The following is a 144,179-nucleotide window of genomic DNA, read 5'->3' on the forward strand; positions in this document are numbered from 1 at the left end:
GGTTATAACTTATAATAAATGTATAGCCTTGTAATTATTATTAGTATATATTATTAGGCTAATATAGTATTAAATTATATCTAAATAATAACAATCATATCTACCTATGCCATATACCTGCCTACTACATGTTTATTATATAAAAATTATAAAAGCATAAAAGTATTTAGAAATGTTTGGAAATTAGCATCAATGCATTACAATATAAATAATATTTTTTTATATGATATGAATATTTAACATTTTATTAAACACATTATTTAAGACATTTGTATACAATTTAGAGTTTCACTTTAAATTATAATTAGAATAAAAATTAGTTTAAAAACCATGTACGTTTTAAGTAGTTAGGTACCTACTTTTTAGTGGTGATAGGTAACCGATAAGGCTTATTGATGAAATGGTTTTATTATTATTGGTTAATAAAACATATGAATTTTATAACTAATTACTAATTAATAATTGTTATTTTAATCTAATTAATTCATTTGGACTTACCTTATTATAATAAACATAATAATACTAAGGAGTGATCATCATGTTTTCATCGAGATAAAAATATACAACTTTATATAGTCACCAAATAAACATTTTAATATTCTTCATTGACAATAAGTAAATAAATTATATTTAATAAATAAGTGTCAAAAAATTTAATACACTTACTCACCTACAATAAAAATAACAAAGATTAAATTTGTAAACAAACTTATATTCAATGTTTCAGTATTGAAAAATATTATTCATAAAGATAAATATAATTGAATTAATTAAAAATAATCAATGCCTAATTGGTACTATTATAGATATTATTATTAGTCATCAGGTACTATGAAGTTACCTATGCCTTTACTCGTAGGAGGAGATATAGGTGAAATAAATTTCATCGTTAATTAATTTGAAAATGGTCAAGTACAACCGGAAAATGGAGGTTTGGTACAAAATTCTGCTTCAATTGACAATCAAGGACAGCGCGTACCTCCTCTCACTGGGGCCTTATAATCGTATTCACAATTGGAGTTGCGCGGTTTTTTTTTTGTCAGGACGAAGGGTCACAATATAAACGGCTAATATCTCGGATATATTTAACATTCAACAATCCTAAAGCAAAATACGATGGTATAATGATGGATAATGCCGATCAAAAGAGAAAAATACACGCATAACATTCCACAGGTTACAAATATTTTTATACATTATTATATTTATATAATAGTTTTAAAATTTTTAGAAAAAAAGTGTGAGTTGTGTAAAAGTCATTAAAGTAGAAAGGAATAGTACAAATTGAAACTATAAAATTTACGCATAACGCAATGTCAAAGAAAATGATATTTTTTATTTAATACTTAAAATAATAATCGAGTTATAATAAATCGTACAATTAAATCACAATAACAAAACCGACGTAACAATAAACTAATCAATAATAATATTATTATTATTCCGTATAAATTTTGAACCATATACCCGAAAACTAGATAATACGAATATGAATTAAATTTAATACATAATATAAATATAATATTATAATTGATGATAGCTGATATTGTTATTAGCACCTAAAAAAATCGAATTAAGTCACCATCGAACATATAATATGTAGTATGTATATATGAGCAATACAATTGAGGAGATACGTTTTTATCTATAATATTTGGCAAATCGATATTACATTAATATGTCTTAGAAATTAATATTATATCATAATAATATATTATATTATATTTAATGATAATTATAATAATAATAAAATAATGAATACAATTTAAAACTAAAAACGAACTAACGTTTTATACAACAAGAGTAAAATGTCTATAATAGTAATAATAATTAAAAATAATTATTATCGTCGAAACGATATCATGTTATTGTTTGAAAAAAGACTCGACCGAGAAGATATTAATTATTGTTTGAATTTGGCAATCCAATTACGACGATCTTTCCGTCTCTAAGTGGCGCCAATAAGTGCGTATTGCCTGGCGTCGCCACCACCGTTTGAATCGGAACGTGCAGAGGGACGTCGTAGACCGGATGTAGACTGTAAAATAAGTTCGAATGATTTTGTTAAAATAATAGAAAAATATATTATTTATGATAATTCTTCTACTGAACGATGTAAAATCCGTCTTAATGTTATGTATATATTATACATATATTTACTATTATTTTGTTTATTACTTTACGCGACTGTGAGAAATAAAGTTTTGATTTCTTTACTCGTTTTAATAAATTTAAAATAGTAAGTAGCCGATTTAACATATAATATACTTAGGTAATAGAATATTATAAACATATATTTAAAGGCAACAACATTGTCACTGAGTTATGGATTATTAATATAAGCTTAACTTAAAACTAGAAACACGATAAACTTAAGGTTTACCGTTCCTAAGATTTCCACTTCTTAAAATATGTCATTCATTAAATTTCAATTAAAAAGGACCATAAGTGAGCATTTTTATCTTGTCTACTCATTTAAACTGTGTTCCGTATAATAAGCTATATACAAATTTGCATTGTTTGAAATCTGAAGTCAAAGTTTATAATAATTATCATAAAAACAATATTATGTAAATTACTAAACTTTGATAAAATCCGCTTCTGCGACTAGACAATTTGTTTTTTTTTTTTACCAAATTGTGCTTTGATATAGTACTTGTGTTACGGAGGTATCATAAATCATTGTCTATATACTTTGTTAATCATAATATTATGTTCTATTAAACTATTATAAATCTTTTAATATTTTTAAATGGACACAATTTTTGAAATCGTAGATTTTTCGATAATCATTTAACCAACATTTTATTCATGTAAAAACCGTGTTTAAATAAATTTAACAAATATTATTTATGTTTGAATACAACATCAACAACAAGTTAGTTAAAATAATAAGCTATTTTAATGGATTTGTAAATATTAAAAATGTTTAAACCTAGAAAATTATTAATAAATATATAGCTAAAGGACTGAAAAAAAAATAAAGAGTCTAATAATATAATGGTTTTCCAGCAATCATGTAATAAAAAATATTTTTAATTGTTTGCTTTGGTGTAATGTAAAAATATTATTTATTTAAGTTGCCAATTTAATAAAGTATCTACTTAACATTACTTTAGGGTATTATATTTATTATATAACATTTATAGTTTATATTACTTATGTCGCATTGTATAATTTAGTATGAATTGTTCTGGTACAGTTTATATTCGATTATAGTCAATTATTTAACTTTGTAATTGTGTATGTAGTACTATAATTACTAAATCAGCACCAACAATGAAATTCACAAAAAAACAACATTATCTTGTTAAGGAACCTACACTATACTTTTAAAATAATAGGACCGCAAGTCTTAATTGCTGAAGAGATTAATTTGTTCATTGGTGTAACTGAGCAACTAAATAATTGAATAACGATTTTCTTAAAATGTTATTATAGTTGCCTATACTCTATTCCTTAAAAACAATTACTATTGTGCTCCAACCACTAACTATATAATATTCTACTTCAAACACTTTTAATATAGTTTTAGTTCAAAAACAGTTTTTAAGGGATTACAGTTAATAGCTGAAAAATGTTTAATTTTAGTAACGATAATAATCCAGACCTGTTGTCATAAATTAATTTTTGTTTTAAAATTGTATTTAAAAACCTAAGAAAATAGTTAGGTATTGACTAATGTTTAACAATTATTGATTATCCACTATAATATATTTACTATTAATTGTTATGCTACCGACATTTAAATTGAAACCAAGCGGTGTTAGTTTGTACACATATAGTTTTTATAAATTTAATTTACATAAGTACGTAATTTTAAGCATTCCTTTATACTTACCCTAGTAGTCTACTTAGCGTTAGATCTCCTGCATCGTCGACCACTACTAAACAGTCGCCTATAGTTGTAATACCAGTCACTTGAGCTGCTACGTATTTCGAACCTAAATTATCACCGTTACAGCTGAATACATGGACGGAATGGTTTTTCTAAAAATAATAAAGCCATAAAATGTATTTTTAACGATAAATAAATTTGAGTATACTTATAAACGATTACATATTATGTGTAAGTATAACTACATAAAAGTTCAGATAAATTGATACTTCTATCGTACTTTATCTTTAGCCGAAAAAGCGATATGTCCTTGAAATGAAATTGCCACGAATGTTACGATGGACGGAGGGGATACACATCCTAGAGGGGTGAGGCAGTGGACCAAAAGCCCTTGGTGTATGCTGTATACATTAACGGTGCCATCTTGTGAACCAGAAACGGCCATATCCAGTTCCGTAGCGATCGCTACACAGATGATGGGCAAATCATGACCGAGAAGCGTTTGGAACGGTTTAGGATTCGTATTGTTTGCATTTGAAACGTCCCATACGACCGAAGTACAATCCCTCGAGCCACTTATCATGTACCACCCGCAGGAGTCTAGTGCCAAGCATGTCACTACGTCTGAAATCGTAACATCGATTATACATGTATGTATTATTATAACGATCTTATTGAGTAGCCGTTCGTAATATGTTTACCAAAGTGTCTTATGACAGACGAAACGTATTTGTTTTTTGAAAAACTGAACGTTTTCACGCTATAGTCCCAATGACCGGCAGTGAATAAATATTTGGCGTCGTGAGATACTGCAAACAAGTGACTGTTCATTTCAATGGACGGATGATACGAGGAAGATCTCATTGGATACGCGCTTGGGTCTTTTTTACCCCTGCAAGCGAAAAACAAAAACGATCAACATTATTGTCGCATTCTACTAGAAGCCGACCAAAACCTGATTAATTAATAATATAATAATTTACTTTAGCAAAATATGCGATTGGTCCACTTCAAGCGTGAATCCTTTATTGGAATGTCTGTCATATGGCAACCACGAGTGCCTGCCGATCAGAGAGTTATCACACACTGTTACCAATGTATCGTCAGTCATGAACGTCTGTAATAGTCCTTTAGTCCCCGACCGAGGCGGACTCAAAAATACCATTGGATGTTTATTGTCTGTTATCTATAAAAAAAAGTGAATTTTACAGTTAGCGCTAAATTGTATTTTTTGTTATCTTTTATACGTTCATTATAATAATTATTAAAGGTACCTCGACGTAAAATGTGAATAATTCTGACAGCATCATTGTTAGATCTGGTTTTTTGTGATCCGATTTCATCATTTTTTCTAACGCCTTGTCTAACGATAGTCTTAGTGGATGAGGTTCTTTTAACAACTGACTCGGAGTTTGTCCAAAATTATTAATCATGCCTTCTACGGCTTCTCTTTCTATGGGATCGACAATCGCATCTAGATCAACGGCTCCCTCGTAACTATATAGTACAAGTATTACACGTTAGAAAACGGATTATAAAAAATTATCTGACGTCCTTAAAGTCACCTGCAATAATAGAAAACATTCATAGCATCCACTGCAGCTTGACCTTTTTGCTTGTATCCGAATATTAAATCGATCCACTCGTGAAGATGACTCGACACATATTCAGATTCTAAAGCTTTTCGGTGTTTGTATATGAAATCTTCGGGACTGTCCGCCCAAGGAGGAAGAATAACGTCACCGATTCTTTCTTTAGACGATTGTAAGCGACCCAAATCAAATCTATAATACAATTTATTTGAAATAATATTTGTTTTCTTAAAAAATACACACTTAAATATATTATATATTTATTATCTTATGAATATAATATTTATATTTTCAGTATTTATTTTTATTGAAAAGTTAAAATATTATTTATTATTTAAAAAACCTACTTGTTCATATTTTTTAAAAATTCTGGGAAAAAGAAAAATTCTGGTATCAGTTCTTTGACATCATTTGGCGTATCCATTAAAAGCTTCCAAGTTTGCGCGATGGAATGGAACTGACGATCAGCCACATCGAATCTAAAATATTGTTAGATACACAATAATTTTTCGGTAATAATGTCACATAATATAATTTAATGAAAAATAATATGTGAGTCATAATATTTTGTATTTATAAATAAATTAAATTAACCTCCCGCTTTGAAGCTCGATATGCAGAGAAGTAAACGGTTCAACTCTAACCAAGTAATGGAGTACACCAGCAGAATTTGAATAGTGTGTACCATAATGAAATTTTCCGATAACTCCGTTTGGGTCTTCGAAGTTTCTGTACTTGGCTTGTACATCAGCCTCATTGTTGGGATTCACAACACCCACGGGTCGAGATAGATCTCTGAACGTTTTTGGATCGTTCAAATCTAGTTCTTCAGATTTATAATCAGCTAGCACCCACGGGAACACTGGGTATTGTGACAGATCATTGTAAGTGCGGCCTGCTATTGTATTCAGCTGGGCGTAAAAAATAATTATTAGTTGAATCATAAATTTGATTACAATTTACGATAAACCTAACTGACGCTATACAGTAGTACTCACTTGCATTAAATATTCAAAGTTTGAAATTTCTCTATTAACCCACTTCTGTGTACAGCCAGACTTTCGTAAAAGGTCTTGTGGGTGTCGACTACTATTAAATGAAAAATTAGGTGGATGCACGCTATAAATTGAAGTCAATACTTTCAAACGAATCTTAAAATCATAAAAAGAATAATAAATACATTTAAAAATGCTAATACATAGTTAATAACCTATTACTGTATATTTACTTTTGTTGTAAAGTTAAGAAAATAATTTGACTGGTCCATCAAGAAAAATTCCAAAGCACTTCTACGTAGATTGTATCGTCGTAAATAGACATCTCTTAATTTTGTCATGGACCACTAAAAATAAACAGATCAATATTGATCAATATGTTTAATTGTTTTTAGCTCGTTCCGTAATTAAATAAATAAATTATTAATGCATACATTTGTTTATAATTATTTGAAATTGTATTCAACATATATACGTATATTATGTATAATTTTAATGTGCTTCATTATCATACATTTATAAAATGTTTTTTAATTGTAAAACACCCCCATACATTGAGACGTTAAATTTCAAATACTAACAACTGAATGCAACTGAAACGATTATTATTGTTTAACAATGAGATTATTGATGTTTTATTTTAAAATTAGTTACACGTGACATGTTATATACACAGTATCGTTGATACACCCGAAACACATCTACTTAATAGTTATTTAGTTAAGTATGTATCAGTAGTTAAAAATATGAATCGAATAATACGATCCAATTTGAACAATTTGGGTTGTATAATTTGATATATATTACTTTCACTAGACACAAGGACATGACATACTCTATAGTGTTGCCAATAATTAGCACTCCTATGAATAAATGATGTCCGGTTGTAAATTTCACTGTCACAAAGAGTAATACGATGTGCGCACTTGCCTTTAAAAGAAAATAGAAAAGCTATAGTTCTATTATAGTATTATTATTTAAATCGATTGTTTTCTAAACATGTTTGTTGTTTGATTAAATAGGAACACATGATTTTAGGTTTTATCTGTAATTATTAGTTAGTAATCATTTTTAGTAAATAATACAAATACATTATACACGATTAACTTTTAATTTTCTATATACATTTTTAACTAATTTGTCTAAGTTCTATTAAATATATATAGCAATAAGATAAAGTTTTTGTAAAAGGTTTAAAGAAAATATATATCTAATATCCTTAATTATTTCTTTGAGGAAACGTGTATACAAATCACTATTTATAGACGTATTTGTAGAATATAATAAATTAAGGAAATAATTTAATTAATGTAAAATTTTAATTATATAATTGCTGAAGTTGGTAAATATAAATATATAATTTTTCTCAAATAATAAAATTTTTTTTCTATTTTATTTGTTTTTCTAAAAATATAATACGATAAACTATTTTAAGAATAATTTAAATAATGTTGATAATGCACTTACGTATAATATTTAGTGTTTGAAGTAACAAGAAAGTGAAACATTTAATTTTTATTAATACTAATATTGTTTATAATTTTATTATTTATTAATTAATAATAATATAGTCCATAAGTTGTAGTTTTAATCATATTATACAATTCCTTATAAACTTTTTTAAAAAAAAAAACAAATTTTATTAAAATACTGAAATATTTCAAAATGTTATACTTAATGAAATTTTTAAACACTAATTATTATATTAAATACTTTATGAGTAGTATATACAAAACACAAATATACCTATACATTAATACATTCATATGTATCATATAAAAGTCCAATTTCGTGATCTAAATTATAAATTATAATATACCTACTAAGGATTCAAATAATGAATATTCTATCATTAAACATTAATCAATATATTAAAATATGTATATAATTATATTGTATACAATAATATACTACATGTTATAAGACATATTTTATTCTTATAATTCATCATCAGAATTTAATATTATAACTAAATAATACCTAATATGTTCATTGTTCATATTTATTATTTATGTATTGTAAAATATAATTTAGCTTAAATTATATTTTAAAATTACTTGTTATATACTTACTTAAGTTACAACAAATTAAATTAATAATAATAATAATAAAAAAAAGGAAAATTTCATAGTTTATAAATTTTTGCCTAGTAAAGGCATTAAGGACATTTTAATATTAGGAGTTGATTTTGTTTTAAATGTTTAAATTATATGAACAAAATTCCTATTTTGGTCAAGAATAATATTTAATGTATAAGCAATATTAATATCCTACCTTAAAATCATGTCTATCGCAATCCTCCGTGATCGGGGTTAAATCATGGAAGTACGCATGTGTTGTCGATATGACTAATCGTCCTTTTATTACACTCATCAAAGTTACTAATTGACAGTCAACTGACAAAACCAACTTTTCTTTTCGTTCATTGTCCTCCCTAAAATATACATAGAAATTCAACAGGTAAGCATTATTAAAACTATATTATATATAATTTAAAAAAAAAATAAGGATTTAATAGTTCAGTTTTTTTTTTATAAAAATACCATTATAATATTTTCAGTGTTAAAATTTAAAAAAAGAAACATCATATTTTAACATTTCATTAATAAATCAAAGTATACGGCAACTAGAAAAAAAATGTTTAAATGTATTTACTCTGGATAATTCATTTTGTATGAAGCTATATCTTCATCGGGTAACATTTCACCATCTTCTTCTACCAAACTTCGAACAGCTACTTGTGGCATGCAAGGCGGTATTTCCGGACAATCCATCATACATTTAATACCACCGCCTAAACATAAAGTGATGCAATTGAAATTTTATGAAAATATTTAATAGTTAAATGTTTATTATATAGAAGAAATAATAAAGTCAAATATGATACATATTTTAAAATAATATAGATTATTTTTATATTTATGAAATTTGTTTTAAAAAATAAAATGTTATTTACCGGCGTTGTCTCTCAAATTACTAGCATTTTGATGGTTGTCAAAATGATAGTTGGGACAGAGTTTGAGTCGCATTCTTGAATAATTTTCGTGTTGTGATAAAATCCAGTGACGTTCCGTGGTTGACCTAAAATTACAAATATTGTTAAATTATATAAGAAAGACACGAGCCACCATGTAAAAATATCATTTATAACCACTCGTATACATAACCAAACGAACCCATTATTTGCAACACTTAATATTATAATTATTATTATAATGGTAAATTAAATATTCATAATACTATTTTCGTTTATTAAAAAGTAAAAAGTACTAACAAAACGCTTAACAATAGCTAAGCAATTACTTTCTGTTATTACAACTATTGCCAGTATATAGCTGTGAATTTACAACACTTATAAACAAAAGTAAATTAATCCATAACTGTATGTTTATTAAAAAAGTTAGAAAAAGGAGTTAATACAGATAACAAGTGACTACTACCATGGTTTGTTATATTATTAAATTGTTTTAAAGCAAACCGTCGAATTAAAAACAATTATAAAACAAAGTTTAGATAAAAATTAAAACCACGATACCTTAAAATGCTTTAACTTTTACATTTCCATTATTTTTCTTAGTGCTCTAAGAAATTACACAAATATAGTTAAATAATCCTTTATAAATACCAACTACTCGTACATTCGATTTTCAGGGCTATTATGAACTATTATACTTCCAAAGTAATTTTTTGCTGCTCATGGAGAATTGTTCATAATTAAGAGTAATAATACCGTAAGACAAATATGTTTCTATTTGCTGAGAATCTAAAATATTTGATACTAACAATACCATTGTTACCTCATTAGATAAGTAAAAAACATTAGCATTCCTTCGTCCTCGACTGGAAGAATGTCTAGGTCGTTTAAAATCGATGTATAATTTTCGAGTTGAATAAAATTCTAAAAATGATTAAAATTAGTTTAAATGCAATTTAAACATATTTCGTCCTTAACATTATTATTGTGAAAAAATCAATCATGAAGACGTGATACACTCTCATTCTGCAGGTACTCAGGCATGTCACTTAAAATAAATAATTTCACAAATTTCTGTTCAAAATTAATATTATAGAGTCTAGATTTTATATCTACGTTTTCTTATAGGTGATATTGTAACTTTTTCGTTTAACAATATGTAACAATAGGATATGACATTATTTTCTTAATATTTTGATTTAGTATTGTAAAATTTACATATTTTGAATGTTTTACTTTAGATTTTTGTTAGACATAAGTAATAACGTTATAATACGTGTCAAAAATAAATTCATATACAATATATTATTTGTATAAAACACCATGAACTATTGGTTATAACTTTATAAGGTATTAAGTATTCTGGTGATTGTTAAAATTACCATTAAAAATCTATAAAATTAATTTCATATATCACATACTAGGTAAGGTAAGAACTAGGTATAGGTAGATTAATGTTTGTTCGCTGTATTAAATTAATTTTTAAGGATTGCATTTTAATTTTCATTGAAAAATAATATTATTATAAAGATAAGTACGAAAAAAAATTTGAGTATTGGTACCTAATTATAATACCAATCGAAATATAATATAATATCGAATATCAATGGATTCTTAGTATTTACATATATAACTATGTCACTGTGGTTTACAATACCTTAAAAAACGAACAACTAAAAATAATTTATAATTAATACCTAGTCAGATTAAAATAAGCTAGAAAATATTTTGATTTTAAACCATATAAATATAGCAACAACAAGATTGTGTAATAAATTGTATACGTGTGCTTTACTGTATGAATAGTATGTAAATATTAATTTTATCCAATTATAGAAATATGAAATACAATTTGACATTAAAATGTTCACCTATCTATAGTTGTAATGTTATTAACTAAATAGTAATAAAAGGATAAATGCTCATTAGTATAGTACTGTAAATTACAAAAGTAAATATATACAAATGACGCGCTATTGACTGCAGATATTATATGTATATAAATATATAATTTATTTGTAAGTGATTACTTCCACTACTTTCTTAATATCGACTACCTAGTACCTACCTACCATATTAGTTGTAATTTATAAATAAAATATTTTGTTAACAAAAAAAAAAATATTTTTTGCTTTTAAAATACTTAATACTTGCATAAGTTATTCAAGCCAATAATTTGTACACAATTGTACAAGTGTTATCGATTTTTTTCACACGCAGTGAACACGTGAGTTAAAAAAAAAATAAGTTCTATAATATAACCACGTTTGGTTGATGGACAAATACTTAACATTTGTATCGCGAGAGTCTCATTAACACGCATAAATATAAGTGCAAAATAATAACTGTCAAATAAATCGCATTTACATTATTTCATTGCCAGTCGGTTACATCGTATAGAGTGTAGGTAATGTTATTAATTATTATACGTTCGTAGGTATCCCTACACGCCTAACCATATTATATCGGCCGAAATAACATCACGAGACATTGCACAATTTTTTTTTTTTTTTAATGTTCGTATCAATGTGGAATTACACAGAACACAATCATTATACGGACGGTTCCACATAATAATATAATAGCACAGATTTTGTTTATGATCATAAAATATAATACACAGTAGTATAATATGCGCATTTTCGGGGAAAATAAATTATGTAATAATTAAAGCGTCTTGTTATGGGTGGGCGGTATAGTAATGTTGGCGTACGGGTGGTGGGGGAGGCTGTTACACAATTGCGGTCGTCGACGAAGACGCATAATCGCGCTTACATGTCACACATAATATTATACTGTGTATAATAACAATATACGCGATAACAATATTAAAACAGTGTTGCGTACTGGACACACCTCCGCCGAGTATATTATACGTGTACAGCGAACCTTCTTTTCGTAACTATAACAATAATAATAATTTAGGATCAGTAGCGTACACCGATTTATTATCACATATTGTAAGGACGACCAGTTATCGCTTCATGCCATATTAAAATCGGAAACTGGAAATGCCCCGAAACGTAATACGGATCATCTCTATTTGGAAAATAATAAAAAAAATATTATGGTATTATATTGTACAATGGGATATTTAAACAATTTATAACTTATCGACAGATCGTGATGCGTGTCGATATAGTTAGGTACATTCGTATGGAAATGATTTCGATATTGAATGTTATAGGAGTACAGACTACACGAAAAAATGTACTGTCATAATGATAATTAATAGTATACATGAGTATATGACACACAGTGCATTATAATTTAAAAGTTATAAAATTGGTCTATACACTCGAAATTCTCATACAGTATTGTTTGGTATTGTATAAGAAAAATATAATGATTTAATATTCAATTTATATTTAATTACAATGAAATAAAATATGAGATGATAATTTCAGTATATATTAACGTGAAAGGAATCAAAAGAAAATATTTACGCGCCCAGTAAAATATTTTAAATCTTATATTAATTGACGTGTATATTTATTATTAATTAATAATAAAGGTATTATATAATATATAATATTATACAATAGGTACATTATTATAGTTTCCAAACGTACCAAATGTAAAATGCAAACATATATAAATATTATATTGTTTGCGCATGTTTTATATATTATGGACAAACTGAAACGGACTGATAGGTAATATAGGTCCAGTTAAAAATTATTATTTTATTCATCTACACGTCATAATATTATATTTAAGGTACTTATAGGTACCTAGTTGTCTTCATGACGATACGACAATTACCTAATTACACTTTAAAGTACGTCAATATTATTTTAGTGCTGCAGTGACATTCAAAATAAATGCTTATAAGACTTAAAAAAATATAATAATTACTCAGAATGGTTCATTTTGTCATCATAGAAAAGACGTAACATACCGAGTGAACGAGATTGAAACAAATCGGTGCGATTGTTCGAGGACGTGGAGACAAATATTTATCAAAAAACATATTACAATTTACTGTGTTAAAACATGTTTAGAGTAATCGTTTAAAACTTTTTGAGCTAAAAACCTCAAAAGATACACTCTTAAAACCTTAATTATTAAGAATTACTATTCACATTATTTCAGTCAGTAACGGAAGAGTTAAGAAAAATGTTTTATAAACAAGACTAAATTATAAGTATAATAAATAAGATATCTACACAAAGTAATTTGCTATTACCGTAGTGTATGTATGTGGCAGATGGAGATATAAGTTATAAAGTAGGTACCTATTTTTTATAGTATAGGAAGTATAAGAATTTAAAAATATTACTTTATGATTCATTTTATAATTATCATATTATAATATTCATATTAGTATATAATATTATATTATTTAAAACAAATTTAAATAAATTTTGTTACCTATTTACCTAAGTTACTTATTTATAGACATATATATGTAAATTTAAAGTATATTAATGTAATTTTTAAATCCACCTTTCAAAACAGGTTAGTAATGTAAATAAATCGCGTTATTTATTTATATAAAAAATAAATATAATAAGCCCACTCTAAATTATATTATGAAAACAAAGCTATGGAATACATTTGTATTTATATATAGATACACATCAACAGAATGGTTATTACGTCTTATATTAATGTTATTTATGGTAATATGGAATATTAAATAATGACAGTATGTAAATCAAAAACTAATTCATTGTCGCGGCGAAGTGAATCCAATTTAGATATCGATTCTACAGTTATAGGTACCATTATAAATAAATTAATCCACTAATATGTAACGACTAGCGTACTAATAAACTTTAAATTGATTTTAAAATGTAATCGAAAAATCTCGAAGTACAGTAAATATATAGTCTATTTGATTAAAGTTCCTAATCACAAGGTAATAACTTGTAACAACTAATAGGATGTGAAATACTACTGTGAAGCGCAAACAAATCGCAGTTGAAAATTATATCAAATTTTGTCTTAAAAGTACCCAAATGTATCAGCGTTAAAGTCTATGGTTGGTATTATGATATAAACCACGAAATCATATTATTTCACGTCCAAAAAACCAATAAATCACCTAATCTGCAAAAACTGGTATACTTGACGAGTATAGTAAGTATAAAGTGAGGGTTTTTCCTGTTTAATAACAAAAGAATATAAATTCTATGGAGAGGATTGTGTTCAGTCCATACTCACAAAGTAACAACAACGACTTGAATTTTCGATAATAAATAATGTTATATAAATTAAAACGCAATACATTAAGTGTTCGGTACAATTATAAGTTTAAGCAACAATTATAATAATTGTATCTGCATTAATAGTTTGTTCAGAAAATAATAATATATTTCATTGTTTATTGAAATAATGTCATTATAAAACTAGAAAAGTGTATATTAGAGTAGGTATATTCATAATATTATTTAGTGGTTATATTCGAGCAGTAATAATAATTATTTAGTATGATGTAAATGATATGATTTTTCAAGACACATATCCATGTCTACACTTTATAGTATGGTAAATATAATATCATTGGAAAGCAATATTCATCGCTGTCAGTATAACATAAATAAATTGAATTTGTTTTTCTCTTAGTATAATGCTTAATGGTAATTTTTTTAACTGTTTTCTGAAATGTTTCAATGAATGGGCTTACGCTGTTTTTGGTAGAGACTGAACCTTCAAAGCCATTACTTTCATAAAACACATCAATCAATAACGCTCTTGTAGATCGATTACAGACGAAAATCTAAGAACAACACCTCAGAATGAGTTATTGCTGTTAACGTATACACGCTGCGATGAGGTACCTGGTTGGCGCGGTTTGAACTTAAAGTCACATCAACGAATTCGCACCAAATACTCATAATATGGTTATAAGTGGTATAGAGGGTGTAATTTACCTTTGTTTTGTGTGAATAATGTACGCGCTCGTAATTTATAATATAATATGTTTAAGAGTTAGAAACTTTATTTATTGCCTTGAAATATATAGAAGATAATACAATATAACAGCGAGAAAAAAGTTATGTACAAAAAGGAAACACAAACATAAAATAAAAATACACGTACAATATATATATATAGGTATAGAGATTATGTCCGGCGGAGTCAGTGGCGGCGATGATCGTATACGGCGGCGTCAGTCATTCATTATACGACTACGGCAGGGGCGACGGCTGGCGCGACGACTGGCACGTCCTTTTGGACGACAGCGTTGAATCCGTTGACGTCGTCGGCGTAATAGTTGACGGTCCTGCGGCTGCCATCGGGTTCGATCAGACTGTAGCGGCCTTTGACCACGTCACCGTCGCGAACTTCCTCTTGGTCCTTGGCGTCACCGGTCAGCGAGTCCCGGACTGTGTACGCGAATTGGTATTGCGGGTAGGCGTCTGTGAAGTCGAGCTTGGCCACGGCGGGTGCGGCGGCCACGGGCAACGGTGCAGCGGCCACGGGAAGAGGCGCGGCTGCGCGGACCAGTGGGGCGCTGGCCGGGAACGGTGCTATGGCAGCGGCGGCGGCCGGGAATGGAGCGGCGGCGAACCGGGCGGCAGGTGCCGGGAACGCTTGAAGTGGAGCCGCCACGGCACGGGAAGCGGCCGGCAACAACGGCGCTCTGAACGGGTAAGTGGCGTACGGGTAGGCGGCGGGCGCGGCCGAGTATGGCAACAGTCCTGGATAGGCGTACGGGGCTGGGGCGACGGCGGGGAGTACTCCGGGTTCGCAACGGCCGACGGCTGCCACGACGGCCAAGACCAATGAAGACTGCGAAGAGGAAAAGACAAATCGATAAAATGTGTAAGAGAAATAGCACGCCAACAGATGTCGGTCGTCAGATATCGTAATAACCGTATTACTATAATACTGGTACTTACCTTGATGAATGCCATTTCTTCGGTGATTTTTTGTTGTTCGGTTACTGCGAAAGTGACAAGACGGCGAGTGTTGTTTTTCGGAAAAGACCGGATGAACTCGAGAGTCGAATTGGATGTGATTGACAACGGTCACCGTCGACGGTTATATAGTGGTCTGTGGACGCCCCCACAATGTGTCATTTTCGCTGTGCCCCTACACCGTAGATTCGATGATCGAACGCGACGGATATTGTGCCACCCACCGGCGATTGACACCGGACAGGGGCCGATTGCCAAGTGGGCGAGAGGAGAGGGCCGTGTCGTAACGGAGACGTGGCCAGAATGCCATACCAGCCCCGGCGATGGAACAACCGTTCAATTTAATAATAATATAATAGTACTGCAGACGCGACAATGTCCGGCGACTATAATCGTATGCGGGTCATCGAGTCTTGGTCCGAGTCCAATCCGATCCATATACCTAGGTTAGGCCAGACCGACCGAGGTGTGTACGCGGCGAAAGTGAAACCTCCGCGTGGGTATATCGCACGGCCAGTCATCGTCATCGTCCTTGGAAGGACGCGACGAAAATCGTCCTGCGAACATGCACGTCACCGCCGTCAGGGAGACTTCGACGCGACGAATAATTTATTGACGAACACTCGCGTACCACAATAATATGTTATGCGTGCGTGTTCATTATAATAGCATTGTTTTACGCTATACGTCCAACCCGATGTCGTGGTTAATCTTTCCGCGAGTTCGAGAGATAACAGAACAAAATAGTTTAATGTACGACAAAGGTATTACTATGTGATCGGGGGTGGATGTAAAGAGGGACGAGCAATGCGAGCACTATAGATAATATTTATCTTAGGACTTCGACATATTTCCCGTTTATCGGCTAATTTATAAAAAAAGTGCAGTAACACACTGACGCCTTTCTAATAATGATTTCAATAATATCTTAAATGCTTAATGTATTTAATTTATACTCTTACAATGTTATTAAATGTGCAAAAGATACACTGTTTCTAATCTAGAGTTGACACTCCTGTTAAATTTCGTTTTGATTTTAAAAGTACAGCTTAAAGCTGTTATACGTATTTTACTTTTATAAAAACTAAAAGAAGGTACTATAAATAAACCTACTTATAAGATATGGGTGTCCATAGTCCGCATTGAAAGTACGGAGTTTACATTTACACATCTATATCATATCATATTTGATAACATTGTTAATTTTAATATAATACCTTAAGTTCGTTTACTATAAATAATTTGACTTTATAACTGTCATTCAAATGATAAGATTAGGTAAATCCACATTACACATATAATATTCTTATTTTGTTTAATGTTTATTTTATTTTTATTATAAATTTGTGGTAGATCGAATGAAAATTAAAACTTATTAAGTTTTCATTTATAAGTTTATTACATATTATTTAGGTAATGTATATTTATATTTAATCAAACCTTTGAATATTTAATTGAATTACGCTATTAAATAAAATAATGATTAATAAATAACAATTGCGATTGTTGTGAATTTTTCAATATTTCCGAGAATTCCCGTCAAGTTAAATTTCCGGAAATTTCCAAACCTTATAGTGGTCATCTAGTCAAGCTCCCTCTTTTTTCTTTTCTAGATATACACTGCAGTAGGCAATGACCAAGTCAATAATATTGTGAAGAAGTTTAAGTGATATGATACGCCTTATTCTTATATCATAATAACTATTCTGGGAACGGGTAGTGTGCTAACTTGAGGCGGTAATGACAGCCCCCCAAACAACTAAATTTCAAGGTTTATATCCGGATAAATTGCGACCCCGATATAATATGGCAATGTAGAACTACGATTTAAGTGGTTCAAGATCATGTGCGAGCGTCTTCGACGCAACGACGACGGTGGCACATCGTCACGCGCGCGCGAAACGGAATAGGTTGCGAAACTCCGAAATAGAAAACGCCCCTTAGGATTGTATGTCCATCACGTAGTATGCATATTATTTTAACTTTGTACATACACGATCGTAATTATTGTTGCGCGTGTCCATTTCTGCGCGTACGTTAACAATAATAATATGTCGTCAACTGCACTGCAACTCTGACCAGATAGGTGCCGTAACAATGCGATTTCGATCGACAACAAATAAATTCAATTATAACGTTTGCCAAAGTGGATTTCGTCCAGACGGTTTAGAAACACATCATAATATTATACTATACTTTACTCGAGTTCGTATCATATAATATATAGCGCGTCAGTCGCGGTCGGAACGCCGCACCTGTCGTTCGTTTTTTACTGTGTCCCATGTAATATTTAGGTGTTTTTTTTCTAATTATATAGTATAACCTATGTGGATGGTAAGCGCCGTCGACTGAAAGTGTTGTCGTTAAGTGTTATAGTCTTTTACGCATCCCTATATGTCGAGACGCATTTGTAACGCTATTTAAGTGTAAAATTATAATATCTATCATCTCCGATGTGATGAAATATTATAACGCAAAATTTATCCGCAGACTTGGCAATTAAATATAACTTATAGATTTTTCAAAAAACTTTAATGGGTTAACAGTATTATTATTTCAATATTATAATACTAGTATTTTGATATACTTAGGTTTTGGGTGTTGTTCGGACATCATTTTTGGTTATTAGATCGATGGATTTAAACCAAAATTAAGAAATGTTACGTTTGAACCGATCGAAACAAGAGTACATTATACTAGGTATTATAACGCGTACCTGTCAGTGTTCCACATATGAGCGTTGTATCAGAAATCGAATGGGCCACCAAATTATGAATATACCTAATAAGTAAAGAAACAATCAATATCTGTTAGATAAGGTTAGATTACCATTTACCGTTCGAAATTAAACTCAAACGATATAATATCATTCCTGATCTCGTAAGTTATTATTTTTTATCGTCTGGAAAAACCGATAGATGATTATAAATCGTTTGGGAACACACGTTGCACATTTTTTTAAATAATGACATGAATGTATACTCGTATTGTATTGCACGAGTATCGCATAATATCTGTCACGACAAAGATGTAGTTATAATTATTGCTAAATAGTGTACGCTTGAGGAAACAGACTTTCGCGCTAAAGGCCTCGGGGTGAGTGTAATACAATACCTACTATATTATAATATGTTTTAATCAAAATGTATTTACATGGCACATCAGCTGATGTATAGTTTTTAATATTATAACTATCGTACGTGATATGAAAAGGATTACGTTGGTAGTCAAATATCCCCAAAGGCCTTTTCCATTAAAACGATAATACGCAGACAAACAATATTGTGAAATTATAAATAAATGTTAATATTTCATTGTTTATTTTTTTCTAGCACTGTTAGCTTAAATATACCTTGTCTTATTCAAATTCATCGTAAAAATAATGTATCTAACTAAAATACAAAATTAAATATGAATATTAACGTATTTTTAAAAACCTAATTTTTTATTTTATTATACGTATACATTTTTTTATTGTTTAACTAGAACATAGTTTGAATTGGTGGTATGCGGTAAATATTAGCACTATTATAATAAATATAATACGTTATGCTTATAACTGCTTATATATTTAATATCAACTAGATATAACTAGTGCCAATAAATAATTTAGAATATTTAGATTAAAAACAGGTTAGAAAAATAATTTGATATGTAAAAAGAACTGCAGTGTTTACCGCACTCGTTTTAAATTGGCGAAAGACTCGTTCAACTCCCACATATTAATATACAATTATTAAAATTATACTTAATAAATACGTTTTCTTAATAAAAAAAATATATTCCATATTTTATTTAATATTATACAAATTATTTGTTATAATATGTTGGTATGTAGAACACGCATTAATAAAATATTATGCAAATAAGTGTCAAATACATTTGAGAGCGCAACTATATATATTAAAAAGTTGATTTCCTCGAAGTAACATCTTGGCATACGAATTCTCATAAAAGGCATACATCTTTAAGTAGTTAATATAGATGTAGTCCTTATTTTATATTTATAAAATTATAACGTACACAATATTATACGTCGTTACGTGCCAAATCTACATAGTAAAGCTATTAAGTTTCACAAATTAATATTAATCATTTATAAAATTAATGTCAATAATGTGGTCACCAAATAACAAAATATAAACATAAGAATGCTCTTCATACAGAGTCAAAATCTGAACCCTAAAATACAAATCAGACTAAATAGAAATATTATGAACGTAAATATACGGATATTTATCTAACTATATAAGATAAGCAAAAAGGTCATATAAGAAATATATCATGTATAAATGAAATTTAGATAATTACGTGTAATTAATAATGACGAATTATAAACAAAAATAATTTATGATACTTTGATTTTAAATATTTTAATAACATTAATCTAAGATTCTAAAACACATTAAAGGAAGTATATATTACTTAAAGTCGATATAAATGCTAATAGTGATTTCAGCGATAAATCAGCAAATTACGTACAAAATAAAAAATAATACGACATATAAAACATTAATTTAATATTTATTTTGTACTTATAATAGACATATCTCGATCAAATATTGTGTTAAAGGTTTATACAGCTACAGACTATCATATTGATTGAAAATAAACATTCAACCAATTTATATAAACCATAAACACAATTTATACATTACGAGCTGAAGATATAATTGTATACTAGTATAATGTAGGCGATTTATACATTAAATATAAGTAAAAGTTATTCGAAAGAATGATGAACACTAATAACGATTCACTAGCAGATGATATACTTATATATCTAATTTAAATGCTACAAATTGTAATGAAAAATACATAATATACGACACTATTGTTATATGAATATAATAATAGTTATATAATATACATGTACAATCTACATTGTATAACATAAAACCTATTCATTTATAATGTTCTAAACTTAAATAACCGTGATAAAGAGTTGAGTATTTAATTAGTAATTAATTAGTTTAACATATTTACATAACTTTTTTCTTTTTTTTTTGTTAATTTAAAATATGAAAATTTACCACACATTATATAGTATAGGTATATACTTAGAGAAAATCTTAAGAAACCCAACTATATTTAGATGAAAAACTGTATAAATTATAATAAGTACTTACTATCATGAAATGCAATAAAAATCTTCATGGAATAATGCTTTTAATCACACAGATAAAATAAATAAGTTATACATAATACTATTTGTACCTAAATGGTATAAAATCTTTTTTCTTTCTTTTTTTTTATTAAGCTGAACAAAAATAATAATAAAACAAAAATCGGTAAAATCGTAACTTGCTTAAAAAATTATTAAATCGTTTAATTAGTATGTAAATAGGTGGATGTGTAAACAAGATTGAATAATATGATAACAGTATTATCAAATTAAGGATAATAATGATAGCTCATCGCAGGTCACTGTGGATTTAAAATAGCAATAATAATAAAAAATAATAATAATATTATTATACATACGAAAAATCACTTAGTGAGTGAAAACGAAATATATTGAAATATTTGTTCTTAATATTCTGTTTCAAAATATGAATCTCAATAAATATAAAGTAAATTTTAAAAAATCACTGTGATAAAAATAACGTTTAATATAATATTATATAAGTACTCCAAAATTCAGTGTCAAAAGCATCTTAAAAGTACTGAACCTTTTATTATGAACATATTTTTTTTCTTTGAAAATAAATTGACCAATTTTACGAGTGTTAAGCTGTTTTAAGGCCTAAATCCGTATAATATATATATATATATATTATTACCTTAAATATTAAGTTTAGGTATACTGGACAATGCACTACCGCAGAATCTTGAAAAACCTGATGGTTAATATAACCGTAGTTGACGCAATGATTGCAGATCATGAATCATGATCTTTCTCATCAGTCGTTAGAGCTGACGACAAATAAAAACGACCGGTGACGACGACTGATGGGGAAGCGTAAACAATGATGAATAGCAAAGAGGAAAACGCGATAATATTTACGTTAGAATATAATATTTTTCACAAACGCGTTTCCAGTCTATTTACTTGAGACCAATCCGCAACAACAACAACAACAACAACAACAATAACATATCACCGTTAGATAAGTGCTCGTAGCATATTGTATACATACAAACGATATATTAGATAGTAATGTACGGGGTGATCCATTTCATATAAAATTAAATCATTTTTTAATTAAAAAAAAAATATTTCATATAATTTGAAATATTTAAAAAGTACATAAAATGTATAAAATCTTTAAAAAAGATTAAATATTTTATTAGTGTTTTTTATGATAACCTATTTTTTGTCATAGGTAATCACTAATCAGAAACAAAATTACTTTTCTATATAATTTGTTTATATCTTTTTATTTTAAATACCATTACCAAAGGTTTCACCTAATACTTTATAGCACCATCCTAATCCTTTAATCATCAGGTGTTGGTACCGTGACCTACTAAATTAGTTGATAAATAAATCAATTGTTATTCTTAAAGGTTTCATCATTGGATGACTTCCCTCATTTTGTGTTTACATGTTATTTTTTATGTAAATTGTTTGTTGTATTTTTCATTTACTTATATGCAAATTATAAATACAAATTATAACATTTTCTTTAAATAAAAATTAAAAAAAAGCTATATGATAATATTTACTTGAGTATAAAGTCTAACTATTAAAGTGTAACTAGTCAAACAGACCGCCCTGTACATAAATACGTCTACATATATACCACGCGCACAGTTTTCTAGGATAATTAAATTGTACATGTTTACGCTGCTTATACATATCATACATTCGATTTAAATATAATGCTTTACGTGTTTGGTCACAAGGGTCGGTGTACCATGTCGTATATTAATAAAATTCGTGATGTGTGCATGTTATGCTATATTACATTATTCACATAGGCGTGATACCCGGTTGCGTATTATAATAACATAATAATAGTAACGAGCAGTTTTCACCGAAAAATCTTCCGGTGCCATCTAGTTTAAATAGCTAAGCCATCTGGAATAAGTTTCATTTGGGCAGCAGTACTGTTTGTGTTCCGTCCGCTGTTAAACAAGACCATGAAGGGTTCTACGGTTATTGCGGTAAGCGATTTTCATTTATAATAATATAATAATGTTTTTAGTGTTTAGACAACACCATCATACATGCGCAGGGCGTGGTGAATGACACAACTCGCTTAAATCCAATCTAACCTTATCTAAGCTTGGTTTTCTTGTTGTGGTCCACTCGTATAGTTTATCACTTGTCTCTTCGTTTTACCGTTTAAAGCGCAGATAACACTTTTTTTTTTTGTAAAAGTTAATATCAGAATCTAATTAATAAACTAACACATATAACGATAAAGCATTCGAGTAAACAGTGTTGGTGATCCATGCCACGTAAAAAAATGTTTCACTCTTTTATGATGCGACTATGAAAACTCAATGATAGCAATATAAATTTTAAAATTGTAAAAATTACTTAAGTCCTGTACACCCGAGACGCATGCTTTATAGGATACTACGTATTTCGTTATGATATGTTACGATAACTGGCGTTAGTCCTTCTTGTTATAATAGTGTAAATATCCAGTTTACAAGTATAGTTTGCGAAGTCATAAACTTGTGTTGGGGAAATTCACACACAAATATTGAGACTGTTGAATTACTCACGACGGCATCAATAAACGACAAAATTTAATGTATTTTGCAGTCGTGTGTTTTGCTGAGTATGGTCACATGGTCGCGGTGTTTGCCGTACGGCGGATATCAACTGCAGGCCCAGTCGCTCGGTGGCCACGAACAGTTTTACAACAACTTCCCACATGGCCAGCAACAGGTGACAGAGCTGTACAACCATCATACCACACAGGTGCAGGAAGAACACGAGGACCATCACGAACCGGTGCACTATTCGTTCCACTATGACGTGCACGACCCACACACGGGTGACGTGAAGAGCCAGCACGAGACGAGATCTGGCGACGTGGTGAACGGGTTCTACACGCTGGTGGAACCGGACGGCACCATCCGGACGGTTAAGTATACGGCGGACAAACACAACGGATTCAATGCCGTGGTGGACCGCAAGAAACCGAACTTTGACGTCGGCTCATTCAACTACCACCAACAACAACCAAAACAACAACATCACTATAATTGACGACGTCCTACAAGGACATAGAGGCGTGCTCAGCTTTTTTAAAAGGGGGAGAGATATCTTGCCCGTCCTAATAGATAAGTATGTGAATTTTCAATTATTTTCAGACCTCGTTATAATAACAAAAAAATATATATTCTTGTATTAACTCATCGCGGATGCCGTAGTTAATTATAATATAATCGTATGTATTGGTATAGTATATTTGTTACCATAAAGTAATATCTTGACGTAAATCACGGTGGATTGCGGTAAATATGTTTTCATTAATTTATCGTGTATTTTATTTTCATAAATAAAGTATTATAACTTTTAAGAAAAACTAAAAATCATACAGAAAATAATATTGAAATCAATAGAAAAAATAAAGAAAATATTGTACCACTCTCCCTTGAGCACACACCCCTGTTCTGAAGTACCTAAAAACAATTGTTTATCAATTCGATCGTTATATATAAATAATAACCCGTAACGCTAAAAATTACAATCATTCGCCTCTCTCCACCTCACCAGTCATTTATCACGTAATTTACAAATTTTAATACATTTTAAATTATTTCATAGTTTATAATACAGGTATGTGTATAATGTTATTAATAAAATATATTTATGTAATACAAAATCCCTAATTTTTTACATAAATACCAATTCAAAATTACGCATGACATAAGTACAAAAATAAAACGATTTTAGAGATACATCACTAAATCCCCAAAAATAACGCAATTAATTATATATTTCTAATGGCATCATGTATTCATTAATCAAGCGTTCTCATGGAGAATATTTCTCTACATATATATTTAATAGGTGTAATATATTTTTGTTCCTAACTACCTCCCATCTTTCTTCCAATGATTTTAATCACCTGTACATTTCGGTTTGTACATTATCTACCTCGTGTTATGTATATTCCTATATATTAGTTTTGTTTTTCCGTTGTAAATAATAATAACGTCTTCATCTACTTACTTTAACTGTTAGGTTATTTTGTCGATTTAATAATTTCATAAATAAAATAAAAAGAAAAATCTTCTCGAGTAAACTACGGCCGTCATACACTGAGCATCCGCAATCCCTACAGTTTATAGTTTATTATAATATAATTTTTATACTGTTATGATTATGCAAGTCAAGTCAAAAAATTACACCTACATTTGTTTTGTTTTTCATAAATCTAAATAAAGTTACTTGACGCATTGCATTTTGTGATATTATGATGTAAAAATGTTTTTTTTTTTTTTGAAAATATTGTTTGATCTGTTATTGTTTTGTACACTTTTAAATAAATATAATTGCGTTTTTCTATAAACTCGATTTCTTTTTTTTTTTTTTTTTGTAAGCCACGACAAAGCGTATAATATGAATCACAAAAATGTACTTATTTTAAATTACAGCACGTGCAGTGTCCTTAATGTACAGTCATGGCGGATGCACTTAGATGGACTTGATAAACCATTGTCCAAACAGTTGCATAAAATTCAAGTTCTATATAGATGTATAATATATCTACGATGAATGCGACAATCATTCTAAAACGGGAATAGTTATAGCCCTGATTTTCCCAAAGACGGTATTTCAATTTCATACAGCGAAATTATACCTTTGCTGTAGTTGCAACAAGCGAACATATTGTGGTATCGGCCGTTATATATTTTCAGAAACAATAAGTTTCTAAAAAATACAATTTAAAAAAAAAATCAAAAATGCATTTGGAATACAAAACGTAAATATTGTACATCACGCTTTTCCAATGGTTTAATTTGTGAATTCCAATAATAATATACGAGTAATATCATACAAAATAAGTACATAATTGTAGTATACAATACTAACTGATAGGTAGTAATATTATAATAATATATTAATATATATTATACGCAGATACTCGTGAATTGGATTTCATTCTGTCAATCGAAAGTTATTGCATCGGCGTACAACCGGAAGCAGTACGAAAATAAAAATTGACCAATTGCCAATCGGATAAGTTTGATAATTGAATTAAATTCTATATAGGTACATATTATATATTTTACAAACCTAATTAATTTTTCGAGTAGTAATACATTTTTTCTTTCCCAATAATATATTCAATTATATAATAAAATATTTATAAAAAGAAAAAAATCCTTTTTAATTAGACAATTCTGTTTGCAATAAGCTAAAAAATATAGACCACCGCGCCGTCAACTTTTATAATAGCTATAAACACTATGTATATGTCTATATATTCTATAATTTTTAATAACATTTTCCCTGTGATTAAATCCTAATTTTCTTTTAACTTACAAAACGTTTACAAATCAATTTACAAATAACTTATTATAAAATATCTTGTTAGTTATTGGATTATTACGAAAATCAAAATATTATTGTAATATATATTATTATACTTTTTTTAAATTCTAATTTTTTTAAATTTTTATTAGGTACTAATAAAATCAAAAAAACATTTTTTTTTTTTTGCTAATCATAATTATTGATAAATAAAAGATAAATTAAAAAAATATGTTAATTTTAATATTTTTTATTGTATCATAATTTTGAATTGTATACAATATATATATATATATAAACATATACAGCATATTATAAACAAATATATTATAATATAGTTTAAACCGCACTAATAATACATTAAATGTCCACTTAAATTAGCAAATCATCTCTTCAATCATAAGACATAATAGTTGCTAATAATATAAGCAAAAAAAATATACATTGCTTTAACTACCTAATCAACCTTGAACGGAATGATAATCCCAAATACAAATATAAACAGTATTATTGAACCTAAGTTTAAAGAATAGTTTGTTGACCTTTAATAATAGAATACGATTAAATCAAAATTAAAAAAAAAATTAAAATAGATAGACGATATTATATCTAAGATAATATAATATTATAGATGTATATGATTTTTACAACACTGTAAGTAGAGTAAGCATTGAAATAAACTGTATTTACATTATTTTGTTATTACTTATGATAACGTTCTGTTGAGCAAATTGACATAATCATATTATACGTTTTATAAATTGGATATTTTACATCGCAATACGTGTATTAATTACCACGTTATATAAGTGGATTTTATAGGTTTTAATGTACCCATTATAATTATTTAAACTAAATAATTTTAACTATTCAAGTATTATAAGTTATGTAATAATAAAATAATTATTAATATATATATATATATATATATATATATATATATATATATATATTTGCTTTAAATCGTCTTTTTAGTTAAAAACAAGTATAGGTAAAATCTTTAAAAATAAAGATTAAGAAAATTTAAAAATGTTCTGGAATTTCATTAACATGGGAATATAATGATGCTTAAAATAAACATCAATGTTTATAGTTGTAATTATTAATTAGTATTCAAGGTTGGTAAAAATTAATGCAACATGAACTATATTTGTACATTTATTTAAAAATACTTGGCTTCTATTCAAACGCATATTATTTGTATACTTCGTATAATGATAAGATGGTCATAATCATATAATGGACTATTACATGATCAATATTACATAATTCAACTTATCGATTGACTTATAACATTTAGTTTTGAGAACTTTTCTCTCGACTTTTACTAACAATTATCTGTTGTTTGTCACGACAGTCTAGAAATATTTCCTCAGTTTCATATAAGCAACTATTCCAGCATCTTCTTTTGACTAGTATTTTGACTAGTATAATATTTTATAAATTTTAAAATCATTATACAGCCAAGGTTTTTGTGATTTGTTTTTTTAGAGTCAATGCTTCTTCATTGACTATAGTTAATTTTGTTCATGTAATTTATTAAATGCTATATTTATTTTATTATAGCCATATACAGCGTAATTAATAAAGCATGCTCACCCCTAATTTTTTTTTTTTTTTGATAGATAATTTGTTAAAATTATAATTGATGGAATTTTTAGTAATAAAATGTTATTTAAATTTAAACAAGTGGTTTCTGAATTAATAATGAATGCTAAAATGAACATTAAATGCTTTATGATGATTTAAAAATTATAGGGATTAATATAAATAATTTATAAAAATTGTCTGATAATATCAAATGATAGACTAAATATTATATATATTTAATGTAAACCCATTATTGAGGACTACTATACTTGTATCAGTTACATCGCCCTGATGTAGTGATGTATACCAATTTTATAATATTTAAAGGTACCTAATAAGTTCTTATAATTTTTCTCATAGTTGTTCTATCATAAATTATAAAATAGATACAAGTATATATATACTACAACCGTACATACTAGTATTGGGAAATAAGACATTAATTGTACGATGACATCAACTGCACCGAATATTAGATAGAATTACATTTTTGCAAGGCACTCATCATTTTTTTTTTAAATTATGAGTCCCCCTTAAATTCTTTATATTTGAATAAATATTACGTATTATACTCAACATTTCTATTTGTTTGTTACAAGGTAATTATTTTCGTTTTTACTAAGATAAATCATGTATATACAGCATACAGGTTGAAGCTGTACCTGTACTGTAAAGTTGACTTAATAATTCACTAAAATGGAATCACTTATGTATTTTTATAAATAAAATGTTAGTGATTATTAGTTATTAATCATCAATAAATTTAACTTTTTCTTAATAATAGATATGAATATACTTTATATACATTAACGTATAATTAACTATTTTTGCTTTTTATCATTATGGTTATATTTGTGAAATTAATAAACTATCTATACAATTTTAAATGAAGTAAAAACAATTATCAAGCATCAGTGTTAAAATAATTTTTAAATAAAATAAAATAAAATAAACTTTTTTTTAATATATTTTCAAAGAAGTGCAACATTGCTGTAATTATTTAACAACAGTTTTTATGTACGAAAAGTTGTAAGTACGATGTACATTATATTACTGCAAAAGTATATAGTACATTTATAACACTAAATAAAATTTCAGATAAAATTAAACAAATTACAATAGTATTCGATAATTAATATTAAATACATAATAATGTATAATATTCACACATAGTAACCTCTGGTTCGGTTTCTTGAGACGAGAACGTGCGAGTTGGATTTAAAAACAATAATAGGAATGGTTCAAGACACTTATCGACTGAAGACGGATTTGACAATGCATGTATATAATAATTATAATATTACACACGACAAATATAACATTTTGTAAGATAATATAAATTATAATAATTCCTTAAAAAAGGTTCGGAGCAGAGTTGTAGTGAACTTGAAATTATTCAGAAGCAAATCTAATATTCCAACCACCCACCTACCAAAATAACCAAAACAACGACAAACACATATTTTTATATGTGGTTTTGACCACCTACCTGACTTGTAGTGAATACCAAAACACTAGTTATTACTACATTATTACTTATTGACCAATAGCCAATTATACCTATCCACCCACACCAACCCTTAAAAAAAAACTCATTTGCAGCCGCTTTGCCATGACACGAGTAATAGTTATCAAACAAGACGTTTACGATTATTGAATCGCGTGTGGTCGAGTTCGATAAGTATATAATTAGGTGCTGAACGCAACAGTGTAATAACAGCTAAAAACGAAGAAAATGCAAAAACTTCGTGATAGATATAGATATAGGTATAGATATACATATAGATATGTTTATAGAAGAAACAAACGTACTTACACGTACACTTTATTGATCACTGTGATTATTTTTGCTTACATAATATTATCGTAAGTATACATAATAAAGATAGATACAAATTTTAAACAGATGAAAATACAATATCGAAGAAATTAATATTATTTTATATGTTCAACTCGTCGCTGCTGGCGAAACACGATGCAGGAGCGACATTTTGCGGGACAAGCGCCGAGTTATGTACACACGTGGCGGCACCCGTTTTTTGGACATATTACATTTACTTGCGGACGAACGGGTAACTGTATTGACCGTATGAGTACGGAGAGTAGGCACCGCTGTACGAGTATGGAGAGTAGGCACCGCTGTACGGGTACTGTTGGTAACCGTACGAGTACGGCTGGTAGTTGTACGGGTAACCGCTGTAGTAAGGTGCCACTGGTGCAACGTACGGGACGTAAGGGGTGGGTGTGACGGCGGGGGCGATCACCGGGACGACGGCCGGTTTGATCACAGTGGCGGCCTTTGCGACGACTGGCAGGGCTGCGCCACTGACTGGTTCTCGGACGACTTCGGCGGTGAATCCGTTGACGGCATCGGCCTTGTACCTGACTGTGCGCAGGAAACCGTCAGAGTCCACGGTGCGGTAGTAACCGGTAACGTCGTCGCCGTTTCTCGTTTCCTGTTGGTCTTTTTGGTCACCGGTGGTCGGATCGTTGACCGCGTAGCTGAAGTCGTATTGAGCTGGTGCGGATGGCTCGCTGAGTACAGCGGCGTGCGCTAAGCAGGCAAAAGCCAGGCACAGGAAACTCACGGTCTGAAACGAACGAGTAAGGTAAGAGACGTCGTGAGACACAGAAATTATGACGTTAAACTGTTGAGATGAACAGTTGTAGTGTTTTAAGTATTACACGACTCGGACAAGACTGAAAGTACTCGAGCCGACAATATATCGCGTAAGGATGAAAAAATTCATTTGACGTTAAAATTTCGACGAAGGCATTCAGGTTCAAAAACTATTTGCGATCGTCGAAATTCATTACACCGATGAGCGACTGTAAGAACCATACGAATATCGCAGAGTAATATTCTAATATAAAACACTTACCTTAGGTCCTTGCATTGTCGGTTGAGTGTGTTTTGCAGATGTGACTACCCGGTGAACTGCTAAATGCTTAATGCGGCTGCGAATGTGTATGCAAAACTTTAAGTAATCGCAGTATATATAGTCGTGTTTACCCCCACGGGTGGACATAAATAGGTGCACTATGAATCCAGACGACCTTGAATCATTGTTATGGAAGAAGCCGGGTGAATCTTATAAGTCCTTATGAGAATCCGGTATGGACCAAAGATATGTCGCGTGCACGGTAAAAAAATGATTTTATAAAAAAAAAAAACGAAAAAAAAAGGAACGGTTTCTTATTCGAGTTATATTTCATAGAGTTTTTAACTTGTGGGTGTTTGATATATTAAAAATTCACGATACAGAAGAAAAAAACTTTGTTGTCTGAATAATTAGTAATATCATAATAAAATACACCTATACACTGTTAATACAGCTGTTGTACATCATATAAATTATACAATATGGCTATACGTAGTTAGATCGTTTATAAAATAGATATTTTCGTTCGCATGAGTTGCATCTATTGTATAATTACCTAGACTATGATTATTAGTATAAGGTAATATAGCTCAAGTATAAGATTAAAAAAATAACATTATTATTGTAATCAGTTAGGTAGTTAGGATGTTTATAAATTATGACATTTTAATATATTTTTCTTTTAGTTGAGAGCATGTAGACCAAATGATAAATTCGATGGTTGTCGTCAATTGAATAATCGATTAATTACATTTATCGTACTTAAAATTTCGTTTGAATGTATTTCATTTCAACTTCAGTTTTATAGTCAATGACTATTTTTTATTATAAAAAAGTAATTTTAAATAAGTTATATGATTCAAATAATAGTATCAATTTTACATTTTTTAAACATGAATACGCATTGATAGTATTGAGATCAGCTATGTACAATAATTTGTCTTTGACGGGCTACTTGGGTAAATAATTCTAATTTCGTTTATATAACATTATATACCCACAATACTCATATTACGTATATCATTTGTTATATTTTTTTATCACTATGCATTTTGCATATAGTAATCTTATTTAACTTGTTAATTGTTTCCTTATCTTTTAGATGTAATATAATAATAATAAGTGATAATTTTACATTACAAAAAAAATATTTTCTTATATTTATTATTTGTAAGAGACCCCAAATGAACCGCGAGCCATGTGTTGGATACCATTGGTATAGATGAAATATTACACTCTATAAATGTTTACTTTGGACATAAAAATTTGTCAAAAAAAAAAAAAAATATTAAAAGTAAAACAAGTCTGAATATTTTTAAAAGTACCTTGAATGTGTAAATTGATTTTTTTAAGGAAAAATCCAGTTTTTACATAGATAGTCCATTTATACATAACCTTGGAGTGTTAATAAAATATCGTTCATTTTTTATACATAGCACTAGCACATTCTGTTTGCACGAAGGAGTAGAATCTTATTTAGCATGTTTTAGGAATACCTACTATACATCATAAAGTATAAAATAAATATTAATATCAAAAATATTTATATTGTCAATAACCATGACTGGCATAGATGGTTTTCTAAAACTATTTTTATTTATCAATTAAGATAAAAAAGAATACTATTTTTAATTAGGGAAGATAAAATACTAGCTATTTAGTAAGGCTATTTATATGAAAACTTGGGACCTCGAATTGAATTAGCAAATACAATTTTTATATTTCTACAAAAAATGGAACAATATAAATTAATTCAAATATTTAGAGAAAATAATTTATAAAATAATAATTATCAATTTTAAGTAGCTAATAATAGTAATAACCAATGTTTTTAACCATTGTTGAAGCTCTTGAAAACTCTTAAATTTCCAAAATTATCAAGAAAAACAAAGAAATTAAAAATAAACGATAACTGGAATTATTTTAGGCATATAAGTTTTCGATAAAATTAATTTTGTTTCTTTTATTGTAATTCAAAAATAAATGACCAACTGTATCTAGATGTTAATTTTTGAAAAAATGTTAGTGCTATATATTATTCGTTTTATATTAATAAAAAGTATACACAATGTGCTCATTTTCTTTTTATACATTTTTAAGTAAAGGTGTTCTTAATTTATTCTCACAGAAACTTAATATTCACACGAAATGCGGAATTTTATTTTGTGTACCTAGATATTTCAAGATCAAATTTTAACAAAATTGAATATTTAAACGATTTTAATTAATTTTTTATTATTCACGGGAAACTTAAATATTACTTTACGTTTACAACGTTTATAATTATTTAATACCCAAAATATTTAGTTTAATTTTAAGCTAACCAAGAACCTTCACATCATTGCTAAAGTTTGCCGGCATTGACTTATAAGTTAATAACAGATATTAATATTATAATAATATAGTTATATAGTCGTATTATAGATCATAATATTTACTATTTTTTTCTCGCAAAAATTAGTTTATTTCAATTATTAATAGTAATATAATATATATATTTATGTACATAAAATAAAATATTCATAGAAATATAAGCCGACAGATTGTCTCCGCTCAGAAACGCTTTTCATTTGCAATGATTATTATAATACCTATCTCTAATTACGATATACGCCCACCTTCGTTTATACTCTATCCCAGGAGTGACCATAATTTTTTTGGTACTAAAAATAATATACTTCACTTAGTTTACAGTCTATGCAGTAGAACAATATTTCTACTAGTTTTAAACATACAGTTTATCTTTTTAATAAATTATTAGTATTCTAATAACAATAATTGTTATATTTTTTAGTAGAAATAAGTATACAATCTGTGCTCTAAGACAAAATAAGAGTATATACTATAAATTAAAATAACATGGAAAACATTTGAGGGAATAACCTATCTAGTGATACCACTACATTTGTTCAAACATAAATAGCTATATATATTATTGTTTTCTATTTCTATCATTGTTACTGGTTGGTTATTCGTTTATTACGTTAGCCATTAAAAAGGTTTTTACACTAATTTATTTTTAGACATCGTGGGGGATTCCATGGATTGCGTGAGTAGCAAAATCAGAATCTAATAACAAATAAAAATAAATTACTTCAATAATATTGTATTATGGCTAGTAGGTTCTTGAAAGTTGTGATATTATATTATATTATTTTGATGGATATTAATGCTGTAAAGATAGAAGAGAAAATTACACTTCATTAGTTGATAAAACACTATTTGTATTCTATTGTTTTGTTTCTATACTTCTACTAAAGAAAAAATAGTTCTGTAGTTTATTTACTACACAAATAATTTAATAGCTTTAAAATAATAGGTATTTAAAAAAAAAAATTAGAAATCTTAAAAACACATACATTTTAATATTTTATTAATGTTATAAATTGTAAATGTGTTTGAGAATAAATCCTTCATAGAATAAACCTATTATATAAGATTACGAGTTTTTGTTTTAATATTTCATGTACCTGTATATTTTCCCTTAAATATTTTTACGTGAAATCTTATTTTGATTTAGTAAGTATGCTAATAAATAAGAATAAATATTCAATAGAATTTTACAAAATATTTCAAACTAAACTTAAAAATATTTACTAAACCTAGTAGTAAAAATAAGTACATAATATCAATAACCATTGTAATACCTATGTAAATAAATGAAGAGGACTTTAAAAATAATATAACGCAAGTAGAATAAATGAATAAGTTTATTGTCCTTGTATAAATGAAACACGTTTTTATTTTTCCAAAATAGTTTTTCTGTGTAATAAAACTAAAAACTAAAATAGTTATTATAGTAATTATGATAAAAATAAAAACGGTCGAAAACCAAGTATGTATAATCAAGTCGATTTTAAGAGGGCTTTAGGTATTTTTGGCGCTTGTGGCTCATAGTTATATTGCGGAGCCGCGTAAAAACCATACGGATGTGGAGCGTTGTAGTACGGCGTTGGCTGTCGAATAAACATATTAACTCTTTGTGGACGTTGGTGGGTTGTATACGTTTGGCCGTCGAGAGACTTCACGGATCTGAGTACGTTTTGTCCATAGACTGGGTAGTTATATGGGGCGTAGTTAGTAAAACCTTGGTAGTTCGGTGGCGGATAATACAGTCCTTCGTTATGCGGTTGATAATATTGTCCTCCGTTTTGGGGCGGATAATACTGTCCGTTATGTTGCGGTGGATACAGCCCTTCATTTGATGGTGGGTTCTGCGCTACACTGTGTTGTGCAGGGCGTTGGCCCTCGTGTTGCGGCGGATACAACGGTTGTTGTTGTGGCGGATTCTGCACTTCCTGTTGTGGCGGATTCTGCACCTCCTGTTGTGGCGCTACAGGAGACTGTGCTTCTTGCTGCGACGTAGGGTACTGCATTTCCGGTTGTGTAGGATACTGAACTTCTTGCTGTGGTACTGCAGGTTCTTGCGTAGGAAGCGGCTCTGCTCCAAGTGTAGTAACTTCGGTAGGAATGGTATAACCGACGGGAACAGCAGAATCGACTGGGGGAGAGGGTTCGATCGACGGGATGACTAAATCAAAAATAGAATGTTTTTTAAACGGGATGTGTTTGCAATGGAAAATACGATCTTTCAATAACGATTTCTTTTCGGCGCTGATTAAACACGCAATAGCGGATACCAACACGATGGCCTAAAAAAAAATATATATATATATAATATACAGCATATTACATTTTTGAGGGATGGTTAAAATATAAAAAAAATAACCATTAAACAAATTTTTCATTTAGTCCAACGAGATGTAACAACAAAACATAAAAAATTGTTATTTTCCGTTTAAATATCAAATTTCATTAAAACTTAAAATGCCAATATAAATTTTTGACATTTTTTAATTGTTATGAGAACAGCTTAAAACTAATTTTTAAATGAAAAATAATTTATACGTTTTCGTAATTTATACACACAAATGTCCACAAACATTTTAACTTGAAAGTTTATTAACATGTATCCAAAAATAATAGAATTGGGTATAGTTTTAATTGTCTATAATTATCATATGAAATGCCAAAATATTTTTAAAATAATACCATGTCTGGAATAATCTAATATAAATATTTAGAGAAAATGTCAAGTATATATAAATAATCGTTATTATTCATTTTTGAATCACAAATAATAGAAAATATCTATAAAATAATAATTATTGAGAAAAAAACAGAGGAAAATATTCATACACCAGTTATCAGCAAAATCGATGTTTATTTTTTATTGTAATAATAATATTATGTTGTAGATAATCAAACATTTTAATTTTTTTTTTAGTTTTTTTTCCTGAATTGTGTCGATCAGCTCGACATCATTTTAAAATCAAACAACTTGAAAGTTTAAAATACAAGATTTTTCATAAGTTGCTTTATCAGAAATTAAAAAGAATTAAAAATATATAGTCATATTTATTTAAGCTCTAAGTTAGAATTTATAAGAAATTGATTATTCAAATTTATTAACCTAACGATTTATTCTGAAACGATTTTCGTTATTTTGTTGTAAATCAAAAATTATTAACCATAGACATTTTAAACACTTCAATATTACTAATAATGTTATTTATTTTTATATATACATAATTTGAAAGTATTAAGACTAGTTTTAGGTAAGGTTTGACTTAATACGAATTTAAAATTAAAATTGATTTATTTTTTCAAATAAATGACAATAAACATTTTTTTCTTTGACAAAAAGTTATAAAATGTGATATGAGGTTTTTACTACGTTTTTCATTTAGAAAAGTAAAAATATCAAAAATACACAGGTATACATTTTTGTATAGCTGATGTTTGAAATTTTTACAAAATTTACATAAACTTGCAAATATAATACAGAATTCTCTATACGTAAGAATGAGGAAAACAGTTGAGTACAATACCACATTCATTTTTTTTGAACGTTTGATAACCAAATAGAATATTTACGAAAAATAACAATTTTATATTCCCCAAATAATTTTAAATATTATTAAGTTATGTTAATGATTTTTCCGAAATTCAAAATATTAAAACATAATAATAATTAATGAATTATTTGATATGTATAATATATTAATAATAATATTATGTACTTACTTTGAAACACATCATGATGATTTTTGCTGAAGATAAACCACTTTTAAATTTTGACTAATGTTAACCAACAGCCGGAACAAGAAGTATAAAAAAACTAAAGACTGAAATCGAAATACGGCCCCTTAAGTAGAAACAGATACATATAAGCTATTAATTTCTACTCACATTAATGAGTCTAAAATCACCTACTGTCTAGACTGCAGCGATATCATTTCGTTGTTGAAACATTCTAGTCTTAATTTTTTTAAATAATCGCTATTAGAAGGAAATTAATTGTCATACGATCGTTTTACAAAAATATTGGCACAATGAATATTATCATACTATAATATTCTGTATATAAAATAGTCTTTTATTTATTCTATTGAAATTTAAAATACTAAAAGAATTCCTTTAAATAAATAAGTTATAAATATTATTGGTACATCATATATGTAAGACATTTTGTTTTAGATCATTGATATTACTAGGAAAAAATCTGTTTAAAATGGATCATGAATCAGAAATTAATTAGTACATTTTCTGCTAAAACAGTAATTTATTTTTTAATTTTAATGATCACACATTTTATTCTGTTTTGAATCATGTTTTTATACATCAAGTCGAATTGTACCAACAAAACATATAATTTTAAAATTCAATTTCATTTTTAATCTATACATCCATATTTTAATTTTTAACAATAATAAAATATTTTAAATATGTATATATTATGTAATCGTATTGATGAAAGTTTACTATAATTTATTTCCATTTTAATATTAAAATGTTTGTTTTCTTAACCATACTGTTTACAATTAAGTATATTTATACCTGCATCGGGCTACATTTTATTTTAAAAATTATAATAATTAAAATAAACTAATGTTATGTAACTATGATAGCTATAATACATACCTAATATAAATATATTTCAATTATTTTTTATCGTATACTTAAATGGATGTTATAATTTTTAAATATTAATATTAATAAAATATTGTTGAAGTGTATGAAAACTTTATGGAAATAAATATAAATGATAAAATACAATTTTACTTATATTTTTTTAACCTAAGTTACAAGTAATTAAAAACAGTCCACCAGGACTTTTTATATATTAAAAATATTAATTATTATATTCATGATTTATGGATATATATATATATATATAGGTACTCCTATATATTATTATTATTCATCAACTAAAATCAAAATTATATACCTATATTTCAATGTATAGGTATTTAGATTAATTTACCTCAATAAGCAAAGATTGTGGTGAATATAAGAATGTTTTATATTATACAGAAATGTATTAAAATTAAAACTGAATTCCTATCGAGTAAATCATTTCACTATGTTTTATGTACCTATCTTAAAAAATACTTACCTATATTAAGTTATGTAATATTAAGCGTACATTTTGAAATACATATACATATATAATGGAATATATCAAATAATCATTTAGATTTTGATTAATAGAAAACGTATACATGAATATAATATTATGTAAACAAATATTGCAGAGCACATCTTAAAAAGTGGATCTCCTCGATATTGCATTTTTGTAAAAAAGCAATTATAGAAAAAAAATTATATAAATTTGATATATTAAACGTAATATAGTTTAATATATTTCATATTAATATTTATTAGATGTATAAATTATATTATATATTTTTTATATTTTTATACGTTTGAGTGATCAATTATTACTAATACTTATAAGAAAGTTAATATAAGCATTTTTTTGTATACACGTATAGCGTACATAAATTTGTCTTATTATTCCATATTGCAGATAACTATTATAAAATTTCATTTAATTAAAAGGATACACTTTGTAACCTATGTTTACATAAGATAATATAGTAAAAAAGAATTCAATTTATAGTCGTATTAGAAATTATTATTTAGAATTATACCATCCAAATTAACGATTTAAATATTAAAAAATATTAAATATACAATTCATCGTAAAACACGTGATTTTCAAAAATAAAATTCCAAAGTTAAATAGTTGATTTGTAAAAAACAAAATTTATCATGTATAAGTAGTTATAAACAGGAAGTTTTTTTAACGATTAAACTTATCATAAAAGCAAAACCATTCTGTTGGGCATAGTTTAGTTGTTAGTATAATGTTTATATCAACAGAATAATAGTAAAATATCTAATTAACTGAATGCCAATTAAACTCTAATGGGAAAACAACGTTAGAACAATTCATTTTAGACTGTAGATCAAGCGCTATCGATAGAAAATGTTATAGTAAAAATCAAGAATGCAAAATCGTAAATGAAAGTCGCGACAGGTGTGATGGACAATATTTTATATAATTCTACAAAATATTATACTCATATATTTCTCACACATACTAACCTAAAATCTACGAATTTATTTAATTTAAAATAACACTCAGTACATAAGAATTAAATATTTCAAGTAAATATCAGACATTATTGCTAATACTGATAAATAAATAAATTTTGTTACTATTTTATAAAATAATGAAATAAATAGGAAATCATTAAATTATTTTAGTTTTCTAGTAACTGATAATTATAATTAAAATGACATTTTTTTTTTTTAGTTGGTTTTATTAATATATGTTAAGTATTATAATTATGAATATTCGTGAATGAATTTCCTATACAACATTTAATAATGATACAACTTAAATGTATAATATTTGTATAATGATGATATACTTTTTACAAAGATGTTAACTTAAAATTAAGTTGTAAGAAAATAATTTATTGTGAATTCGTTAGTATTTTTTGTTGATAATTCAGTACAATATATGATGTACTTTTATAGATATCGAGAGATATAATTTAGTAGATAGTTTCTATACTTCATAGTAATAATCATTTATTGTAGACAATTTTGACATTATAAAAATATAACAATAAAAGAAAAGCATTCTAATCTAATTTTTTTACTGGCGATTATATCTTTTAGGTCCATCATCTTTATAGTTTGATATACCATTGGATTCCTAATGTGTCTTTCACAAATAGTGGTGTTTAATGGTGTCGTTTTGCGGCGGGAAAAAAGGAATGTTATTATTTACTTTTGTATAAACTAAAAATCCGAAAAAACCAGGTAAAGTCAGTAATAGACCAACTGGGAAATAAGACTGGCATATATTATGTAACTATGAATTCAGACTTAACGATCAATACGTTGCTTAAGATAAACAATTCTATAAAGATAAGTTTACTAAATTCTAAAATATAATGCAATATACGTAATATATTATTGACACAATATTATAATACTATACAAACTGTGTAAAATAATTAATAAATTCCACTATAATAAAAATTGCAGTTATTGAATTAATAGAGAATATCAGATTATTTTTATCCAAGTAAAATATTTTCTTTTTATTTATTAATTTAATTGTATCAATACACCAGGTATTTTTACAATGTTAGTTCCAATTTATAACAATTTTAAAATATTTATGTCATGCGATCAAATTATTTATTTTACGACATCATACTATATGTTGGATGTTAAATTTTGTATTAAAATTTGGATTCTTTAAATATAAATTTCAAATTGTGTAAAATGTAATTGAAAATTCCAACTATAAAATTAATCTAAGAGTCAAATTACTATCTTATAATTAAATGAGATATTATTACAAACAAAATATATAGCTTTATAGCACTTGACCAAGAAAAGTTTCCAAAAATAATCAATAAAACAAAAACCATATATAATATTCCTTAGTACTTGGAATTTATAACTTAACTCCGAGTATAAAAAGTTCAAGAATTTAAATTATAAATGTCGATTTTTGGATACCAAATAATAAAACATTAAAAAATTAATATTTATTTTTGCAGCAAACAACTTGCTAAAAATAGTATAATTATTTATGATTAATTAGAATATACCCATTTAGTAATTAAAATTTAAATCAAAAGAAAGAAAATTAATTTAAGAACGAATCAATAATTAAAGAACGAATAAGTACTATTAACTGTCAATATAATTATTTCTAATTTATGAAATTACCGAAATATAACTGCTAACCAGTCAACTCCTTCAATTATGATATATAGGCATCATATTAAACATACCTAGGTATATGAAATAAATTTGCGTTTGTTTTTGGCAACCTTCGTAAAGAAATAAAATGTACGAAATTTATGATCATAAACATTAACTTGTAATTGACTAAGGGAAATTTATTCAACTATTTTACTTATTATAATTTCTACTAAAATAAATCTATTCATTACTAACAAATGTTAATGTAAATAATTATAGTTAAATTATCGTAATTTGTTTAAACTCTAGCAAATGTATAAGTTAAGTAATTTGTATGTTAAATATAATTTAAATTTTAGATTTTAAACCAAGCGATGAATAAAATTTTAAGATATTTTGTTGAAATTCAAATATATTCGAGAAGACATTAAATCGTTATACTATGACATTTTTAAAATATTTAGATTCATTTTAATCTATTGTCTATTTAAAGCGCGTTACTTAAATTCAAATAAATTTCTACGATATTATAAATATTAATAAGATAAAATTAACTTAGTAATATAAACTGACAGACCATCTCCCTTCAGAATCGTTTTCATATGTACAAATTTATCATTGAATTAAAAATTTAATACGTCAGTTATAGTGATTTGTTCGGTGACGATAGATGAGGCACACTCAATTCCAGCAGTAAACCAGAACAGTTACGTACTTGCAATTTTTTTTATTTATAAATTTGTTTATTTATTTTTATTACAGAACAAAGTTCTTATACCTAATTATTAAATCTGTCAACTATCTACGTAATAAAATGAAAATATGGTTCGTACAAAATATTAGTTCATGATTGTAAAGTTACATTATAATATACTAAAATTTTAATTAATAAACATTTTATACCTTTAAATTCATTACATAATATTGTATCAAAATTAAACTGGCTTTTATTTTATTGCTGTTAAAAATAAAAAAACTAGTTATTAATATTAAAGTGCCTTCGCAACAATCTGGTATAACAGGAAATACACTTAGAAAAGTAGACTATAGATTTAATAAGAATTACATTCCTGCTAGTAATAATGATCTTTTACTTAATTAGAAAAATAAAATATTTTCACGAACTTACAATAATGAACGTGTATTATACACGTAATATAAGTAGGTATAATATGTAAGTACTGCGTGGATTAAAAATAGAATAAAATACCTATAATCGGTTATTTTTTTTTCTATATAAAAAAAATCTAAAATATACGTTGGAATATAAAATAAGTACCAAAACAGTATCATTATATAATTTTAAGAGCAATGAAAAAACAAATGCTCAAATACGTATAAATAAAAAGGTACCTAAACCGTACGTATTAGGTACTACTAATTGTAAGTAACTTATAAAAATATAATTGAAAATCTTCTACAAAAATATGCTTAATTATAGAATAAATACCTTTTAATTAGATGATAAAATATTTTTGAAAATGGCTTTTTAAATAATCATATATACAAATTTAGAAATGCTAAAATATCATTAAAACACCAAGCATTAGATTAGGGAAAATTAGGAAGTGAAAAATAATTAATAATAGTTTATACAACTAATTACTTTAAATAGTCCTTAACAATATTAATTAGGAAACTAACATACCTAACCCAGTTGGTATATATACATATATATAATATATATAGTGTGGACAATATTAATATATTCTAAAAGCTATAATATGTTGAAACTATGAATATTATGAGATCCTTTTTGAAACAATATATTATAATGATTATATAACGTGATACTATTGAATAATAATAAAAACTGATAATATTATTATGTTAATCAATATTGCATTGTGTTTTCCGTATAAGGATTGACTTTTCATTCATACTTCTATATAATATTATTCATTGCGTTGTAATACTAACGGGGTCCATCTTTAGAAATGAGATAACCAGTACAACTGTATAGCATTGTACCTAAGTGAAGATGTAGGAAAGGTCAATCCTATATACTATATATATATATTTTTTTTTATTATTATAGATCAACAATTAATTAGAATATTTTGTCACTTTTATTAAATCACAGCAATAATTATAAAATGTAAAATAGTATTGGGTTATGCATACTATTGTAACCACTACTTTGGTTGAAATAAATAGGTTTCAGCGAAGTATTTAATTCTATATAATTCTGTCATAATAAAGTGCCGTTACTACTCATTTCTCACAACTCGATTTTGATTCATAAATTGTCTTTATTTCCTTTATTTGAACATCGTAACATACTAACATCCAACGATAAATAGTGACGAAAGTCGTAAGTCACATATAAATGAAACATTATATTTATATAAAATTTTAAAAATATTTCATAACAATATGAAACGATTAATTTAAATTATAAAAAAAAAATGTTTTAAATTAAATTCGAATAAAAATAATATTATTATGTCTAATAAATTATAGGTACCTAAACCTTATACAAATCACTGTAATTAAAAACGATGCTGTCATAATTATTATTATGCGGCCAATTCATAAATCATCATGATAATGAATTCTATAATTATTTTTGTACACAGAATAAAAAAAATATATATTTACTAATCAGAACGATTTTGATATTAAATAAGTTTTATTGTTCTCTGTAAAATTATTTATTTATTAGTTATGAGTTATGACAATTGGTCTTTTAACCGTCCATACATTTAGTATACATATACTATGAAAAAGTCAAACGTAATGTAGTGAAACTTGAAAAGTAAAATACTACCTAGTAAGTAATAACCTGGAATAAAAAATTAACGCATTCAACATAATTTGTGTTTAGAATTTGATATAAGTACCTACCCATTTTAATCATTCAGTACTTTTTATAAGTACGTATATACAAGTTAAAATTAAGTATCTATATGGCCTACCCAAAACTAAATACCACATAATAATATTTAAAACTAAATTAAAAATAATATTAGATACGAAAAAAATGTATTTATTATTATAATATATTAACATATTAATTAATTACTCCTATTTCTATACCGTAGATGTTTTTGAACTGAAATAATACAATTTTTCATTTATATAATATTATCATCGCACAACGTTTCCAAACCTTGGACTTCTATTCATAATATTGGAATTGAATTTTAAAAATTGGACACGGACGGTTTTCTGCATTATTAGTTGTTTTTTATAATATACTGTAAGCTACCATAAATTACATGTAAAAATCACCTTGGTGATTTGTTCACTGGATTTCCAATTAATGAAAAAAAAGGAAAACTCCGGAAGGAACTAGCCGGGCTATGATATATTGTATACTTGTAATAATAGTACATATATAGTGCGTCGTATATATTATTGTACGCGCAGAAGAACCATATCACGCACAGTAAATTGGGTCATCGTGGGTTCTTCGAAGAGCATAATATAATAATACGCACACAATATACATATATATATATATACGTATAATGCACCACGCCTCAGACTTATACCTCATCGACCGTCGCACAAGGACGCGTGGCTGTAAAATTCAATTATTTCTTAGGATTCTCAACGATTTTCTATTATTAGTAGAGGCGGGATTGTGGTATTTATACAAACGTCAACAAGACGCAGACAGAACGATTTTCGTTTCTAGACAAATAATAAATGAAAATAACATGAAAAAAATTCTTGACATAATTGTTATTCACGTTGCAAATAAATTCAATTTGGTTTTAAAATCTCTATTCCGTGAAACTATTTGAGACATAACGTTTGATTTTTATGATAAATTATTTTTTTTGTTTACTCAGTGAAGAATTACTAAAGAAATCAGTAAAGAATTCTAAAATTATATTATTGAAGCACTTTTAAAACCATTATTCATATATTAGTTTTTAAATGGTGTACCTATTATTTTTTAATTTGTATTCAATTACATAGGTATGAGGTGTAGTTTTGTTATATTGTAAAATTACCGAAATTTAAATTACTCAGAAGTTATTTAACTACAAAATCACTAACATATAATATGTTCGAATATACATACAATTATTATTTCACAATGCCACTTTACTCTTTTATCAATATGATGAGACCAGTACTAAAATATTTTTTCAAAATACATATTAATTTATTCAAAATAAAAAACAAAACTATTATAGGCATTGACACTAATCATTTAACGCATAGATGAAAGTCATACATATCGCTTAATATTAGAAAAAGTAGATTAAACCATCTATTTTGCAAATGTTTAAGGGGCAAAGTGCATTAAAATAATTACTTTTATATTTTAGTTATAAATAATTAGTGAAAAATTCAAGCATTAACTTTGCATTGGGAAACAAGGAATTAGGTAATCAATTCACTAAGCATAAGGGGATTTGATCACTATCCGAAACACAGACGTTGTGATCTAAACTAACACGTTCCTCTTCGTTCACTTCGACCAGAATCTAAAATTAAAAAAAGAAGAATGGTAGTTATATAATAACTATAATATACAAATATAATACGTATTGCTATACCATTCTTGTATAACTATATCTGAGTGTCGTACTACACGTGCGAGGTGTAGTGCACCGCGGTGCAACACGCAGTGCATATCTACTGCATCATATACACGGTCCTCAATGCGTACGAAAGGTCGATTACCGCGACACTTGGAACAGAGAGACACTAGACGACTAGACTTATAATATGTATTATTAGTCATGATTTATCATTATTATTGTTATTATCGTTAGCCATCGTTCCATTGTGGCCAGACGTTTATACAGAATCATTTCGAAATCGCGCGTGGCATAACGTGATCGCAGTCCTTGGATGATGTTTATTTTGTCAACTAGATCGAAAAGTACGTACAATGAATTCGAACGATTTGATTTTGCAATAACATAATATTATTGTTATAAAACCACCAGACGCTTCGATGTATTATTGACCTTTAGGTCGTGCAAGACAAGATATACATAGATGCAGATTCAAAGGAAACATGTGACAGGTTTCTGTCATTTTTATCCTTTCGTTACACCTCGATTGCGTTTAGCGAACACAATGTGCGGCAAACGAAGCAATATTATATTATGACATGTATACAATAGTGATATATATATATTTTAAGTCGGATGACGGTCAGACGAGGACACACCCTAGCCAAACCGGAATAATCATCCGCGTCCAAACACTTAATAATAAATTGTATAATTTGTATAAATTTAATAATTCTATTTTTTTAAATGTATTAACTACAACCATTTTTTCTTTGAATTTTTATCCAATCGAAAATTTTAGTGACAACAAAATTTGTTAAATGATCACAAAAAAAAAAAAAAAATCAAAAATTACTTAGATTATTATACACAACATTACATGACAGATTAAATTAGTCGTAGTTAAATAATAATTAAAGGTATTAAATTGAAATACGAGTAGTTAGTAAAAATAAAATACGCATAGTTGTTTGATGGCATTATATCCGTTGGAAATACAAATATTATTCGCCAAAACGTTAAAATTTACTTTTGAATACAACCTTGTAATACGAATATTACGAGTAAACTACAACCATCTCAAACATTGTATCTGAAATCGAATAAAAACGATTTCATACATCGATTGTCAAATAAAAAAAAAGAATTAGTAGCGCAGACAATAATATCTGAAGAACCAATCCGACAATTTAAGATGGAGTGGGTGGTCAATAATCGAATTTGCTGATGTACGAATGTTCGTATACTGTCGTAGTGTCGTCAAACATGAAAGTGTACAATGAATCGACGTTTAAAATTAAATTCTCCGTATTATTACGTGCGTACTCGACTATATAATATAGCAAAGTGTCTAAACAAAAAATGATATCCCCACTGCGCATCCTAAAACGGCAAACAATAGCCAACGCTATGGTAAAGTCGTAAAGGTATATACGCGCAATGTTTTAATTTTGGAACAGTCATAATAATACTTACACACAATTACGAGTTATTATGAATAACGCGAGTCTTTTTATGATGGCCAATTTATCACGGTCAAAATATGACAATTGATATAATAGATAAAAAGTTTTGATACGCATAATATACATATACTATTTAGGCATCTCACACATGTATAGATGTTTAATAGCAAAGACCAAAACGACTGTCCATATGACCGATTTCGATTAATGTTCGGCTATAGAATAAAAACAACTTACGAATGCACCTATATTATAATAATAAATCATTAACATTAGGTAAGTAAGTAATAAGTTTACGAAAAATAATCTTTAAAAAATACACTAAAATCTGCACGCATATAAATATAATACGACATGCAAGGTCGTCCTATATTATATTATTATAATGTATAATGTTCTTATTTATACATCACGAGGATATTTGCTATTTTGTGAAAAGATTATGTACATTACATAGAAATGATAACTGCGCACCGAACAAGTTCTATAGTCTATACCATAAAGGTTAACACAGGCTTATTAAATATTTGTGACCATTATATGATCATGTTAGGTCATCACAACTATACATTAAATAATACAAGTATACAATGTGATCCATATATCCATTTTAGTGATTTCTAAAAATTAAAAATTAAATTAAATTTCTTATTATTAAGTAGAGTTTAAGTTTAACGATCTAAAATGTACATGCATCTACGTATACATTTATAGATAAAAATATATTTATGATCTAACATAAAACCAATAGTTTGTTTTAATTTTAAATGCATAACAGCAATGAGAATATAACTATAAGAATTATTAGTATGCATATGCGGAATAAGTACACTACAATATTTCGCACGTCATTTCCATATTTCAACATTCGAATTTTTTATTTTTCCTTATTCAATTTCAAGATAAACAAATTGTGATTTTAAGTATGTGCATAAATAATATCATCGATTACCATTCCAATTATAAAAATAGAATACTGGTTCACAAATATTTAGTTTTAAAATCACATGAAATTATCCATTAAAAAAAAAAAAAAACAGTGTTATTGTACTTTGATGTTTGAATCGATTTTGAAAATTTTAGTATATAGTGTTGAATGGATCACTTGTATAATGTGATCACCTTGTATAGAGTTGTTTTAGTAAAAGTCGTTCACGTGAAAAAATGTTTTAGCTGTAGTATTCCGAATATTCGTTATTTAACAAAATAAATAAATAAAAGGAAGTTATTACGTATTTGCATCATCTAGTCACACGACCGGAAACGCGATTTGACGCGACGGCTTATTACTCGTAGTTTAGTGGTTATGCATATGAATAGTATACGTATATAGATATATATATATAATATATATTTCAATCAAACGGCATTATTAACCTAATTCACAATGTTTTAATTATTATTTATTTGTCAAGAGTATATACTATATATACATCATAATAATATTATAATGAAGTTATAGTTTTGTCTAGAATGTTGCTATTAAAAATATCTGGTTAATTAAGAAACAAATTTAAAAATATGTATACAAAAACTGATAAACATTATATGCATAGGATTGTTTTTTAACGTGAACCATTCGTTAATTTAAAAACTATATTGACGTTTTAAAAAATATTAATTTTACATAATTATTGTAAGTAATAAAAAACAAAACAAATATTCTAAAAGAGTTGAGCAGAAGAAACATTTTCAAAAACGATAATTATTTAGGTAATAATGAGTGTTCGTCATAAAATGATCACTTTGTTTAATAATATGAGTTACGATTTAGAATTCATAAACTCTATTTTATTATGGTTAAACAATTGTATTCATTTTTAATTCATACACAGCTTAGAATTGTCGACGAAACTCATTTTAATTATTCATACCACAATTCGTAGATTAAACATGTGCTAATATTAATTTAATATATATTTTTGTATCGCATCACAATAATAGATACATTGATGATGATATAACATATAATAGCACCAATGATGTTATTTAAAAGTTACAACACAGATTGATATGACTTGATAAAATATTTGTTAGTTTGAAATGCGGCCCACATTATTTAGTAACAGGTCAAGTCAAAATAAATATTATGTCGTTATCGAATACACGATATAATTGTAGGTAACAAAACATAGTTCGCGTTCTTTTCCAGAAGACTTTTGTATTATTATTTTTTTTTTGATTTTACTACAAATCGCAGAAACTTAGAATTTAATTTGGTAGCCTTAACATATCGTTCTTAGGTGGATATATGACGAACGAGTGCAATTGAAAATCATATTGCATTGGAAACACAGGAGAAAAAATAGATACATAATAATTTGCCACTTTTGTACGACGAAAAAAAAACATACAATATAATATATTGTTCATAATTCATGTATTTTTTCAACACGGTTAACAATACATTATGGTTGAACATGGTTAACAATACATTATACAATAATATTACAAGTAGGAAACTAAATATTATAAAAACAGAAAAAGATAAAACGAATACAGAAAAGGCAATATATATACGAAGATGGAGCAGCGTCGCGAGCACGTCGTCCTAGCAACAGCATTGCACTGCACTCCGACGGTGATGATGGTGATGATGATGACGATGATATAATATAATTAATAATGATGATGATGATGATGCGATACGCGCAAAGTGAAAATTACGATGACGAATTTTTCAAAAGCGGTTCGTCGTTTATTTACGCTTGACGTTTGTACGGGAACGGGTACGAAACGGCTGGAGCGTACACCGGGGCGTGGACGGCGGGCGCGTACACCGGGGCGGGCGCTGGTGCGTAAACTGCGGGCGCCGGGGCGGAGTACACCGGTGCTGGGGCGGCGTAGACAGGGGCCGGGGCGGTGTACACCTTGGCCGGGGCCGCGTACACCGGGGCAGCGGGGGCGACGACTTTAGCGCCCTTAGAGACCTGGGCTACGAAACCGTTGACGTCATCGGCGGTGTACGACACGGTTCTGACTGTGCCGTCGGGTTCGGCCAGGCTGTACTGTCCCTGGACTACGCCATTGGACAGGCTCTCTTCGGCTGTCTTGTAATCGCCGGTGGCCGGGTCGGACACGCCGTACTTGTACGCGTACGACGGGTTCGGGTTGACCGGGTGGTAGACGGCCGCTGGGTAAGCGGGGTAAGCGACCGGGGCGGCGGGCACCACGGCGGCGGCCGGGTAGTACTGTGCCCGGACAGCGAATACGGCGAAGCAAGCAAAGCAAACTGCTACCTGTGGTGCAAATACGAACACGTTACTGTATTGTTTTATAATATCGTCGTTATTGATATGATATGAAAAAGAGAATTTGAACGAGAGGTAATCCTGTTTAAAGAGCACTTTAAACACATTTTTGCAGCGTATATGTCGAAAATTGAAAACATTTTTGTAATCGCCAAAATTATTGGAAAATATGTTAAATTAAATCTATAATTTGGGTAATTTTTCGATCGTTTAATGAATAATTTTGTGATGACAAAATAACATATTACATGCAAGCAAATGAAAAAAACCAATGATGAATGCGGTCTTGGGTCTTGGTTACAAGTCAGGCAACTATATAAAATTACTTGGTTTAGTAACTAAAGCTAAAAAAATTATACGAAATTAACGAAGTTACTCTAATGACGTGGTTACATATTATACACTCATCTCAGTTGGAACGTACAGTATTGAACCAGAAAGTTCTAACAAATTCAATCGATTTTTTGCCTATACATATAACTATTCTTAAGTTAATACTATTCGAGTGTTTTTGTATACGTATTGTCCTACGACACAATAATGACACTCGGAGTATAAAACAAAAATAACAATATTAATAATGTACAAAATGCACTTACTTTGGAGAACATTGTTGATTTCTTTGGTTGCACTGGACTCTGCGTAAAAACGATGATTAGTTGCAATATAAACTGCACGAACAGATAACTAGGTCTGAACACTTATGATTAGCGACGACGGTTGACGAGTGAATATGATAGACCGCTGTCACGCGACGCTTTTATACAGAAATATTACACGCGCGCACAATATGCCCCCGATATTGGGTGGTGATGTTTGCGACAGTTTTACTCGATTCAAGTAAACAAGTATGCAATTCCAGTTTACGACAGATATGAACGCCCCGGTCCATAATATGAGCTTAAACAGACCGAAATGGCCATAACCACTATAGTATTAATGGTGTTGTTTTTTCTATGATCTTATTTTTAATTTTTTTCTTTGCCTCATATCGAACGTACTGGTATATACTTGCTGCTAGTGCTACAGGTTCATAACGATAATCGTAGATAGAATATGATGTGTATTGTACTGTAGTGCGCGCCCCACATTATTTTCGTGCATGGTCAAATTTAAGTCAAATGTGTAGTAAGTGATAATATTTTGTGACGATACATTAGACTAATTTCATTCAATTGTATACGAATGCAGATATTTTAATTGTGTAGATGTTATACAATACTTATTTTATGTAATCGTATAATTTAATAATAACGTATTGGTACTCATCAGTTTGAAGCTATAGGAGCACTGAACTTGTACAGAGAAATAAAAGTATGTATAATGATTTTTAAACTTATAATTTTCTATTATAATTTATAATTGTGTGATTAAGCTTAAGAGCATACACATATTATATACATTTATGAAAATTTTATATTATATGATATAATATCTTATCGATAGTTTTCATAAACTTTCATTAACTCATTTTACTTTAAACATAAACATATTTTATGATATTCATTGAATTGTATACAATTAATTTTACAAAAACCTGTAAATAGGCATAATACTACTTAGTAATGAAATTAACAGATTGAATAGCTATACATTTTTCTCAATATACAATTCTACTTTATTTTTTTATTTCTGTTACCAAATATTTTATAAAGAAATGGAAATTTTTTCTAAAAATACCAACTAAATTGAATTTTCTACCATAAACTTCCCTCGAAGTAGAAGATCCGAATATTATTACTACGTAATAAAACGTATAAATAGGAACGCTGACAAAAAAAACATACAATTGTAAAACTAATACATTCATAGCTTCGACCAGAATCTAAAATTTGTTACAAATTAACTTTGCTTTAATTATTCATTATACAGCAGATAAACGAGACACATTTTGTGAGAAATTGTAAATTAATTGTAAAAGGGAGTTGTAAGTACAATTATCAAAATTCTAACAACAATAATAATAATAAATATGTAATAAAAAGCAAAAACCACAATATGGGTATAATACATAATATTTATTATTTTATTTCACAACTTGGATCTAACTGTAATATATATGTTGCATTTAAGTCTTTTTTTTTTACAACAAACCTTGTATTTTCATAAAATGTTACAATTTATCTATTGAAATAGCTAACTGGTTAAATTGTAACCAACGAATAACATATTATTGTAAAAAATTAGAAATATACTTTAAAATAAGGGAGAGCAAACACAATTTTGCGCTTATATAAATGACAAATATTTCCAATCTCTACATTTAATAGTCGCGCTTTATTCACCTACAATACGATCATAATATAAATACGGTGATATTATGTAACTGTATTTATCCATGGCAAAGGTATCCTAGAGCAGATTAATTATTATTGTGCAATGTTATAATAAACTGCATAATGCAAATGCTGCAATCTAATAAACAGAGCATAAGTACTGCTATTGTAGTCGCGGTTATGCTGTATCGGCGTGATTCAGTGCTGCTAAAGTGTTTATCATCATTCAATGAAATACTTTTCATTATGATAACAACTATAAGGATTTGCTAACAGCAAATAATAATATAATATATAAACTATTGGTAAACGTCCACTCTCGCAAGCTCTATAATATAGGCCTTAGAGCAAATATTTCGTTATATTATTATAAACAATGGTATATACCTATACATATATAATATATACATGTATATTATAAAGCTGTAATATCTCGATATTACAATTTAAACGAAAAATATACATTATACTAAAACATCTAAAACTAAATAATATATTAATGCTTATACCAATAAAATAAGATGATCGTATTATAAAAAAACGCATACGTATTTTGTTAGTATGAGTTTGCGACCGATATCCAGGGACATGAAGAAATATGTTTATGCAGGGTGTGGTACGCAATGTATATACAACGGTGGCACCGTTAAACTGGACCAACTCGTTATCCCGCCGCAGTGCAGGTTTCTCCCTAATTCCATTTATAGGGCCGGCATAAGTATCTTAATTAGTCAACTATAACTAAGTGATTACGTGCATACGTGGGATTTATAAAAATGCAATCAACGAGATATAATAATGATTATACGTGTTATGAGTACATTTGAGAGAGAGAGAGAATTTCAGCGTCGTAATTGCACAGTGTGGCTCTGCGGTTCAACGCGTGTGTTTATTTTTTCTCCGACCGTATTATAGGCCTTAACATATATATATATATATATATATATATATTGTGTGTATTATTATCAAGCCTAGACACAATGTTTGTTTAAATATCTTACGTATAATACTAAATAGTATATACTAATATATATGTACCAAGAATATACTATATAGCTGCTATGTACCTTATGCAGCTGTAATGTCATTTATGTATAACCATAAGCCTTATTTATTATAAATAAATTACTATGTTTTACCTGTTTTAGATTGCCTTTTGGGGGCGTAGCCACTGTCTACGAGATCAAAGACTTTTCGGTGAGAAACCTCAAAAGTCATATACAAATAAAAACAACGTATGTTGCGCAATCGAACTTGTCTCGAACACGGAGGGTCGTGGTCATGTATACGTGGTGCTGTGTATTCATAATGTAATATTTTCAATGACTTACCTGAAATGAAAATAAAAGATAATATTATTATTATTATATTGATTAAGATTTAAATTGCGTAAATGGTAGAGCACGTTCAGTAGATGATATGAACAGATTTATTCACGTGTACGAAAAATATAATATGAAACAATCCTACACGCTTGCTTACTGTATAGCGAAGGTGTGAAAAGTATAATATTATTCAGTCTGTAGATACAGTGTAGTGGAACACAATATCAAAACATATAATATTATTATTACGAAAGACTATGGGACCAAAAACTAAATAAATATTAAAAATATGTTGTGGTCTCTCGGGTGTCCCTGATATTATAATACATACAATGTTATGTACACGAATAATTGTGGAAAAACTAATTTAAGAGTTTAGAGAACAAACACGCTTAGTGAGAATAAACAATGATTATTAGACCTCGTGTGATACAAGTTCAATGGAATTATTAACTTAATATAAATTATACGCTTTATATTTATTCAATTCTAAATAACCATAAAAATATAAATAATAATCATTAAAAAGAATTCACCACAATTAAAATTGGTTAATGAATTACCATGTGTACATAAATATAAAATTGTATGTGATGATAAAAATAATTTAATTCATAGGATTATCAATATAATACTTGTATAATACAGTCTAATATCATCTTCCATTAATAGTTAGAATAATAACAACAACATGATCTCGACACGAATACCTCCAAAGCGTTACCAACATTGACCGTGTTACCTCATAAGTTTACCAAACTTGGCATAAATAATATTCCGGTCAATACTAACACCTTATTTGAAAAAGACGGTCTCAATCAGCAAAATAATTCTTCGATAACGCGAGCGGGTTAAACGCGAATTTTATGCAATAGAAAATACACATTTCTTCGCAGAACGTGTCGAACGTGAAACGCATTACAATACTGCCTTGTATAAATATTAGTTATAACTCTACAGACGATTTATCCGATTAAAATATAAATTTTTTTTACACAAGCACATTTACTATCGTTTAAATAAACTTTATTTTTTACCATTAATAAACTATAATAATACTGTTTTTAATATAATCTATTATTAACCGGGTAAAAAGAGACTGATCAGTAAACATATAGATGCAAATAGTTATTAAGTATATTGAATTGAATTGTATAAATATTTTTAATGGATATCTACCGTTAACGCCTCGATCATTTTATATTGGTTACAATTTTACGTGCATAAAATCTCACGGTCTTAATTTATCACTACACCAAATTTTGTATTACCTACCTATTTAATAACAAAACTATCTATATTATACGTATTTGTTTTTATGCAAATTCGGTGGCGAAGGTATTCAATTGAGCATAAGTACCTACTAAATAAACAATAAATTCCACCAGTTCGACTAAATTTAATTAGGCCTAAATCAGACAATTTTGTCTTACGATAGATGCCCTCGACCGCTGTGCGCATCGTGTGTAAAGAATGTACAGCCGCGTGTTTGTACTGAGTATAATATGTTATTATTCGTTTGGTATCTCGACAACCACACTCCTACGCATGTAATGTATTTCGTGTACATAATATATTATCATACAGTAGTAAGTGTATACAATTTTGTCGATGAACATTCGCAAATTATTGGAAGGACATACTGTGGTTCTGCGAATTGAGCTCCACTGACATTTGCATATATTTCGGGGTCGTATTAAGCCAAATTTTCATAGAGATTATGTAATATGTAATAAGTTTTCCATCAGAATAGTCGTATAAAGATTTAAAGACTTTCCCGTCTGCAGCCAAACAATTATTGTAATAATTACAATGTATTGTGAGTTCACTCTGCCTCCCTCAACTTCCAAAATTGTGTCCATCTCCTAATGTATATCTGTTAAAGATCTTACATTCCTCAAAGCTTCGTTGCCGTTATAATAATATAGCCTGCATATTTCTCAAACAATTTTAAACTGATTCGCGTCCGCGACTATAATTCACTAATAACAAATACATTGTAGTAGATTTTGAATATACTTTTAAAAATGATATTCATGTAAACCATTTTTACTTTAAGCAACAGCAGCGTATATAATAAGAATGTTGTATTTCCATATACGAATAACGAACTTATTTGTTATAAATTATAATATTTGTACATACTACACGTACACGCGTAATATAACATCATATTGCATAACGTATAGTATATGTATATAGTATAATAGTGTAATAATAGTCTATAGTATAAAGTCAACTGATTTTTTTGCACAGTGCATAACGTCGTTTTTAATTCCTCGACTAACACTAACCCAATTTAAATAAAAATACTAACATTGTTTACCAGTAGAAAATATTAAGGTAATTTCTTAGGCATAGTTATAAACGTATTAACAGAATATTTGATTTTTATAATGTTCTTTGTATTGTCTGTTAAGACCTAGGTTAGGACAATATCGTCTACTAATTATTAATATTTTTTAAGTTATTACCTAAATTATATCATTGACAATAATATATATATTATAAAATAAAAATATTTAATATCTGTATTCTTATATTTTTATACTTAGTGAAAAAGAGCAAAGAGGGAGAGAGAGAATTTAAATACCACTGTACCCTCTCATGTATATTATATATACAATTGCATCGATTATAGAACGAAACCATTAAAACCGTGTATAGTAAAATAAAAATAGTTACAGCAGATGGACGATAAACGCAATACATACAAGTTATTACTTATATAGCTATTATACGTTTTTTCGTTGATTTATACATGCAAAAATAACAGAAAAAAAAGGGTAAAATCGTTTGTCGTTGAAAGGGATAGTATTTTTTGCAACAATCTTATTTTTATTCTGATTCGTGTGAGAATTTGCCGATCCGCTGTCTGCACGGAAATGCGTGCAGCAGTAGATCGTATTTCAAAACGACAAAGCGTTTGTGTCCGGTTCAGGGCCAATCGTGAACGTCAACGCGTTTAACGCACCGCCCGCATAATATAACGACGGTGTCGATAAATAAATTATACAGGGTGATTCACCAATAAGTATGCTTACTCACTTTTTATTCTTCAATATTGATTATGTTCAAAATATGATTTTTAAAATTTTTAGATATACTCACTTAAAGACCATATTTTTACATTTTTGAGATTTTTTGTACTACTCAAGGAGTGTCTTGTGGAAATACAATATTTTATTTTTCAAACGAGAACCCTTTTTTTAAACAGTAAATTATTTAGTGGGTAATATTTTTCAAAATGTTGACGTATAAAAATCAAAATTCAAGCTAGTAGTTTTTGAGTTATTTAATTTTGTACACTAAGGATAATTTGTTCATGATAATGGGTTTAGCTGATAGAATAATCATCTTTAATATAACTAAAAAACTACTCGTTCAAATTTTTAATAAGTGACATCAATATTTTAAAAACTATACAGTAAAAAGGGGATACTTATTTGAAAAAACAAAAGTTTGTATCGCTACAGGACACACGTTAAGTAGGATAGAATATGTCAAGAATTTGAAAATATGTCCTTTAAGTGTATTTAAAAATTGCAAACTCAGAATTTGAAAAAAAATCAATCAATAATTAAAAAAATTGGGGGTGAGCATGTATGGTAATCACCCTGTATAATATATGTTATAGTCAGCGTAAAACATCTCGACTGGAGCTACTGCAGCGATCACGCTTGAAAATCCATAATGTAGTAACACGTCCCCGAGATATATACAATAATAATAATAATAGTAATAATAATATTAGTATAATAATCGTTATTATATCCCATATTGTTCACGGGAATCGAAAATATCTATAATTATTATTTATTATTATTAATAATTTTTTGTATTGTACGTACACGTATATATTATTATATGTACGATTCGGACAACGGAAAAGGTCACTCGACATATTATTTAATGTTATATATATTATACCATATTATGGATTTAAATGTGCGTGTCGCAATATAATCACGAGATTAATTCCTCCGGACCACATACTCGACATAATAATAATAATTGTTGATGGTGCGTATTTTCTTAATGTCTCGTATATATAATATCGAGAAACGTCGTTCGATGTTTTATATGTATTTTTTGCTCTGTCCAAGTATAACAACGGTTCCCATACTATATACGATATTATCATGTCCTCGACGTTATAGGAGTAGACGACCATTGTACTACATGATGGTATTGTTGTTGTATAGGTACCTACGTAGTACGTCAACATTAATTTAGTTTCTTGTTGAAAAATAATCCTACGTTATATATATACCTAATATATGCTTTCAAAATATTATAAATGTCCATGTAGTATAATATACATCGCCTACTACAATCGCTATCAATACATGTATTACCTACTGATTTTAGTCGACATTTCTGGATTAAATTTACCTACATAAAATTACCAAAAATTAAAAATAATATCAACATTTTCTAACTAATTTAATTTTATAACACGTTTATAATAATATTATCATTTTAGATAAATAGCTCGAAATTTTTATCGTTAGATTTCATGAAAGATTAACGAGATATTAAAATCGGATTGTTTAGAGAAAAATATTATTTATGAAGTATTGTGGTGCTGTTCGTTATATTTTGTTTATATTTTGCATTTCTATGGTGATTAATTGATAAATATAATGATTCAGCTGACCTTAGGTAAATATAAATAATTTAAGTGAAATAAAAAAAATACATACATGTAGGTTAATTAAAACAATGGTATGGTAAAATGTAAAACTATGTATGTGTTATGTATATTTATATAACTATACTATAATTTCAAGCAAAATAAATACGTAGGTAAATAACTCTATGTAAACACAGAATAAAATATTAAGGTGTTTCAAATATTATTTATTATTAATTATTACCATGTAACAACGTAATTCGAAAACCATAATGTACCTACAATGAGAGCATATATAAAAGAGTAAGAGACTTTAACGCACTAGTATATAAAAAATAATATTATTATATTATATTATGTATAATATAAAAAAAACCAACTAAAAAATTATTAAAATATTGTTTAATCTATAATCTATTTTTCTTGGATCAAAATAGTGACGACTCAACAAATGCTCGGAATCAACTTGTTTACGTTTTAAAATTTGATTTTGGATAAGCGGAAGGAATTTGGAGTTGGGTTAGATAATATTTACAAACATAATAAAATACTAAATGAATTCAAAAAATAAATATAAAAAATATCGCGTTTTTACGTATAAAATTGAACAACACGTGGACCAGAAATTACAATGGGTAATTTATTTTATTTATTTAATATATAATAAATCTCGAGTGTTTATGCACATGCTTCGTGTTGTTGTATGTTGCGTGAAAAATGGAAATACTATGGTTTTAATCACATGCAATATAAATTATTATCTATATTATAAGTATTATAAATATAAATATTAAAATTTTAATATTTATGTTTATAAATATTGCCTAATATTTTCTGAAAAACAAACTTTATGATAATTTATAATTAATCTGAAAGTCACCAATAATATCTTCTTATCGCATTACACTTATACTAGTAAACTTAAAATATATTATGTAATACATAATAAATATAGAAAATCATAATAAACGAGTATAATAGTAATATTTTAATAGCTTATCCGTTTTAAAACTATATTATAATATAGAATAATAGAATATAAAAATAATACATAGCCTCAACAACAGACTGTGGAAAAAGTCAAAATAAAAAAAAAGTTGTTAAAAATTAACCAAACAAGAATATATAGACACATTGAATTTATATTATTTAATCCTAAATTACGAACATGGTCACGCGCGGAAATGCGTACAGCCATAATCATTATTAATATAAAAATAATATACCAACGTTTTTCTCCTATTATTCTAATACACGAATGTACAGGGAGCTGAAATATATATATTATGTTAAACAAAAAACTTTAGAACGTTTAAAGAAAATTATCTTACAAGAATTATGTATATATTAATCATAAATTAAGACAAATATTAGATTGACTTCTTCATTTTATAATTCGTTTTGTCGGAAAACACCGAGTTGAACACGTAAACTCATGTCAGATAGTAATTATTGTTTTATTGATAATCGTCATGATTATATACGTTTACGAAAAAATGAGTATCGCAAGGTAATGTCTAGGAGAAATAATAATTTATAGCTTCAATGATAAAAATATGCTTGAAGTAAAACAATCTAAGCAGGGATTGCAATTTGACCATCCATGTGTTTTTCTACCAAACACGTTAAGTACGCACTCCCAATATCGATTGTGTATCAATATACTTATTGTAAGTTAATGTGATCAAGTCAAATTTCTTCTACTACACAGTTTTCGTTTGAGCCAAAACTTTTACATAATGGTGTTGGTACTATACGATTATGCATATTATATTATTATAATATGCTATGCGTTTTATACATATGATAATATATTATCAATATTATTATACAAAACTATTATGGGTATTAGACTAGGTGCGTGTCATAAAAGGCACGACGGAAAACGGGGTCGTATTTGCCAGCGTTTCATCGATCAGGACGTCCTCTGTGCAAGAACGATATTATACTGCGATACAATGTAAATAATAATATAATATTATAATTATTCTCGAAGGCGCACGCCGGAAAAATCCGTCGACAACAATACGACATGACAACCTATAGAAGGAAAGAAAACCTACTCGGGGGATGAGTGCACGCGGCCGACTGTATATTATAGAACAAAATATAATATACCTCCTATACGCCGTATATCGCGCCCAGAGAGGAGGCCACGGTCGTCTGCGTGCCGCCTTGGTGTGAAAGGTCGTGAAATATAATGCAATACATATTATAAGGACCACCGCCCGTTTTCCGTCATATAATAATAATAACAAAAATATTATTATTATTATTACTATTATAATTTTACGGAGGCATCGTCGTCGTTGTAGGCCCCCGGGGGGCCAGCTATGAATTTTCCCCCCATAGGCGCGCGTGCGATAACGTCAGGGAGTGGTCTCGGAAGGTTCATAGCGATTTCAACGTGTATAAAAAGACCACCCGTCCACGGATCCAGCATCACACCCGTCCGGACTCCAGAGCCATCACCGCACGAAACGTTGTTCGTATATTTTACCATTTATAATTCCACGTCTCAAATCACTTCACTCAGCGATCATTATGGCTTTCAGAGTAAGTACACATATCTAGTGATATAATATATAGGTACATTAAATAATTTAGTATAGGCATATGCATTACGCTAAAAATAAAACTGTAATACTACTCCGATGTATAGGATTTTATCGAATTCGGAGTCACGCCGACTCAAAACAAGACTGTTGGTCCTTAAAAACTAGTATAAATCAGTGTATTTTTCAAGTTATAACAGCACATTGCATCGTAATAAATTACATAAATATTATCACTTCTATGGTACGTTTCTCACAACAGTTCACCACTTGCATCACAAAATATTCGTTTATTTATTTAAATTTTTAATTCGTTTGAAGAAAACTCAGTTAACACGATGACCAACAGATTACCTCGGATGACGGCGCTGTCGTGGATTATCGAGCTCACGTGTTAAATATATACTGTAGAGAAGTCCTCAAATGTGATCGAATATATAAAATTAATAATATTAATATGATAAAAAAATTTTTTCTTCTAATGTATGCCAAAATTATCGGTATAAAATTATATCCTAATTTTAATAATATATTTCAATTAGTGAAGCATTTTAAATTTACCAGGTATAATAAAAGGTGGTGAACACTAGGCATACTAAAATATGTATATTTTTTTAAAAATATTAAATTGTGATAATTACCGAAGTTTAAAAAAACTACAAATAATAGGTTTATATAATGATAAAAATGAGTAATTAATTCAAGTATTGACAATAAATAATATTATTAATAATAAAAATGATAAGAGTTATCGAGCTAATCTGAAATGATTTTATTTGAATTCAGAGTCCTGCTATGTTTATAAGATGATATAATGTACACACACATAAATAATGTTTCTTTATTTCTTTTGTTGACCACCAGGGCTCAAAAAAAAAAAAAACAGGAACTCATATGTATAGATTTGTTATAGGGTAGCTCTCACGTAAATTGTGTTCCGATATACAAAAATTGAATATATTTTTTTATATTATTATAATACTATTTTATTATTACATTTTATTTTTCAGTTCGCCGTATTTACGTCCGTCCTGGCAGCAGTGGCTCACGGTTCTCCCGTGTACGCGCCCTACGCGGCCTCCCCCTACGAGGTCGCCCCATACTCGCCCGCCCTGTACGCGCCGGTTCCGTACTACGCGGCGGCGGCCAAGTCGTACGACGCCGACTACGACCCGAACCCGTCGTACTCGTACGCGTATGACGTGCACGATCAGTTGACAGGCGACTCCAAGAGCCAGCACGAGAGCAGACAGGGCGACGTGGTTCACGGTTCGTACAGCTTGGTGGACCCGGACGGCACCAGACGGACGGTCGACTACACGGCGGACCCGCATAACGGTTTCAACGCGGTCGTCACCAAGGAACCGCTCGTCAAGGGTTACGCGGCCGCGCCCGCCCGCGCCGCATATCCAGTCAAGTCGTACGCGCCCGCGCCCGCCGTCTACCCCGCGACCGTCAACGCTTATGCGCCCATCTATCCGGCCGTCAAGGCGTACGCGCCGTCACCGTACCACGCCGTGTACCCGGCTTATCACTGAGACGGCGTTGTTCACGTGACCGCCATCACCGCACCACACACCGAACCAGATTTACACTGCACCATAATCGTATTATATCCTTTAAGGGTACTGCTGCACACGCCGCCGTCGTATAGTGAAAATCATAATATTATTATGTCATCACTGCGGCGTGTGACGCGCGGCGGCAATATATTTGAACGGAAACATTTTTTTCGTTTTTGTCCTATTTATATGACAACTAGGCACTATAATATATGTACATTTATAAGATCTTAAACTTAATTTTTTTACTTTAATATAAATGTTCTATAATGTAACGCAGTACCTATACCTACCTACTTAGTTTCATCACTTATTGTTTCTATATAATAAATATGCGTATACATTAAATACGGACTACAGTATTATACTGCTGTGCCTTACTATTTATACTTTGTTAATATAATACTGTATTTTTCGTATAAATATTTGTGTCTATTTTTTTGTCAACAATCGGGCTGCTGCACAACAATATGATTTTTAATCGAATGTAAGATTATAGATACACCTTATTTCTAAAAAATAATAAATATCGCATACACAACAACACGAAACATGATAGTGAAGACAATTATTTCAAGGAATAGTGTACTATAATATCATTATTTATTATGAAGGATTCTCGTTTGTCATATTATGTGCATTGAATAAAACAGAGAATCGAGTTGTGTACGCGCAAAATAGCTACAAGATGTAGTCTTAGAAGGATCTAGTTGATCGATTTAAGATTATAAGATACAGAAAATCAGAAAAAAAACAAGTAAACCTAGAATTCAGGAATGAGGAAGTTTTAGGCCCATCTTTAGATCCTTATAATGGTTATAATTTTTAAATCTACAAAATTCGGGTTAGGAACTTGTTGCACTTATAATTATCGAAATATGTAGTAAAAATCATCAAAATAAGCTTAAAAATATGCAACTAATTTTTAATTTTGTTTTTGAAAACACATAAAGCATGTTTTATTTATAACAATAAAAATTTAAAAATTAGATAGGTACATAACAGTGATTAACGAACGAACACGTACAGTAATTTACGGTTGTAAATTGCTGTAAAATTTTTTCAGGATCAATTTTTAAATCTTTTTCAATACTTAGTAAGGATAAATTACTGAAATGATCTTGATCTATTATAGATCTCAAGTAGCATTTATTCGCCTCACAGCATACAATGCATGCTCAGATGTTGCAGAGGAAATTGACAATATATTGGCAACTTGAACCATCTTATTCAAGTTTAGAAAAATTATATTGAAGAAATATTCATGTATGAGATTAAAATGTAGCTGAGCGATGTCAAAAATATTTGTTATTACGTTGATATAAACCAAATAATTATTGCACATTGAATTTAAAAATGTATAAAATATTTTTTTGTTTTTTTTTTTTTTTTTGGGGGGGGGGCTAAGCCTCCAAAGCCTCTCCCCTAGTTGCGCTTATGCACGTACTGATTTTCATTTCGTCGTACGATTTAGAATCTAGATGTCATTATAGGTTTTACTACAACAATACAATTGTCTATATTGTCGATAACATGCAAGGTTGATTCTTAAGCGACAAAGAAACTATCGTAAACAAACGTACGAGTCAGATATGACCTTAATTTAATAAAAAGAATATATTTTTGAACATTTTCCTAATATGATTTTTCCCGACACTTGTACGTACATACAAAATTCAAAAATGCAAAATACGTACAAATATGCACTTTTTCTAAAAGTATGTAAATTTAAACTAAGTATTTAGTTTCGCCATTTCATAAAACAAATTTATAAATCATCTAGAATAATCTACAACCCCTACAAAAAAACAAGCAAATGCAAGAAGTCCTGGACCCTATATATAATAATAACATATTCAAATTGACTGCCAAAGAATATTTTAATCAAAAGTAGGGTTGAAAAAAATTAATAAAAATATAATGCAATACAAATAATTAATTACCTATATTAATATACTATCATTAGTACAAATTGTTCAACCACTTGAAAAAAAAATGTATGATCTAAGTATATAATTTTTAATATTTAAAAGAGCAAGGCCTAATAGACAACTTTGTGTCATCGAAGTTCTTAATCTATATTTTCACTTTTATGCATTCATTTTACTATAGGTATTAATTTATAAAAATATCAATGGTTGAACATTTTTATTGAAGTTGTGATTATAGTTTGTATTGAAAATTCTAATTTATATTAAAATTGTAATAATATTTAAATAATTTAGGTAAAAAATCGCTTCACGTGGAGACCCATTTTGTTGTGGACTGGGCGTCCGTGCTCCTTGGATTTCCCCAAAACCACGGCCCTGATAGGATATAGTTTATTGTTAATTAAGATCACTAAATTACCATACAATATGATGTTGGAGATAGGCAAAAACTGTCTATAGAAACAACGTTGAAAAACTTACGAGTTAAGGTAAGTAACATGAAAAGAATGAAACAGAAAAACAGAGAGACTTAGATATTTTGTCTACCTAGTTCCGAAAGAATTAAGTGCAATAGCCAGAAGTAGAAGAGAAGGATCAGTAAAAGTTAAAGGGATCGGTTATTGCCGTTATAGGTATACTATTATAAATAATAAATAATGTATAAGACTTTAATTTTTAAAGTAGGTATTTAATATTATTAGCCAATGGACAGAAGACATTATACCTTGAATTTAAATGTTTGTATATATAATATTGCGACCAATATAAAAAAAATACCTATTCTGCTATAATATTAGGACTGCACATACCATCTTTTGTATCTGAATAAATATTATTTTAATAATAAAAATTAATTGTTATGCAAAGCTTAAATAAAGCGTAAAATCGCAGGTGCTGTTATTTTATTCCCTTTGAGTCCTATACTTATTCCAAATTATGTAAACCTTATTAAACAGGGAGTATGGGAGTTGTATTGATAAATTAAAACAATTTTATTATTATAAATTTATGTCGATTTCATAAAAAGGAAGGAAGTTGGAATATAACAATCAAATAGTTATTTCTGTCCATTGATCAAACACATCTAAATATTTTAAACGAATTATTGTTACCTACCGGCATATCCAAACAAAAATCAATATTATATAATTTATTAATAATCATTACACAGCATTAAAATTATTTATACGTTAATATTTGACGAAATACCTCAACATTTTCACGTTAAGCCAATATTATATTATTTGCAATGTACATATATATTTAATATTATTTTTATAGATAGTCACGTTCAGAGTTTTCATTGATAAACATTAAACATTAATACCTACATATTTATTTAGCCAGATAGCCGGAATAAGAGTAAAATTATAATAATTATCGATATTTGGTTAACACCATGCGTTTGTATTGTCTGAGTATTTTATTAATGAGACAATTATAAAATAATGAAACAATTTACATACAAAATGCAGTAAATATAAATAGGTATAACAATCAAAAAACATAAGTATAACTGCCTTTAAGTGAAAAAAAAATGTATAAATACTTCTAATATTTACACATAATTATAATAATAATGTAATTTTTTATATTAAGTGTATAAACATACACTTATAATAAATTATTTTCTTATCATAAAAAAAAAATTCTATTCTAAGAATTGTAGAATTAAATACGTATTTATGTAAAATAGTAAAAATATCGTTAGCCATTTATCTATGATTTGGTCGAGTAATACCCAATGGAAAATCTTAATTTTGAATTTGATAAAAAATAATAGCCCATCAGTACTTAGTAAGACATTTTACATTGTCTATGTTTTAAGTCTACTATACTTTTGCAGATTAATAAATTATAAAATTATTTTGAAAAACGGCGTTTATTGTTTGCAATATAAATACATCTAAATAATTGTGTATTTTTACGAAGAAAACGCCTGACATTCTAAAAAAATACCAATAATTATGACAAATTAAGAGAGTAAATAATATAACATTAGTAAGTTTAAACTATATAAAAAGGTATTCAAATTTATAAAAGTTAAGCAAATCTTTATAAGTATAAATATTAAATAATGAATAATGATAATTCGATTGGTAAGGTTGTATATTTATTAATTATTATTTAAACATCAAATACATCCTCCGTCATATTTATAACTTAAATAATAACATTTTATACTGAAAAGTATAAAAAAAATATTTTAAATGAAAATAAATATTATATTTTAACATGACATATTAAATTGTATTAAGCAATTACAAGGAGTTTTTTTTTATCACAATTTTAAATTATTACCATGCAATTATATTGCATATAACGAACGCCGTATGAAAATAACATTAAATATGTTTGAGTCGGTAATATAACTGTTGACCATTATAGATATCAATAGAGTTGTAATTGGTATTCATTTTAAATTTAATTTCAATAGTTTTCAAAAATCTATTTATTATTAAAAATGCATAATTAATAGAGAATCTGTAACTTCTAACGTAAAGTAAATAATTTAATTTTAGTTTTATTTAAAAAAAATAATTTCAAAATATTGAAGTGATGAATGAAAAAAAATTAAATTTTTAATTTCTGAGACTATGTCAATAGAATAGAATATTATCTTCACTTCGTCTTTGTCTATCTATACTTATTTTATAAATAGGTGAAATTATATATTTATTCATATGTTGGAGGTAACTTCTGGAATTACTGAACCTATTTCAAATATTCTTTCACAAATAGGAAACTCGTGTGTATTATAGTCTATATAAGTGTAATAGAACGAGACTCTTAGTAAAAGACTAGCAAGAAAATTTAATCGTAGCGACTATTCTCACTGGACCATCAGCTAGACAACTGGTGCACATTCCACGTATTCTGATGATACTGATGAACTTACCTATACTCGTATTTTTAAACGCTTGTAGTTTTTGGTGAAAATTTTGGTTGCCCCCACTATAAATAAGTCTTAGAGACACACATTCTCGCTAATGAAAAATAAGTACTTTTCCCGTGGAAACTCTATGTTGGGTAGGTAATCTCGAATGGAGCTCTACTGATAACCAATATATTTTTATATTGGAAAATAATATAACTTCAAACATAGTATACAGATTATTTTACTTACTGATATTTGTTGAAAAACAAATAAACAACAACTTTAGCAAATAGTTACATGCCAATTTCAAACAGATACTTAGTCTTTAATACAAATAAATAATATGCTATGTTATAATTATTAATGAGTTAAAAATAAAGTTAAAATAAAAGTTAAACTTAAATATTTTTATTTGTTTTTTAAGTTGTGAATACCACTACACAGTACACCCGGTATTAAATAAGGAAATGAATAAAGTTTAAATCATATAAGTGGTGACATTTTTTACGAACAACGAAATGCTAGGGGACATATACTATAGTGTAAATATAGTTTAATAAGAAAAATAAGAAAAAAAACAAAAATGTAAAAATTAACTTTGAGAAAAATTTAAAAATCAATATGATGGTCTAAACATAATAATATATATATAATATAACAAAGTACTAATATTGTCAACTATGCTAATTTTAGATGTACTTTAATTTATCAAAACATTATTTCACTAATTAATGTACTCTATCAGATTAGTATAAATATGTATGACGTATGTATTAAGCGAATGAAATATGTCCCTATTGCAATAATTCGTGTAACTTTGTTCATTCTTACAAAAATGTGTTTTTAGTTTATTTAATTTTTCTTATATTGAGATTAAAAAAAAAGAAAAAGATAATCATTAAAAATATTTTTTTTTTATGAAATTCGTTTTATCAATACTGTTTCAACCAAATGTTTATAAATTATGGGTTAACGGTAAAATTTTTATAAAATATAATACGTATCGTTCTGCTGATTTGATACGGAAACCCCTTCTGAACCATATAACACTATAGGAAATATATAATTGGGCTCTCAACATTTCTCGAATATATGAGTATCGAACTCTGGTATAAAATACACATTAAATAAACCATTAAACTCAAACATACACACATACATTGATAGATACATACATGCAGACACATAAAAAAGTATTTATTTTCGTAGGTGCAAAGAAATGTTTTTGTAGCAAGATTTTTAAGAATTACTTGGATCATGATGGAAGCTTGGGTAAGTTCAAGTTAAAATCATATTTTATTATTTTAGCAGTAAATGATAATAACAAATTACTCTTTAATTATCAGTAATAAATCAACTAAAATTATTCGAATATTATGTGATTTTATCGATATTCTTGTAATATTAGTTGATAAATACGCCAAGAAAAATTAAAGGTTTAATTATTATAATATATTAAAATAGAATAAAAAGTTACGTAAGAACAGTAACCACTATTACTATACTATAAACTGAATGTTCTGAATAATAATTTTATTTACTCGTGTAATTGAATCCAAATTTTTTTAAGCTTAATATTATATTGTTCATTTATTATTATTAAGTAACTTGTAATGATGTAATTATAGTTTATACTAAAATATATTCGAATGAAAACGTGCTGAGACAAAGGTATATTTTTATCAGTAATAATTATAATATAAGGATAACTAATTACATAAAAAATAACTTTTTTATACATTGTTATGTAACAAATAGTTTTTGAAAATAAAATCTTAAAATAATGTAAAAATCTTACAAATCAGCAGACTAACAATATTAAACAAACTATGTAGGTAATAGCCAATAGATATAGTAATAGTATGGCACAAATTCTTGAACACTAAATCTGGTTTTAATAGCAGGAATAATATTTTTTTTTTCAATAAATTACTATTTACTTTTTTTTCTATAAAACTTCATTCCAAAAAGGAAAAACTACACACCCGTTACTTCCTCTACATAAAATCAATCAAACTATGTAATAAATAATAAATGTAAGAAACAAAATGAAAGATCCTCTCTACATTCAACACACTTAATGCAATAATAAAATAATATCAATAACGAATTTATAAAATAAAGAAATTACGAAATTACGAAAACCTTACAATAATTAAAACTAAAATTAATAATGCCCATTAACTAAACCTAAACGAGTAAATTTTAAATTTTAATTCATTTTTGAATATAATTATACTTATATAATTTATAATAAAATTAAACTTGGAATTCAAGAATAAAATATTGGTATAAAATAAAATAATGATTCATATTCTGAATTTTCACACATATTATTCTAAATTTAATAAAACAAGTATGTTGTTTATTTTTAACTATAATCTTAAGTAAGATTCACAAGATGATAACTAAATTAAATTTAGGTACAACTAATATAAGTCGTAAGGAATTGTTAAATTTAAAATTTACTATAAATTAAATTATTAACATAATTTAACATGGAATAATAAGCAGCTTATTGTATCTACAATATATATTATTATAAGGGCTCTGGTATATTTTTATTATTTAAAACTAAGTTGATATCTAATATATTAATCTCAACTTTAAAAAACTTCAACCCACTACGGTATATATAGTACAAAATTACAAGAACACATATAGTACGCAATACAATATATATAAAGATACATTTATATATATATATATATACACAATATATGTATATGAAATATATTATAATAGATTTATAACATAATATATACCTTAGGTCAGCCCAAGTACGCTGACTTGTTATTAATTGACAACATACACTGTCCGAATAACTTATAAATTCTAGACACGCGGACTTTGAGACTTGTTTTTGATTAAACTACGTATTAAATTCCTAAGAAACAGTGGCGAAATATGCAATTACTCGATTTCACGTCTGTTTTATACACCAGTATTGTGCAAAAAAAATAAAAATAATAATATATCAAGCAAGATATTTCAATACAATCTGATTACCATTAATCACAAGTTTGGCCGTTTCCAATTGATAATTTTTTATCAATTTCATTTTGTTAAATCAACCACAAACGACACTTCACTTAAATTGTTTTCAAGGACGTTACAAATAAATCGTCGGTAAAAATGTATTATACATTTATTCTTATACACTTATTATTGGTATATATGTTAAATATACGAGCATTCCATTTTACTTAAATACGCACAGTTCCCAAGCATTAACAATAAATTAATATATTTATGGAATTATCCATATAGTATTGTTTTTTAAAGCAAACAAAACGTTTTTTATTTAATTAATTTGTTTTTTTTCTTTTAACAGATTTGGATATTTTTTATTTCCTCCTTATTCTCTATACTTGCAAAACATTCTTGTCAAGTGCCACCCGACCGTAGTACCAAATCTTTTAGCCCCATTATTATACTACCAGCTTCGTCCGGAATATCTTATGAATCACTTCATTATCCAGTGCCTGCGGAACAACAGTATCAAGTAATACCACTAGTGATAAACACGGGAAAAATACCTTTAATTAATCACGCAATCCAAGCACCAATACAATACTTTGTACCCAAGAGCGAAAACCAACGCGCGCCGATATACGAATCGGCACAATATTTACCAGCACGAGACGAACGTGTGCAAACACGTAACCCGGAAACAAAATTATATTCAAACGATGAGAAAACCGAAAATCGACCGACGTACGATCGTAATAGTTATTCACCAACTGCAACTGCTACAGTTTACTCAGAAACGCGTGTCGATGGTCAACCATCGTCGCGGGGGTACAGTTACGGTTATAAAATAATCGACGGTCGCGTTGGCGATTCGAATGACCGACGTGATGTAGCAAAGATTGTTGACGATGGCGGACCGGCGAGCATACATTTATCCAGACCAAACGAAATGGATAGAGTGTTTGAGCACACGGTAAACTCGGGTGCCAAATTACAAGAAGCGAACAACGAACGAAAAACAGATAAATCCAAACCGCAGAATAACGGACCAGACAATATTTCCAGAGCTTTAAAACCGATAGTTGTTAAGGCAGAATTAAATGCAACAGAAACCGAATTGAAAAAATATTACAAGAAGGTAAAAAATCCGGAAACACCAATCAATAAAGTGACCAATAAAAATGGAAAATTGACAACAATAAATCCTGCACAGCGGTGAAATTGTTAGCTAAATAAAATACGGTGGTGGAATAATGGCGACCATACAGACGAATTAAATACAATTTTAATATAATATAATTACAATTATAACGTGTTAATATTACAACATTTTCTTATTAGTGTCATTAATAAAAATCAGATAGTGTAATTGTGTAAATATTTCAAAATAAATATCATTTAAAAATCCTCATAATATCATTGTACAGATACTGCATAGTGTATTCAATAATAATTTATATGAAACACTTTCATGTTTAATACTATATAATCGAGTATTAACTACATTTGTTTTATATTTAAATATATTGTTATGCATTTTTTTAATTCAATAAGAAAATAAATAAATGGTATCATATATAAATATATATTACAATATTTACTATTTGTATAATACTCTGTATTAGTGAAAACATTAATGTCAAATTAATGTATGGTATTATGGTTAATGGATATTAACTATAAATCTATAGTATGATTTAAATGATTATTACTTAAAACAAACACGGTATCATATTATAATGACTCCATTCGATATCATACACACATATATATATATATATTATATTAATATAGCTCAGTAACCATAAAATACAAACCTACCTATTAGATACTTTCTTCCTTTTTATATAATATATTAAATATTTTTAGATAATTCCTAAATCGACAACATCGATAAAATTAATTATAAAGAAATACATACACGGTATTGTGAAATTAAATATATTAAGATTTATAATAGTGGCAATAATTCATTAAAATTATATTTAAATTGCCCTAACGTGAAAAATATATTATAATATGATTAGATCAGATGATTTACAAAGATTAATTTAAAATAAATTGCAGGTAAGTAGAAATTATATAATGGTGAAAGAGAAATTGAATTATGATAATAATTTAATAATTTAATTTAATTACTCTATAATAAAAAAAAACATAAACTAAAGCTTAAGAGTCCTTTAATGTTATATTTAAAAAATATGAAATACATAGCGAATAACAATCAATTTAAACTACAAAGTATAGTAGTATATTTAACACTGAAAAAATCTATTAGTAGGTAGTACGTGATTATATTTTTGAATCAATGAACAGGTAGAAATACGTTTTAAATGAATGTATAATGTATATTGTATAGTAATGAAATGTAAATAAAAATACGCACATTGTAATACTAGCTATTACAGTCTACAACACAATCCGTAACTATTTTCGTTGTATCAATTAATAAATCATTACATTTTTAATAATAGCTGACAAATTTTAAGGGAAATATACATAATACACAATTCTAAATTTTTTAGATATCATATTTGAAATTTTATAAGAATTTAATATATTTATTTAAAAATTGTTCAACTTCTTTCAAACTAAATACAATTAAATTAAATCAATAAGATATAACTGAACTTAACACATGTGTGTACTTAAGCAATCGATATATACATATATATATATATATTAAAATTTAAAATAAATCGTTTACATATAATATTAATAAAAAATAATAAATACGAGATACCTCGTTAACAAATGTTAAAATATAAAAAGAGCTAAGGCTACTGCCACAAACTGGCCAGTAGCGTAGCCTGGAGAGGAGGGGAGGCTGAGGGGGCTGCAGCCCTCCTGAAATATTAAGAAAATTAAAAAAATTTTAATGGTCTATACAAATCACAACAAAAATTGATCAGCCCCCCCCTGAAAAAAACCTGGCTACTTCAGTGAAAATGGCGGATCAAAAACAATTTTTAAACAGATTCTGATAACTGATAATCCTGATAATCGTTTTATATAGTTCTTATAATATTTTAATTTTATAAGACAAGTAAAATTTAAAAATTCACGGTTTTGTGTCCGGCTAAGACATATGAATCATAAAATATTTTTTGTTTATATGCCATGAAAAATAAATATTTATTTGAACAAATATATATTTTTTGACAATTTATACTATTCAAAAATCTTTTAAAACATAATAATTATGATTTAATAATTCCTAATGTATATAATTTATATTTTTGGAAATTTCATTTCTTTAAATTAAATAACCACACATTGTTATAAAACTATGAAATTATGAATACGTGATAATTTTATTTGTTTTTGAACAAAACTAAGACTTCAAAATTAATTTTCTAAAAAATTATTTGAACTAAATACTATGCCTTACTATTGAAAACTTTTTTAAACAAAACCAGTTTTAGAATTTTTAATTATGTTCAAAATATTTAAAGTATAGGTAATTTAAAATTATATAATGTTACAGTAAACTTACAAATACCAGTAAAACCGCATAACAGTAAATTTAGCGTTTTCGCCAATCTTGGTAAATTCTAAGATAATATACATAATAATTTGACCAAATTCAAAATGATTATTGTAGTTTAGGCTTTTTAAAAATGAAAATTGTTAAGGAAATAATCATAAGATAAGCTTTTTTTAAAGTCTGATTATAAAAATATGACAAAATTTCCAAAAGTGAAATTAGTATTTGAAAATTATATTACATAGGTATTTAATTTTTACTTGTTTTAATTATAATTATAAATTTCTTAAAAAAAAATGTATAATATTTATTATTTGGAAATACTATTAAATATAATAATATATATTTCCTTAAATAATATATTACAAGATACAATATTAAAATAAATAAATAGTGAAGAAATAAACCAATTGTGTATTTATTATGTGTATGAATGTGTATGTATATGTTCAATGTTCATGTTTGTGAGATGTTAATATTTTTCTATTCAAGATCAGATTATTATTATTATTATTGTTTTTTAAATAGTATATTGGTATTCTAAGTTGTATATGTTTCTATTATTTTCAATGATATATAGTATAATAGAGAATATTCTTATACACAAGGAGCCTACAAAATATTATTTTATGTTTTTTAACTTCCCATTTGAAAAAATGCAAATATATTAATCCGCGGCCTAGACTCATATCAGGTATGCATTATACACCATAAAAACGTCCTCGGTAAATGCGTGTCGGACTATCTTTCACGTGCGCGTTTTAATATTCAGAAATTACTCCACAATAAATAATATTAATTTAAGCTTGCCAATATAATTATTATGTAAATATATCGATGAAACTTCGTGATTAATCAAATATTTGTTTTAAAATATCATTAATTTGATAATATTTTTATAGTAGCTCTAAATGATTGGTTTTTATTGATTCACTTTATAATATTATAATAATATAAATAAGACAAATAATTCCATGACAATATAATACATATATATTGGCCGAGTATATAAAAGGGTCAATTTCTATTTGTACAATTGGCTCGAAAACAAAATTCACTTAATGATCTATTTCATTGCAAAATCCGAACTATGAAGATGCATCATGGTCGTTTGAGACATAAGTATAATTTAATTCTAATCACGGCGCCAGAATTTAATATTATCATGTTCATCGATATGAATTATATTTATCTACACGTACGAAATGTCCTTACAAATGGTGGGGCACGAGGGCCTTTTAAACAATATATAAATGGGAGCCGATCAAGATTGAATCACATCACAGTCAATCACTCCAAACAGTACTACTATTATCAGTACAAGAAGTATTCGATTTACAGACTCAACAACTTCTTCAACATGAAGGTAAATGAAACATATATTTAGCCAACAAACAAATAAATCGATTATTTTACGTTCAAAGAGTCTTTTCCGACTAACTAAAAAAATAATAATTTTAAAAAATGTTTCAGGTATTCATCATTCTACCCTTAGTAGCCGCTATGGTTTCAGCTTCCGAAGTTATCATAACCGATGCATCCGCGGCCTACGTAGCATCTTCATTCACGTCACATGGACCCGTCCCTTGGGCTTATCTTCAACCATTCTACCAATCAGCACCATTGGTGGCATACACTGCATACGCAGCACCGGCCGCCAAAGTCGTCGCCACTGCCCCAGCCAAAATCGTTACACCTGCCAAAACCGTTCCCGTTGCCGTAGCCCCCGCTAAACTTATCGCACCAGCTGTACCGGTCACCAAAGTCGTACAAGTTGTACCAGCTCAATTTCAGCCCGATCCGTCATACACATTTGCATACCAGGTACAGGATCAGATTACTGGCGATTCTAAGAGCCAACAAGAAACCCGCCAAGGAGACGTCGTCAAGGGCCAATACAGTCTGATTGAACCCGATGGCACAAGGAGAACCGTAGACTACACAGCTGACCCAACAAACGGATTCAACGCATACGTACAGAAATCTGACGCACAACAAGCGGTGTTCGTACCATCTGTATCGACAGACGATGTAGAAACTATCAAAGTAGACACCATTGAAGTTGAACCAGTCAGGTATGCGCCTACGGGCTCAAAACCGTTGAAGAATACGCTAGCTGTGCCCGAAACCAAAACCAAAACTGGTTATTGATAAACGTTTAATACAAATATATATTTTGCTAAAAATTCCAATTTAATTTATAATATAGAATAAAGACACGTATGTTATATTATTCATTATATATATATCTATATTTATTATATTTATTTATTTAAATTAAAAACTGTAAAACAAAACAAAAACCCAAATAAAGTTTATTTATATATTTTTAAATATTTTTGTTTTATTCAGCTTTTTAAAATGTTTCATTTAAAAAAATAGAGTGATGAATGATATGATTTATTCAAACGACAAATCACTGGTAATCAATACGGTTACAACTTATTATAACTACACATTAGTTAATAAGTACGCTATAAAATTAAATTGCAAATCATGTAATTGAGTTGTATTGGATACCAACAAAAATGTAATTTAATGAAAATTTGTCTTTATCCTAGTTCTAAAGATGCAAATTCATCACATATTATTAAGTTAATAAAACAATAAAAACACCTACAAGGCATATAATAGCTAATCAGCACCAATCAATTTTGTATTCAATTAAATCTCGATAAAAACTTACTCGCAATATTTTATCATTAAAAAGTTTATCTAACATAACATAATATAATTACTAAACAAATTTTAAATACGATTTCCTCTACTTTTAAATAAATATAAAACTAATTCAGCTATTTTATATTACTATTAAGCAGAAAAATGTTTTAAAACTAGATTATCGATCGATACACATTATATTAAGAGCGGAAGTATTCCAATACTATAGCAATAGGTGTCTTGTACAGTTATATTTTAAAATAGTTAAAGAATTTGTTTATAAAAAATATTAACCGTCAAAAGCATATTAGATTAAATACGAAAACAATTTATGTATCACGGACGAGGGTAATATTCGTTATAAACTTATACATATATAAATAGTCGCCATATTATAAAACTATTGGCATTCACAAAATATCATACTGAATATATTATTTCAGCACATACAACACTTTTATCACTTGAAAATCAATTCCCAAATAACAAATAAAAGATTCTAAAAAAAACTGTTATCAATAAACTATTATTATATCATAGAATAGAACAACTTACTAATAATCATTGTTTTTCATTACACGAATTTAGAATCGGAATAATTATCTGATTAAGTTATTAAGACATTTACTTACCACATAATATATTATCGTAGGTATTTAGGTAGTAACTATTTATTTTTGTAAATAAAATAAATTAATTTAAATTTTAATGCTTAATTAAACTATATAGTCAAATTTAGAAGCGACGTAGTTAGTACGTAACTTTCAAAAACGATACTATTGTTTTAAATATATAGTTCGCGCTATAACATAATGATATACCAATATATATATATATATATATATTAATATTATTATTAAAATTATACCAACTTAATCTAAATGACATATATTATATGTCAAAGAAATACATTATAATTTCCTAGTAAAAAAAAAAAAAAAAAAAAAATACTAACCTTGACTTCCAGGGTCCTCTTTCTCCGCACAGGTATCCTTTAATTTGTCTCCATTTAGCACGAACCAATAATCGTTGAGCCTTTTTCTGATTTTCCATTAAATATATTCTTGATTCTTCTTCTTCTTTTTTTATCTTAAAAGGTTCTAATATCAACGTCTAAAAAATAACATAATTATTAAAAATAATTTCAGTGTTTTTGATAAGATTGAATGAAAGCGCGTTTAATGACCATGACAAAATAAATGCACACCGTTTAACATTTAATTGATAAGCTAAGCTATATATTTATTAATAACTGAACAGAAAAATATTCATACGCTTAATATTTTGCTAATTAGATTAATACTCAAAAGTAGAAAGTGAGCGACGATAATAATTTTATAGTATGTAATAGGTACTTCCAAAAGTTAAGCAGAAATCACGAGTCACTTAATCTATTCGCCAAGCAAAATTACGTATAGAAATCTCAAGTATACTATGAGCCATTATGTAATCAAATTACAATAGTCTCTATATAATGAATTAAGCCCACTTGTATAATAATTGAATTAAAAAAAAGGCGTATAGGTACCTACCTACTGCGCATATTAAATGACGTATAGTTTTATAAGGTACCTGAAACGATTTTCGACTTTCGGCTACAAGTCTACTCCTGGTGTCCAATGCGTTCTTGTATGATTCATAGCACTCGGCCCAAAACGTATTCATGGACTCAGTAATCTCGGCATTCATAGACCGTCGATAGTCGTTGCAAAGGTCTGATACCTGTGCAAAAATAAAATACCGGTTCATCATAAAGACCACATCAATCATAATCCGGCGACTGTCGTACTTTCCATTTTAAAGGTGTGACAAGACAACGTTCTATGAATATTACCCATTGTGATTAGAATTTAAATCACATCTTCCGGGGGTCAGAGGTAAACATGCAATTATTTAATGTGTCAGTGTTATGACGAACAGCGAATTTCTCTGTATATCATAGAATGAGGGTGTCAGTGAATGGAACAAGACAATGCTAATTCGGGACTGGTGAAACTGTATAGTATATTTATATGTATTCGCACACATATTAAGTTCGTCAAGAACAGCTCAACCTAGTTCAATTAATTATTTTTAATTGGACGTCATAAACTACATAATGACAATTAGTCACTAATTAGAATTATAAGTACATATCACGAGTTGCGTTTATTAAGAAAAATGAAAATATTATAAAAATAAAAAAAAAAAGAAAATCTATGATAGTGGGATTAGTATCATCTACTAAGTTTCTGCTTGACTCCGACTCAAGTTAAACATAGCGTGTAGCTTTCTATTCATTTATGTCCACTTGCTACACCCGAATAAAAATTGGACTTAGGTCGTGCCATCCAAAAAAACAATGATTTCACTTTCCGAAACCTCTCGTGACCCCTTCATCGATAATGATGGCCAGACACCGTGAGAAACACTTCGTTATATTATTGTAATGATTATTCGCCGCCGCCACTGCTAATGGTGTATTTTTCCAGTGAAAGGAATAATCATCACACATTTCAATATCATATTATAGTATTATTATACTTTATTATTACGTGAATCTGCTACCCGCTACAAATGCCCCCCTCTCCACTCAATCGTACAGTACTAATCCTAACGATAGTCGATTGTCGAGTAAAATGCCATACTTTGCATAATATTTCGACCAAACCAAATGTAATTATGTTTGACGTCAAGATATTATTTTTTTTTGTCTATAGAAAATTCGTCAACGATGACTTTGCCCGTTTGCCGTATTACACACATACATAATAATGTTTGTACGAAGGTATATCATACCGTACACATTGGAATACTTTCGCTAGAATTACATGTTACATCGGAACAATGGGATTGAAATGAACGAAACGAATATCATTCTTAAAGAAGAATATTATTCGTATGGAAAAACGATTGGACAATGGTATTTGGAACAATATTCTTATTGAAAAAATGTACGAAAATATTACATTCATATGGAACACAGAAGAGAGCGTTGTAATATCAACAAAATATGTTTATTATTATATGGGTAAAAAAAATCTTTATTAAACTATACAGGTAGTCACTTTTATAGAGTTATTATTTTAAAACTATTATCTAAGCAAATTTTTTCAGGAAGCGTTAGGCCGTTAGTAAATTTTTATTTTTTACAACTTCAGTGCATATTATATTTTACGACGAAAATATTGACTACGATTACAAGCTTAGAATATTGAATAAAAATACTATTTAGGAAGTCTTTAAGTCTTTATCCCTTTTAAAAAAATAATTTTTAAAAGGTGTATTTAAATCAAAGTTATATTTTTTTTATTAATACGTGACGAATTATGTTCAAATTATTTTTTAACAAACTCAAAATAACATGCTATGAATAAAAATAAACTAATTACTTTATTTATACAGGTATAAATTTCCTAAGTAATTTTTAGGATATTTTAAATATGATCTGGATGTACTTTAAAGGGTTATTAAACATTTAAATGTTTAGTATCATAATATGATTATTTTGTAATATACTAATGTACACAATACACATAGACGTTTTTTAAACGCAATATCGAATCATAAAAAATATAATCTTAATTTCATATTTATTGAATAAATAAGAAACCATACGTCATTTTATTTCTTAAAAAAATGATATAATACTACACGGTAGGTAAGAATCAAATTTTAAGGTTTACAATGATTAGATACCTAATCATATCTATCTAGTCTTAATTTTAAATATTCTGTAATCTTTGTAAATAAGCATTGTCAGTTTTAATGGATTAATACAATATTTTGGAAAAACAATTAAATATCATAATGTGACTTTTTTTTACAAATTTTGATAATAGTCTATTTAATCCATTCGTAAGTCATAGATTATAACTTTATATAATTATTATCCAATTGTTCTTAAATGTATCACAGATTATATAATTAGGTATATATTTTCATATGATCTCTAAATATACAATATACTACGAGTATACAGTGTCTTTATTATAGTAATTTGAGACGAGAAATATTTAACATATCTCTGCGTAAAAATGATCAATTTTAGTAACAGTTTGGATTTTTTTTATCAAGAACACAAAAACAACTTAAGCTTTTGGTTTTATTTTTATAATATTAAATTTTAGGTATGTGCAGAAAACAAGTATATCTTATTGTTTTTTAAATGGAAATCATACCAACTTCCTAAGTTAAAAAATAACTGAGTAATTGAATAATAGCATCTCAAATATTTGATATTATTCATGCTACGCGTGTAAAATTATTTTTACTAAAAATGACCAAAAATACGCTGTTTTTATAGATAAAATTGATTTAATAGTCTCAGAATGTTAAAACGAATAATTATTAGTAATTTCCCTTTTCCTCAAATATTATCTTGAATTTTTAGCCTCATACTTATTTTTTTTTAAATCAAATCTAATAATCTTTTTACAAGCATAATATTAGATTATGTTTTATGTAATTTGTAATGATACGCCACAAAATCAAAACAAAAATAATAGGAGAACATTAAGGAATTTATAAAAGGTGACCCATCACACTTGGCTTGAAAATGATCAATTAATAACAAATTTTTTACACGTACCATATTAAACAAATAATATCCAACACTCAAAAATACTTCGCGATTTTTTATCTTCTAACCACCTACTACAATTAAAATTCACAAAAAAATATAAAGAAAATTAATTTTTTGGTGTTTAATAACATAATTTAATGAGTTGTTGCTTTTAACAACGTTTTACAACAACGAAACTTAAGTACACTTACTCTTACTCTTAATTATATTGATAAACAAAACAAAAATGATTACTAAAAATGATAATTGTTTAAACTCGGAGGACAAATTTATATTTCCAAAATTGTGCTTGTACACGAATGTTACTATTAATAGAATACATTAAATATTTATACTAACAAAATACATTTTAAAAAACATCAATAAATATATCTCAATGGTAAAGGAAAAATTTGAGTAATCGAATTAGGGTTAAAGGTTTTATGCGCATACATAGAGGTCAAAATAATTTATTTTAATTGCAGCGAAAGAACGCTTAAAATGTATTGACGTTTTAATGAGAGAAATTGACGTTCGTATAGGGATTCTAGCCCACGTTTAAGAGATTTTTTAAGACTTTTATAAGATGTATGTATGTAATATTTATAATTTTTTTTTAAATTTGATTCTTGAAAACAATAAAAAAAAATTTGAAAATTGACTACAGCTGTTCTAGAACATGTTTGAATTAGATAGAATTACATAACATTTCCGGATAAACTTAGTCGAAATGAAACCACCCAAACATCATCACTATTAATTTACGGTCTTCATTATTGTCAATTAATATTATATAGAAAAAAAGTAATATTTTATCGAGACTTTTTTGTGCTTTAGTTTTAGTTTCGTATCAATTAATCCATTTAGCATTTTGAGATAATATAAGTTTTGTTCTAGTCACCATTTCTATAAATCAAGCCTTACGAAAATGCGAATAATGTTATTGTCTATATTTACTAGTTATATTTAAAAAAAAATAACAATTTATCAATGATTAAAAAAAAAAATCAGTAAAATGACAACACTACATACAATGTTCAATATAAATATACTTTGTTGTGTAATGAAATTATACAAATATTTAATTTTGTTGAAAGCTAAATACCAAAAATAATATTAAAATAACTAAAATATTACGATATAAATAACTTTGTAAATTATTTATCAATAGAAATTTAAAGTACGCATTAATGTACTAGTAATAAATTTAATTCATTCAATGTAATTTTATCAGCGTAAATTTTATCATAAAAAATGTATTATATTACAAAATAGTCTTAAAGTTATTAAATACGAACGTAAATTAACTTCTTGTTGTAGAAATATTTAATAATACCGTTAATAATTTGAATTGCGCGGTACAAAGGGTTGCGCTATCATAATTAGTAGAGTGGAAATATTGTTTAAATCATTAAAACCCGAAGGTTGCTTTTACATTGAACTTTTTTTTAATTCTATTTAAAACAACTTTTGAAAAACAAGAACCTATTGTATAACATTTTTAAACTGTTTGACGAATACATAATTTTATCAACATCTATACAAAATTACAAATTCTATTAATATTTCATAGAGATCTAAAAATAATGTGTAGATATTGCTGATACAAATATTTGGTAATAATTTTAACGAGTTCTACGATTAACCATTTTCAAATTAAAACAAAATAATTTTGTCGTACTTAAATATTCCATTTTTTCTGCGATTATTTGAAGACTGGAATTTTTGTACACCATTTTTGTTTTGTGATTATGTCAGTCACTCATGTAAGCTAGATCCAATTTACTACCAGACACCACCCTAATAGTTGATCATTGAAATATTGTTTCAGCTTTAAACGGCAACGAGTGATCATCATGAGTGATGACGCGTAGCTAGGAATTTCAAAGGGGGCGGGGGTGTTATTAAAAATGAATTGACGCATTACAAGTGAATAGATAATGGTTTATGAGAAGAATTTTAATATTATTATTATAAATAAAAAAGAAAAATTTTAATCTATGAGTATACCACGGCTGAGGGGGGGAGGTATTACTACACCTGTAACACCCCCCTGGCTACGCGGCTGATGACAGGTACAAAAAATAAAAATAAAAATACACGTCATTTTAAAACCAATACATTCATTCATCCCGCCACTCGGAGTCTAAAAAGGATTAAAACACTATTACTCAAATACTTTATAAAGATGATAATTATTATTAGCAAAAACACATATTCTGGAATTTATTCAATAATTTTTTAGGTGATTTTTGCGTCAGAAACTGGTCCATCACAGACGTTGCACAGTTAGTCACCATCATGCAAAACAATCTTAATTACGCACCTCACGGCTTTCTTTTGACACGATGAAAGTTTCGTACTACCATGGACAGTAATGGACTGAGGAACTCGGAACGGCATTGCGCGCGGGTATTATTATATTATTCACGGTCAGCTACATATCAATTACAAGCGAGGTAGAGTAAGAGAGAGAGAGAGAGAGAGAGAAAGAGAAGTATACAAAAACTAAAAAAAATGTTCAGTGGGTTTATGGGATTACGGCTATCATGGTATTTTTCACGGAGTGTAAGTGGGAAAGTAAGTTCCGGGTGCTACGCTGCAGAACGTTGGCGAGAGAAGAAGACGTCCGGCGAGACAACTCGACGAACCAGCAGTGGGCTCCAGGACGCCGCTACATTTACAATCCGCGGTTAGTGCGCGCTAAGTGTTAGCAACCGTGTACCTACGGTAAAGATCATCACCGTTGTCGGTTATATATAATCAGCTAAAATTACTATTAACGGTGTTATTTTACTTTTTACTTTGTTTTTTGTGCATTAAAGTCGTTCGAAATTTGGTGAAGTCTAAACGGTTATTTTTCTTTTTTTTTTTTTTCACATTATTACCTGTCCTAGGATAGAACAAACAACAACACGATGGCTAAACGGATTGCTCAAACAGTAAGTAATTTAAAACTGATTAAAATGAATACATAAAAGACCAACTATTAATCGATAAAAATCACGCATTGTTTTAAAATAATAGATTTGACTGATATTAACACCAAATCACTTAAAATGTGTATATTATACATGAGAAATAATCTGTGGATAATACTTATCTCCATTTCAAATAGTATTTGAATAATTGTGTTTATCAATAGAGCAATAGCATTAATAATAACAATTTAATAGTTAAACAATAGAAAAATTATCCATACAAATGGATTAAATAAAGTATCACTCTCTACACATCTATACGCCATAACTATCTAACTACGTAAACTTTAAAATTAATGTAAAATTTCAAAATATGTGTAAAGATAACGATTTTATGGTCTTCCCTCTATTAATATTCAATTATATAGCAATCTCTAATGAAATAAATTTGCATTTATTTAGTTTGTAATGTCGTAAAATGGAAAAACCAAAAATTTTAATGACTGAGTGTTTAAAAAATATATAAAAGTATCCTTTATGGAACATTTTTTTATTGGAAATTTTAAGATAAGTACATATAATTCTAACATTTAATATTACCTTCCTTTATGTTAACACAATTTCCTAAAGAATTTGATACTTTTAGATATGATCCATGAGTCTTTTCATTATTAAAACAATCCTCCTAAATATCAATATTAATATAATGCGTCAACATAAACTTTTAACTTTCATACACAATGAAGACTTAACTAACATATTCAGTGTTAAAAAAACAAATACTTTATCAAATGTGTTTTAGAAGGATAAATAAAAACTAATAAAAAGTTGCAAAAAACAAAATAGATTTACTACATAATCATGTTTAATTAAATTTTTAAAAATTGTATAAAAATTAAATGTACTTTTTTTAAATATAATTAACCTTTAATAAATGTTCTAACTCATTTAAACTCAAACTTAAAAAATGAGTAGGTATAGGATTAACCTAGGCTGTTAGTATATATTTTGCCTAATTTATTGGCATATAATAAAGAAAAAAATACTTAAGTCATCAAAAAAACTTACAAAGAAAATAGATAGAACTAACTAATGGTTAATATTTTTGTATATTTCGTGAAGAAAAATAATTAAATATTAATGCATAAAAAAAAAGAACAAAATCGTTCATAAAATGTCTATGAGTACATTGACACTCACATCAGGAAGTAAAGATTATATATTTATTTATTAATTTTCTTCTGTGAAAAATTATTAAAACACTATTGGTAATTGATACTCGAGCCGAGCCCATAAGCGCAATTCGGAAGGAATCTAAAACCCAAATTCAACAAACCACATTTCACTCTTTTATTATAAAAGAATATATGTCAATAACATAAGTTTAATCCCACAAACTGTACTTATAATTAAAATGAATACATATTCAAAATAAGATACAAACAATTTAGTTAAAATATTTTTCTTCAATTAAATAATTTTAATTTTTGGTATAAAAAAAAATATTAGTCAAACATCTAAATAGTTTTTCTTAAAATTTTTAATTTTTAATTGAATGTAAAATTAATTTTAATGTTGATTGCCAACTAATTTAAAATAGATACTTGCATCATATTTAAAAAAAATTTAAATAGATTTTTCAAAGTATAATTTAGGGTTTTTCTGAAAATGTTGATTGGTTCATTCATTTAGTTTAGATTATAATAATTATAATCATTATCTATAATGTAATAAATATAAATATTATTAAAATAACAATAATTTAACAAGATATGTTTAAACAGTCTATTTCTCTCATACTTAAGTTAGAGGTATCTATTCATTTTATATTTAACTTTAGATTGAATAAATTAATAATACTTAGGTTTATATAGATTAATATAACAAATCATATGTGAAATGGGCAATTATTTTATTCTAAATATAATATCATTTATCTTAAAAAATGTAATTTATTTTGATCAAATAATTAATAAACAGTATCTATACAAGAACCATTTTTCACTATAATTTATAGCTGAAAATGAAAGAACAAATAAGTAAAACACGTAATAACCATATTAAGAAGCAACCGTTAAAATAGAAATTAATTTTAAAAATCCATATAAATAAAAGCACATAAATCACACGAAGGTAAGACATTCATTTTCACTTTTCTTAGATGACAAAAGAGAAGACCCCTCCCCTTCCTAATTTTACGTGTGAATTTAATATCTTATATACTTTCACGGTTTTCCGCGAAGATTTCATTAATGATCATTTATTAATACATTATTATTTATTAATATTTTTAGCGTTTGATTTTAAAATAATCTAATTCCATAAAATAAATATTATAATTAATTATATTTCATATAATTTCATTATTAGTGGAATACTAACTAATTATTAATGCACGAGGTACTCTTTAAAATGTTTTTATTTTTTTAAACATAATGTTCATATAAGCCATATACTAATATAATATATTATAATAATATATGTTAATATGAATATTTAATTAATTAATTAATAAAAATAGTGCCAGTGTTGATAGATTTGTAATAATCAATTGGTTACAAATAAAAAATATTATGTACATCAGATTATCAATTTAATTTGTTGTTGTTATTTTATCTAGGATTTTAGAGCCAATGTTGGATATTTTAAAATCAATATTTGTGTCTATAATGTATACAAACTTACATATTAATAACAAAGAAAAACTGTTTAAGTTTTTCTTAATTACTATTGAATAAGCAATAATAGATCCATATATATAATACTACAACAACTTGTATACCATTTTTTATAATAAATTACATATCGTACTATTTACTTGTACTGAAACATATTATTAAATATGATATATAAAGAATTATAAAATTTTTATAAACAAAGCTGTATAGCAGGTAACATATAACAATATTAAATGAATAATAAGCAATAACGGTACAATACTTTTAAAAACATTCGTCACGGTTATATATTTATACTATAGGCCATATAGGGCTTCTTCGCCTTCTGATCGCTACACCATAGACTTTTCCAATAATCCCCATAATGTGATATTTTATCTATAATGCTTCATATATTTCAATACTCATATCATGTCATAACAATAATTTATTTATTTTTAATTATTTTTATTTTTCGTTTGTCATATATTACTACAAAACATTTAAAATAATTTTTAGTTGTTTTTTTTTATTTATTATTAATATATTATATTATAAACAATTTCAAGAAAAAAATGTAAAAAAAAAGTCCGGAACATTTACAAATTGTAAGCTTTGCACTATTTACTCACTTTTTTCAAAATGCCACAAGCTTACATCAGATAACGTCTATTCGCCATGAGTTTAAAATTTAAAATAAATCATTTCATATGCAGTTAAATTCTATGTTATACCTAAATAGTTTATACGATAAATATAAATATATATAACCTAACCTATGATATAATCTAGATTTGCAATCTATATGCTTATAAAAACGTGTTCAAATATTAAGAGAGAATAAAAATAATTGAACATTTACGGCGGTCGAGTAACTTTATAGGTACTAAAAATAAAAAATATATACCTTTATACTAAAATAAAATACTCAATAGTCAGTTAAAAACAGAAACTTTTTACAACTCATCTAAAAAATAAGAACCTACTGTCAAATATTATTTGATAAAAATAAAATGTAAAGGATTAATATTTAAAGGGGAGAGGAAAAAAATTTAAAAAATTAAATAATATATAACAATTACAATCGGCTTCTCAATCCACGAGTCTCTCCTGTATAAGTCACTACGAACGTAAACAATTTTAATGAAAAATATTAAGACATTTATAAAATAACTTCTTAAAAATACCATTTAAATCTAATCTTTAATCTATTTAAAATGGGTTGCCATTCAAATTTTTCTAAGCAAACTGTTTATATGAAAAATTAATTTCATATTTATGCACATGTACATAGCTTATAATTTAAAACAAATTAATTTTATTTAGTTATTTTTTTATCATGAAAATAAAACAATTTAAAATTTTTATATTCTGATAAAATAAATACAATTTTAAGTATTAGTAAAAGTTTTGTAATAATATTAAAAACGTATACTAAGTATATTTTAAGTTAAAATTTTATAATATTGACATTTAAAATAATTGTACGTTCCCCAAATTAAAATATTAGTGAAAAAAATATTTTTTAAATTATACAAGCATAATCGCTATTATATATATTACACTAACCCAGACGATTTGCTTTTATAAATTAATAATAGGTATATAAAAACATAATTTAATTTATATTGATCCAATGTTGGTAATAAGTAAATTAGTAGATACTATACTCACTAAATTTACACATTTTAAACAGAATAAGGACTCGAAGTTATTAAATAAGCAAGTACGAAAACATAATATAATATAGATACGTGGCCAATATTAATGTAGCCGGATAAAATATTTATAAAGTAATTAGTACGTCCAATAATTTAAATCACATTTTATACTACTTATTATATTTTAACTTTCTTATATACACTACACGATCAGTGATTACTGTATTAAAAAGTTATAACTCCAAAATGTTTTATTCAGCCGAATATAATAGAATAGTCGTCCATCAACACTATTTTAATACTGTTCTATAAAAATGAATAACAATGATTTCCAGTGAAAGTATAATTCTATTTTTCACATATGTCAATTAATATCGTTTGTATAGTATTTGAAATGTAATTTATTTGTCTTTTCAAAGATAACCTGTCTTACTTAACTCGGTATACGTATTGAAATTTGAAATAACATAATAAAGTGAAAACAATAGTACCAACAAGCATTATAAATATAATTATAAATTTTCAATTAGATGATAATCAAAAAAATTATACTGTCATTTAAATACAAAAAATCCTCAAACTGTTTCGTTTTATTAACGAATTTTTAAATCTGCTTTGTGATGTAAAGTGTATAGTTATATCACAGTTAGTGTTTCAATCATAGGTTTCAACTGTTTTAAGTAACTTGACTGTCAATGTGTCGTCGGTTTAAAACTTTTAATAACTGAATTTATTTTATATTATATTTATTAATTAGTTTACCTATATAATGTAACACTAAAATCACAATATAAACGAATGAATTAAATAATTTACATTTTACTCAATGATACCGATGCAACTTATTTGAATTTTTTTATTTTTATTACTTATAATAGAACATAATTTTTAATAGTTTCTAAATTAAAAAAAAATGTAATTCAATCTCATCAATGGGGTTACTATTCTTAATCATATTAGAAAGAAAAAACAAGGGGTCATAAACATAGGTCGAAGAATCGGTGCCAGTAGATGAAGGTCAACACATCAACTAGAACCAGTGGTCAGAAATGTTGTCCTGAACATCCGGTATATCTACCTATATTTGTATGTTGTAATATTCATAACGATGCCCCGATGGCCCGATCTCATTATTCTACTTTCATATGGGCACGAGGTTAACAAATTATAAAAAATAAATATATAGATATAGATGTATTATTTCAATTACAATGGGTTTCCGCTTTACGTGTGATCACCGCTATATAAGACATTATATCCGTCTTATTGGAATCTCTTTCGTAAAACCAGATAAGTCTTGTCTCGTGTACTGTGCAAGTACCGTAAGTAATCGTTGTACAGAACAAAGCCATAATGAAATCTAAACACCTCTCAATAAACAAATGTCATCTTATTGAGGAGTACCTATATGAACTGTTATACGTATAGAGTGAGATTTTATGCAAGTTTTAACTGTACAAAACTGCTGTAAGATATACTAGAATGCAAAAAAATGATGTGTCTAAGTCAAATACATAAACAATTTATGAACTTAATCAGTCATCAGAGCGGCATGACTTTTCGTAATATTTTCGATTTCTAAAGTGCCTACCAAAACCAAATACTTAAACGGTTGATACTATTATATGACAATACTATGTTACGTAAATTAATGTGGTGGGTACCTGGCTTTTGGTCTCACAATCCGTTCTTCAGAAAAATCAAATCAAATATTTATTTATTTATGTTCCTTGAACATCTATATTATAATATTATGCGCGCCTTCATAAAAAAAAACTATTAATCTCAATAAACACAAATAACAGGATACGGAGACCAGATGTTGAACACTAATTTCGCTTTGGTACGGGATTGTGGAATATTATTATTATATTATTTACATTCAATTAATATTCGAAAGCAATAATAAATTGTCACATTAAAAATAAAAACGAATGTGAGCGGAGTTCGGTTTGCTTTTAATACTTGTATAATGTATGTAAGGCATTTAAAAAAAATGTATTTTTATTTAATTTTATTACAATACAGCCAAGGCTCAAAATCATATTTGTGATAAAATAATAAAATTTAATAATATTTAAAATAATATCTTAAATTTTTATAAATAACAATAAAATAACCAGTTGATAAATAGTTTATTGATGGGTAATTAAAGATGGTGATTCATTAGCAAGACGCATAAGACGATATCACGAAATTCAGATTTATAAACAATTATCGCAGTTTTCGCATCAAGTTTTTTATTCTAAACATACAAAGAAACTATTAGATAAATCTGGAACTTAAAATTTTCAAAAAACTAAAGATATACAATTTAAGATTAATACAAATGTTTCATGAAACCACTGGATATTTTTTTATCACAATGTATAAAATATAATATTGTACGTGGAAAATATAAAACATTAAAAAAATAATTTTAAAACCAATATTAAATCTCTATTATATCACTACGTCTTAGTATAAATAAATGGTTTTTGAATTCAATTTGAATCTATCTTATTTTACATTGTATTAACAAAGTATAAAATAAATTGAAACAAGATTACTAATTTCATATTTTATCTTTAACCGTGTATTCAATTTTCAGTTCTATTCATTTCTAAAATGTTTACTTATCTTTAATTCGATACATATTTTTAAATCTTCCTGAGCTCCTTGGTTTATACGAAATTGCCAAATACACAATAACACTGGAATAACCCTAATAAATGTCTGGATTAAAACCAAGCTCAAAAACTTTCTCGCCAAGCTGAAAGACTCGGACGGAGCTTGTCATTACCAACTAGGAAGGAAAACCAAAAATAGGCGACTACGACCCCGAATGCCCTAAGACATCCTCCAAACGGACACTGAAGAGCCCTCATCGAAAGATGAAAATAATCAACACTAATAATATCAAACTTAAAACTTAAAACTACGAATTAAACTAACCTTTTATCACTAATATAAATTTAAAAACTAAATTGTAATTGTAATTTACTGTACTGGTAATAGCACCCATTATGCTGAAACATTTTAATAATAATAAACGAAAACAAAAATCTTCCTGTTGATAAATCAATATAGTAATCACTACTCTAAGCTAGAGCCATTTATATTTTATTACCTACAATTCTTACAATCTTAAATTCTTAAATAGTACTTATATAGGGACTTGGTAAACTACGACAAAACCGATAAGATACATTATACAAACTGCTACAATTTATTTTATATATTATATATATAATATATTTAGAGATACTATGTACATAACCGTCAACCGATACGATAACACATATACGTTAATCATTTAATTATACATATATATATAATATGATATAGCTATAGATTATGTACCAGCAATGGTTTTTCTTGTAGAATAATATTTTCGTTATTTAAAACCAATTTATTGGCTCTGGCGCTCTGCATGTTTTCTTTGCGAAAATCAATGTTGAATAATCGCTTATTTTAAAATTATATTTAAATTTAAATTTAAAATTGTTTAGCTCCAATAATTGTTTGCCATTTTGACTAAACATTTTTGTAACTTCCATTTTAAATACAATATTACACAATACAGCACGTACTAACCTAATAACTTATGATAATCTTGTACTTGTGAAGGAGCCGATATTTAGTATATTGCATGAAAACTTAAAAATAAATTTGGATTTTCCTTACAAATTTGTCTCCAACATAACATATTAATTAAATTATATATGTACATAATAACACATAGGTATATAATATATTATATACCTATCTCTCTTTATTTTATATATATAAAGTAAACTGTCGCAGTTTATATACAATCCTTATAATATAAGCTATATATTATTAAATAAATTATTATTTCGATAATAATTACCCACGTCGATTAATAAAATATCTTTATAAATTTATAAACACGTATATTATGTTTATATTAGGTACTAAAATTCATTCAATTTCATATACACTTACAACAAAAATTACTGAGTTCAGAAAATGTTAAAAATACGTATCTATATGTAACATTCATATAAAAATTATTTACTTATTTACCTATGTAATTACCTACCAATAGTGACGTATGAAAACTTCTTTAAAATTATTATTCATAAGATTTTAAAATTTTAGAAATTTCTTGTACATTCTTCTATCAGTTAAATGGTTTAGCAGTATCTCATAAGTTATACATAATAAACATAATTTTAATTATATTTCGGATCCATTAAATTTAAATTTAAAAAATAATTAAACAGCAAATTCTCTATACATTTATATTTTCTATATGTTTGCTCGTACGTATACACACAATACACTATGTATACACTATTATATTATAGTATGTTATTCGTGCACACAATGTGTTTATATAAATTAACAGAATTACAAACGAATACCGATAATTAATATACTAAAAACTAAAAAGTGTAGTATAAAAAAATTGATGGGCCAACCAAGACTAGTATTATAAAATGTAAATGCAATAATAACTTATCGAATTTGAAAATTTATATTTAATATACACTCAAGAGGTTAGGTTAATAAAAATTTATTTATTTAATAATTAAGGTATTTTAATATACTAAACTAAAAATTATATAATAAAAAATTTAAAACTAAAATGTCTTATAGTTTCCAAAATTGTAAAATAATTTAAAATTTAATGAGGAACATTATTATTTGGATTTTCATGACAGAAATTACTACTCAGCAACACCCCGCTTTTTTGACATAACAATACTTTTAACCACAGACTTTCCAACTGCATTAATTTTCAATTAAATAAGTATCCATTTGTTTTTGTTACAGATATTATTACTGACTACTTTAATAAGTTTCTATAACATAGTAGAAGCTGAAGATAAGTCTCTTATTAGAATACGAAGAGAACCCCCTTCGAAGTATGGACCACCAAAGCCATCAAGACCCAGGCCTAATTATGGACCACCAAAATCTAATGGTTGGTCCAAACCAGTTTATGGTCCACCACCAAAACCTAAATATGGACCTCCTCCAAAGCCAAAATACGGTCCACCAAAACCAAATTATGGACCTCCAAAACCAAATTATGGTCCTCCAAAACCCGTATACGGACCACCGCCAAAAACAAAATATGGACCTCCTAAACCAGTATATGGTCCTCCATCAAAACCATCTCAATCTTACGGACCACCAAACCAAGGTTATGGGCCACCATCTGGAGGAGGATTTAAGCCTTCCACTTCATATGGAGCACCACCATCATCTTCATATGGAGCACCACCATCGTCTTCATATGGAGCTCCGCCATCATCTTCATATGGAGCGCCTCCATCATCATCGTATGGAGCTCCGCCGTCATCTTCATATGGAGCACCACCATCATCATCATACGGGGCACCACCATCATCTTCTTATGGAGCACCTTCACAAAGTCAATCGCCTTCATATGGATCATCTTCTTTGAAAACTTTCCCTTCTTTAACATATGATGCTCCATTGCTATCTACTTCATATGGTGCACCATCTCCACCATCGTCATCATATGGTGCACCCCCACAACCATCGTCATCATATGGTGCACCATCACAACCATCCTCTTCATATGGCGCACCATCACAACCATCGTCGTCATACGGCGCACCGTCACGACCATCGCCGTCATACGGTGCACCATCACAACCCTCGTCGTCTTACGGCGCACCACCACAACCATCGTCATCATACGGCGCACCCTCACAACCATCGTCATCATATGGTGCACCATCACAACCATCCTCTTCATATGGCGCACCATCACAACCATCGTCATCATACGGCGCACCGTCACGACCATCACCGTCATACGGTGCACCATCACAACCATCATCATCCTATGGTGCACCATCACAACCCTCGTCGTCTTACGGTGCCCCATCACAACCCTCGTCGTCCTACGGTGCCCCATCACAACCCTCGTCGTCATACGGCGCACCATCACAACCCTCGTCGTCCTACGGCGCTCCATCACAACCCTCGTCGTCATACGGCGCCCCATCACAACCCTCGTCGTCATACGGCGCACCATCACAACCCTCGTCGTCCTACGGCGCTCCATCACAACCCTCGTCGTCATACGGCGCCCCATCACAACCCTCGTCGTCATACGGCGCACCATCACAACCATCATCGTCCTATGGTGCCCCATCACAACCATCATCTTCCTATGGCGCACCATCACAACCATCATCGTCCTACGGCGCACCATCACAACCATCGTCATCATACGGTGCACCGTCATCACCATCGTCTTCTTATGGAGCACCATCACCACCAGCCACATCTTATGGAGTACCGACAAATAACTATAATGCTCCATCTTCTCATTCAATTTCAATAACTCCTTCCGTTTCACTTCCTGTCCCATCAACTGCATACGGAGCACCTTCTAATGGACCTTCATCGTCATACGGTGTGCCATCAAATATACCATCGTCGTCTTATGGAACCCCGACATCAGGATCATTTAGTTCGTTCGGTTCTTCTTCTCATAGTAACAACTTAGATTCATTTAATATAGGAAATTTATTTAGTTCTCGCACTCAATTTAGTGCACCAATTCCTTCAATTACCTATGGTTCACCTAAAGGCAATGGAGATATTCAAGGCTCTTATAGCAGTATATCAAACTCAGTTTCATATCCAGATAATTCTCAATTAACAACGATTAACTCATATGGAGAACCAACTAATAAAAAAGATTCAAGCGAATCGTCAGAAGACTCATTTCATGTAGTTAGCTCACAATACAACACCCAGAGTCCAAACATACCAACAACGCCGCCATCAAACATATTACAAAGGCGTCATAAAGAATCTTTAGAAAGTACTGATAGCGTGCCGTCTTCAAATTTAGATGAAAAATTGAAGGGGAAAAAAGTAGTTGTAAACGACAAACTAAATGCGTATTTAAAATACATAGCTAAAAGTACACAAAAACCAGATATAGGTTTTCAAGCACCTACAAAGACTTTTAGTTTTAACTACGAAGAATCACCTTCTCAAGTTAACGATAGCCTTGCTTCACTAAGTGATAATTCTCCAATTAATCATAGAAATAATGAATACAAATCTGAACAAAATCCAAGTGCTCATACTTATTCAGACAATCAATGGAAAATCACTGAAAGTCTATAATGATAAATTTTCAGAACTTTATTATATACTTTTATGTTAACGTGTTTAACTATTGTAAAATATGCAATATAATTTTGCAAAACTCTCAAGTTTTACTACTTGGAAAAATATTGTGGTATAAATATTATAAAAAACCCTATTTTTTGCCAATATTTAATGGTAAGTCAATTAAATTATAAAATAATGAATATTAAGATTTAGATGTATAAATATATACCATATTTAAATATATAAATATTTTACCTATGTACTTTTTTTTATTTTTTTAAACTAAAGGTGAAATAAGTTTATAATTTCATACATTATAATGTAATCATCACCATAAATATAAAGAGCACCAGTGTAATATAAAAGAGAAATAGTGATAAAAACACACTTTTTATATTTAAATTTAAAAATGTGTGGTTTTTTTACTTTGTATTTAGTATATAAGTGTATAATTTAATTTAAATTATATTATAATAAATAAAATATAAAAAACATTATCTATTATATTGTTATTACCAAATATTAAAATTTTAGAAACAAGATAAATCATATTCTTCACAACCTAATCAAAATGATTAAAAATATTTTTAAACATAATACATCACAACCACCACAAAATTCAAAAATGAACAAATATGCTTATACTATGTATTATAATATAAACATATATGTACCATATACAAATGTATGCAATACACTATCGAAAATTAGTTCTTTAACATTCTATCATAATATTAATATATAACTCAACTTACTAGTTATATTATTACTTGTGATTTAACTCAGTATAACTAATTTTATAATTAAAAAAAAAATTGAATAGTAAAAGTATATAATCTTACCTTAGTTTCTATAAAAACTGTCCATTCTTCAGTAGAACAGTATGGTAAAAATCTGTCATAAAAATTTCCACTGTATAAGACTTCTGTTAAATTTGGGAGCTCGGAGTTAGAAATATTTAATGGTTCAGACAATTTAGTAATGAGAGTTTTTACTAATGGTAAAATAAAAGAATAGCGTTCCATATTGTCATCTAAAACATTAAAAGTTAATTTCAACGTTATTAACTATTTATTAATTTGAAGTTGTATACTCAACTTACCTTTAAGTGCTTTTTGTAAAATACTATTTGCTGAGCGTAATAAGTAGCATTCAACTTCTATAACACTTTTATTACTTGTTTGTAATATAGTATGCAACTTAACTGTTGCCATAGCACAAATTTCCATATTAGGACTTGATGAGCAGCTTAACAAAAGTCCTTTGAGTAAAAATAATAAAATTACAATAAAAAAATGCAGTTTAATATATAAAAGTAAGTAAAACTCAAATATGTTATCATGCCATATTCTTGTAAACAAAATAAATGTAAGTACTTTAAATTCAAATTAATAAATAACTCTGTAGTTATTGGTATATGGTAGAAATTCTTACCATATGTTTTCATAGCAATATCTTTGTTGTATTGTTCTTGATTATCTCCAAATATGGCTAATTGTTCAATTAATTTTATACAACCATCAAGTAATTTTACTGAACACTTTTTGTCAAAGTTTGGACTTGGATCTAATACAACTAAATCATACACCAAACCTATCAACTGACCAATATTTTCCATCTTAGCATGATCATCAACAGTAGATCCAGAGTCATGAAGGTCACTTAATACTGCTTCAACAGCTTTTTCTAGAATATGTAGCTTCAGTTCTAAATGTGAACAATATAACATATTGTTTAAACTTAGCATATTTATGCATGCCATAACTTGACCACGTTCCTAAAAATGTTAAAACATTTCAATATTATTTTCATATTATTCTTACATATAAATTAAGGTAATCTAAAATTACCTTCCAACAATTTTTGCTATGAATATTGACTCCTCGCCACATGACAACAAAAAGAATATTTTCTACCAATGAACATAGATCATTTTCTTTATTCTCTGTTTTACTACTAGCAAGTTCTTGCCAGGGACTATTAAACATAAAATATGATACATATTTACTAAAAGTTTTGATTCATAGTTTTAAGTTGTATTTTTTTCTAGATAAATATTCCAATCTCTATGTATAATGTTATGAATATTATAATACTATTTTAGTATATTTATTTCATTATATAATATTAGTATGATATCAGTACTTATAATTCATATAAGTGGTTTTAAATTTGTAATGAATATTTTTAAAAAAAAATGGTTATACTACACCATAATATGATCATATGATAAAATGACATAATCTAAAATGTGACATAAAAAGTATAATAAGAAACTAATATTTAATTTCAAATTAATTTTATTAAAAATTAGAATATGCTGTTTGAGATATGTATTTAATTTACCATACTCAAGTACTTTATTCAGCTTCAGCAATTGTGGATTTTTATTCTATAGTTAAAAATGAATGTTTATATTTAAAATTAACAAAATAAAATTTTACCAGCATTATGTCTATATAACTAAAGATAAAAATATATTGCTATAAAAAGTTTTATCATATCTAATATTTTGTACCTACTAAACAAAATGTAGATAAATAAACTAATTAATATACAATAATGACCTAAATTTATTAGATTTTATTAAACTTAAAATTAGGAAAATAAAATGTTTACTTGATAGTATCAAAATCATTGTGATCATTGCTTCCAACATCTTCACAAACTGTTGATGCATTATCAGACATAACAATTCCAGAACTTATTGAACGATTATCTGGTGCAATAGAAGATTTTATTGATGATATATCTTCAAGACTGCTAGATATAGATCTAAAAAATAATCTACTTAATAAATACAAACTTATATATATACAGCTACACAAAATAAGAAATTTTACAGTATAATATATTTTTCTATAAAAATATTTTTATTTTGCCGTGAATAGGGCCATAACCAGAAATTTTTTTTTTTTTGGGGGGGGGGGGCAAATTGAACCCTAAACAACCCTAAGTATGGTCTTGGCAATGGAGTGTTCTTTAACTAGATAAAATATATATTATTTAAATAAGTTTCAATTTAAAATGTATTAAATTATAATAAATTCAATTTTATTTTATACAGAAAAAAATTTATTTCATTCGAATTTATGTATTACATATTCCAAATTAAATATAAATTAAATATTATAATTTATGTTAAATTAATTTTTAAAAATGTAATTATTTATACTCCTTATTTATGTCTTTTTATATTCATTATTGATAAATAAACATTAGATATCTAAATTATATATTTTTAAATACAAACCTATTACTCATACTGTAAGAATCTATATCAAGACCCAACTCAACTAATAATTGTTTTGTCATTAATTGAGCTTTATCTTCATCAATGGTATTTCTATCCGAATGAGGTGAATACATTGCATACTTTTTTATTCGTTCTTTTGCGCTTTCTCCGATTTCCTTAACAATTGACATATGTTATAAATTATAATTATTACACAATATAAACAAAAAATTTCAATTATTTTACTTGAATTTCAGTGGTTTTTTGTTTAAACATTGAGTATGCTGATGTAACAGCAAATGATAAATTACTAGTAGCTGAATGAATATTACCACTAACACTGTTCATGGCATGTGCTAGATTATCAGATGCAATTTGAATATTGTCACTAACAACCAAACCAACAGTATTCACAGCAGAACTTAGATTTTCTGAAGCATACTGAAGATTGTCAACAACAACTGCTGATACAGATCCAGCAACACCTAAAAAAATATAAATAATATAGATTTTAATACCGTTTGTTCAGTACTTACTGATTTGAGAAATACTCAATTTATCAGTTAAATTACTTTATATACTGAATGAAGAGATTTTTTAAATGATCTAAATATATATAAAAGTTTTAACTCCCCAGATATATGCATGGTCATTAATTTTTAATAAAAATATCAAATGTTAAACAATTTTTTCTGATACTACAACATCAATAATTTAAATTATTAATATTTAATAATTTTAATATTATAATAAAATAAATAATATTATATAATACATTTTTTGACATAAAAAAAGGAGGAGAAAAAAGTAGGTAATTATTCTGCTGTACAAAAGATATCAAGTGTACATTGTCATTAAGTAAGTAACCTTAATGGTTATTACAAACTATAAATTAATATCTGTATAATTTGCCATAATAAATAATTTATTTAAAATAACAATAACTACCTTTGATTTCATTTTCAATAAAATTAGCAGCATCTGTAAAATTTTTTACTGCTGATATGGAACTTTCGCAAATTGCATTATCAGAAAACTCTTCTTTAAATTCAAACATAGAATTCCATCTTTTTAAAGACAAATGCTTGGTTTTTAAAATATTGGGATATGAACTCCATCTTGTTAGTTTCTTGTAAACTTTTGTAACATCGTTTTCTTCAAAACTCATTAGATCTTTGTTGTGTGATGTTTTCCCTTCAGCTAAACGGTGTACTAAAAGCCGCGTTACACAATCTTGCCAACCGGATTGTTTAGCAAATGCTTTAGCTGCATTTGGATTCATGTAAATCATTGCTAATAACTTTCGAGCTACTTCTAGTTTTATTTCAATATCTTCATAAGCTAGACGGTGAAGAATTGATAAAATTGCTGGATAAGTACATATTGAATCTAAAAAATTAGAAAATTACATAACAATTGAATCATGTATTAATCACCACTAAATTAGATGTAAGAATATAAGAATATACCTGTTAATACAACTTGATCAAACATCATTAAAGTGACTTCCATTGATAAATTCTGAAAATCTGGTAGCAATGATATAAGGCCAGGATATAACCCATAACCAGAGTTTTGTAATCGTAAATTACACTTCTGCCTTTCATATACATACTTTGTTTTAAGTATTATTGTCAAAAGCTAAAATCAAAAACATAAATAATTTTTTTGTTTTAACACTAATTTATACAAAATGAAAAATACCTTTAAAACTCTATATTTTGCTAACATACTAATAGACTTTTCAATTAAAATGCAGTACAAAATTTCAGCAGTTTGAGGTTCATACATTAATAAAAATAATTGATCTTTACATGATTCATTTTCTAATTGTTTTATCAATATATCTAATAGTTCTATTACCTAAAATTAATATAATATAAAATTAATTAATTAATTAATCTAATATTTATCAGTGATACTAATACATAACATTTATTTTTATTTAAACAAAAAGTTCAGTTCAAAAAAAAATATATGAAATATTAAAAATAAAAATAAATAATTACCATTGTTTCTGATCTACATGTTATAAGATATCGAACAATTATATCTACATCTGATATATTAACATCTTTTAAAATATAAAATCGAACAATATCCAGTAAAGATGTTCTAAGCACTGTAATATGATTAACTGATAATACATCACATGTAGTATAATAAGTTCTTATAGTATCTAAAAAAAATTGAACACCAAATCGTTTTCGAAATGATTTACGATCATTTTTTATCAACATATATATTATCTTGACAACACCTAAAAAATGAACGTTCTTAATGTAAAAAAAACCAATTAGGTAGTTAATGTTTAAAAAACTATTACCAATTTGCACGTTAAAAGAGCATCGACACCAAATAGAAAAATTAAAAAGTATGTGTTGATAAAACGCCCTTAATAGTTGTATGTTAGAAATTTCCTGTAATGATTCCATAAATAATTGCATTGCTTCTAACATATGCAAATCAATCTTATCTGAAGGTACCTATAACAAATTAAAAATATATAAAAACACATTTTAATATTTAAACAAATATTATTTACTTTTGTAAGTAATTCTCCTAAAATCGGTATGCCATTTTTTCTTAAAAGTTGTTCTTGTCCAACAACATTTCCTTTCATGAGATTTTTAATTAAAATAAGTAATAAGCCTATTGGATGTAGCTCAAGTCTTTCATCTAAAAATTAAATATCATATTATATAATAAACACCTAGATAAATAATTGTTATATTTTATAAACTAAAATATTAAAAAAGAAATCCAGTAATTTAGTTACATACCTAGAGAGTATGAACGAAGAGATGAAACATCATCTAAATCTAAAGAAACTTCTGTGTTTGTGTGATCCAATGATAATAAACCTAGATGTTCATTTTCATTTAACACTTGGCTTTCCAAAATTGGAAACAAAACACATAGACCTCCAATCATATTTATTACATCCTAAATAACATAATATTATTTTTATCATCAATAAAAAAAAAAAATAATATATTTTTGAAGTACTTGTATAGGTGAACATTTGTTAACAGCTGCTGTAAGACGTGCATTGATTTTGTTTTTTTGACTTAAATCTAGAGCAGTATCACGGCTAGAAGCAGCTGTAGGACTAAAGTAAAATATTGATCTATTAAACAGTCCTAATATATCACATGTGGAATCGTCCATTGTATTAAGTGAAGAATAATTAGGACCTAAAACAATTATTAATACATTTATAAAAATATAAACATTTTGTAAGGTTTGTATATACCTAAGTCGTATATAGATTTAATCTGTTGAACTGATAAATATTCAGGGAACAAACAAATTGGACCTAGTTGACCTTTAAGGCACATAGAACAACCATACAAAGAATCTTGCATGCCAGGGGGAAAGTCTTTGACATATGGATCCATAGCACTTGATCCTCTCATAAGTAAATAATTTGGTACCTAAGAAATAATATATATTACATACTATAACAAATTGTACATTATATTTTTAATAAAAACTAATTCTAAAAATATTACTTGACTAATAAATGATGGTAAAATTCCTCGATCCACTTGAGGTTGAGTATCAATAGATTTTTGCATACGAGGAAGGAAAGTGCCAATGGAACATTTTTGAAATTGCTAAAAATTAAAACAAATTATGTTTTTAAAATCTATTAGCAAATGAACAAACATACGTAAAATATAACTGTTAAATTAATAGGTATATTACATCAGTTAATGGCGTAAATTTGGCAGGAGCACTAATATTTTGCACACCATCGATATAAATTGAAATTTGATTATGCCCAAAAGGTCTCCTAAAATAAAATAACATTGTTAAATTTAGTGATTGAATAATGCCAAGTATTACATTCTTACTTTGATGGACTATAGCTAACATCTATACAATACCAACGATTTTCTACAAATCTAAAATCTCGAGCAGTAACAGTAAAAAATTCTTTTTTTGTATTCATTCCAACAACGAGGGTCCAATCCGATCCAATAAAAATTTCTAATCCTGTATTTGAATTGGTTAACAAGCTAAACAGAAGTTATAATATGCACTTAAAAATACTGCATATATTAAACTATAAATTTTTATATCTTACTGTAATAGTTGACGTCTGTAAGAAGCTAAGCCATATGTACTAGTACAATGATGAAAACTAACATTATCCAAACGTAACCAACAATGAAAGGTTAAGCCATTCATCGGTCCAGGCCATTTTTTTAATTCATCAAGTATAATACCTTCTGTTAATTAAAAACATACAATTATTAAATTAATAAAATATTTATTTATTTTTATATTATTAATAAATTGTGTCAACTTCTTTAAGAACAAAAAATACTTATTAGAAATAAATGAAGAATTTTCAATTCTGTCTAAATTTAATTTTCAGTCAAAAACTTAAATTTTTTCTAAGTTATTTGTAAATAATATTTAACTTTAGCAATAATATTAATTATTATTATTATTAAGTAATAAAATATAAATATCTACAATATGGTTGTTCACATTATTTTTAATTTTGATAAAAATTATTTTAATTGAAACTTAAAACTATAGTGAATTTGAAAAAAAAAGTGTAGTGTATACCTCGATCTTTTTGAATATCAAAAAAAACTTTGCAGCTATAATCATATGTACAATAAGCAACTTCTGATAATGTTCCAAGCATTTGAGTGATGTATGGAAACTAAACAAATAAAATATACATAATTTTTAGCCTAAGCTCAAAATATTAATTAAAATCGAAATTTAAAAAAAACTTACAGGTTCATCTTTGTCTCTCATTAATAAAAAAATCTTTTTCAGTTCAGATGTTGAAATGGAATGTGAAGCCAAATTTTCAATAAGTTTCAATAGCTGATGGACAGTTTTTTGAGCTAACTGATTACAGTTTTCCAAACATGTACATACTGAATCAATAACTTTACAGACGGAAGATTGACATTTACTAAGTATAAAAAAAATAATAATAATAAATTAATTACCTGTTTTAGTAAAATTTAACTTATTATAAATATTATTAATTTACTTAAGAGAATATATTTGTAAAACAATAATTTTACCTTTGTAAATTTGTTGTACACAAATTAAATATAATACTTGCTAACCAAACTTGATCCATTTCATCAAGAGTAGGTAACCATTCAACCAATGGTACTATCATCTGAGCATTCTATTACAAGTTAAAAAAAAACCATTTTTAAATTATTAGGTAATAACATATTGTATTTATATAATAGTGCAGCAGTTCTTATATTTATGTAAAATACGGACTCCTAGTGAAAGACTTTTAGAAATCACAGATCCCACTGACTTCCTTTTCAATACCTTTTTTTTTTTACAAATATCTCATATCATATGCCCAAGTCAGAACTACTGATTGAGCCCTGATATCAGTATTACAGACCACCAAGGAGCCGCAGACTACAGTTTAAGAAAAGCTATAATAGTTAATTAAAAAACGTTACCTCTAAATTTTGATCTAATGTTTTGTCTGTATTTTCCGTAGCAATGGAAATTATAGCTTTTAATAACGGTTGACTTTTATTTGCTTGTTTTCCTACAAATTCAAATATTTTTTCATAGCCATTTATACTTAACATCTGCATTTTTGCTTCATTTGACATACGAAGAATTAAAGAAACTGTTTCAACACATTTTACTACATCGTCTATTTCTATATCAACCTTAAATATAAATAATTAAAAATAAATATTTAATAAAAATATTATTAGTACCTAATAATAAATTAATCACCTCAAATTTATTAAGTATATCCAAAATGATTTCCAATAATTTACACTCAACAACATATCCTCTAATTTTTTCAGCATTAGATCCAGATAACTCTATTGACTGTCCAATAGCTTTAATCACGCTTAAGACCAGAGGCTCATTTATTTCAAATGCTATACATTCTTTTAAAGTATCTCTTAAACACTCCATTTGTGTAGACACATCCAATTGACACTAAATTATATATTAGATTAATAAGAATTTAGTAGACACATATTTATAAATAAACTATAATACACGCTATGTACAATTCTGAACATGGCACATTACATGTATATATAGCTTTATTAAATACTAAGCTTACTTGATGTGGAGGAAATTGAATCATTACTTGTGTGACAGTTACAAAACATCGCAAAGCTGTAGTTTTCACCACTAACGGAATGTTTTTATCTGATATTACTTTCATAATTAGAGTACATGTTGGAGGACTTACTCCTCGAAGTGCATTATGCTAAAATACAAGATTAATAAATATATTAAGGTATAAGCTAAAATTAAATAATAATAAAAAAAATCTATTTTAATATTTAAACTAAAAAGTACAATAGTACAAGTGCAGTTGTCAATTTGTATAGTAAATTAAAAATAACTAAAAAATAAACATGCAGAATAACACGAATAATTTGTAGTTTTTTTTTATAAAAATAAAACATTTACGATAAAATATGAAGGTTTTGAACTAGTCTATACTCTAGGTACTAAAAATTTAATATAGAGAATGGACATTAATTATTGTAAGCCAATTTACTATATCAATTTCAATAAAAATTATTTAAGGAATATAATTAAAAAATTTTTGTATATAATAATCAATTGATCAAGTAAAATGTTTCAAGAATTTAACACAAGGTAAGCTGTTGTTAACACTCAATACTCACATACATTATTATATAAGCATATATATTAAGATCAATTATTATTTATTAGTTATTACTATCTAAATCAGCAGTCCCTAACCTGTGGACCGCGAGTAGTGTTAACTGAGCTGTGGACCATGTAATATTAACATTAATAACGCATTTACTTAAAATAATATTATTATATACCTAGTTTGTAGGCCTCAAAGATTTTTTTTTAAATTGGTGATCTGTACAATTAATAAGGTTGGGAACCGCTGATCTAAATCATTAAAATTGGATACCAGAGAAATGTTGGAAAACAAATTTAAAATTTAAAGATATTATACTGTTCAAGCATTATTAATAATTAAATTATGAAAAATAAATTAAATAACTATAATTTATACATAATATTTAGATTATGTACCTATGGTTATTCCAGTAGATAAAATATAGAATATTTCCTATTCCAACCAAAATGTACTTGATAGTTAATATTATTTTCTATTATTGATAGAATAATAAATTAATATAATTCTGATGAAAATATATATTAAAAGGACACTGAATTCACATTTGTTTTTTTCTATCTTACAAACATAGATAATAACTAATAACATAAACAATTTATTTTAAGTAAAACTAATTTTGTGTTTCTAGCTATTTAGTTTTAGTTTAATTATTAAAATAAATTAACCTATTATCTATTAAACTTAAAGGTAAAAAAATTATCTAGGACATCTCACTACATTTTAAAATTCTAAAATGTTCTAAAGTATTCTTACTTTAAAATTATAACAACAATTAAATACCATGAGATTGATCTAGATAATATTCTTACTTTTAAATTTTGTATTTCACTTTTGTTAACAACACTAAATTTGTTCTGACGAGTGCAAATTTGTTATATTGTATGTTTGTAAGACAGAGACAGAACAAATTCATGCATGGCATCTTTTATATAGAATACACTTAGTCCACTTGCTAATTAAGTTAAAATCTTTCTTTTAATGATTGTATTTATTCATAATATTTAGTAAGTATATTATGTATTAAATTATTACAAATAAAAAACATAATTAACAAACTTTTAATAAAATGTATTAAAATAAAAGTTAATATGTACATATATAATAAATTTTAGTTAAAATTCAAGCAAAGCAAATATAAAGCAATGTTAAATTTAACTTTTTTTAATACAAAAAACAATTAATTTTTTTTAATAATTGTTTTAACTGTTCAAATATGCAAGTGCTTAATTAGATGAACATATTATACACAATTCAATTCAAAAACAGAAATTATAAAATAAAAGTTTCCATTCTAAAAAATTTCATCAAAATATATCATAGATTTAATAAGAAAAACTTTGTAATGTTAGTTTAAAATATAATAGCAAATCTTGGAATGAAATTTATTTCCATTATTTAGCTAAAATGATAAGCAGTGTTATTAAATTATGCATTAAATTTTCATTGCCATTTGTTTCTCAATGCATTTAAATCACCAAAGCCCACTCACCAATGCATTACAATTAATGACAGAATATTGACCATTTTCTATGTTCTGAGGAGGAAGTAACTAATACCAATAAACAGTAAACAATAAATATAAAAGAATAGGTCTACAAAGTACAAATAAACATTCACGTAAATTATGTTTTATAATCCCATAAGCTTAATATACATAATACCCAGAATTTTTATATTAATCTAAATATTTACTTGAGACCCGCAAACTATTGCTCCAAATACATCTAAAAGTTCTGCAGCTAACAATGGATGTTTAACTGCTAAATTTGTTTCGAAACAATCTGAAATTAAATTAATATAATCATTAACAAGATGAACATAAATACTTAGATTGCATATAAATTAAACATACCAAAAATAAAAGGAACAACTTCTACATGTAGCATAGAAGGAGGGTATTGAAGTTTGGACATATCTAAATCTTTCATTTGAGAGGAATCGAAACAACGCCATATTTGGTATGGATCATACAGACATTCCAGAAAATGGCAAAGTGAATGACAAAACGATAATAATGAAGACTTTGTAGATTCATCATATTGTTGATCAGTAGAAGTAAGCTACAAATATTAAAAATATTGAAGTATTACAGTTATTTAACATTATAAAAAAATGCACTTGTCAGCATACGGCAAGATTCATTTACTTTGTGAATAAAGTGTGTAGCAACAGATGTGCTTTCTTTAATATAATCACATGACGTCAATAATGGGATGTTATAAAAATTTCTGCTAATCACAATTAAACAACGAATTAAATACTCCGCCTCAATAATGTTTTGGTTGGATAATTCATTCTGAAAGACAAAAAAAAAAGTTAAAACCTTTCAAAAACATATATGAAATATATATTAGGTCATATAATAATTTATAAATTACTTTTTCAGTATTATCCTTAGCGATATACAAAAATTTTGCAATTGCTGGTAGTAATTCATCAGGTAGTCTAGATAAAGAAGGACCCGCTTCAGGATCAATAGTAGTTGGTAAACAAATGTCTGTATTAACCCATTTTAAATTTAATTTTGGTTCCCATATTGCAACAAATCCGCTTATAAACTGTCTAAAAGAAGCTTCTTCATTCTTAAAAATATAAAAATATATATTAGTAAATTACAAGTATTTTTTCATTATACTCATTATATAGAGTAATTAACACTAATCATGTTGGAGCTAAATATTTTTTGATTTATTCACATATAGTGATAGTTACAATAATAAGAAATGTAACCCTATAGAATTTGTTATAAAATTACTAATTATACATAATAAGAATTAAGAAACAAGATTGATCCATTGATCTATCAAATTTCACTATACTAAAATCTCAAAGCAATACATTATAATAATCTGACATATTTTTTTTCAATGTAGAATAAAAATATAAAGCCATAAGAAATGGAAAAAATTTTATCTTGATCATTTTATTCAGCTAAAAATTAAAATACATACTTACATAGAACTAATATACATGGACTTTAGAAAATATCTGATTCATAATAAATTGTAATTAAAGTCTAATTTTTTAATAAAATAACAAATTAAAACTGTACTCAATAACAACATTCTATTTTACAAAATTTAAAAAAGAAATTATATTTTAGGAATTTACTGTGAACAGCTGTTGGACAATCACTAATAAAAGGTCTATACTTAAATTTAGGTCACGTTTTTTTACTGGAATTCTATGACTTGTCAATTATAGCCAAGATTATAATTGAATAAATAGTAAAAGTTATCTTAATTGTATACATAAGCTTGTACCTATAGTATTGTTACAAACAAATAATAATTGTACACCGAAATTCTAATTGTGTTATACTAATATAAAGTATACAAATACCTTGGTAGTGTATTGTACCCAATACGTGTATATTGCATCTTTCTTATAGTCCATGTTTGTTAATAATTATTTCTTTTCGATTTAACACTCATTTTGAAATGTACGAGTATTTCTCTTATTTGTTTACTTTTAATGTTTTGATTTTTCCTAGATATTAGATATCACTTATGCTGTTATCAATAAAATAGTTTTATCATCATCTTATCATACAAAATTTAGTATCACTATTCACTGCTCAAAATATGGCATATTATGCTGATGACAATTAATGTGGGCTATATAAGGTGTTTGGTTATTGCCTTATTGGTTACAAATTAATGAAAGCTCTATCAAGTATCAACTCGTACATAATATATAATTATTAATTAAAAACATTAAAATTATTTAATATATTTCACATCTTTGGTTTAATTAACATTGAAATTTTGTTGTATTTTAGTATAAATATAAAAATTTTCAATTCAAGTTTAAATTAGTTCTATGGTATTTGTAAGTTAATGTTTATTTATAACAGTTTCTTCAGGAATTAAATTAAATTTTTTAATCTTATACACATTTAAAGACAATTACAGAAACACAGTAAATTGTATTCTTTTTTTATTTCAATATATTTTATTATTAGAATTAATTTCAATATATTTAGATCACTAAAGAGAATAAAGTAATTACAATATAGGTTCCTACCTAATTGTATTATTATAAGACCAGTATTCTGAAAATTCATTATTATTATTATTATAGTTATTATTTTTTAGCTTTGTATTTTTGAATATCTAATTATAAAAAATATCGCAATACTGTTAATTAAAAAATAATGTGATACAAACTTTTTTTTTTAATGAGTGTCATAATTTTCTTGTTAAACAGATTATGTATTTCAGTATTTGTAAATTTTAAAGAATCAATATTCAAACAGTCAAACGAGCAGTTACTAAATTATTAAACTTAATATACCTAGAAAAATAATCCCTAATAATAATGATTTTACATCAAATATATATATATATGGGTTATGAGTATACTATTTAGTATAATTACTTAGATATTAGTTATAATACTCTTTAAACAATATTTACATAATATTAATTTGGCAGTTTATATTAATATAAAATATAAATACAATTATTATATTTTTCAAAACATTGTAGCCCCGCCATAACTTAACAGTTTTGTCATAAACTATTTATTCTCAGTATCTACTCAATAAGTAGGTACATAAACTTTAATAACTTGAAAATTATTCTTTAGAATTTCGATTTATATGTAAAAATCAAATATACTTATGTACCTACCATCTACTTAACAATTTACAGTAAAAAGGTGGTTCTCCTTTGATAAACTTAACTTTATATTGTCAAACTCAAAAATTGAATTTAAATAAATCATTTATTAAAGAAAAACCTTTAGGAGGTAGCACACCTATTGCATACCTGGTGAATGTGAATTACTCTAGCTGTATACAATTACTTGGGTTATTAGTTATAATTACTTTAAAACTGTACCACTTCATCAGGTCTCTCTGGCTATTGTTATTGGTTTCGTAGTTTCGTAACTGATTAGTGATTACACTCATTGTAATTTGAAAGTTATTATTTGTAACTATATTTCTACGTTAATATTTTGTTTGAACAGTTCCCATTTTTATGGTTAGATTTAAAATGTCTCAGTAATTCTTATAGTGTGTAAATATTATTATGTACTTAAGTAACTTAAGTAAAACACTTTGTTCGTATTGTAAACAACCAGATTAGTAGCGAACTCCAAAAAACATAGCTTTTATTTTTCTTAAACGAAAGTTAGTAGTAACTAAAAGCTAATAAGATTCAAATAGTATACTGACGATCATAAATTTTAATATTTAATACTATAATATAATATATATGTATTATATTTATTATATTTATTATAATGTAGCAACGAGTAGTTAGAAATACGTATTTAAATTACACAAAATTGTTCTTAAAAATCTTACTCTCTTTCGCCATAATATACAATTAATAATTAATCGTATCCTAACAAAATTGAAAAAGCCCAATATTATTTATTATACACGATTATAAATTGATGTGGTTTTGGTTGTCCGTTTTGTTTGACTTGGTTTACTGTGTAAAACTTGGACGTTTTCGAAATTTCTATAGTTGGGTGTGACGTATATAAATAATGCTGTATTTCTAGCAGAAACAGTACGGAGAAGATTAACATTTCCACGAATTGAAAATAGGTCATGGAATATATTATGAAAATAGCTATTCATTTAATCTTCAGTCAAAACAAAAAAAAACTGTATTTATTTTTCAGGAAAGGATACAGAAGATAATGTTTATTTAACTCTGTGAATTAAAACGCTATAAACATTTAAAATTTATAGAAGTAAGTTTAAACAGTATATTTCGTTTTATATTAAAACTTTTTTTTTTATTATTTTCTTAGATATTTTTGTAAGCAATAATATAATAAAAAATAAATATTCATAGAAGGTGTGAGAAAGATTTGAGTTCTATTATACATATTATAAACAATAAGCATAATAATAATATATTATAAGTTATAATATACCCAATACCGTATGTATAAGTGAATATTGTATATTTCTATCTTATGACATTATACAACCCACGAATTAAAAAATATCTCCTGAATATACAAACAGTTACATATTATTTATATGTAATTCAATAAATATAGATTAAAAATATATAAGGATATAGAATTTAATTAAATTATAATAAAGAACATAACAAACAGGATGTGAATGGTATTTAAGAAAAAGTGTGATGTCTTAATGTCATGAAAAGTATAGATATAGAGATTGTAAATTCTCATGGATTTATACGAGAAAGATGAGAGATGGAAGAAGCGGAAATAACAGTGGTCAAAAAGACGGTACAGACGGCATAGGAGTCTAGACACTGTAGTATATTTTTGAAAAATATTGATTGAGAATAAATAATTTATTTACTAGTGAATTTCTAATGTCATCAATATTTGAACTCAAATAGGTACTATTAAGAAATTAATTCGAATTTCCAGTAAATCTTTTTTATTGGTATATAAAAAGTTATAAAAAATCTTGGATGTAAAAAGGAAATGTATGTAAATATATGTAATGTATGTATAATATTATAATATTATAATCTGTAAATGTTTATAATGTTTACATCTAAATTCGAACAACAAACGCTTATAAAAAATGTTGTTACTGGATTTACCACTGGCTGTTGCTTTAGCGTTAAATTATATAATAATACGCTGGCTAGCAGCCAATGTGAGGAAAATGTCCAATACCCAGTAAGTCTGTACGTTATACAATACGAATTCGGTGATTTGTACACCTATCTGCTCAGGGACGGATAAGCCTATCGGGAAATCGGGATTTTCCCGGTGGGCCGCTGTCCGTACCAAATTATCAACACGTCATCAGTCTCAACACGGTATTTTATGTTTTAAATTTTATTAATAATATAATAATAATATACAATTTGGAAATAGTTTATTAAGTTTATTTTATTGGTATAGGTATTTGGTTTATAATATTAAAAATGAAATAAATACTTTTGCGTTTACGTTAATAATACATGACATTTTATATAGACATAATATAGATGGTACGTTTTCTAGGCAGTTTAACGATTGCGCTCAAAATATTTTACAATACCCAAGGAAAATGTATTAGTTAGTTATAAATTATAACTTATAATTATTATATAATAAATGAAAACACTAACCGATTTTTTATGAGTATTAATACATAATTTCACTTTGGACCCTGTGCTCTTTATATAATAAAAATAAGTAAAGTTAATAAATAAATAATTATTTTTCGCATTGTACCTACGATATTTTTTGATCGTTAATTATTCAAATTAAATACTAGTTATATTACATTATAATTAGTTTCATAAAATTCCCGATACTGTTATAAAATACCCACTCACTTAAATCAGTAATCAACTTATCAATAAATAAGTTTTAATTTGCAAGCATTTTAGTATAATTATATTATACAAGCGCAATTGGTATACTGACCCTAAACGAAAATTTTGTTTTAGGCGCAATTGGTCCATGCCCGTTTTCTATGTATATTATGGATAATGAATATATTACTATTACCTATTAATTATAATGAATCGTATGTATGAGTGGTACTCAGAAAAGAAAAAACAACAAGAATGATCTTATGACAAGCACTTCTATGTGCAATAAAATAACGGGATTTTTTTTCTATTAAGTATGTAAAAAATGATTTAAGACATCGAATGTTAACAAGAGCATTTAGAAAGTTTAAGGTTAATGAGTATTGAAAAAGAAATGTTAATTAAAATTAACCCTAATGATATTATTGAAGAGGTGGCTGCATAAAGTGATGTATTAAAAATAAAAATGAACGTATCAATAATTATGATTAAATAGTTTTATATTAAAATAAAATAATATTAGAGTAAGAATTATATAGACTTGTTTTGTAAATGTATTGCGAGCAAAGCGATCATAAAATGTTTGGGCTCTTTCGCTCTGGGCCCTTGAATTCAATTCCCGGTAATATAAAACAGCCCAATGCGCCCCATTCTAAACAATTGCGAAGAACGTTCACATTTTTACGTCGTCTGTTCTATAATTTATTGGCGTTATTCATCAGTACGTCCTGTTAAAAAACGCAATCAATGAACTATTTTTAAAATATTCATAGCTATAATTCATCAGCTCTGAAAAAAAAATGTCCGCTTCTATGTTGAATGGAAAAGATATAAATTGTAATCAATTTTGATTTTAAATTCCCTATTCATATTACATAAAAGTGTAACTATAAATTCATGAGTGAAAAATAATTTTCAACATTATAATGCTCCCCGTATTGATTTTCTGTGTTCATAAACACATAATTTAAAATAACTTTATTACATTTCATATCTCGAACGATTTTATTACGTGGGTTTGTTGAAATTTGCTATCGCAAAATAAGTAAACAAAGTGAAAGAAAACTGACTATAAAACATTTTTTTTTTAATGTAATTTTATATTTGTATAAACATTATTATTTTAAGTTCAATGACTGAATTGTTTTAAAAAATTGATACGATGAAAGTTAAGACTTTATAGGTATTTAATAAGTTACCTTACCTAAATTATTAGTTTATATATAACTTATGATTTATGAATACGTTCAAAGGCCATAGCCTAATGTTACAAATTAAGTTTCAGTTGCTCTTTAAATACATCCATGTCACATAATGTTGACTTGTTGAATATTAATTTTATACATTATTTTTATGCATGGATTTATTTTAACACAGATATTATTATTTAAAAAATATCTATGATATTGATTTAGTTGGTTATTTTTTCTCCTAAATTCTAAATATTATTTTATTATTTTTGTGATTTATATGTTTTTATAGATCTCCAACCACTCGATATTTCACCTTTAGCCGTGAAAGTTTGAAAAATAAATATTTAATTTACACATTTTATATAGGTTATTTGTATGAATAGTTTTAAATGCTAAACGCGTAAATTGTTCATCAAACATTACATATCTTCAAACTACATGTTATTCAGTTAATCATGACATAATTATTATTTTGTGTCTGCATATCGTTATTAGATATTATATTTTCAAACATATTACACTTGTCGTAGTTAGTTGCACAACGGTAAAACAACTGGACGGCGGTAGTTGATTATTCGTGCTCGTCATCAGCTGTTACTAGGGAAAAGGTACCCAACTTAAGCGAATGAACTTGTATATATGGTACCAATAAACTTATTATTAACCTTATTTCGTTGTCTACCTATCACGTTAGTATACATGTATAGGATTTTTGCGAAAAAATTTTATAGTTTATACGTTTCAAGTTTCGATGTCACTCTTGGCATTGTTTCGTACAATAAAATAAAATGAAATACCGAACAATATACTATATTATACGTACACATCTGGCAAACACTTTGTTTTCGATACAACTTCACTATAATTGGTATGATAATAGTGTAGGAAATCGATCAATAGTTAACTGTAAATAGCCTTTTAACCTTTTTGTCCGAATAAAAATCTATGATTACGAATGAAAAATATCTTTATTCGATAATTTCGACCTGCTTTATGTAACCCAGTACAGTAATATTTTAGCGGTAAAAAATTCAACCGTGTTACATTTTTAAAATTCCAATAAGATTAAAAAATAAGTTACTTCATTTTAATAGATAAACTACTTATATCATTATTTTTTATTTATTTTATTTTTGCGTTATTACACTGTATATGTTATTTATCTAAATCAATTTCATGATTTTAGTTTTTGATAGATGCGATGGATGTATTTATATAATATTTGAATGATGTGTGTTTTATAATTTATTCAATGTTTTTTTTAAAAAATTAAGTAATATTAAATTCAAATATATTTTAATAATAATGAAAATAATTTTAATATATTAACAGCTATATTGAAGCCACTGATCACTGCACACATAGAAATGGGACAGTTGTTTTAACTACATACTATGTTGTCAAGCATTATAATTGAAGTAAACTGCATTTGTAGGTTAAATCAACTGCAATAGAGCGTTAATCTAAATATAATATTTCAACTATTTGAAGGTATTGAAATAACTCGTAAAAATTGTTATTTTGAGAATCCAGGTTATTTAATTTAACATGTTTTGAGGATTAAAATGACTACAAGTTAATGAGTTATTCTGAATTATTTTTACTCTTAAAATAAACATCGATGCACGTTGTTGTGACTAGCCTAGTTGATATGATAATTGATATTGCACTAATTTAAGTTGTTCTCAATGTTTGTTTTATTTGAATCTAATCGCACAAAAAAGTATGCAATGAAAGATACCTGTTATATTATATTAAGCTTGTTATTTGTTATTTAACTTAATTTGTAACATTAAATTAAATTAAATTTTTTATCTGCATTTATTTTTTAACGATACAATTTAAGGTACCTATTATATATTGAGAGGCAATTCGTATTCGTTTTATTTTGCTTCATTAGCATAGGTGAATATTGGGGGCTTAATCCTTCTCAAAATGTAATCAAGCCACACCGCAAGGTTGAAGAGTTTAAAAATATATGTTTACATGGATCAGACAAACATGTTAAGCCCCCCAAAATGTGATCAAATATCTGCGTATGTTCATTAGTTAATTACCTACAACAATTTTTTTTATAATATCTTATAATTACACAGGTAAATTGTAGATTTGACTTTATTTAGATAACAGTGTTTCCACAACTAATATTAAGATAGGTAGTGGCTCGGTAGGTTAGGCGTTAGGTTAGGAAAACTTAGGAATTTCCCCAATCGAAGTTCGAATCTCTGACAGTTCTTAAAATTTTTTGCAAAGATGGATAAAAGTAATATTAATTTTAACTCCTTAAAATAGTTGAGATAACATTATTGATGTAGTTATACCGATACTTTTTATGAAGTAAATTAGAACTGAAACTGGCGTTGTATTAACTAACATAGATGAATTAAACCAAGTGGTTAGTATTAACTACATAGCGTAGTCAAATTAACACTCCTTCATCCTTAGGCGAAATCTAACGCTCGAATGTGCACGGAATTGACTTATTTGGTGGTTAAAACAACTCCACAGTTTTATGTGTGTGTGGATGCTAATATACAAGATCTGCTTTGATAAAAAAAAAAAAATTATGTTGTAAAATTTAGTCTATATTTTAATACAAATATTGTGAATCAGGGCATACTCATATTAACTTTATAATTTTAAATTAATGTGAATAAACTTTAAATTTTTAGAGTGGTACGGGGTTATCCCGTAAAATGTTTGTCCACTACTCCGTTTGTCTAAAAATTAAATAAGTATAACTCATAAACTACTCGCCCTAAATTCGATTTTTATACATCAAAATACTCAGAAAATTATTCTGCTTTGGAATACGAAATTAAAACTATGTTGTCATTCAAAAAAGTAAAAGCTTAAAAAAATACAAGGACAAAAAATGTTTTAAAATAATATTTTTTTAATAAAATGTTGTCTTTTTAACAACTTGTAACTATGTAAAAAATATTTTCAAAAAATTTAATACTTTTTGAAATAATAAGTGGTTTATGATAAAAGAATCATGTATATATATATTTATTATATATTGCATGGGTCACCAAATAACGGCCAGCGAACACATTTTATCCGGCTCGCAGGCAAAGAATAAATAACACATAGGTATTATGTCTTATGTCAGCATTATATGTGTTATTATTGTAAATTATTATTTTTGTTAAATATTATTGGTTTTTAAATAATTTAAATATTTACTTAGAATTTTGATGGCCCGCGAAAAATTTTCAGATTCTTTATGTGGCCCTTCAAAAATATTAATTGGTGACCCAATTTTATATTTTATGCTACATTTATTTTATGGATAACATATTAAAATAAAACTATTATATTATTTCAGAAAATAATAAAAAAAATTAAATATTATTAAGTAACCAATTAATGATACACTTTTTTTAAGTAATACCTACTAACCCTAACCTAACCTAACCTAATAAGTAATAACGGATTTACAACATAGTATAAATATATTATATACTATTTGATAGTAAGAAATGTATCAACCAACGAATTGAATTTTACTGGAAATGACATGTGTATGTCATGTTCGCCATTTGGAAATATTTCAAGTCTACAACACAAAAAAACAAATCTATGATTAGTAAATATTTGATAAGATAGTTGTTTTTAAACAATAAACATACATTAAAATCATAATTTATAAACAATTTTGAATAATTAGCGATAAACGTTATAGGTATAAACTTGTTCAAAAAATTAAAAACCAATACGAGTATTAGTTTCATCGCGTATACCTCAATGTTCTCATATAGCCCCAATTTTATTTCTAATATATATTAATGATATTTCTTTTCTATAAATAGTTCTTAGCTTATGTTTATTGATGATATTAAAGTTTGTTGTAAATTGTTAAAAGGATTCTGCATTATTCCAATCTGATTTAAACTTGCTCTTTAAGTGGTAAAAAAAATTGTAGTTTGCTAAGTATTAAAAAATGTCAATTAATTAATAAAATGCATGTAATTCATGAGTCTAACCATGTATAATATTTCAATAAATAAAGAAATAAAGAAAGAACAAATCAAACTCACATAGAGTCCTTAATATTTTTGTGTAGGAAATCGGCATGGTCGATCGGTAATATTTCGTCCCATATTCCGTGAAGAATAAGAGTGGGTGCTTTAATCTGTGCCAGCGCACCAATACACACATCACCGCCATCGTCGTTGAGAATCGCCTGGAACGCGTCTAACAACTCGGACCATTTGTCCGATAAGTACTTTTCACCATACATTTTGAAACGTGGTATTCGCCGGGACTCAGGCCACCTATGGACGTCGCGTGAACTCTCTAAGACCTCGAGTACATTGCCAGTGACGTACGCGCTGCAACTCCACACCACCAGTTTGTCTACTCGGTCAGCAACTTTGGACGCTGCGATTATCGCAGTAGACCCACCGTTGCACCAGCCCAACATCGAATACTTGTCGACACCTAACGTCTGCAGCCAAAACGAAATGAAAAAAATTATCATTAACACCTTCGTATGTTGACACGCGTATCTACTTATATAATATTACCTCCATAAGCGCTATAGCATAATCCGCGTCACGGTTTAAAAATCCTGGTGAAAAGTCCCTAACCGGTGGTCGACTCAACCCATCACCTGGAGGATCCCATAAATAAACCGTGTACTTTTTTTGATCAAAATTTTGCGTTAGTAATAGATTGTCACTAATTTGACCTAGAGAAATACATATATTAAAATATCACTGAAGTTTGATTGTTGAACTCCCAAAGTTAAAATCCTATACAGGACTATACACTGTCCAGCAAGAGAACGCGCCGCAAACCGACCAAAATCAGTTTTTCTGCTCATTCCCCAATGATACCCAGCCATAAGCGAACCAGTTTAGATAGCATAGTGACGCGGGGAGATGCGCAGAATCAGCGCGTTCTCTCGCTGGACAGACTATAGTATGAATTATTTTATAGTTATATAATAATAGACGTACCTAGTGCTCCTTGAAATATCAACAATTTCTGCGGTCCGTTTCCAATTTTAACGTAGTGTATATCGACACCTTTGATTTTGATTTTTGTCGAATTCTGTATATAACAATAATTTGTTTAAAATTTTAACTTTTATTGTAATTTGTAAAATAAATACTCAATATAATAATAAACTATGTATATTGGATACACAAGGCTGACTCATGGTTATCTAATAGAAAAAGGTGACCCACCAATATGCAAATCATGTGGCACCACAGTCACAATCAAACACATCTTCAAAGAATGTAGAATGTACGAAAGTCAAAGAGAAGAACTCAAAATAAGCCACCAAATTAAAACAAGCTTAGTACCAAATCCAGCAACGAAATCAACACCTTAGAATTTTTTAGAATAATTAAAATACTCAATCTAATCTAGCCAACTTAAGTGATGTATACAAAGTAGTTGTAAAACTGTCTTTTTTTTTCTTTTTAAATGTATTTAATATAATATAAATGTAATACTGATGCTAATTACCATAGAAGTCGAAGCAGAAATTTTTTTTTTTAAATTTCAAGTACAATAAAAAAAAAACTATGTATATATTACTCAATGATAATACATATTTATAATGTCTTAATAGCTAGACACATAATTTATATTTTAGTATATAGAATCCTGTATTATTACTTATGATTTATGAATACGTTCATAGGTCTTAGCCCAATGTTACAAATTAAGTGTCAGTGTAAATAAAATGAAATACAACTTCACTATGATTGGTATAATGATAGTGTAAGAAATCGATAAATAGTTAACTGTAAATATTTAAACTTTTGTTTTTCCAAATTAAACCCCCCTTTCATTTTTACCATAAATTTTTTAGTGGATATTTATTTTGAAAATTTTATCTACCTACCTAATTCAAGATTCGAATGAGTGGTTGTTTTTCTATAATATTTCTACAATTATTTTACAATAATATAAAATAAACATAATAATATTGGATAGTATTTATAACACTTGGACCATTTTTATAAATTAAAAATACTGATAGCTAGATTAATTAATTAATTATTTACTAAAAAACTAAACAAATAAAATCAACATTAATCTTGTCATCGTTCACAGTCATTCATCATATAGTGATGGTGGTAGTGGTAAAGTTTTTTACGTCAAGTTATGCAAAAAATATTTTATGTGGACATATCGTCGATGATACGCATAGTTTTTATATTTTTTAGTTCTTTGATTAACTTAATTCTATTGATCGTATGCAAACGTAGATTCACGATTCCGCATATATATCTTTTAATTCATACGGTTCTGCACACAATTAATTTATGACGTTGCCAATTGTATATTAAAAAATAATTTTAGACATCAAATTTGGTTTTACCCCAAATTCAGGCTTTTTTAAATAATCTACAGTATATATTTTATCTGGACTCATCAGTTACCTTCAAAATCCTAATATTGCGTTCGTAGTTTTGTGTACATGTTATAAGTAAATACTTTTAAATTTTATTCCGTGTGAGTTTATAAATGTATTTTATTTTTATTTTGAAAACAAATTATCATTATTATTTTTTATTTTATTTTTATTCATTTTTATTTATGATTATATATTTTATATCATATATCACATATTTATCATATTTTTTATATACTTTTTTTTTAATTATATGCTTTATCGGGTATATTGTCTAATTTTTACTGAGTTATTTTTATTACAATACAATTTGATAAAAAGTTAATATTTTAATTGTATATTTTTTTACCATGGTAACTGGCAACGCACAGCTGTGTTCCTACACGACGTAACAGTACAATAGTATAAATACACTCACACATACACACACAAGAGTTGAGAAATACAGATTTGATGGATAACGGAGTTTAATATGTAAAGAAAATGTCAACTTCAGTGAAAATTGTTGATAAAATGTTAGGTTACTGGGAGACGTATGCGTGTGCTGCTACAAAATATACCCACGGATATTATTATATAATCTGCAGTAGTTGGAATGGACCAAATGATATTATGTTCGTTGGTCTCCCAACCTTGAGATATTTCAATAATTTGTGTACTGATGTAGATCCGTAACATCATCCGGGATAGTATCCAAAATCCAAATATAATAATATTATACTATCACGGCGGTAATGGTCGAACACGCTGATGTAGATTTGATAACCGAATAACTTTGATCTCTCGTCGTACTATATAATAGTATACTGCGGACCGGGTGGAAAGTCATCTCGCACGTTCTCCGGCTGCATGACCGGTGCAAAACGATCTTGCGGCTCGTCGACTTCGATCGCGTGAAACGACGGTACGGCTGCAGCAAGCGTTATCCGCGCAGCGTGGGACGACAGCGATAGTGCGACGGTGATGTGCGATGATGGTGACTTATTGGCGTCGGAGACTGGTACGGTTGAGTGACTTGTGCAGTGCCCGACCCAACAGTTTTCGGTTACCGTGCAAGTTTGTGGAATCGGTGGTGACCGGATATAAACATGTCTGGTAGCGCGCTTATTAAAATTTAATAGAGTATCAGACAGGTATAAATTCGTCGGTGTGAATTATATATTTATTAAATGCATTATATATTTTAATCAATAATTATTTATCAGACTCTAGGGCAACAGCTTTTGCCGGAGGAGACTACGTGCTATATTTTTTCATGAGTATTATCAGTGTTTCCGATTTAATACATTTTATTAATTAACTATATTATATATTGTACGTTAATGATTGATGGGCCTTTTTACCGATTCGAGCCATAAGGTCAAAGGGTCTTGTTATTTTTTGTCATATTTTTAACAAACATTTTTATTTTTTTTTTGTATTATGAATATTATGCATTTTGATTAGTTTATTACTATAATATTATTGTTACACGCAACAGACAAAAATGTAATAAAATATTTCCTCCAAAATACTATCGTTTTATTTTTAAAACAAGTATATTACAAGCGTACACAAATAAACATTTATGCGTTATTAATATATTATATAATAATATTTAAATAATAATTTATAGTGTTATATTTATATTATATCACATATACTGTCCTGTGGTGTTACTCCGGATGTTATATTTAAAAATAAACACACTTTATAGTTAAATAAAATACGGGGCAGCAACGTCAATCATTAGAACATAAATCTTAAATCTTATGTATTTCATAATAATAATAATAAATTGCCTATTTATTGCTAATTATTAATAATTTATTAGTAATCATTATTAAATTTATACTGTAACAATTATAAATATAAGTATGTTACATGACATTTCTATGTACACATACGAACTCTATTACTGACCAATAAATTATTAACACACGGGCGATACCCGTTTCCATCAAAAGCGGGCGTTTCTCTTTTCCACAAATACCTGTTTCCACGAAAAGTGTATGAGTATATTTCCCTTTTCCGCCAAATGAGATCCATCTACTTAACAAAATTTTTACCAAAACAATTTATATACTGCGCTTATGTGCTTAAGTTTATGTAACATACTAATGCTGGGTTGAAAAAATGATAAATTATGTTATAGATACTTTAGCTATTATGTGTATATAATACCCATATGTTTATAATTGGATTATATATTTTTTTTAATTGTAGAATATACTTTTTGTGAGTTTTTCGGATTGATGTAAAATGTATAGATATACATAATATAATTAATGTACCTATATTGTATATTGTTCATATTTGTTTGTATATTAAGCCGTTGCCGTACTTATTACCTTTTAATTTTTATGTTGATTAATCAACATAATATATATAGCGTGACAATATTTTATGTACACGTGAAAAAGTTGCACAGTTTAAATTATGCAATAAAACTGTGTGTGTTAAATTAAAATGTGTGATAGCTTTTAATATAAATATATAAGCGTAGTATACAATTTTTTTGGTGAAAATGTGGTCAATATCTTATTTGGTGGAAACGGATATTGGTGGAGAAGGGAAAGATACACATTTGGTGGAAACGTGTTACGCCCACACACACACACACACACACATATAATTGTAAGGCCTATGAGCAAGACACTGGATGTATAAGAATTGCACATGAATAGGAGATTAAACAAACCTGTTATTAAACATAATTTATTAATTAATAAAATTTACATATATGATCATAGAAAAGCCACATTTTCTACAGAGCAGGCAGATATTTCTAATTAAATGATCAATGTAGGATTTACAAATACACCCGTTTACACACTGTGTAATTACATATTTTTCCTTATTGTTTGATTCCATGGTATTGTTTCCGTCCTCCATGTGTATTAAACAAGACGATTGAACATAGCCCTGTACTTTCTACATACTACGTACCTAACCGTACGCATTGAAAAATATGGGATTCCGTACCTGATTTTCATCCATTGACGAAAAATCCATATTGTTATAATATTGATATAAAGATAACGATGACCAGCGGGATTTGATAACTGATATAACCAAACTGTATAATCCAATCACTTCCACCGTGCAATTCCAAATGGTGTTCAAGATTTCTACAAACACAATATAAAAAATCATAAGACACAACAATAACTGGTTCTAAACTTATTTATTATTCTAGTTAATTGGAAAAAGCTGTCAGCAAAATAATTAGCCACAGGTCTTGTCAAACATATTTTTAAAGAAGATATTTTATAATTGCTTTTTTGACAAACGGCCAAGTTAAAAGTCAAAATATTATTGACTTATATTATATTAATCTTCTATAATCTATATTATATACTAAGTAAGTTTAGCGAAAGTTTAGCTTTAAAAATAAAAATAAATCATAACATCTTCAAATTTCTTATAAATCAACTTTAAATTAAAACATTTTGACTGTGTATAACCAAGAATAACAATTTGCATTTAAATTAAAATCACACCCATACGTCTTACTGTAATCCAAAATTTTCTCACCACATTATCACCGATGATGACATTTTTCTACATCACAGTTTCCGTCATTTATCATAACCGTAACGCATTTTTAAATAAACAAAATGACAGGTAGGCATATTAGAAACATAGAATTTACTATTGTCATAATTTGACGTCGACAACCAAGCACGATACCGACGGATGTGTGATGATACCTCGGGGTGTACTGTAGTGCTCGAATTGTGGGTGGACGTGGGGGACGGAGTCCACCTTCTTTTTTAATTTTTTTTTAGCATACCCATTCTATTTATTTGAAACAGAACACTGGAAACGGAACATGTGCTATAGTGAATTTGTAAATCATCAATTTTTCTGATATACTTACTCGTATATCCTATAGCCATAATATTTGTATATTTGTAAAGACTATGAATAAAAAAATTAATTAATATAAACAATCGTTAGGCTGTGGCAACCACACCTAGACCTTTTTTCTATGCGACCTCTGCAATCCTGGCTATTGTGAACGTGACTATTTTTCACGCTTTATTATATATAGGGTTTTAAATTTGAAATATTTCAAAATTGAAAATTTCACTCTTTCTTAAATATTTCAATGAAATATTGAAAAATATTTTTTCTTCTTTTAAACGTGTTCGGTTGTAGTTGATTATAAATAAATAATAAATTGATTATACACAGAAAATATTGATGGTAAATATGCAAAAATATGCTCTATTTTTTGATATGTTTTTCGTAGTGTATAGGAAAAGATTTTTAGCTCACTAATCAAATAGTCCAAAAACAAAAAACATAAATACAACAACTTCCGAGCCCTAAAATTCATACTTCACACTTGTATTATTAATATGATCCTTATTAGTTATTATTAGTGTTATACATATTTTCTTTATTCCACACAATAAATCAACTTTTAAACATGTTCACTTACAAGTTGACGTGACTATAAACTTAAAGATATAATAATTTATATTTTATTTTTCATTAAAATGAAATATTTCAAGAAAATAAATTTCATAAAATTTTAAAACCCTAATTATATAACAAAGAAGATTTGACATTATGGGTGTTTTTTCAACAAATTTTACAATTGAATTTGCTCATTTTTGTATGGGAAATCTATAAAAAAAATGCATAACTAGGAGCATACAAATAACAAACCTAACTAAATATACGTGGATAAATGTATTACTAAAAAAAAAAATCTTGTATAATACATTATAAGTTACATTTTATTAACTCTAAAAAAAATTTAACGTTTTCGTAAAGTGTACAATGTTTCGAACAGAGTCGTATGTCATTCAACGACGTCGCAGCCACCGAATAATCGGATCAGAATCGAATCGCACGCGTTGTCAGATCATTACAGTGGCACACGAGACGGGCAGCTCAAATGAGAGCGATACACCCGTAACGCGGAACTCTGACGAGTCACTGGAACTGTGCCATCTGCTCACTAGATCCGACGTACGCGCGAATCGTCATTTCTGCGGAACGTAACCTTCCGTAGCTCTGCGCGTGTCGACAATGTCGAAACGGACAGGGAAACGGGGTTTTTACGAATATACGTTCTGTTTGGGAAACTTACTTGAACACTCACGAATAATGTATTCCTACAAATTACTGTTTATCGCGTGATACGGGAATATAAAAAAAAAAAAAAAAATACACAAATATATAATACCAGAGCTTGAGCTAAAGAAATGTTAGAGCTACGAATTAGTTATGAATAAAATCACTATTTAATAATTTGAGTAAAAGCGATATAATGTGCAGGCAACATAATATGCTAAAAATCAAAAAATCTCTGACAAAAAATATAGACATCAGATGCCTTCCTTAATCGCGCAAGTCTGCCCGGGTGGGTCTTGCTACGGCGAAGGAAAGACAGTGAATGTCAATGCTGGCCGTTTCACAGGGTCTTTTATACCTAGTTCATTAGCGATAACACAGGACCGGTCTGGTGTTCTGTGGCAGATAACAAGAAACCGTGGAAACCCTAATAGTGCAATAGCCGATAATCGCACAATATAAATAAAATTTGTTTTAAGAATAAAATAATTATAATAACAATATGAAAAAAAATTGAATGACGATACTAATTATTATTAGTTAATAATTCACGTTTTATTATATAAGAAGAAAATGTCAAATCTATGAGTGTTTTTTCAAACAATTTTACAATTCACTTTTGTAACAGCGATTGGCCACGGTTGAGTTAATTGCTCAGCTTTTATAGGATATCCAAAAAAAAAAGAATGTGTATAATGGATAATTACTAAAAGTTAAAATTTTACAAACACTAACAAAAAAAATTAACGTTTTCGTAATGTGTACAATGTTTCGAACAGAGTCGTATGTCATTCAACGACGTCGCAGCCACCGAATAATCGGATCAGAATCGAATCGCACGCGTTGTCAGATCATTACAGTGGCACACGAGACGGGCAGCTCAAATGAGAGCGATACACCCGTAACGCGGAACTCTGACGAGTCACTGGAACTGTGCCATCTGCTCACTAGATCCGACGTACGCGCGAATCGTCATTTCTGCGGAACGTAACCTGCCGTAGCTCTGCGCGTGTCGACAATGTCGAAACGGACAGGGAAACGGGGTTTTTACGAATATACGTTCTGTTTGGGAAACTTACTTGAACACTTACGATCAACGTATTCCTACGAATGACTGTTTATCACATAATAAAGGAATGTAAAAGAAATAAAATACGCAAATATTTAAAACAGATGTGACGATCAGTGTTCGCGCTAACGCAACGTACCAAACACTGGCAGTGCGCCCGAAAGGTGCCAGACTTATATAGGCCACGGAACAAAGCTAAGGTCGAATTTTGTTTGTGCGTACCAGAGCTTGAGCTAAGGAAATGTTAGAGCTACGAATAAAATCACTATTTAATAATTTGAGTAAAAGCGATATAATGTGCAGGCAACATAAAATATGCTAAAAATCAAAAAATCACTGACAAAAAATATAGTCATCAGATGCCTTCCTCAATCGCGCAAGTCTGCCCGGGTGGGTCTTGCTACGACGGAGGACAGCCAGTGAATGTGAATGCTGGTCGTTTCGCCGGGCCTTTTATACCCGGTGTTCTGTGACAGATAACAGGAAACCGTAGAAACCCCAATAGTGCAATCGTCGATAAACGCACAATTTAAATAAAAGTTATTATAAGAATAAAATAATTATATAATAATAATAATAAAAATAGTAATATTCATAATAATAATAAGATTAGGAATAAGAATAATAAAAAGGAAAAGAAGAATCTAGAACCTTATCATCCGTGCATCCTCCCCCCCCCCACTCGGACAAAAAATTAAAAGTTAAATTTTTAAATAGATTTTTATTTATTATGTACAAACTTTTCACGGGATTATAAGCCACGGAACAAAGGCAAGGTCGAATTCTGTTTGTGCATACCAGAGCTTGAGCTAAGGAAATGTTAGAGCTACGAATAAAATCACTATTTAATAATTTGAGTAAAAGCGATATAATGTGCAGGCAACATAATATGCTAAGAATCAAAAAATCTCTGACAAAAAATATAGACATCAGATGCCTTCCTTAATCGCGCAAGTCTGCCCGGGTGGGTCTTGCTACGGCGAAGGAAAGACAGTGAATGTCAATGCTGGCCGTTTCGCAGGGTCTTTTATACTGGTCTCGTTTCTATAACAGATAACAAGAGACCGTCGAAACCCCAATAGTGCAATGCCGATAAACGCACAATTTAAATAAATGTTATTATAAGAATAAGATAAGATAATATTATAATAATAATAAAAATAGTAATATTAATAATAATAAGATTAGGAATAAGAATAATAAGAATGATAATAAAAAAAAGGAAAAGAAGAATCTAGAACCTTCCCCTTGCACCCCCCCCACACCAAACGGAAAAATCGCCAATATTCTCAAATATTGTTTATTTTACCTATATCAGTTTTAAAATAGTTATGTTCACAATAGCCAGGATCGCAACGGCTGGATAGAAAAAAGGTCTATGTCATATAGTATAATATTCAATGAACATTTATTTTCATTATATATGTTCCTATACTTATTTTAAAATGCGATTCGATATTCACAGGCCTAAGGCTTGTGGTTGAGGTCTTGGGAACTGCGCCATACAACTGTGACCACATGGCTCTAAGTTGTAATTTTGGCTAATAATTGAAAGCTTATAAGCTATACTGCTATATTACAAATCAAGTATTAATAAAAACAAATAATTGAAACGCATATAGTATTCTTCAGCTTTCAGCGTGAATTTGTTTCAAATAGCAAATTATTTGTAGATATATTTCAAAAATAAATATAAACATTGTAATACATTAAATTAAAGTCTATGTAATGAACATGCATCAAAAATATACCTATATATTGTACAATTTGATACAAATATTCAAATTTTTAACTTCTTGGATATTATTATTTTCTGTTCATTGATTTTTTTTTTTAAATAGAATACTTTTCATTGAACGATTCTAAAAATATACATTTTTACTTTTTTAGTCATGTACACATTTATGGTGGTTTATATCCTTTGCGGATTATTTGATAATTTACTGTTCCATATAAAAGAACTACTGACCCGTATCAAAAAGATATTACAATATTTTCGTTTTTAAATATCCGTATCGCAAATTTATAATAGTTGACAGACGTTCAATCCTCAATTCATAAAAATTTGTTTTGTGTTTGTCTTTATAAAACCACAAAGATTTAACTATTTTTAAATAAATTACAAAAGTTTCGATTCCCGCGAACTTGTAATTTGGAAAACGCAGTACACATATTTTAGACCATAATAAATGGTGTAAAATGAAAGATTTATTATGAGTATTTTTAATTTTACGTCATTTTAGACTTTGTTGTAGGTGTCAAAGTTGATCGATGTAATGAATGTATTAAATTTTAATTGAACGATGTAATATGATCGTAAACAAAAAATTCGGTATTCTGATAAACAACATGACAACAGTCTGTCATCAGCCCATACATTTCGTAGCAACTGAATCCGTACCAAAAAACTGGATAGTAACACAATAATACAATCATGTATATAACACTATTTATGTGTATATTTTATATTTGCAGGAATCGCATTCTACACAAACATTAGTTGTTACTTGTTACGTAATATTTATAATTGCTATTTTCGATCGTTAAAAAAAAATACCCATATAAACATTATCTAAATACTTATAAATTATAATACATATTATAATAGTTAATGAATTTTAAAAATTGTCGCTATTAAGTGAACCAGCTATGTTATAAATTATATTAAATTTGTACTGACTACTGAGTCGTAACTAGTACATTTTCATTAAACATAATTTTTCGGTAAGTGCCAAGCAAAGTGGAAATAACACATGCAGTGTCGAGCTTGGGGGTATCGATTTCAACCCTAATTTTGACAAATTAAATTGTAGTATTAACGGATTCGACTATATAATATTTTATATCAATTTCTCAAATCCCAAAACTGTCAAATTGTAATATAGCCATTGTAATATAGCTATGTATAGGACATTGGTTGTATTGTCATTAAGTGTCAACTTTTCTGCGATAGAGCACCGGGATTGTGTACATTTTCTTTTTGCTGATTTAAAGAATAATTCAACTAATTTTATTCATTTGTATATTATTATTTTGTTAATAAAACATTATAAAAACATAATAACGATGAGTTGTCTTTCATTTCCCGTAAAACAATAAAATTAATTTATAACGAAATAAATATTTGCTGAAATTTAACATATTTAATCGATTAAGGTGATTGACTATATAGGGCATCACAGAAATACCTTGGATGACTAAGGGTTTTCATACATTTAATCACTCGCTCGATCGACATTAATTAAATCAATAACAGTAATATTTTGTCAATTGCCGATACTGAATTATTTTAAAGTGAGATAAAGTCGCTAACAGTGACTATAATAAAGTTATAGTGATAATTTCTTAATAAATAAAAATAAATAATTCATTAATTTATTTGCTTCTCTTAATTTACATAATTGGAATTTATCGTGTTTATTGGTGATTGGTGTTATTTAAGTTGAATATATTAGGTTTAAAATACGTTGATGCATATTAGTACATTTTCCGTTGAAAAATGTCGTCTAATTTACGTCGATCGACGTGCATTTTTGATAGTCGAACTTTACGTGTCAGAATTCACGAATATTTTAGGTTTAAAATACGTTGATACATATTCGTATATTTTGAGTGGAAAAATTGTGTTTAATTTACGTCGATAATATGTGTATTTTTGGTTAGTCGAACTTAAATCAATTTACGTGTAAAAATACACGATGATATTAGGTTTAAAATGCGTTGATGGATATTCGTATATTTTCCGTTGAAAAATTGCGTTTAGTTTACATTGATCATACGTATATTTTTAGTTAGTCGAACTTAAATCGATTTACGTGTATAAGAATACACGAATAATTTTACCCATTTTACCTTATTCCATAATTTTATTAAAAATAGTGTGTAGGTATGGCAAAACAAAATAAAATGCGAATAAGACAATAAATAATAAGCATTAAACAATATGTTTTATGTTTTATCATTATGTTTATGATGTTAATTATTATTATAATTTAGACGGTCGTCAATAATTATTTGCTGATTTTTTATTTTCAGTTCATTTGACACTCATGTGTCACGTTGTATCGATTAATGTAATAATATACTCAACAAATGTTACCGGAATGAATTACAAAGGGTCGCGACGTGACGTATGGGTTCAGGTAACTCAAAGGATACACCTAGACCAAAACGACTCTCGGTTGGGTTATACCGTGACAATTACGGTTGTGGCCTTTTTAATTATGGCTTTAATTTAATGCCCAACAGAAACAATGTATAGCTAAAATTAACTAAAATCAATATTATACGAGCGGATAATAATAATTTTTAGGAACTCACTTAACAAAATATTATCATCAAAATAACTGCAATAAAAAAAAGTTACCAAGTAAGTCAATTAACGAGATAAATAAAAATAAAATATTAAAAGATAAAAAAAATTAAATATATTTTTAATAATGGTGTTTGTGATGACTTCTAATAATGCAAACAAAATTATTTCCAAAATCATTAATACGTTTTGAGAAAATGCAGCGAGATACATTTTTAATCAAACTACATTAAATTTAATAATATTTATAATTCACAATACATATATATACGATAAAATATAATTATTAATTAGTCTTAAATCTCAATTACTTTGGACTATATGCGTTTAAAAGCTTTGATCATCGTTCTAGAAACTATAATGTAGTTACAAAATTGCAAATGAATGACGACAACAGAAATTCGTAAGATCAAAAACAATTTGTATATTTAAATTTAAATGAATTTTCATTTATTTACAATGAAAATAAGAACCATCTTTGTGTGTAACTTGTGGTATTATTCTCACAACAAGATATATGAATTATGTAGGTAGAAGGTACTAACAAAATATATTTTACAGATATGCGTACATTTTACATATTTGTAATTGGAATTTATTCCATTAATAAAGAATTATTATTATTATATATTCATATTATATTGTTTACGACATGAGCTGGATGAACTCAACTTCGACATAACATCAACGCTTCATCACTTGGACCAAACCGTCCAAACCTTGAACTAAACAAGAAAATTCTTAACTTTTTTAAAATTACACAATTGAATTAACAAAAATGTAATTATTGTTGTAATGTAATTTATTGTAAATACTATAACTCACAGAAATCTATTATCTTAGTAATTATCAATTTATAACTAATAGTCTTTACTGCTAAGTTATTCGAAAGGCCAACAAAAAGAAGCTATTGAAAGTGATATACGATTGCGTATGATTTCTCTACCCAACCTTTAAAAATATTAGGATTGTGTACAAACATGAGGGCAAGTAGAGCAACGTTGTCAAAATATTCTACTTAGTATTCAATATTAATAAAAGTAATATTTTTAAATGAATATAGTAAATGAACTGTTAAGATGTTAAGTAAAACGTGTTTCTATTAATTTTATTATTCAACCAGGTTTATGTTATAAATAATAATAATATAATTTTAAATAATCCTAATAATTTAAATAATTAAAACTATTGAAATAAAACTAAAAGAATGTATGCATATATTATATATAATACAATAAAAGTACAAATTATAAATTTAAACCTCAGTATCAATGTATCAAAACCCAGTCCCGAAAAGTTTGGTACTAGGAATAATAGTCACAGTAACATTTATCACATTTTATCATAAATAAGCAATCATTTCCTAAAACAAGAATAACATACACAATAGTAATAGTGAAAAAGGTTAATATGCAATTGTAAATTTGTCCATAATATAATGTTTGTGTACCCTCTTTTGAAAATTATATAATTATCATAAAAACATATTTTCAGTAATGCTTATAGTAACACTAAAAAACCACATTGGTGATATGAAAATGTTTATAATTCTTTATCGAATTATAATTTAAATTTAAAATAATTCAATTATAGTATAATTATTATTTAACATACGTTGTTTAAAGATCACCATTTTTTTTATTTTTTTTATTTTTAAGCTAGAAAATTGTACAATCTGTAAAATAATTATTTACAATAAGCACAAGTGATTAAAGTTAACATAGAAAAGACAAAATAACATAATATAAGTAACAAAGTTACAAATCGTAATAAGTTAAGTTAAATTACGGCTATTTACATCAATTCAGACAGGGGGCTTGAGTGAAGAGGCCAACCATTGATGGTACTTCATGACATGTAGTGAAAGATCACCATTTAAAATTAAAATACATACATAATAATAATCATTAAAATGTAGTTTCACATCACTGACTACCATTTAAATTTGTATATTATTTACTAAATTTTCAACAAACTAATTAACACTATAGAATAATACATTTTGTCTATACAAAATAATGTGTATAATATCATCTATACTTAATACCAGATGTCCAGACTCCAGATAGACAAATGACATGTCATGATTAATTTATTATTGAAATTATTATGATTGACCAATAGTTTATTAATCGATTTTTATGTGAATTGACGCTTAAGACATTATTTGTTATTATATGCTTATTTTTTATTATTTAAATATTACCCGAAGTTGGCCTCATACCGAAACTAGTTTTTTTTTTATAAAATATTAATATATACATAATATAATATTTTTGGGTATTGTGAGTTCGTATTTTTAAACTATTTAAGCACATTTTAATATTCTATAACGATAAATACATTAAAAAATATATGTTAACAATATTTTATTAAGGTATTAATAAACTACTCAAGATAGACCACAAAATCGATTAGACAGATTGTGTTTTTAGTTTTATTTAATGGCTGAAAAATTAAAAGCAATATAAAATTTAATTTAAATCGCGTGTAACTAATAAGTTATTTAAAAGAAGAGTTAAAAAAAAAATTATACTAATACTATAATAATTATTAAACAAGTGTCATATTATATAATGCAAAAAAACGTGTATTAAAAAATATGATATCATCATTATTATCATCGTTTTTACATCGTTGCACATAGGCTCGTCAACTATATTGTCGATGTTCTCGTGCAATGAAATGTAATATTAATTGTATATGTACCTAATTAATGATTTAAGATAATATTATCACAATTTTCAGTCTAGTTGGCTTATGTAATGGAATATGTAATGTATATGCTATCACGAGATGATAATATCGGATGTATTATCGGGGTCGTCATGCAGTTATATTTTTTTTGAAAAAAAAAAACTATCAGATGGCGATTAGGTATTGGCATTCAATTGCGAGGGTTGAACGCGTGATTAATGAGTGTGCAGGTACGATAATAATATTATAGTTGTCAATATTATATTTACATACATTTGGTTTGGTTGGGCTTAATTTCGCGCGTCATAATCACATGCACATTTATTATTATATTATAAATAGCGATGTATAAGTATAATATATTGTATTAATAACTTGAGTAGTGATCGAATATTCTGAATAATAATAACGTTTATAACTGCATCGATACAAGTAGTTATGTTGTTGCTATTAACTGCTTGTTTTTAGGCTATACATTCACAATTTACGTATACAGTGGAAACCAACTAAAAAAAACAATTTCCCATTCGAATAATAATGATCTGGAGACATAACGATAACAAAGACAATTTTGCAATAATAAAACCTATTTCGTTTATAATAAAGTAATAAACACAACTGTTTTTTGTATTTATTATATTTCCATTTCATTGTGTTAACACAATGTGTGTAATACACACTGTGTATTAAATATTAATATTACACTGTAACAAATTCATAAGTCTATAGTCACTATAGAAATCTGTATTTTCCATGTAAAATACTTATTTACTTATAGCATATATATTATATAATCCCTTAGCTAAACTTTATTAGCTGAAATTATTAATCACCCTAAACTTTCTACATGAATATATACGATTAATTAAAATATCATTAAATGATTTAATTATAAGCGAGTTAAAATTGATTAGTATTCCATGTATACGTATTTATATATTGTATACGAGTAATAATATTATTAAAACAATACCTTTAATCAAATGTATCCATACTCATTCGTGTGAAATTTTTAAATTTGCATTCATAATAATTTCGAAATACGTAGTGAAATATTCAATTTCCTTTTCAACTCATCGTATAATAGATTTCATAAAATAGGAATAGTTATGTCCTCCTCGCGAGACAACAGTTTGTCGACTAAACAATGCTTTGACTAATTATGTTTTATAAGTATGCAATCATAATTCATAAATCATAATGCTTTATTATTAGTATGTATAATTATAATTTAAACGACAACAATTCCTTTCTATTTTGCTTTACCGGTGTGCTTTTTGTGATACATATATTATATTTAAACGGGAATTATTCTGTCAAAAGATTTATTATTTATATTTTTTTATTGATCTAAATAACATTGGCATCTATAGCCATTTGTTTAAAAAAATTATTATTAAGGCACGTTTACATGGTGACAGTCCATGTTAGCTAATGCCGTTCAATCACGGTAGTACTGTCATATCTGTCACTGTCGAATCATTTACATCACAACAGTTTTAAGACAGCGACTGTCTAGGTTTACTGTCACCAAGTAAATGCCCTTTTATTCATCGTGAAATTAATATGATATTATGGGCGTCGCACATTACCGCATAAATTATTAAAACACGCATATGGGATAAAACCGCACACAAATTATTTTGATATACCACATACTCGTATTTTATGGGATTATACTAAGTATTATTAATAATATCAACAGTATTTTCGATTTATTTAAAATGTATAAACGTCATTATAATACGAGTACTTGCATTTTGATCGCCACGCGCTATATATTTTTACATATAACAGAACGAGATAGAAAGGTTTTTAATTTGATAATCACAATTTTCAATTTTTTTGTTTTTTAAACAATATAATTAAACAAAAGGGCGCGGTTCGCTTCGACCAAAGCCATTTGTCGTTTTAAAATTAAATTTCCAATGGTTTTTTAAATAATATTAGAGTTTATCCAAAGAAAACCACGAGTAATCACAATATTTATTATACCGACTATTATTAGCTGTCCCTTTCTGCACATACTGCAGGCTCCCGATATAATATATTATACCTTTTTATCTCGCTATAAAATTAGTGACACGATATTCGTCTATTATAAAAGAGTTTCCACAATAATATAACAGTTAGGTACCTATATGCCGTATAAGTAGTCCCTACACCATAGTAATCGAGTTTCGAGTTCTGGACAGTTTTAATTTAAAATATTTACTTAAATCAATAATATTCAGCGATGGCTATGTTGATAAAAAGTAAGCGAGATAAATGTATAAGGTGTAACAAGACTATTCAACAAACTTCCATTACAAATGTTTCTATATTTGTTAAATAGTCCTGGTACACCTGGTATGGTGGTTTTTAAGTACAATTTCGCTTCATAAAATGTATGTATACGACTGAAATTCGTTGGCGATGCATGACATTTACTTGTTTAACTACATATTATACACTTCAAATGCTAAAGTGGTGAATAAAGAGGATATTAAGTATACATATATATTTTACACTGTCCAGTTTTGTAAACAACATAATAATATTGATGTATAGTGATACATTTTTACGATAACTTTTTACAAACATTTTAATAAAAAATAATAATGATGTTATTTAAAAACCATTGCCAACTTAATTTTAAAACAATTAAAATGGCCTTGGTAAAAACGGGAAAGGTTGATATTGGGCGAAATGGGCCCCAACCAAACAAAAAAATAACGGATATTTATAGATATTTATTGAAATTAAATTATGTGTACATGTGGTCATAGTATTATATGCAGTAATAATAATTGATCTGTGCGATATCGAGTTATTTTCGTAATTGGATATTGATTTTATTAAATTTATACGTATCGTATTTTTTGTTTTCGGTATTAGAAAGCTTAAAATATTACCATGTATTAAATGTAATTAGCAAATTAGATAATTATTCATATTTTTTTTCTACATTTTAAACCATAACAACAGCAATTTAAATTAACTCGATCATATTATGTTGTATATTCAATGCGCCGTTTTAAATATAAATATTAAATAAATTATTATTTATTCACTATCTGTGTTAAATGTGTAAAGTAGGTATCACTCATCATACATAGCTCTGTCATTAGTTTAATTAAAAACCTGAATCTTTATCTGATCGCAGCAATTAGCATAAAATTTCACGTTGAAATTCAACTCTTGACATATAAAAGATTTGTATTACATGATGGTAAATAATTTGAAAATTGAAAACAAATAAAAATACTATCATATATTGGCTATGAACTGCGACTAAAAGGCACTTAACGAGTATTACGGAGAAAAGAGTTGGATATGTTTTGAAGTAGTATTGAAGGGCAATCAATACTATGCTGGTGAATGTGGCGATATTATTTGTATTGACTTAATGTTGTTGAGACCTGAGAGACCACCGATATAAGGACGCATTTGAAAGATTTGAAGCTGATACAGTAACGCGAAAAACAAATGATTGATTTTCTGTTGTATGTTTTTGATTGATAAATAGTTTAAAGCATTAATAATAATATTAGAAAAACGAACGAATTCTCTGAGAAATAAAATATCAAAGTAATTGATTGTCGTGTAAACTTTTATAATATTATAGTGTGTACACTATAATACTAATATATTAATACACTTTATTAATAATCAATATAACACAATGGTTGCTTGACGCTTGTCACTGTGACGGCAATCAAATAATCAAATTTGATGAGTGAAAAACATTTTCTAGTTAAATTAAAAAAAAATAATGTTCGATTTATGTTGTAGTTTTTAAATAATCATCAACAGATTATCTTTTTCGGTGGTAAATTAGGTGTTCAAACAGTTTCAACATTCATCATCTTTGAAATAGATATTATATCTCGTACTGTACTAGAAAAACAGTGTGAAGTTTTCAAAAAGATAATATTATCAAGTGCATTTTTATGTATCTCTACTCAAAATAATAATTATTGCTTTCGAATTTCGATCGGTATATATATTTTAATTTATAATATACATTATTGAACACAGCACTGTTGGGCTAAACGATGAAATGAGTGTCTGATGGCTAATGTCCGTGGTATTGACTCAACGTTTCACATCCGACTTTTTTATTATAACATTTATAACGTTTCTGTTATTAACAATATTTTTTCCGGTCGAAGTCATCCATAAATAGAATATTATAGAACCTTTAAAAATCATTACTTTTGCGGCGTCGTGATACGTTGCTATCATACAACCTCGTTTCTGGCGCATTTGTGCGACGCGTAAATATCCTCACGTTCGCCGTGATAATAATAATAACGCGTGTGGGACGTCGTGTGCAGTATTATACTATTATGAACGTCTATAATATTATGTTTTATATTTTTCATTTCGCAATATAATATACTATTCGCGACGCAGTTCGTCGGGTGTACCACCTTTTTATGTGTCCTAATAAATATCATGTGTTTACCGTCATAATAATAAAATATTATATAAAAGTAATGTGATGTCGCAAAACCGTTCTTTGGGGATGGGTGGCGGAAAAGGATAATAAAAACATAAACATTTTTTTTTCAAACTAGTATTTTTTATTGAGTCTTATGAATCTCACGCTTAAAACTCTAACCGACGCGATCAATTTTGACTTTAGTGACCATCCATTTTATTTTAATACAATTACCTATTATTACATATTGTATTAATTTAATCGTTTAGGTATTAATAGATAGATAGATTAAACCGTAACTAAAAAAAAATAAAAATTAAATAATGTAATATATTTTTTCCTTTTTATATTATATTATGATATATGCTAATATACTTTAAATGCCAATATAATTATTAAAAAAATGTATCTATATTTGTATTACTTATTGTGTAAAGATGAGTTTCTTATTAAAATATAGTGTAGTGCCGTTCATTTTAAAACGAATATAAAATGCCTACGCCCCATTTTGGTACAAATTAACTAACCAAATCGTCTTTACCTCAAATCAGTTATTCGATTTACCTGTTCGCCTAATTGTAAATAATAATGCGCACTGCAGTAAAACTGTCCTCAGTATTGTGGTGATGTAATATTTATTTATGAATCTCCCACCCTCAAATTTTAATTTCTAAAACAATTCTTAATATATATTTAGCATGTATTTGCATACTAATTTTTGTAATTTATATGATTTTGGATTAAGCGTAAAATAAAAAAATAAATAGGGGTGATGTTAACATGTATCTCAAAATCCTTCCTTCACATATTAAAAATACTTATTTCTTAATTTTTATTGTGCCAATATTTAGTTAGAACTTAGCATATATTATATGTATGTATATGTAGGACTTGTATTGAACTTTGTTATTATTCGTTGCAGTTTAAAATAACCATATTTCTAATTATTCGCACGTATCCTTAATAATAATATGCTCACATATTCAAATATTGCAAATTACAGTTTTTGAATTTTGAATGATGTGTAAGCATCTCATTATATATTCTCAGTAAATATGTTCTGTATGTTGGTATATTTAATATTCTACATTTTTATTGGTATATGTGTTTTATACGGTATGCAGTTATTATTAAAAACTTTTTACCGTGCAAAATTTATTGCCTGTTACCTACCCATTTTGGTCTTGAGTAAATTTCCACAAAAAAATCATTTTGGCACGTCAGTGGTTCTGTATTAATAATTTGAGTACAAATAGTACAATACAACATAATATTGTATCGTATTCTATTCAATGTTTGCCTTGGAAATAATTTAAAAAATAAACTTAATTAACGAATGTGGATTAAGTTAAGTTTTTTTCTCAAACAACCCTTAACAACGCAAAACAAATAGGCACCTAATTCCAATATCAGGTAATATGTGCTGAAAAAAATATTACCAGATATAGCCTTTTAAATTTTGGAATTGGTAAAGAGTGTGATCTATCGGGTCTGCCGTGATCTACTATCGGGTAGTACAAATACAATATACAATCGAGGACGAATTTTACTAGGTGAACGCTAAACCTAATACAACAGCTAACTCTCATAATTCTGATACTTCAGATTCTGAAAAAGAAAATCAACCAGTAACCTAACCGTAATTCTGGACGTAGGATCGAAGATATCCTTGGGTGTTTGGTTTATGCTGGAAAAATGGTGATGTATTAGAACGCAGATTTTTTATTGTTGAACGAAGAGATAAAAATACATTAATTCCGAATTCTGTTCATACAAAGATAATTTTTGTCGGGTTTTATCATAGTGTCTGATGAATGGAAATCAAACTCCAGTGTAAATGATATTGATTATAATCATTTAACTGTCAATTATTCTGAAAATTTCGGGAATCCTGTAAATAGGGTTAACACGCAAACAATAGAATGTTTATTGTCAATATTAAAATTTAAAATATTAAGAAAAATGCATGGGACTAATGAAAATCTATTAACACGCCATTTAATTAAATGTTGGTACTACTCAATAAAGAATCGGAATAATTTATTTATATATTTTTTCGAAGATATAAAAAAAGTGTATGTTTCATAAAATGTAATATTGTAACAATTATCATATTTTGAACATAATTTATATATTTTGACTAATACTAATTGACAATTGTATCATTTGTTTTGTAGACACAAAAAACTTTAATGTATTAGATAAATATAGTTATTTTTTTAATTTAATTACATTTTTATTACATAATATTACATATTTAGTTATAATTGTTTTTAATTAGTTACCTATCTACTGTTTTCTCAATAGATCACACATTAAACCTCTAAATGGCCGGTAGATCACACGCTTGTACCAATGCCTAAATTTTAAATACTTTTGTCCTCAATTATAGACAATAATAAATTAAAATAAATATTTTTGAACTATGATGAGGATGACTTTACATTACTATTAGGTACCTACCCAGTTTCATTACTGCAAATAAATGAATGTAGTTTTATTGTATGTATAACATTTTTATTTTATTAAATTCGGTTTTAAACAATACAAATTATATTATAATAAAAACAAGGTTGATGAAATAATAAACTAACACTAATATTACAAATATGTACTCTTAATTTATAAAGGAACTACCTACTCAAATATCTTAGTCTTGAATCTCTAAATAGTATAAATACTGCAGTGGGTATATGTGTACCTAATGCTATAATTATAATTTTATGATCATAATGAGTTGAATTACCTCTTACTGATTACATATACTCAATTATTATTTACTGAAAATTTATAATCAATAGGTACAGTCATGCTACTCATGCTCATGATGGGCTTATATATTATGCCCTCTTGACTTAGTTGTGTTTATTGTTAAAATAGAAATTCATATTTAATATATTTTTCTATGTGATTTTTAATTTTTCATACATAGATTATAAGTTGATTGATGACAATAAAATATGTGATAAAGTAATGAAAGCAATGTTAGTCATATAGATGGGTTGATTTATACCAAGATGTTATTAAATTTAAATAGAAATACATAATAACAAACATAATATACAAATATTCCCATTGCACAGTGGCGCCGAACTTGAGACTGAAGCCTGGTTATGACCAAACTAAATGTTTAGATGTGGTAGGTATGGTAAAAAATTAATCCTATAAATCACTAAAATATCACTAATATTGATCATTGGGGTGAGGTGGGTGGTAAAATTTAAATAAAGGGTATTAGAGTATGGCTGTTGTTTAGACCATTCAACATTTTGTTTGGCACCACCGCCATTAATAATATATGATTGCATGTTACTTGCGTCCCAAAAAAGGTATATTTTACAGGTAGTAAATTTTACCGAAAAAAATCGAATAACGAGAGTTATAGAGACGCGAGTTGGCTGTATAATTATTACAAAATTATCTACTAAAATCACTAAAATAGTAAAATCTATAGTATAGTGTCAATGAAATCAATACACTATATATTATACTGTATAATGGATTAATGAATTTCACTATTTGTGGGATGGGGACAGTTTAGTTTGTAGATACAATTTATCTATATTCTATTTCTATATCAATCGTGGTATATCATAATAATTAGGTAGGTACATTATTTAATTAATAGCATTAATACTACAAAAAAAGATTACAGAAAAAAAATCGTTAAAAATTCATTTAAATTTATAAAATTATAAATTATAATATATATTTAAATTGAACTGTAATATTAATTTTATCATGACAAAATGTAAAACATATGAATTCTGTATATTGATATGGATGATATAATGACAATATGATAGGTATAACACTTTTATATTATAAATTAAAATAAACATCAATGTGTTTTTTTTTATTAATATAATATTATTGATATCGATTATATCGATATTTTCGGGACACAAATAGGCTATTTTTGAATCTTTTTTTGCGGGATGCAACTGACAATAATTTCGCAATAACCAGCATCCACGGGTAGCAGGTAAATACAAATATACATATATATTTATAACTTGGTCTGAGAATAGTAAAAAATAACCCTCATTTCAAAATATCTAAGCATGCCACTGATTGATAGTCGTACCTATCTATATTATAATTCGTAAATATCAAACTATTTGACCATTTCTGAAAAAAAAATTATGAAATAAAAATAATAAAATAATGCACATTAAAAAAAATTCATATAAATAGTACTATCGTATGCTAACTGCCGTATTTTTGCCCCAATAAAAATAATCATTAGTCATTACCAAGTGACGATCACCAAAAAAATAATAATAACAAAGGTTTATTTTCTTACGTCCTTCCAATTCTAGCATGGAATTTATATTCTCTCTTCTATTTATAAAACGAAAAAAAAACTTATAAAGAAAATAACGCACGTCGCACATGTACTTACAATTTTACAACATCTTCGTCAAGTTATTATACAGTGTATTATTTTATTCATAAGTGATTTTTCGCACTGAGCTTAATGCTATCAAGATGACGCAATGATAATAATAATTTAAAAAATGAGGAAAGTAGGAAACCACTCTGGCGTGTAATAGCGTGTTATAAGTGTCGAGTGTAGCTTGTCATTGAAAAATAAGCCACTGTAATATACATAATACATATATTATGTTATCTTGTATTTGAATTCAATGATAAGTGATTACATACGAAAAACAACTCGAAGCGAACACAGCTGTTAGTCATCTTTTATGATATATTTATTATTGTAATTATATTGCTATTAAAGTAACTTATTTTGGGCAATACGGTATAGTGTATGTTTTGCCAAAAACATTTGAAAATTATTGGGAATTTTTTATCCAAAATTGACCCTCTGAAATACCAACTATACTAACTACTAACTAGTACAAATTTACCATTAAATGTTTAAAATCGAAATATTTCTACTGTCCCAAAAGGTAATGACACGCGAAAAAAAAATATAAAATCAATACATTTATCGCTCCGGTCTAAAACTCATAATAATGTCTTAGATTTTTGGATAGCATTATTACTGCGTTCAAAACCGTTGTATAATAAATAATAATATAGTGAGCGGTGATTGTGTGGCGACCGCGTTGTGAGCCAAGCGCCACGAGTTCATGGGTTCCTGGTACACGACGGACTCGTTATGTGGAAATTTCGACGTCTGACGGTCGCCACTGAAATTTCGACGTCGGACGTTCATATACCGACCGGTGCGGTGCATACGACCCTGGTACGCATCCGCGGTTCGTCCCGTGAATATTGCGTTGGGTACCGTACTTCCGCATATCCGCACTTCCGGTTTCATCGTCTGCTTTAATAATTTTGTATTTTAGGTAATTATGTAGGTTGTGTGGTATTTGAACTGATGTTAATTACTAATTGTTTTCAAAGTATGACGCGTATAATATTATTATATTATCAGGATTGTCGATCGTGTACGGTGGACATATCTCACTTGTCAGTGTTGTCATATTAAGCATCGATGTATTCCCACTATAGCAGTGATGTAAAATACTACGTTTATAATCACTTTTTCAAAATTGAAAAATATAAAATCGGTATTCACAGTGGTAAGCCTTGCCGGAGGGATATCGGTTCTTTTCCCGGTGGATTGATGCTGGTAATATGCACTATACGTCGGGCTGTTATTAATTATTTAATATTGTAATTAATAATTAGAGATATTCCTGTCTGACAACAACAAATAAATAAATAGTATTGGTGAATATTGTTAAAAATAGAAGTGATTTATTAGATAAAAAATTATCTATATATTTTTTGAATTTAATATTACAATTTGTTTTTATTAAGTGAAAAGTGTAAGTTATATTGTTTAGTTATTATTAATTTGAGGGCAAAATGTTCTATAAAACTTCAAAACAAGCACGCTCTTACATCTTAAAAAGTATCTAAATGTAATCAGGACGACACAAATATGAGGGTCAAATAATTTTCCCGGCCCAAATTATTTTCATAGTTTGTCACTGGGTAAGTATTAGGTATTTTTATTATTTCTTAACCATATTTTATTGAGTTAAGCTTTGATGTACAATTATTGAAATAATTTATGTATACATTTTCTATAAATAAAAGTATTTTGTTATTATTATGTCAAATTAATAATTAACTTTGTAGAGAGAAGATTGATCTCTAAACCAACTTGACGATGGTGGTGGGGGATTAATGAAAAATTAAGGTTTAAATTCAAGTCTATTTTGTGTTATAACTTAAAATTGCTTATTA

The 144,179-nt window shown here is 27.5% G+C and overlaps 11 protein-coding genes across 12 annotated transcripts; 5 read left to right on the plus strand and 6 right to left on the minus strand.

The window, feature by feature from the left end:
• Positions 1-1,316: 1,316 nt before the first annotated feature.
• On the minus strand, positions 1,317-109,047 carry LOC132930331 (neurobeachin-like protein 1). 2 transcript variants are annotated; one of them, XM_060996159.1, is made up of 48 exons: positions 108,889-109,047; positions 107,925-108,128; positions 107,693-107,842; positions 107,399-107,606; positions 107,239-107,327; positions 107,036-107,095; positions 104,977-105,126; positions 104,634-104,846; positions 104,345-104,563; positions 103,940-104,049; positions 103,641-103,824; positions 103,464-103,563; positions 102,973-103,117; positions 102,740-102,904; positions 102,591-102,678; positions 102,395-102,499; positions 102,136-102,316; positions 101,889-102,076; positions 101,663-101,825; positions 101,425-101,558; positions 101,206-101,365; positions 100,889-101,139; positions 100,584-100,742; positions 100,349-100,520; positions 99,828-100,268; positions 99,126-99,364; positions 98,898-99,055; positions 98,264-98,419; positions 97,495-97,621; positions 97,079-97,421; positions 96,747-96,905; positions 96,487-96,677; positions 78,319-78,468; positions 77,702-77,859; positions 9,382-9,506; positions 9,081-9,219; positions 8,700-8,859; positions 6,659-6,772; positions 6,429-6,581; positions 6,025-6,341; positions 5,778-5,909; positions 5,404-5,622; positions 5,113-5,335; positions 4,822-5,024; positions 4,540-4,730; positions 4,119-4,462; positions 3,842-3,990; positions 1,317-2,038 (listed from the first exon to the last, which is right to left on the minus strand). In XM_060996159.1, the coding sequence occupies exons 1-48, from the start codon at positions 108,940-108,942 to the stop codon at positions 1,900-1,902; spliced, it is 8,382 nt and encodes a 2,793-aa protein (XP_060852142.1). In that variant the 5' UTR covers positions 108,943-109,047; the 3' UTR covers positions 1,317-1,899. The 2 variants fall into 2 exon arrangements, with proteins under 2 accessions (XP_060852142.1, XP_060852143.1); XM_060996160.1 differs by lacking the exon at positions 107,036-107,095.
• LOC132930337 (larval cuticle protein A3A) lies at positions 15,329-16,408 on the minus strand. Its single transcript, XM_060996167.1, has 2 exons — positions 16,251-16,408; positions 15,329-16,140 (listed from the first exon to the last, which is right to left on the minus strand). Exons 1-2 carry the CDS (start codon positions 16,263-16,265, stop codon positions 15,529-15,531), a joined length of 627 nt encoding a protein of 208 aa, XP_060852150.1. The 5' UTR covers positions 16,266-16,408; the 3' UTR covers positions 15,329-15,528.
• On the plus strand, positions 23,185-25,747 carry LOC132930341 (uncharacterized). The gene is made up of 2 exons (XM_060996170.1): positions 23,185-23,378; positions 23,989-25,747. The coding sequence occupies exons 1-2, from the start codon at positions 23,355-23,357 to the stop codon at positions 24,436-24,438; spliced, it is 474 nt and encodes a 157-aa protein (XP_060852153.1). The 5' UTR covers positions 23,185-23,354; the 3' UTR covers positions 24,439-25,747.
• On the minus strand, positions 30,093-31,340 carry LOC132930336 (cuticle protein 21-like). Its single transcript, XM_060996166.1, has 2 exons — positions 31,185-31,340; positions 30,093-30,893 (listed from the first exon to the last, which is right to left on the minus strand). The coding sequence occupies exons 1-2, from the start codon at positions 31,329-31,331 to the stop codon at positions 30,357-30,359; spliced, it is 684 nt and encodes a 227-aa protein (XP_060852149.1). The 5' UTR covers positions 31,332-31,340; the 3' UTR covers positions 30,093-30,356.
• LOC132930335 (ataxin-2 homolog) lies at positions 34,877-37,422 on the minus strand. Its single transcript, XM_060996165.1, has 2 exons — positions 37,272-37,422; positions 34,877-35,836 (listed from the first exon to the last, which is right to left on the minus strand). The coding sequence occupies exons 1-2, from the start codon at positions 37,284-37,286 to the stop codon at positions 35,030-35,032; spliced, it is 822 nt and encodes a 273-aa protein (XP_060852148.1). The 5' UTR covers positions 37,287-37,422; the 3' UTR covers positions 34,877-35,029.
• LOC132930338 (cuticle protein 7-like) lies at positions 49,575-51,213 on the minus strand. Its single transcript, XM_060996168.1, has 2 exons — positions 51,062-51,213; positions 49,575-50,450 (listed from the first exon to the last, which is right to left on the minus strand). Exons 1-2 carry the CDS (start codon positions 51,071-51,073, stop codon positions 49,914-49,916), a joined length of 549 nt encoding a protein of 182 aa, XP_060852151.1. The 5' UTR covers positions 51,074-51,213; the 3' UTR covers positions 49,575-49,913.
• Positions 61,105-63,239, plus strand: LOC132930340 (larval cuticle protein A2B-like). Its single transcript, XM_060996169.1, has 2 exons — positions 61,105-61,255; positions 62,265-63,239. The coding sequence occupies exons 1-2, from the start codon at positions 61,244-61,246 to the stop codon at positions 62,790-62,792; spliced, it is 540 nt and encodes a 179-aa protein (XP_060852152.1). The 5' UTR covers positions 61,105-61,243; the 3' UTR covers positions 62,793-63,239.
• On the plus strand, positions 68,741-72,063 carry LOC132930334 (uncharacterized). The gene is made up of 2 exons (XM_060996164.1): positions 68,741-68,897; positions 70,960-72,063. The coding sequence occupies exons 1-2, from the start codon at positions 68,883-68,885 to the stop codon at positions 71,815-71,817; spliced, it is 873 nt and encodes a 290-aa protein (XP_060852147.1). The 5' UTR covers positions 68,741-68,882; the 3' UTR covers positions 71,818-72,063.
• LOC132930333 (cuticle protein 21-like) lies at positions 75,299-76,419 on the plus strand. Its single transcript, XM_060996163.1, has 2 exons — positions 75,299-75,451; positions 75,559-76,419. The coding sequence occupies exons 1-2, from the start codon at positions 75,446-75,448 to the stop codon at positions 76,234-76,236; spliced, it is 684 nt and encodes a 227-aa protein (XP_060852146.1). The 5' UTR covers positions 75,299-75,445; the 3' UTR covers positions 76,237-76,419.
• On the plus strand, positions 83,882-95,902 carry LOC132930332 (sialidase-like). Its single transcript, XM_060996162.1, has 2 exons — positions 83,882-84,231; positions 93,311-95,902. The coding sequence occupies exons 1-2, from the start codon at positions 84,208-84,210 to the stop codon at positions 95,654-95,656; spliced, it is 2,370 nt and encodes a 789-aa protein (XP_060852145.1). The 5' UTR covers positions 83,882-84,207; the 3' UTR covers positions 95,657-95,902.
• A 7,983-nt stretch (positions 109,048-117,030) lies between the features above and the next one.
• On the minus strand, positions 117,031-124,081 carry LOC132929884 (valacyclovir hydrolase-like). Its single transcript, XM_060995514.1, has 6 exons — positions 123,891-124,081; positions 123,339-123,484; positions 118,963-119,056; positions 118,528-118,691; positions 118,039-118,448; positions 117,031-117,557 (listed from the first exon to the last, which is right to left on the minus strand). Exons 2-6 carry the CDS (start codon positions 123,366-123,368, stop codon positions 117,464-117,466), a joined length of 792 nt encoding a protein of 263 aa, XP_060851497.1. The 5' UTR covers positions 123,369-123,484; positions 123,891-124,081; the 3' UTR covers positions 117,031-117,463.
• Positions 124,082-144,179: the final 20,098 nt, after the last annotated feature.

The sequence above is a fragment of the Rhopalosiphum padi genome, chromosome 4, assembly GCF_020882245.1.
Source record: "Rhopalosiphum padi isolate XX-2018 chromosome 4, ASM2088224v1, whole genome shotgun sequence".
Lineage (NCBI taxonomy): Eukaryota > Metazoa > Arthropoda > Insecta > Hemiptera > Aphididae > Rhopalosiphum > Rhopalosiphum padi.

Bases quoted from the DNA above. Each gene is read 5' to 3' on its own strand.
- LOC132930331 (XM_060996159.1), bottom strand. From the start codon at position 108,942: ATGGACTATAAGAAAGATGCAATATACACGTATTGGGTACAATACACT. The intron at 96,678-96,746 runs GTAAGTTGAGTA...TTAATGTTTTAG, and splicing joins TTTACAAAAAGCACTTAAAG to ATGACAATATGGAACGCTAT. The intron at 2,039-3,841 runs GTAAGTATAAAG...CTTATTTTACAG, and splicing joins ACGCTAAGTAGACTACTAGG to TCTACATCCGGTCTACGACG.
- LOC132930332 (XM_060996162.1), top strand. From the start codon at position 84,208: ATGGCTAAACGGATTGCTCAAACA. The intron at 84,232-93,310 runs GTAAGTAATTTA...TTTTTGTTACAG, and splicing joins CTAAACGGATTGCTCAAACA to ATATTATTACTGACTACTTT.
- LOC132930341 (XM_060996170.1), top strand. From the start codon at position 23,355: ATGAAGGGTTCTACGGTTATTGCG. The intron at 23,379-23,988 runs GTAAGCGATTTT...TGTATTTTGCAG, and splicing joins AGGGTTCTACGGTTATTGCG to TCGTGTGTTTTGCTGAGTAT.
- LOC132929884 (XM_060995514.1), bottom strand. From the start codon at position 123,368: ATGGATTTTTCGTCAATGGATGAAAATCAG. The intron at 119,057-123,338 runs GTACGGAATCCC...TGTTATATACAG, and splicing joins CGTCAATGGATGAAAATCAG to AATTCGACAAAAATCAAAAT. The intron at 118,692-118,962 runs GTACGTCTATTA...GTATTTCTCTAG, and splicing joins GATATTTCAAGGAGCACTAG to GTCAAATTAGTGACAATCTA.
- LOC132930336 (XM_060996166.1), bottom strand. From the start codon at position 31,331: ATGTCCACCCGTGGGGGTAAACACGACTATATATACTGCGATTACTTA. The intron at 30,894-31,184 runs GTAAGTGTTTTA...CGTTCGTTTCAG, and splicing joins CGACAATGCAAGGACCTAAG to ACCGTGAGTTTCCTGTGCCT.